This window comes from Vipera berus (assembly GCF_964194415.1).
Source record: "Vipera berus genome assembly, chromosome: 3".
In the NCBI taxonomy this organism is placed as follows: Eukaryota; Metazoa; Chordata; class Lepidosauria; order Squamata; family Viperidae; genus Vipera; species Vipera berus.
Genome location: NC_138204.1, coordinates 82,633,282 through 82,777,460, shown reverse-complemented (window position 1 = coordinate 82,777,460; position 144,179 = coordinate 82,633,282). Strand labels below are relative to the sequence as shown.

Genomic DNA, 144,179 nt, shown 5'->3' with positions numbered 1-144,179 from the left:
CCGGGATGCAGGTATTGGGCAGACGGCCACGTGGTGCCCTGGCTGATCGCACCTGAAGCAACGCAGAACGGACCGTGGGGGCTGGACGGTAGGACCCAGCGACGAAGACGACGGCTTCTGCACCTGGCCCTGCGCCCTTGGCGGGACCTGACGGGAGTCTCCTACGGCCCGCACACGGCGTTGACAACCCCGTAAGGCCACATCCAGTTCAACCGCGACCCGCAGCCAGTCTTGGAGCCTAGAAGGGATTCCCCGGACGATACAAGCCCGTAGGAGGTAATCATCCAGTCCGGCCCGGAATTGGTGAACCAGCATCCTCTCTGGCCAGGAACTGAGCCTGCCGGCCACTTCACGGAGGTCCTGCACATAGACTGTCGCTGGACGGCCGTTCTGCCGCAGGCCAACGATCTCAGCCTCCGCTCGATGCGTGCGCGTCACATCCTCGAAGCGTGTACGCAGAGCTTCGAGGAAAAGGCCGACGTCCCCCAATTCACGGGCACGGTCGCCGTAGAGGTTCGCCACCCAAGCCGCTGCCTCCCCTTGTAATGCCGTAGTGACAGCCATCACCATCCCCCACTGGGATGCATATAAAGGACCATACTGGTCCAAATGGTGGATGGCTTGTCCAAGGAACAGGGCCAAACGATCAGGGTTGCCATCAAAGGTTACGGGCAGCGGTGGTGGGCCCCAACCCGCAGGCCCTCCCCAAGGACCTGCCAGGCCTCCCAGTCTCTGTGCAACCCCTGGTTGTTGCCACCCCAGCACTCCTGCGGGTACAGCACCCCCTGGTCTTGTTCCACCAGGTCCTGGGGGCCCCAAGTCGGGAGCAGCCGCCGGTCCCGGCGGTGGAAGGCCTGGGACCTGCGGGGTACCAGGAGCCTGCGGGGCCCGGAAGCGGGGACTCGCCAAACGGAACCGGGTTTGACTTCTGCGCTCCGGGTCGGTCCTGGTTTGCGTCCATCTTCCGGTCTCCAGGTCGATGTCACTAGGGGTCCACGGCCGAGGTTCTCCAAAATGGTCCCTCAGGACGTCCATCGTGTAACTGCCAGGAGCCGTGGTGTAGCTCTACTCCTCTCCGCCTTCGTCGGTGGCACGACGCTCTCTCCACTCCCAGAGGGACCCCTTCCCTCTAGACGGTTGGTTTTGTCCAGCCACTGGCTGACTCAAAACAGGGCTGAGCCACCATTCCCCAGGCTTCTCCTGGACAGCTGGTTCTGAGGCCTCAGCTCCCTTTGGCGCTGGTCCAAGGTCCCGGACCTTAGGCCGAACCACGGGGCCTCTGCCAATTCCCCCACCTCAAGGGGCACAGCAACCCCAGCTGGCTCCTCCCCTCCTGCCACAGGCACCCCACCCTGGGTCCCCTCAGCCATGGAGGCAGGCAAAAATCAAAGCCTAAAAGAAGGAGTGCTGTGCTAATTGAACGCTGACTTACTGTCAAGCTCCTCGTCTTCGCCGGATCAACAAGCTCACAGGAAAAACCACGACGAAGTACGGATGACTGGAAAGAGTACCTTTAATAGCAGGATCTCTATACCTTAACAAAGTCAGCGTTGGGAACCACTCGTCCCAACGCTTCTTTTAAATGTAACTACTAATTGAGTACTAGCCCCACCCGTCAGCCCAGCCCGTCAGCCCCACCCTCCCCCACGCAGACCAGCATCCGCCTGAACCGCGTAAAACCCCACCCCTCTATCCTGCCGCCCCACGCCCCGCTTCCGCCTCCATATTGTCCATATTGCGCGCAGGAAGGCGTAAGTCCAACATCCCCCTCTCTCACCCCCGGGAATCTCTAACGTGCTCCCACCCCCTGGATTCTCTAACGTGCTCCCCTCCACCAAACTGGGGTTTCGGCTCACACCCGTTTCAAGCCGCCGCACAGCTGTCAAGGCTGGCGCGGCTTCCCCATGTGTGACGAGACCCGCTGTTAGCTGCTCAGCAACCGTTCGGGCAGGGGCAGGTCCTTGGCCCTGCGCTGCCGGCCGCCGATCAGCTGTGCGAGCAAGCGCGGCCTCGGTGTTGTCACCCGGGATCTTCGTCGGCCGCCGAGCAGCTGATTGAGACGTTGCGGCTCCAGCGTGGGCGCCCGGGGCTTCCTTCGGCCGCGAATCAGCTGTTGGGCGCGGCTGCCATACGGGTCTAGCGTGGGCGCCCGGGAATCTCATCGGCCGCCGAGCAGCTGTCGAGCGCGGCTGCGACTGTGGCTGCGGGCTGCGGGCGGCGTCCGGAACCCCCTCCCGGTAAGCATGTCGAGCCCGAGGGGCTCGACAAGAGCACCAAGCCACTCAGAATCACCCAAACTAAGAGAAACTGGTCTACCCAGCCCGGCGGGCAAGCTGGTAGGCCAGGACATGCCTGGATCCCCCAGGTGTTCCACAAGGCCACACAAACCTGCTTATCTGAAAGATTTTGTTCTGTAATAATAAAGCTGTAATGTTGTATGTACCTTGTATTTAATGCTGACCTACAAGATTGTAATGGACAATAGAGCTATAATGTTGTAAGTACTTTATTGTGCTGCTAAGTGGAACCTATTCACACCAGTGTTAAGTCTTTGTAAAGTGTATTGGTGTAATTACTATTGTTGCTATAGTGTTGTTAGTTCTAAGGGGGGAGGGATGTTATATATTGGGCTTGCTTGTTAACACCACGTGGTAACGGCTGGTAGGTTGCGAGAGCAGAGACCTAGCTAACGGCTCCGAGCATCTCAGACAACCCATCTCTAGTGCTGCTATTGGTTGCCCCTAGGCGGCAATAGGTTGCCTCAAACCTATTGGCCGCCGCCTAGGGGCCAAGGTATAAATTGCTGCAGCTGAAGCCCTGTTCTGTAGTTCAGATCCTGCAAGAAATAAACCATGCTCTTTGCTGAACTCATTCGCCTCGTCTTCATTCCTGTGCAACGAACCCAGTACACAACAAGTACGGTCATTCAATTTCTCATTTTGGCTTGAGCCTTGTAAGAAGTTGGCTGCTGTTAACTCTTGTGAACCTAGCAAGTAGCAAATGGCCAATTTGTTGGCCATTGATTAGTGATTATTGATGAACTGCAACTGTAGGAGAAACATTTCTACATTATGCACTGCAACTTACTTTTCTTTTAATTCACAAATTCCTGATGGTAGACTCCCATCTGCTCTTTCCTCAGTATTTATCCCCAAATGCTTGCGTGTCCTTTTTCTTGTAGTTATTCTTGCATTTCAAGTAATTTCCAAGAATTCTGGTCCATGTTTTTCTTATATACAGTTAACACAATTAACAAAAGGGTTTACAATTACAAAAGGGTTTAAAGAATAAAAGAATAAAAGATTTTATGGACGCTTACGAACAAAGTCAAGCATGAATCTGATTCAGCATCATAGATGAGTTCCTCTATGTGGGTCATGCCCCAATATATAATTTGTTTATGTACTGTTGCTCTCTGGTCCCATCTACTGGCCGGGGCCAAATACCTATCTGTATTGTTTGGAAGCTGACCTGGCCCTTTAAGAGTCATCCACCCATCAACCCTCACTCCAAAAACAAGTGCATCCTGGGAAGCCAGACTCCATTTCTTTTAGCATTTGGAGGAAACAGAAGCAGCAGGAAGAATCCAGCCTAATCCATGGCACACGTTAATCTGAGGACAAAAATTCATATTCCCATACACACAGCATCTAGTGAGATTTACATTTATCTATATTTGTTAATTGTTATGCTCACCAGCAAGTCAACACTGCTTATTTTGTATTTGGGTTCTTATTGTACTGTATGTATTTCTATTTTTCCCAGTTTCACCCATCCTGTTCCCTTCATAAAGCATCCTGATCTGCTTTATTGGAGAATAGGTGGGTTTAGCTCCATGTCAAGTTGCACAGAGTAATGTGTAGTGAGGATGAAACAACCCCAGATGTTTACTTGCAGATGTTCATCCACAGACCTGGGGCAATGCTGGAAGAATTTGCCCTGCTGAGTCATACCAATCCCAGGCTCCTGAGTAGCACAACATCGTTAAGAGACTGAAATAAATGTCAAAGATCAGAGTGATTAAAGGAAGTCTCAAAATAGCCAACTCTTCCTGTCAGGGTGTGTACCATTTCCTTAAAGAAGTTCATAAGGCAACCCTCTTTAGTCAGACATGTAAACAGTGAGTTTTATTTTTATTTTATTTTTTGCAGAAAATTAAACAGAGTTGCAGCCACGCTTTGGAGGGGACACTGACAAATGATTGCAAACAACCCCTCTTAATTTTATTTTTCAGGCCACGCTTCTGGTGATAACAAATCCTATTATGCGCTTGCTAAGACCAGCATTCTTAAAATGCAAAGGGATCAACCCCTCTCCCACTCTGCAATCCTGTTGACTTTTGCCTGTGTTTGCTGCTCTGAGATAGTGCTAGAATAGAGGGCCTTTTCATTGAGTTTTGGAACCAGGGTGTATGAGGGGGAATGAGTAGTGAGGTCTACTTTACTTTACAAATATTTAATATAATGTAGAAGAAAAAAGCAGGGAACAATCTACTATCGCGAGGATTAACAGAAAATAGAATGGGATCTACTATTACAAAAGGAAGGATTCCACTATTTCAGGAATTAGCAATTTGGTCCAGTACCTTTTTTAAAAAAATAAATAAATCAAGGTTGCAAACATGTCTAATACTACTACTACTACTAATAATAATAATAATAAAGTTGGAAGGGACCTTGGAGGTCATCTAGTCCAACCCCCTGCTCAGGCAGGAAACCTTATACCATTTCAGGCAAATGGCTGTCCAGTCTCTTCTTAAAAACCTCCAGTGTTGGAGCATTCACCACCTCTGGAGGCAGGTTGTTCCACTGGTTATTTGTTCTAATTGTCAGGAAGTTTCTCCTTAGTTCTAGGTTGCTTCTCTCCTTGACTAGTTTCCATCCGTTGCTTCTTGTCCTGCTTTCAGGTGCTTTGGGGAATAGCTTGACTCCCTCTTCTTTGTGGTAGCCCCTGAGATATTGGCACACTGCTATCATGTCACCCCTCACCCTTCTCTTCGTTAAACTACACATACCCAATTCCAGCAACCGTTCCCTATATGTTTTAGCCTCCAGCCCCCCAATCATCTTTGTTGCTCTTCTCTGTACCCTTTCTAGAGTCTCAACATCTTTTTTACATCGTGGTGACCAAAACTGGATGCAGTATTCCAGGTGTGGCCTTACCAAAGCATTGTAAAGTGGTATTAGTACTTCACTTGATCTTGATTCTATCCCTCTGTTAATGCAGCCTAGCACTGTGTTGGCTTTTTTTGGCAGCTGCAGCACACTGCTGGCTCATATTGAAGTGATTGTCTATTAAGACTCCGAGATCCCTCTCACAGTTACTACTATTGAGCAAGGTACCACCTATACTATACCGATGCATTTGATTTTTCCTGCCTAAATGTAGAACCTTACTTTTTTCACCATTGAATTTCATTTTGTTAGATAGTGCCCAGTGTTCGAGTCTGTCCAGATCCTTCTGTATCTTAAGCCTATCTTCTGGAGTATTGGCTATTCCTGCCAGCTTGGTGTCGTCTGCAAATTTGATGAGTTCCCCATCTATCCCCTCATCCAAATCATTAATGAAGATATTGAAGAGCACTGGGCCCAGAACAGAGCCCTGGGGCACCCCACTACACACTTCCTTCCATGTAGATGCGGTTCCATTGAGGACCACACGCTGAGTACGGCCTGTCAGCCAGCTACGAATCCATATGGCGGTAATGCTATCTAACCCACTGTTCCACTTCTTATTTTCCCCACAACAGCAACCCCAGGAAGTCAGCTAGCCTGAGATGAAATGACTTACCCAAAGTCACACAGCTGGCTTTCATGCCTAAAGCAGAAGTAGAACTCACAGTCTCCTGTTTTTTTAGCTAGATCAAATATCAAATTCTCCTTGAAAAATCTCTCCTCTCAAGGATATTCTTTTTTAAAAATACATTTTATTATTTTTTTTAACACAATCACCATTAATATTTGGTAAACAGTGTGTTGTCTGGGTTTATATTTACAAACAATAACAATTAGTATCTATAGTTCCACACTCCATGGAGTAGCTTTCCCTCTCAAGGATATTCTTGTCCATGTTTTTCTTATATACAATTAACAGAAGGGTTTAAAGTGGATAAAAGATTTATGGTTTTGAACAAAGTAGGACTGAATTTGAAAGAGATTATGTACTAATGATGAACAAGTTGTTACTAAAATGTATGCACTATTACTGAAATATGAGACAGAAGAACAACAAGTGAAAGAATTTATGATAAAATCAGCTAAAAATTTTAGCTAGGATATACAAATTGACTAATGGGATGGTTGTGTAGTTGAAAGGATTGAAATTTACATTATGTTTCAGCCATAAGGAGAATTTTTATAAAATGGGGTGTCATTGGAATTTGTCACAGAGAAACTATTTCAAATCTTTCTTGGAAATGCGAACAACCCGAAGTCACATTTTATCTTGTTCATTTGGTGAACATGTTTAAAAAAACCAAAACATTTTGGATACAAACACATGCATGATTAAGAAGATTTTAAAGGTTAAATTACAACTGAAAGTAGAGACTTTACTTTTGAGATTAATGGACGAGCAACTAGAAAAATGTCACAGAACGTTGTTTTCATATATGACAGCTGCAATGAAACTATTATATGTTCAAAAATAGAAAGAACACTACCTACAACAGGAGTGTCAAACTCAATTTCATTGAGGGCCGCATCAGCATTGCGGTTGCCCTCAGGGGGCCAGGTGGGTATGGCCAGGGTGGGCGTGGCCTACTGGGTGGGCGTGGCTAGAGTGTGTATGGCCTACTGGGTGGGCGTGGCCAGCTCTACATCGTTCGCATCAAGGGTGCCTATGGGGGCCTGGGCAGGAGTGGGACAGATCTGAGGGTCTCTGGCAGAAGGAGGGTCTCTGGGCCAGGGCCAAGGCAATGGGGGCCGTTCCCTCACTGTTTCCAGGATGGCTTCGCGGGCCACATGGAACCACTTCGCGGGCCGGATCCGGCCCCCGGGCCTTGTGTTTGACATGTCTGACCTACAACAAAGGAATGGTTGGTGAAGATGATGGAACTTGCAGAGATGGCTAAAATAACTGCTTTGATTAGAGGGAAAAAATAAGCAGATTTATGGTTGGCTGGAAATCCCTTGCAAACCTTTTTGCATGAAACAGAAAAATGCACATATGATTTGTGGTTTGATGTTTTTTTTTAAAAAAAAAGTAATAAAAAAAGAAGTTTTTGTCATCATAAAGTACAAGGTAATTTTGTAACTACTTATATATGCTACAAAGGAAATTTGAAACTTTTTCGGTTACAAGTTTGTTAATTTTTATGTTTTGTAAACTTTAATAAAAATTTATATAAAGAAAAAAAATCCTATTCTATTCTGTTCTGTTTTGTCCTGTTCTATTCGCCTTGTTTACTCCTTTAAATAGGAGACCCAAAGACCTATAGCTTCTACAACAGGAGTGTCAAACTGGGGGCCCGCAGGCTGGATGTGTGACATGCAGTTCATGTCCACCCCGGCTCCACAAAGGAAAAAAAATGTCACAATATGTCATGATACGTCATGTGACACAATCAAGTTTGACACTCATGTTCTACAGCAAACTGCAGCGACACCAACATGATGTCACATACACAGTAACATCAAGCAAACACCACAATTGTATACTTACATGGGAATGACTAATGCAATTATGTAAATCGTGGCACTGACATGCTTACATCACCATATGTATGACACTGTTGTTGCTCTTCCAAGCTCCTCGTGCAGATCTGCAGATCTCAAGATCTGTTGTATGCAAAGCATCAATCTTCCAATGAATTATTTCTCCGCAACAATCAAGGAAGTGTTCCAAGATATTCCAGCAACATCTAATGAACTTTCTGTTCATCTATATTCTAGTAAAACTCTTGTGTCTGTCTGATTGTTTGTAATCTTCAGTTGGGCAAAACAATGCATCGTAGGGCAATAATTTCTGAATCAAAAAACCTCAAAAGGGTTAACTTACAGAAAGTATTCAAAATTTGGGACCCATGACTCCCATGGGATTGAAATTTGGTAAAGTTATGACTGGTTCAGTGCTGCTGTGTTGCTGCACCACCATGCTGTCATGGTCAGCTTCTGTCATGTGATTGTCATTTTCAATGCTCCCTGCCAATTTCCTAGAAGAAACGTCAGTGAGGAAGTAGCAGGAAGTCGGAAGTTTTTATTTTTTTTAATTTTAATTCCATTTATATCCCGCCCTTCTCCGAAGACTCAGGGCGGCTTTACAAACTTAGCAGTAGCTCCTGTTCCCACTGCTTTTTTGCCCACCTATATAATAATAATAATAATAATAATAATAATAATAATAATAATAATAATAATAATAATAATAACAACAACAACAACAACAACAACAACAATAATAATAATAATAATTTTGAAGGGGCCTTGGAGGTCATCTAGTCCAACCCCCTGCTCAGGCAGGAAAAATGTTGATTCTGTTTCTCTCTCTAGGTAAGGAAGCATTTCTCTCAAACAATGACCAAATGGGTTATTGGCCATCTAGTCAAAGATAAAACTGAAATTGTATGAATACACCAAGTTGTTTGTAGGATTGTTGGTTCTCTTGTGTTGGTTCTGTTTGCAGACGTTTCCATTACTGAAGACTGAATGACTCCTTGCTGGCCTCTAAGATACTGTAAGTGAATTAAAAAATAAATCATTTTAAAATTAAGCTAGCTCTTTTTTGGAGTCCAGATCATTGAAGACAATATAACTTCCTCTCTAGCCTCAGGATAAACATGCTGTTTCTTTCCTTCCTCCTTTTTTTTCTTCTGCAATCCATTTCCATTACTGGCACAGTTTCATCTTTAGTCAGACGCCTAATTTGGTTGTTTATTTGAATCACATCCTGTTTCACTTCATCCCAAGGTTTTTGGGTTGGTTTTTTTAAAAAGATTTTTTTTTAATCTCCAGTGATCTCTGCGTGCATCAGCCTACCTTTTTTTCAAGTAAGAAAAATGATATAAACCAAACGATGGAAGAAATTATTTCAAGACTTGAAAGACACATCCGTTGGAGGAGGGAAATTAGGAGACAACTGAGGGAGGCTTATTCAAATGTTCACTAAATGTAGGAGCCAAGAATCTGCTAGAAGAATTCAGACCAAGCCTGGCTGTAAGAACAAATATTTAAACACAAGTACATAAAGTGGAATCTTCAAGTAAATATCTGGCCAGAGATATGCATCATGCTAACCCAAAATGTTGCTTGCTTGGTTTTGACATAGTTTGTTGGGTGAATTCTAGCTATTGTGATTTATAAAGCATGGATTATGGCAATATGTTGCTTTAAACTTGCCAGTTGTCATTTACTCATTAATTCATGGCTCAGCGTGACCTCAAAAACTACCCTATGTGTGCATTATCAAATGTTGTCCTAGGGATTTTATTTAATCTCCTCCCTGACTTCTGCCGTTGATGCCTGTTGGCGTTCAAATTTCATGAGCCAGTTCAGTGTAGTAGTTAAGGCACCACACTAGAAAGCAGGAGGCTGTGAGTTCAAGTTCCACCTTAGTTGGACCAGTCTTTCACTTGTTTTCAGCCTCCCTCACCTCACAAGGTTGTTATTGTGGGGAAAACAGGGGGAGAAAGGCGTGTGGGATATGTTCGCCACCTTGAGTTTTTTGTAAAAACAAATAAGGGTGGGAAATAAAATATAAAATAAATAAAAATAATAAAATAAAGCAAAATAAAATAAATATTAGTCAACTACTTGTGAGGCTTAAGTTCTCTCTAAATCTCCTGGAAGGCATACATTGTAGCAAACCAAGCACCATCAGATAATCCCAGCTATGCCCGTTTTCCTACAAAAAATAAAAGATGATCAAAAATAGATAGGAAGACCGTTCTACACCAGGAATGCAAATGGGTGGGGAGATGCTTGGCTGCATACAACTAATGAAGCTGCTATCTGCACAGTTCTAAAAAGTCCTGAAGTGGAAAGACTCCAAAGAACTGGAACATCAGCATGCTATTCAACCCTAATTATTAAGATATTTCTCCAATTTGGTCATTAAGATCGGTCCAGGAAGGGTATCTGGAAGGCAACCATTTTGGAGAGGGTTGCCTTTTATGGTTTTACTGTTGTTGTGCAGCTTTTATGTGTTTATTTTATTTAGGTTTATTTTAAACTAAAATATTAGTAGATTGGGGAGAGTACCTTGTTGATGATTGGAAGGGATGCATCTTACACAACCTGCATGAAGTCCATTTTATATAAAATAACAGACAAATAGCAGAAGCAGTAGTAATAGATTCTTTTTAAAGGAATGTTTGGCATTCTCTTTATTTTCCTTAATGACTAGTTTAAATTTTTTAAGAAATCAGTTTTATATTGTGCTGTTTTTTTTCTGTTTTGTTTTGATACATATTATTGTATATTCTGTTAATATTTAAAAGCAGTTTTCCAGGCTTTTTGGCTAAGAGTACATCAAAGACACTATCAGAAAATTAAAATGCCGCTGCCAAATACTGTAAAACAGGTTATACAAGGTTATAATCAAAATGTTATAATCAATATAGGGTTGCACTGTAAATTAAATTTCCCTGGAAAATGATGAAAGCTATATATCATTGTGGCAAAGAACAATTTTTAATGAAATGCAACGCTGGATTCCTAAAGCAGAATACAGATTATATGACACATAGTTCTCTGGAATTCTGACCTGCTAAAAAAAATAATAAAACTTACTCAACCCTCCACTACTCATTTGGCAATTATTAGGGCTTAATAACTAGGAATATTACATGAAGCATTATCTTAGTGTATCCTTTAGCAGTTAAAACAACATCCAATCAGTTGGACAAGTATTACGTGATGCCTAAATTATTCTGTAAGATGAAACTCAATATTTCAGCTTGTCAAAATTATATGTGGATGATAGATGTCAGATGAACTGCAGTAATCTAGATAAGAATTCAGCTGCAGACAATCCATGAGAATTATATGTGATCTTTGTAATGAAAAAAATAAAATACAGATATAATAATTTCAGTGTGACTTAGGGACTTATGTTTTGAAGGAGCCAATTGGTTTGGGACTCAGATTGTTAGTAAACTATTAAACAGTTTGCCAACTACACTATGTCACTGCCAAAACAAAGTGCATAGGTTGGGTGCATATTTCTTTTCAAGCCGTAATATAATTTGCTGTGTTTCAAGGTAAATGATAGCTTAAGACTTTATGTGCTATATGATTACAGCCTATTGTGGTCTATTCATCAAAACATGGTTTAGTGATATGTCAACTCAGTCAAGAGGATCTAATGTATCACCACAAAAAATACAGATATTTATTTTAGAGTATTCAAATAATTGATGCATTTAACTTAGTGATTTCAACTCTACAGCTTGGCTGCAAGATTACGGGAGATGAAGTCTACGGTATCTGGAAGAAAACAGGTTGAGAGAGCTTGACTCCCACAATCAGCATTGAGGCTGATGAATCTCACGCAGCAACACCCATCACTTAGCAATTCTGCACTAACCTCGGCCTCCCCTGGACAGCTGAGGCGTTTCACACCATCATTTTATTAAGATGAATGAAAAAGGGAGGAGTTTAAGTGGCATTCTGTTGATCATTGCCTGACATAGAATTTAGTTAATTCCAAGGAACAATATTACAGCCATAGCAATAGCACTTAGATTTATACACCACTTTATAGTGCTTTAAGTCCTCTCTAAACAGTTTACAGAATCGACATATTGCTCACAACAATTTGGGCCCTCATTTTATTGACCTCAGAAGGATGGAAGGAGGAGTCAACCTTGAGCCGGTGAGAATCAGACTGCTGGTAGTTGGTAAAATTAGCCTGCAATACTACATTCTAACCACTGTGCCACCACAGCTTTTATAACACTAGGGGGGAAAAAGCAGTTTTTTTTAACTATAGGAGCACATTAATATTTTAGATGCAACAGTAAAAACGGCCATTACCGGAGTCATCTGTGGGAATGAGGCAAAAAAGTGAAGATGACCATTATAGCCCTGAAACTAAAGCCCAACTGGGATGTGCATGCAAATAGTGAGGGACTTTGATTAGTCAGGTGTGATTGCCAGCTTTTATTTTTTTCTTTAATCCCTCCAATATCATTAATATGGTTGTGGAGGATGTGAATTTACAGAAAGGCAGTTTGGTGTAGTGGGGAAGGCACCAGGCTAGAAACCAGGAGACTGCAAATTCTCTTCCCATCTTACGCAAAAAGTTAGCTTGGTGATCTTGGGCCAGGCACTTTTTCTCAGCCCTAAGAAGGTGGCAATGGTAAATCACTTCCAAAAAACCTTGCCAAGAAAACTGCAGAGACTAGTCCAGGCAGTTGCCAGGAATCAAAAACTGACTTGAAGTCACAAAAGTAATGAATTAATACAGGGGTCCCCAACCCCCAGGAACCTGGCCACACAAACAAGCAAAGCCCCAAGTCCGTGGAAAAACCTCTCTCCACAGAACCAGTCTGTTGCCTAAAAGGTTGGAAACTCTGAATTAATATACTGTTTTTAGACACAAAGTTTTCCTAAGATTTTACTCTGCTTTACTAAGATTTGTCCTTGTGACTATGCATCCACCTCAGTGCAAAATGTTCTCTCGCCCCTTTGCTTTTGTCCACAAAAGAGGTTCTTGTTGCCGTTTTGTCCCTGTTCGGGGCAATGAAGCTTTTTGAGTTGCAAAAGTGGGGTCGCAATGTTCAATAGTTGGGTAGGTAGAGATCCTGGAAAAGCTTTGAAAATCTACTGCTCTCCCACATTCTGAGACTCTTAGGCCAGCAAGCCGGAAATGATGGGTGACCTGGACAAGTTCAAGAACAAACGGCCATTGTTTAACAAGCAGGGAGCATCTCAAGAAAAAAAAAGCATTAGCTGGATAGAGCCACGAAGTAAGCTGAAGAAGAAATGTTACAAAGAGGAACAATGAAAAGACTTACCTTGATGAAGAAGTAGCAGTATAGAAAATGTAATGATTCTTGGTTCATGAACTTTCCTTGCACTTGATCCCAATGACAATCACAGTAAAACTATTTCACAGAAAGTGGCCTCAAAGCTATTATTGTAATCTCTGGAACACTTTCAGATATTCTTGCATCTTCAAATAAGTACAACGTAATATAGGTTTTGGCTCAATTGCTCAATGAAATTACTCTTTTCTGTTAGATGGAAGAAATAATTTTTGCTCAGGTCAACTTTTCTAGCAAACAAAAGGTTAAGTGGGAACAACTGTTTTTTCTGGAAAACGTGAGCCTCTGGACACACCTGTGTGTAAAAATTTTGGACACCTGCAATCTCCTTACTCTATTTGCCTGAGAAGGAGGTAAAAATAAAGAATTGGAAGGGAGAAACTAGGCTCACTCTATTGCAGCATTAGGAAAAACAGCTACAGACGGATAAAAGGGTCCATAACTGTGAAAAGCATATAAGCTGAATAACAAGTAATGTCTCCAATACCCAAAAAACTATCCATGATAGGAATTTAATTATGTATGTATATATGTAGCCCACCCGTAAAGGATTTGAAGCGTGAACATATAAATTATCCATGAATTTGGGCTAACCTTTTGCTGTTATTAGCAACAAATTAGCACTTGACCTGGAATTAACACTGTAAGCTGTCGGTCAGTTGTTTTATTATAATACCCTGTGAATTGGATGTGTAAATTGGCCATTTAGCAGGTCAGGCAAATAAAACATAAATCTCTGTGTAAAATAGCATGAGCTTCAATTACTCCCTTTGATTTACTCCCTTCAGTTGAAATTAATTATACAAGTAGGATTTTTAAAACATTTGAGAAGCAGATAATTGAGCATCCCTTTAAGTCCGTAAGCAGCTTTTGCATGCCACACGGTTTCTTTTAATCACCTTAAACAGCATTTTATATTACTATAGGGCAGGTTCCATTATTTGAGCTTTATACCAGGTAGTAACAATGTGAAGGATATACTTCTGATAGTTCTATTAGCCAGCTGAACTCACAAATTAGGTTCTCTCCCAGATTGACAGCTATCTCTATCATTATTGCCAAATTGGTTAGGTGAAAAAATCTTTTACCTTTCTTTATCTAAATGACTAGTTTGCCATGTCTTTTTAAAAATTAAATATTGTCAGCCTCCAAAAACCAAGAAAGACATATTGTGATTCTTCCAAGCAGATTTCTTTACTATTTCTTACCTATAGACAGAATCTTGCCATACTAAAGCAAACTACCCTGCCCATAAGGAATAGTCCTTGACTTACAACAGTTCACTTAGTGACCATTTGAAGTTGTAATGGCACCGGGAAAAGTGAGTTATGACCATTTTCATTCTTATAACCACTGCATCCCCAGTCATGTTATTTACAGATGTCACATTTATGACAGTTGCAGTATCCCAGGGCCATGTGATCCCCTTTAGCGACCTTCTGACAAGCAAAGTCAATGGGGAAACCAGATTCACTTAACAACTGTGTTATTAATTTAACAACTGCAGTGATTCGCTTAACAGATGTGGGAAGAAAAGGCGGAAAATGGGGCAAAACTCACTTAACAACTTTCTCATTGAACAACATAAATTTTGGGCTCAGTTGTGGCCATAGGTTGAGGACTACCTGTACATTGGGAACTCTTAAAGAAGAGTCGTCTTCACCCTCTTTTCCTCACACAGTTTCTGAACTGAATTGTCTCGTTTCTGTGGAATGCACCCCCTTCCTCCTGGGAATCCGGATTAACATTCCGTCATACGGTAATTATGAAACTGAATTCAAGAAGACAAAGGAAACAAGAGTCTCACTCTTTTCACTGTAGGGACTACAGCTTCTCGTTGGCTATCTCCACAGCCAATTCCTGCATCAGTTCTCAGTCACTGCCAGGAGGGTGGTGGCCTGATTTGGGTGTGGGCCAGTCTTTTTATTTATTTATTTATTTATTAATGGGATTTATATCCCGCCCTATCTCCCGAAGGACTCAGGGCGGCTAACAACAATAACATATAATAAGTACAGAATTTAAGATAAAAATAAAATTAAAATCATCTGGTGCAATAAATTAAAATTAAAAATTAAAAATAAATTAAAAATTGTAAATATAATTAAAATGCCTGTCAGTCTAGGTCGGCCTGGTGGAACAGGAGTGTTTTGAGGCCGCGGCGAAAGGATTGGAGGTTTTGGGCCATCCGAAGCTCAGGGGGGAGCTGATTCCATAGGGCTGGCGCTCCCACAGAGAAGGCCCTCCCCCTGGGGGTCGCCAGCCGACATTATCTAGCCGACGGTACCCTGAGGAGGCCTTCTCTGTGTGAGCGTACTGGGCGATGGGAATTCGTTCCCGGCAGCAGATGGTCCTGCAAGTATCCCGGGCCTAAGCCATGTAGGGCTTTAAAGGTAAGTACCAGCACCTTAAATCTCACCCAGAGGGCAACCGGTAGCCAATGCAGCTCACGCAGGAGGGGTGTAATATGGGAGTATCAGGGTGCTCCCATCACTACCCGTGCAGCTGCACTCTGCACCAGCTGAAGCCTCTGGGTGGTCTTCAAGGGCAGCCCCATGTAGAGAGCATTACAGTAGTCTATACAGGAGGTAAGAGATTTAGGCAAGAGATTTCTCCTCTCCTTTTCACGATGTTGCTAGCCAGTTGAGGAAGACGTCCATCCATCGGGGTCCAGGACAATGTTTGGGCTCAGCCAATCTTCTTTAGGCTGGTTTGTCTATACTTCCTCCAACACTCCATTTGGGTCTCTTCCAAATTAAAATTGTGCTAAATAAACATATGGAAAGATTACAGAGCAGAAAGGCCCAGGGAGGAAAATGGCAGTCTCCACCTTGATTGCAAGGGGGTCCTGCAGAGCAGCAGAACTGAAGCTAACAAGATGCCGGCCAGCACTTTGACTTTAAGGGGAAGAAAATGAAAACTGACAAACAAGCAACAATGCCACTGACAAAGGCCACCAAATATTCCTCCAACCTGTATCTGATTAACCCACAACAAGCTAGCTGCTCTCAGCTACCAGATGGAAGATGCTGGAATAAAAGGGTAAAATGATACTGTTGTGTGTCTTTCTCTTGGGCTGGAGACGAGACAAAGGCTACCTAATGGAGAAAGCGAACATTATTCTCAGAGTATGATTGAGACACCATCAAGTGCAAATAGAGGGAAGGCTCTGCATCTACTTTGCTTCCTTGTCCCAATGTTAAGACACATTATTAAAATGTACTTTAGCTACTGACATGCCATCAGTCAAGGCTTTCAATAGAAAAAGTGACATCAGAGAAGAAATAACAGTGATAAATGCTCTAAAGCTTCACATTTAAGAGAACCAACTTTATTCAGTTTTCCCTCCCTACAGTTAATTCTCTTCTGTTCCAGATTGGCCTAGGTCAGGGGTAGGCAACTTCGGCTCTTTTATGACTCATGGGAGTTGAAGTCCATGAGTCATAAAAGAGCCGAGGTTGCCTACCCCTGGCCTAGGTCCATTAAAAGACAATTCTTTCACACTATCCAGTTATCAAATCAAATCTTTATAGCATGCATGGACCAGCATATTCGGTTGTCTGGTGGAATTACCATTCTATAACACTTTTGCTGCATTTGAAGTGAATTTAGCTCTGTATAAAAATGCAGAAAGGGAGGTTCAAAGGAAAATAATGGTTGCATTTGCTTAAGAATGATCCATACAATCCAGAATGACAATTTTCAAAACAGCAGCTATGTGATCACATATTAACTATATACAAATGCCATTCTTACATTTAGCTCTTCTTTTTTCCTAAAATCTCAATTACGGAAACTCTTTATATGGAGTCATTATTTCATGAAAATAACAAAGAACCTAACTGCATATATGACAAATTTTGACATCTCCAGTAAAGCAATATATTTGTGAAGCATTCAAGACTGCCCAACTTGCAATCTTAATCAAAAAGCAAGCGGACAAGTTTTGATATGACTCTGAAGTCAGGCATGCTAGTCTCCATGATAGAAATCATAAAATGGAGTGAAGATGACTACAGACACTCAACTTAGATTCCACCACAACATGGTGATGGTTTCAAATTGTCAAGACTGATGGGGATAAAGAAGCAAACAACAGTTCAGATTGACAGGAACTATAATAGGTTTGGAAGGTACCAAGTTAAGAAAGCTGTTCTCGACCTTTCAGAAGATAAGATACCAGTGGCATCAGGTTGCAACTTAATTACAACTTAAAAAATCTTTGCATTATCTTTCCATTCTATTTCAATCAGATCCCCTATTTACCTTCATAACACGGAACTCGTTATAAAATTGCAGTTATATTTGATGGAGGAAAAGGAAGAATCTGATGGGACTGACAAGACCCCGATCACCAGTAATGAATTCCAGATTGTTTCTATGCATTAAGATGTAGTAGAATTACCATCACGTTGAACCAATTCTAACACTGCTCAATAATATGAAGAAAAACCGATTCAGACTAAATGAATATAATTTTGCTGTCATATTTAAATAATTGATTATATGCAGATATATGTAATATGATGGTGACTTCTTTGATATCATTTCCCGATATAGGTAGCATTTGGAAAAGTCACCAGTTCAGAGCAAGTATATTTTTAAAGTATATTTAGATAATATGACTTTGCACAAAAATAGTTATAGAATGAAGTAAAATAGTCAATTTCCCTAAGCTTATTTCATGATTACACATCAGTTTAAAATTACATATTTAAAATGTTACAGATTTTTTAAAACTCTTAACTTAAAGGCACTTGCTATTTGAATAAAAAAGATGTTGCTTGCGATATGCAATACAGTATTTTGAATGACAAAAGCTTTGTATACAACTTTGTATACATTTTAAAACAAGCTTGAACTCCTTTGACCACTTGATTTGAAGAAACCCTAACGGAGATTGTGAGATTTCTCCAGAGAAAATGGCCAAGATCCTGCAGCCGTTTTGAACTATTTCTCTGATGAAAGTAGATCTTGTGGGCAATTCATGTAAGGTATACAGTATATATACTATATGCACAATGGATCATAGACCCAAGCCTCTTCTGGCCCTCACTCTGCAAATATAAAACACATATGATGATGATGATAACTTTATTGTCACTTTGAATGTACACCAATCGGCATACATCAAAATGAAATTTCGTTGCATACAGCTCTCAAAGGGTCACCACCTCCGATATATACTCCTTGTTCGGGGCCTGCTCAAATTTCACATTGTCCATTTTAGTCTCTAGGGAGTGAACGATGGCAAACAGGACAGATGGAAATGGGGCTCCATGTGGATTAGCCCTCAAGTTAGCTTGTATTCTGACAACCTCGCCTTCTTTCCTTTTTCTGATGCTGACTCTTCCACCCTTTCCTTAAAGAGGCCTTGCTTCTTTTCGCCCCTGGAGCACGCTGCTGCCGCCACCACCAACTCCTCCAAAAGCCTCTCTCTCTTCCTCTGGGCCTGCCGACAGCCTCATCCAGTTCCTTCGCTCCATAAGCTGCAGGTCCTCTCCTCCTCTGGAAACAGCCCTGATTTGCAGTAGAATCCATCACTAGGCCAGCAGTCAGATCTTGCTGCTGGTAGAACAAATTCAAACAGCGCCAACGACTTTTAACGGTCTCACCAACAGTTCCAAAACAACTAGAAACTCGCCATGCCAGCAAAGATTGTCGGTCGTATGTCATATGTTACCTTAGTTCCACCATGTTGCTCAAACACATTAAAATCTTCCTGATCATGTGGCCTATAGCCTTTACTATCCCTCCCAAAACTATTCACCTTCAAGAGCCAATGCAGCCGCAGCCATTCCAGGCGCCGCCATCTTAGAACTAACACATATCTCAGCATAAATGCCCAAATTTTACAATCTCTTCAGTAATATATAACATTGGAAGCATGAAAGAAATTGCAATTATGGATATCCACAGATGAGTGTGTATGTGTGTATCTATATATTTATATCTATTTATCTATATATATCCTTTCATCTTATTAGTCTGTATAGGAATAGTACATACAACTCTGACATCCTTTCAGCAGATGTTATATTTTGTGTAATTACAGAAATAGCACCCTCCAGATATAAGTGATAAACCATGCCCTTGCAGTAAAAGTAGACCTCCACCAGATTGTAAGGTTAGGCTGTATCGGTCTCCTCTTCAGTGTAAGACAAGCCTTCAATTCTACAATAGATCTTTACAGAAAGTCAGTCACTAGTTATACTGACAGCTTAAAATAGTTTGTTTATTAGCAACATCAGCACTTTGGTTTATAGAATAGATTTAAGACTCTGAAAAGAACATTTCTCCTCTTCATGTCCTGGAATATCTCAGCAATGTAGAGAATGGACTGCTTGTAAAACTCTTTTAGCTTGGGATTTTTACTTCAGCCCTTGACTTGTTTATACTTTTAAGCAAAGAATGAAGATGAGAAACAAATCAGAGCGTGAGATGCAGTTGGCAGGGTCTGAATTCCAGGCTGCATTTCCCATCTTAGCATAAGGATTTGCCTTAACATTAATGCTGTTTTCCTTTAAGTGGAGGTTTATCATTTAATAGCATCTAGGACTGGCATTCCCAGCTTCGTACAAAAACACTAGGAAATACTGCATAGCCTGTCCTATTAGTTGAAGTTCTAAGAGAACTGCATTTAAGAGTCTCTAGCAAGAATCTTCATTTTCACCCAACATCACTTTCAAGGTTCATGACAGTTAAGCCACTATAAAACTGAGAATTGCTTGTAATATAGACAGGTCCTCTGGAGGGAAAAAACTCCGCAAGACTGTTGCTGAAAGATTAAGAGACATTCTGTTGGCAGGGGTTGTTTCTGTTTTACAACGATGAGATCATGTCTGAACTGAGCAATGTAACCCTAAAGAGCCCCAAAGAAGGCTCGAATAATTCAGTGGTTCCGATTCCAACATAAATGTGTGCAGGATTGAGCTTTGCCACATGAACAAACATACATGACCAGCACATCTGGAAAGTATCAGCAGTGTGTGTGTGTGTGTGCACGCACACACACACACACACACACAATGGAAGAGGGCTTCAGTCCTCCGCCTCTGATGGCTATTATACTGAACACCACTCCAGGAAAAGAACATGGGCGTTGACAAGTCTGACTCACGAGGCTTCCTTCTTTTAAGAGAAAGACCACGTGGAATTGCAACTATTGGAAGCTATTTTAACTAAATAGCTAGTTTTATGAACATTTTATTTTTTGTTATAGACCAGGTGTTTAGTTTGGTTAATCTACCTGGGGAGACAAATGTCATCACATCTGCTAGCAGCTAGACACTCGGCAAACACTATTTGTAATATTTTCAAGTTGTGAAGGTGCTTGTTAAATAGTGGGAGCAGAAACCTTGTCGTGGACTCTGTGGGATGTGAGAAAGAGAGTAAAATCAAGTCCACTCCATACTTAGTTTAGATATGCAAGTGGTCCTCACTTAATGTCCATTTGTTCAGTAATCATTTGAAGTTACGACAGCTTTGAACAAAGAGATTGTTGACCGTCATACATGCTGCACCATGCCCCACTCCTGTATGGGCAGGGAGCTTCTTTTGTCCCAGTTCAGCTGGGGCTTTTTCACCTGCAGACTCCGTTCATGTCCTGCCCAGGGCCTCTACTTGCTTAACAGCCAGGGCCTAAATCTGTGCCCCAACTTGGGCCTCTATTCCTGCCCACCCAGAATCTCTTTCTGCCCTGCCCAGGGCCTCTAGCTGGGTTCTTGTTTCATGTTAGGCTTCTTTTACAAAACAACTTTTGGCCATGATGGAAAAGGAGAGAAGGGTGTGTAAATCTGAGCCTATTATTATTTTTTCCCATTACAATAAACTAAGACTTACTATGATGCTTGATTGCAATCACAAGCAATTAGTTGTGGACACCTTGTAGCCTCAAAGCATACCTCTAAAACTAATCCACCTAGCATTTTAATGATAGATGTTCAAGGGCAAGTTGCATCTGTAATGACTACGTTCAGGGAAGACTTCATATTCTCTACAATGCAGGGCTATGTTTAAGCAAGTATTCCATTTTCTTTGTAACATACTGGAAATAAATCCTTCTGAACTGAATTATTTCTTTCCAGCCAAGCATGAATAGTTTTGTAAGGCTAAAAATTCCTTATTTCGTGACTTGCATGACTTTGTTTACTACCGTAATAATTGATTTGCATGCTACATTTTCATGGAAAATCAAGTCCAAAACATTTCACAACCACACATTTGTCACTTCACGGGAATCTAGGATGTTGTACTTTCTTAAAAGTGAGGGAAGCAGAGGAAATAATTAATATGATTTTTAACACTCCCAAATTCCTATAAAAATCTTTGTGGGAAACCGTGACTGAGAAAAAAAACCCTTATTAAAATTTGATCTTTCCCTCCTCTGTAATTATAATTATGATGTAGATGCAACCTTAGATGATTATGAAGGTATTCATGATAGAAAGATTGGAAACTGCTTTGTGCAGTCATATCTGTTTTCAATCTACAAAGATTTACTAATGTAGATTTAGGAATCAGTTAACATATAAAAGGAGATATGAAAGAAAGATTTGTAGTGTCAGAACATAATCTCCAGACTCATGTTCTGATTATAACTAAGAATACTAAATATGGAGTCAAGAGACTCAAAAGAAATTTAAATAAAACTGTATTCTAGCTAAAGTGCGATTTTAATTCAATCTTCTAAAGCAGGGGTCTTCAAACTTGGCCCTTTTATGACTTGAGGACTTCAACTCCCAGAATTCCTCAACCAAGCACACTAGCTGAGGAATTCTGGGAGTTGAAGTCCACAAGTCATAAAACAGCCAAGTTTGAAGACCCCTGTTCTAAAGAATAAGTTCTATTGCCAGCAATAGCAGCATAGGTTTTAAGAGCACAGAATGGTCATCAGTGAAGAAGTATATTTTATCAATGATAGATTATTTTACTGTTTTGCTATAAAGAAGTCCCAAGGACAGGGCAATCTGACTTGCAGAAGCCACAATTACCTGCAACTAGGAAATAAACAAGATAAAGAACACTTTTGCAATCTTAAAGCATTTAGGTGATTTTTAAAAAGCAGAATAGAAAGAATCACAGTTGCTACAGCAACCATAAATTATTCTACTTAAATATGTTACCTAGATTATTTATTTTTAAAGATGATGATCTTCATATGACCTAGGGCAGGGGTGTCAAACTCAATTTCATTGAGGGCCACATCAGCATTGTGGTTGCCCTCAGGGGGCTAGGTGGGTATAGCCTGGGTGGGCGTGGCCTACTGGGTGGGCATGGCATAGGTGTGTATGGCCTAATGGGTGAGCATGGCCAACTCTACATTGTTCGCATCAAGGGTGCCTATGGGGGCCTGGGCAGGAGTGGGACAGATCTGAGGGTCTCTGGGCCAGGGCCAAGGCAGTGGGGGGCCGTTCCCTCACTGTTTCCAGGATGGCTTCGCGGGCCACATGAAACCACTTCGGGGGCTAGATCTGGCCCCCGGGCCTTGTGTTTGACATGTCTGACCTAGGGCATTTTTTAAGGCAGATGTCAGCAATTTGATCTCAACAAAGCAGAGTAAAAAGTAGGAACATACAAGGCTATAATTTAAAAAAAATGTAAACATGAAAATGGGAGGGGTAGAAAAAGAAAACTTACGGTATATAAATATAGTTTATACGTAATACATATATTCCAAAATGATCCATATATAAAATGTCAAAATACGTCAAAATACAAGACTTGAAGGCATATTATATACGAGGCATTTGGCAGAAAGTTTGTACTAAGTACTGAAAGTATTATTCAGCCTTCATCTGTTCTCTAACATCCAAAGGCAGAGTTTCAAATAAGGTATCTTCAACCACAAGTCCACTCTTTTTAAGAGCTCTGCAGTCACCAAGTTCATGGGGAAGAAACTCCAGGTGATTTCCTTTAATGTCCAAGTAGGATAGCAACACTAGATTTCCAATTTTAGGTGAAAGAATAGACAAGTTGTTTTTCCCAATCTTCAGCGTCTTGATTTTTTTGCAAAAGTATAACTCATCTGGCACACCCTCTACTTTGTTGCAAGAAATTGAAAAATACTGTAAACTTTGTAGAACCCCAATTTCAGGGGGGATGAATCGTATGTCATTGTTAGATAAGTCTAAATATCTAATTTTGTTCAATAGGAAAAGGTGGGATGGGAGAACCTCTATCTTGTTGTGACTAAAAGAAAGCCGTTCTAGGCTAGTGAGCTTCTTTATGTGCTCAGGGATATAGGTTATACTGTTGTGCCATAACTTTAAGATTGTAAGTTTTCTAAGGTGTTGAAAGCTAACAATTTCCTCTATAGATTTCAGATTGTTTTCCTTAAGATCTAGCTCCTGGAGAGTGTTAAGGCTGAAAACAGCATGAGGAATGCGCTCTAGATCACAGTGCACTAACTCTAATTCTGTCAAGTTGACCATTTTTTTCAGGTTGTTGAGCATTACTAGCTTAGTGCCATCATTATGAATGCACATCTTCTGAAGGTGACTTGAAACATCGACTACAGACTGTGGGATTTTGGACAGGTTGCTTTTAATGTGCAGAACTTTAAGGTTCTTAAGCTCTCGAAAAGACTCCAAAGTTATATTTTTGGAAATATCATGGCATAAGGAACCAATTAAGCTCAATTCTTCTAAATTTCTGAGCCCATACATCCAAGGTGGAAGTTCTCTGAAGTCATCAAACTTGACATTCAAGACTTTCAGGTTTTCTTTTAGAAATGCCAAGGCTGCACTGTGGATCTTTGCAGAACATTGGTATAGGGAGAGCTCTTGGAGATTGTCAAGTTGCACAATGGTAGCTGGTATCATGACATTATTAATAATTTCAAGTTTCAAGGACTGAAGCTCTGTAATTTCAAAGACTGTGTCAGGAAGTCCAGACAGCATAAACAGTTGCAGTTCCAAACAGTTACGGGCATTCATTTGCAATCTTTGCCTGAGTTTATCGGCAGTCCACTCATTGTTTAAATTCAGCTGCTTCAGTTTGTTTTCACTGACCTCTGAAAGAAACACAGCAAATCTTTTCGAATAAAGAGGATCATACTGGTCGATCATGTGGAGCATGAAAGCAAAGTCATTCCGGACATCTGGGATATCATCAATTCCAGTCTCTTGCCGGACATATTCAAAAGAATATTCTTTCAGAGAGCGGTAAAACAGCCAGTACAAAGTGTAAAGGCACGTCAGTCCATAAATACTCACAAAGCATAAGTAGCAGAATGAGAGTTTAGAAAAAAGATGTGCCATTGTGTGATTGCAAGAAAAGTGCTTATATCCTGTCATGTCTTGAATGTCAACATTGCAATCTACTGTAAACTGAACTTTTGAAACAAGTGCACTGTTATATGCAATAATAATAAGAAACTTGATCACTTTCAGCACCGTCTGGCGAACATACATAGCATGCAGTAGGTCACTTTCCTCAACATGGAGACGGAATTTCTTCACCTTCTCAAATAATGCTTTAGCTTGCTCTCCTTCTTTTTTATCCAAAGCCCCCGGAGTTCCTTTATCCACAATGAATTTTTCAGATACGGATTTTAAAGACTGTGTCCTGACCAAATTGCCTTCTGTGCTAGGCTGGACCATGTTTGACCTGCTGATGTTGTTCTTCCGGTTGTCCTTCTCCTCAGAGTCTTCTCCAGATACCTCTGACAAAGCCCTTGTGGTCCAAGGCGAGTCAAAGCATTTCCCCAGAATGGAAATGAAATGTTCAATTTTTGAGCTGGACCCTGGGAATTTGAACCAAAAGTTGCTACACAGCATGAAGATCAACGTGTGTATAAGGACAAGGTATGGAAAGTACTTTGCATACCAATGCAAGGCACGTTCGTAGCACATTTGATTTATAAAGCTGTACTGCTGGAGGTCTAAGTCAGTCTTTAGGCCCTTCATTTCAACAGTGGCAGGAGGTGTGGATGGCTTGGGTGGAAGGAACTGAGCTGCACTGGGGTCCATATCTGACATATTAAGAAGGCGAGATACATTCTGAGAAGGCTGGACTCTTTTGGGAAGGCATATGATCCTATCCTGCATCACCTGAAATGCACACAAACAAAAATTGTATTTTGAGAATACATTTTGAGGCAAGTTTCTCTTTTAGTGAAGGAAGAAAAGGTCAGACGCCTACAGATTTTGAAATCTACAAAATTTCTATATTGGAATCTGAATCTTTCCAGCTCCCTAATCACCAGAAGCTCTGCAGACCTCAGTTATGTGTAAAAATCATAACCACAGTGCTATTATAATCTTCTGGCCACCAACATTTCAACATGACCACCTGTTTCAAAGGCTATTTATCCTTTTCACTTGGTCCTGGAACTAAATAACAATATGAACAAAGAAAATTCCAGCATTATAGATTTTATTGCATGTATATATTTGTTAGCCTATTCCATTCAGGGCAAGTTATAAATGTTTCCCCTCTCTTGCAATTTATATTGCTATCTGAAGTCTGCAAGTCTCCATTTCACCACAGACTGTGGGAAAAGAGACACATAAATATGGTGGCTTAAATACTGAAAGATATAGAGATAGAGATGAATCTTTTAGTAGATTTAGCAGATAATCAGAGTCTGAGGTTTCAGACTGGAAGCATGGATGGTTTCAAAGGCATAAGTTTTCAAGCCACGAGCAGAGAATCAATAAAAAGGTAAAGGTTCCCCCGCACATGTGTGCTAGTCGTTTCCACCTCTAGGGGCTGGTGCTCATTTCTGTTTCAAAGCCGAAGAGACAGCGCTTGTCCGAAGACATCTCCGTGGTCATGTGGCCGGCATGACTAGACACCAAAGGTGCACGGAACACTGTTACCTTCCCACCATAGCGGTCCCTATTTTTCTACTTGCATTTTTACGTGCTTTTGAACTGCTAGGTTGGCAGAAGCTGAGACGAGTAACGGGTGCTCACTCTGTTATGCGGCACTCGGGATTCAACCCGCCAAACTGCCGACCTTCTGATCGACAAGGTCAGCATCTTAACCCACTGAGCCACCACGTCCTCTAAATCTGGTTTTTCTTCCATGAATAATGTTTTAACTGTATTTCCAAGTGTATTTCCTAAAGCTGGATTCAATTTGCGAGGGCTAACTATTAGCATAAACCAGGGCCTTTCAAATATTCCATATTCCACTATATTCATGCAGAATAAAAATTCCAAACCAAGAGCCTCTGTATTTGGGTGGCATGAGTCGCTCAAAGGGTCCCTTTATAAAATCTAGCATTTTGAAAGGCACTCATGTTTACTTCCAACAGAAAAATTGGACACAGATGATTAAATCTTTACAATGAACAGCATCTTTGCTCCTTTCTCTTCTGTAGCTGCATCACTTCCCATCTGGGCATTCTGGCAGCCTGGGAGAAAAACGGCATGCAAACTATGTCCTGTAGTTGCTTAGCAACAAGGAAGCAAGTCACAGGGCCTTCTCTTTGCCATCAAAATGGCCAGATGGGTGTTCCGGACTGTTGTTATAGGTATCTCTTCAATTGCCAACAGGGGCATGTATATTTATTAAACCCTGCATTTATTTGAAGGAGAGCATGAAGCTAACTAACCCTGGCAGCTTAAGGGCGAGACCTCCTTAACTTCAGCAACAGGAATGGACTGCCTTATTCCCTGCCTTATAACCTGGTAGCTACTAAGGGCAGCTGCAATTGCACTTTGCTCTATTGCTCTGTGCCCTTCCAAACTTCATATTAAATGGGACAAATGGGTAGTCTTGCAGTGGGAAAGGACAAGTAACTATTCTCCATCAACCTACAGGAAATGTACAAGTCAAAAAGTCCATGTTGTGGCTTAAACGGTAAAAGTTCCAGGCTGTTGTGATTCAGGGTCAGCCTGTGGGTTCGGCAGTTGGGTCGGACGACTCAGAGGAGGAGGGGGGTGTTGAAGATCTTGCTGAGGGGGTTGAAGAACTTGCTGATGATAGCCCTCAGCCAGGCCCCTCCCACTTGGTCACCACGGAGACCCAGCTGTGTGAGCCTGACAGTGTGGATGAAGATGACCCACAGCTGGCCCTGTTCAAGGACGCCCGATGCAGGAGGCAGTCAATTAGGAGTAAACAGAGGAAGGCAATGGGGCTTCTCGGAAGGAGGCAGAGAGAAGCCACGCCCTGAACTCTATATAAGGGGAATGTCTGGGAGGGCTGGTTTGTTGAAGGCAACCGCTCGGATGGTTCATGTTTCTTAAAGCTCCTGTTTCTTGGTTCGTGTCTTGTTTGTTTTTGTAGCTATAAATTTGGCAGGCGTAATTCCAGCCTCTTGCCGGTTGTAAAGGGGTTGTCCCTGCCTTTTCTGCAGGGCCGGTAGCAGGCTGGTACAGAACACAGGCTAACAAAAGTTTGGCTTTAGCCCAGTGCTACCTCTGCAATCCAAAACACTGCCATATTTATCAAAAGGATCATTGTGAATTTAAGTTGACTTCCCCACCTCAAAAAGAAAGATGAAAAATTCTTTTGCTTCCAATATAATATTCTCAATGTAAGATGGTCCTCATATTTTAAAGGGAAAATATTAGAGTGGGGCAAGTCCTAGTTTTCTTTTCAGGTTACACAGACAACTACAATGCCCAATTACAGAATGTTTCAATGCATACAAGTATTTTAAAATTCTTTGTTGTGGACCCTAATACTCTGCAGAAAATTATTCTTTGTATTAAACAATTAGTCTCATGATTAGTAATAAGGATACTGGAAATGACTTATTGGTCTGAATTTCTGATCTGAATAATCACAGATTTGTGTCAGCTGAAGCAGCTGTTTGCAGACGTGGCAATGAGCAGGAGTATAAATTCACACATTTGCGTTCTTACTTGCTATTTTCCTTTTACTCATTTGCACACTCTAGCCTATTTACCTCAAGAGATTTACAAACCATAATGGGTGGATTCATCCAATTACAGAATCAAAACGAAGCAAGCCACATTGTCTTGATGTGAAGTACCATCAAGTATCATATGACACTATATGTGCAATGCTGTTGATGATTATGTATTTCCCTTGATATCTGTTAAGATTGTATCTGTAATTTGTATCTTGCCATGGTAGCCATGCCGAAACACAACAGAAGGCAAACCAGTGCATCCTCAGGTAAAGGAGCATGGTAGAGTGCTGTCAGACACAAGCAATAGAACTACTCATGAACAGTCTCAAATAAAAACTCGGGAATGGTCAGATAAGGCTTCAGGGATTTTGTGCTGCTTTCTGCAGTACAAGGACTCTCCCCCACTCTTAGCACCTCTTTCCAGTCTAGCTGGAGATTCCACAAGATCAGAAGAAGACATCTGGATCTCTAATCTAGGTAAAGTTAATTGGCATTAGGATCTTGCATTCAGAGTTTTTATTTAATAGTATTTCTATCAAATTCCACCCCTACTCTCTATACAGAATGGGACAACTTGCCACAGCCAACTCACTGTGGCCAACTCACCGCGGCCAATTTGCTGCAGGACAACTCGCCACGGCCAACTTGCTGTGGGATAACTTGCTGTGGGACAATTTAACAATTCCATTTAATTATTTAAAATAAATAAAAAAATATTTTAATCTCTGCCATTCACATTTCATTCTGTCCCTCCTTTTGCATCCTTTATTTAATGATTCTGTTCCACCATTTCTTTTGATATTAGCGTAACTCTTATCCTGTGGTGAGTTGGCCAGTGAGTTGGCCGTGGCAAACTGTTACAGACCCCTCTCTATATGCTTGTGGTTTCCACTACCTCCCACTCCCACAAATAATTTTGTTCACATCTGGGAAACAATTTACAGTTTATTTACATAAACTGACTGGGAAAAGCAGAAGTAGGAAGATTAGTTAGCACTAGGCCTCTGGCCAAGAATACAGGCCTTTAGAGTCAAGTATTTTGGTCTTGCATATAACTACTACTGACTGCCAATTGAAGAAAGACAGAATGTAGTATGTGTGGAAGGAAAGAGAGAATAAGATTAATGCCATATATAGCATTTGAATGCTATTTGTATCACAGAAATTAAAAAATTGTTATGTTCCAGAATTTTCTACTTTGTTTTTAATCCAAGGAAATGAATTCCAGTAAGAGAGAAAGAGGAAACACTCTGAAATATACGGAGAACTATATTTCAATATAAGGCAAAATTCACAGTCAGTGCAAAAAAGGCAAATTTATTATCTAGATGACTTTGTCTTTGCAGAACTTTACCTTCAAAAGACTATATTCTTTGCCTCTCAGAAAAGTATTTTAAATCTGGAAGAATTCAAGGATATTTGGCAACAATGCACTCAGAACTTTTAAGATTGCTACTATAACAGGTTTAAAACAGGAGACAGAAGGGAAAACAACCAAAAATCAGGCCACTTTGGATATTGATTTAAAAATGACAGGCTACAAGAAAGATATTGGCAAAACCGTTAAACAGGACAAATGAAACTGGGTGATCTTTTAATAGTTAAAAAAGACTCACAAATAATAGATCAGAAGAGTTATTTGGATATGTGGATTTCAACTTAGAAAAATGACTTGGACAATTTTTTATTGTGGATCTACAAAAGATGTGTTATATTTATAAAGGAGTTTGTGAGAAAAGATAAAGAGAGAATGAAAAGAAACCAGCTACTTAAGAAGAATAAAGATCAAGACTTTTAAAAGCAAAAAGAAGGCTCATAAAGCTGATTTTTACAATCAAGGATTTATATGTATGTATGCAGATTTTTTGTTATTTTTTAGAGTGAATATTTTTTAGAAGCTTGTTAAAATTGAAGCAAAATGTTGAGCTTGTGAAGGAGTTTCTGAGAGAAAATAGAAAAAAAGATAAATTAATTTGTGGGACAATATTTAAAAGAATTAAAGATTAAGTTTTTCAATATGTTGTTTTAATGGAATTTTTCTTAGGTTTGAATGACAAAGCTTTAAGGATTTCTTTGTAGAAATGAGATATGATATGGGAAGGGACTTTTGAGGTATTTTTAGAGAAAATTATGAATTACTGGGTTAATTAAAGGAAGAACTCTTTTAGGAAAGGAAAGGAAAGCAATTGTTTTACTTGTGTGTGTGTATGTGTGTGTGTCTGTATTAGTAACTGAATGGATTCTTGCTGATTGAATAATGAGGCTATATTATTTTTAATAGATAACAAATGAAATATGGGGTGAAGAGATTTTTGGCTTATCTTCATATCTGTTCCAATCTAAAGTGACTTATAAGTGGAATGTGTTTTTTCTTCATAAACTCCTACGTAATTGTTTTGTAAATCTTTTAATACAATCTTTTTCCTTCCTTCAAATTATTTTTTTTCTAATTCTTTAAAAATAAATTTAAATCAAGAACTTATGACCCCTCCCCTTCTCAAATTAGCACATACCGTACTAAGAGCATGAATCTTATTAGTTTTGATCTAAAGATTTAAATCAAAAGGAAGCTATCAGGGCCAAATAAAACTGTATTTAATGAAATTAAATTAAAACAAAAGTAAATATTTATTTACTACCTATGTATTCATTAAGTAACTTTTTTGTCATGCTGGATTTAATCATGTAACAATTTTTAGAGTTGTTGGGGTTGCATACAAAACCTGGAGCTGCAAACAACTCTAGGACCTCAAGCCATATACTTGAGAATCTTTTCCAATGTACTACAAAGGTGCTGGTGCAGTCTATGAGAGCACTCCATTTGGACACACACGTAACTGTGCCAAAGATTTGTTATATATAGAAGAACAAGCAGAGCTGGGGGGCAGAGTTAAACATGTCATCAGTTTAGAGTCCTTGTGTTGCCACAAAAGATCCAAGTCTACCTTCCTATGAATTGCACTGGCCCTTATGTAGTGCCAATTAGTGCTGATTGTTAGTTCACTAGATTATTGTGTATAGGCTTCAATAAATTGTTTATGTTGCAATCTACACAATGGTCCTGGTTCTTTGTGCTTGACTTGGATAGTACCAAGTTTATAAAGATCTATAATAATTTAAAACAGATATTAATCTGGAACTATTAGCTGTCAAGTGTAGAGTAGAAAATCAGACCTTACATTAATATGATAATTAAATAAAAAGATATTTGTTAAAGCAAGGAATCAGGACTATTTGTAAAGTTTCAACATAGATTTATTCAAATCTATACACGAGAGTCTAGTCAACTAACGGTTAGCACTAAATTGGTGCTAGATAAGGATTGAAGATGCTAAACAACATCTATAACTCCACCCCCACCAGCTCTGCCTGCTCTTCTCCTACATCATATTACTTAAATGACCACATGTGATCCTGGAGCCCACTACTCCAAAAGTTGACTAATACTACTGCAAATTGGTCTGCTATGTTACTTGAACAGATGAACAAATAATTCTAGTATCCATGATTTTAAATGTTTTTTTAACTGGCATTCAGAATCTGAGACACATCACAGTCCTGTTTCTATGCTATCATTAATTTTTAACTTGGAGTCCTGTTTATTTACCTGTAATGTGCAACCAAACACACCAACCATCAACATGGCAACAGAAAGATAGTCTGTAAATACATCCCACCATGGCTTCAAAACACGGAAGGCTGGCTGCTGTTCAGAGAACTGGCGGAATTCAGTGACAGGAATCATTGTTCTGAAATAGAACAAAAGGGGAAATGTGTGAAATGGTTACTTTTTTAATATGAAAAATATGCATTACTGTTTTATTCAGTGCAATCTTAACATATATACATAGAGTCACTCAGTCTAGACAACATTTTCTAAAACTTGGCATCTTCAGATGTGTGGATTTCAATTCCCCAAATTCTTAGCAGTGGTGATATTGGGGGATTCTGTGCATTGAACACTATACATAAAGAGAGAAGCCAGGGTAGAAGAGGTGATGAACTATGACAGTATTAATATTTCCCATTAGGGAATGATTGATTGCTCAATGTCTCTTAAGGAAGGAATTCATAATCATAATAGTAAAGTTGGAAGGGACCTTGGAGGTCATCTAGTCCAACCCCCTGCTCAGGCAGGAAACCCTACACCATTTCAGACAAATGGCTGTCCAGTCCCTTCTTTAAAACTTCCAGTGTTGGAGCATTCACAGCTTCTGGAGGTAGGTTGTTCCACTGGTTAATTGTTCTAACTGTCAGGAAGTTTCTCCTTAGTTCTAGGTTGCTTCTCTCCTTGATTAGTTTCCATCCGTTGCTTCTTGTCCTGCCTTCGGGCGCTTTGGAGAATAGCTTGACTCCCTCTTCTTTGCGGCAGCCCCTGAGACATCAGACTCTGCTTCAAACCTGGATGTTGTTTCCATGACTAGCTAATCAAATCAGGAATCAGAACATCTATATTCCAATCTGTCTCACTAGGCTTCTACCATCAACCTCTTCTACCCCTTACTTAACTTACAAATTCAAAATTCTGTTTTCACTCCACTGACCTGCCTGAAGTACCTCACTTCAGAATCAACTGCCAGCCCAACAGGGAAGACTTTGGTTGCAAGCCAAAAGTAGAAGTAATAAATGCTAGATAAGGATCAACCGCAAATTTATAGGCTAGTTGTTTTCTGCCAATTCAAAAATGAGTGAATAGTAATTTAAATCAGCATCGGGGAAAGTCCCAGACTCTTCTTGCCCACTGACAACAGCTATACGGGAAGAAGACAGATCAGGAACATACAGGACAATCAAATAAGTTAGAAAGGATGGGAGATTCTTGGAAATACAACTGATGACTGAGCAGGAGCAAAGGGAAAGGAGCCAAGATAATAAAAGCTTGGGACCCACTCATTAAATCACAATTTGAATAAGTCATAGCTGTCTGTGATCAGACAGAGAACTAAGTCTTAAATTATGTTTTTCAAACTTCAAATTTGCATCCTGAGCTGTTATTTTAAAATCTATCAGATAAATAAAATTTTATCTATTTGGTATAGATAAAATCTGGTCAAGCATTCTGACAGAATTAGCTATATAGAAGAACAGCAGGATCCTTTTATACTTCAAATGTTATTTCTGTCCCAATTAACTTGAATCTTCATAATTTTTTTTTCAAGATTACATTACACTGAACTCTCCAACTGAGAGGGTTTGTTGTCCTATGTTGTGCCATGTGTTTATGAAGTAGTTGTTTTGTTTCCCCAATGTACAGATCTGCACATGTCTCATTGCATTGTACTGCATATACCATGTTGCTTAGGTGGACAAGCTTCTGCCTTACTGTATTCTTGGGTTTAAAATGTGCACATACGTTGTGTTGGTTGAAGGTCCTCCTGAGCTTTTCAGACCAATGGGTGAGAAATCTGTACCAAACAGAAAATAATGTTTTTTAGCCAAAGGACTGAATTTTGCAGTAACACCAGAACAGCTACCAATTGTTGTTCTCCTCACAGCCACAGAGTTCAGCCATCAGGAACAATAAACTGACAGAACCAGAGGCAGAACAATTAAGGATGAAGGTATCTGCAGCCCTCGCCAGTGCCAAAACACCCTCTTCCAACCTCACAATTCAAGAAAGGAGATCAGTGACATCCCTAGGAAGATACCCAAACATCACCATCCTGCCAGCTGATAAAGATGCACAGTCATCCTGAACACAGATGACTACAAGGCCAAAGTGAAGAGTCTTCTGAAGGACACTGCTAAAGAGAGCCCACCAGCAGTTACAAGAAAAAGATCACTGATTTCTTGCAAGACGTACTGAAGGACAACGCAATCTACAAGCCACAATATTACTGTCTTTACCTTGGGGAAGCTACCCCATGCATATACGGATTCCCCAAAATTCACAAAGAGGGAGCTCCACTCAGACCAATCGTCAGCAGCATCAACTCTGTCACCAACAACACTGCAAAACATCTAAACACCTTATTAGCTCCTCTAGTTGGCAACACCACAAATTATATCAATAATTCACAGCACTTTGCCAGCAAGGTTTGGAAACTAAAACCGGACCGGGTTGAGACCATGGTTTCCTATGATGTGATTTCCCTCTTCACCTGCATTCCAGCAACTGAAACTGTCACGGTAGTGAAGAAACGACTGCTGCAAGATAGCACCTTTGGTGAACAGAACCAACCTCAACCCAGACCAAATATGTGCCATGCTGGACCCTCTGCCTGATCACTACCTATTTTAAATACAATGAAGGTTTCTACAGAGAAAAACACGACTGCATCATGGGTTCGTCTGTGTCCCCCATTGTGGCCAATCTCTACATGGAAGAGGTAGAAACCAAAGCCTTAAACTCTTTCACAGGAATTCCACCCACTCACTGGTATAGGTACATGGATGATATTTGGGTCAAGATCAAAACACAGGAATTGGAAGTGTTCAGCAAACATATCAGCTCTGTGGCCAGATACATCAAATTCACGTGGGGAAATGTTAAGGAAAAGTCTAGCCTTCCTAGACTGTGCAATACACATTAAGGAGAACAGAAGCCTTAACACTGAAGTGTAGAGAAAACCCATCCACACAAATCAATATTTACATTTTGATTCTCACCACCCACCGGAGCACAAAATGGGAATTATTAGAACCCTACACCATCGAGCTGAAGGCCTCCTACCAGCAAAGATGGGAAAGAAAAAGAACTAAAACGTATCAGGGAAGCCCTCAGAAAATGTGGCTATCCCAACTGGGCCTTCATCAAATCCCAAAAAAGCAGGAGCTCCTCCTTAACAGAAGAGAACAACAAACGAAATAATGTTGTCATTTCATACATTGCAGGACTACCTGAAAAGCTCAGGAGGATCTTCAGCCAACACAATATACGTGCGCACGTTAAACCCAAGATTACACTAAGGCAGAAGCTTGTCCACCCCAAGGATAAAACACCCAGAACATGGTATATGCAGTACAATGCAGTGAGACATGTGCAGATCTGTACATTTGGGAAACAAAACTACTTCATAAACGCATGGCACATCGTAGAAAAACAAACCCATCAGGACAAGATTCAGCAGTCCATCTGCATTTAAAAGACAAAAGCCACTGTTTTGAAGACAGCAAATTCCACATTTTGGACAGAGAGGACTGCTGGTTTGAAAGAGGGGTCAAGGAGGCCATTTAGGTCAAATTTGAACAACCGTATCTCCACTCTACAGCACAGCCATTTCAGCAGTTCCAAGAAGGCTTCACACCCATTTGCACCACTCAGGTTACCTTGACACAGATAAATTTCCAAGTGGCCTCGACCACTCTCTAAAAGAATGTAAATGACCAGCTGTCTGCAAAGGATATAAGTCCTTCCATTCCCCACCATCCAGTCAAGAGCTGAAGAAGCTTCTTTGATGAGAAGCGAAATGTCTTCAAAGAAAAACAAGAAAGTCCAGTTGCCTCTTGAAAAACCAGCTTTGAGACATTTATCTACTGCACACTGGCAATTCAGGAATTACTCCTGGATAAGGGTTTGAGGGAGGAAGTTGAGTTGCAGTTAAAAATTGATCAGGAAGAACATAGAATAAGAGACAGTGGTTGTATAAAAAAAATTCCAGCAATGGCACTAAATTCAAGTTAAACCCTATGCTTCCTCAGTTTGCTTCGAGCTAACTTGCATTATTAATAATTCCTATATATATGTTTTCTTGTTATGACCACAGTACAGCTACATAACTCATTCAGATGAGTCCAAGTTATCAGGCTCAGCAGTAACCTCAGGTCTCCAGACACTTAATCTTTAATTCGGCTTTCAGACACAACTTAGCTAGGCAAGTCTCTTTACTGCAGACAAGTACACAACCGCAATAGATGAATATATATATATATACTACAGTGCAAAGAAGTCAGAGGTCTATCTGTTCTCCAAATTTAAAATCTAGGATTACTTTTCAACCTTTCTGAAATGACAGGGTGCTTGATGGCTTTGAAAGATGGATGAGATATAAGAGCCAATTTGTCTAGCCCAGGGGTAGGCAACCTCGGCTCTTTTACGACTCATGGACTTCAACTCCCAGAATTCCCCAGTCAGCATAGCTGACTCAGGAGTTCTGGCAGTTGAAGTCCATGAGTCATAAAAGAGCCGAGGTTGCCTACCTCTGGTCTAGCCTATGAACTACTAGTTTCCATGTCTGCAGTCTCAGCTCTTGTACATAGTCATTATAGTATATTATACCATTTTGGCTAGTACTGGCCAAAAAATGGATTTAAATTTCTGTGAGGTTGCCCCTAGTACCCTTGCTATCCTTCTACATGCTGCTATATTCTCTATATTCTCTCCAACAAGTGAGATACACTAGGATCTTGGCTGGTCAAAAATGGACTAAACCATGGTTTGCCTTCAGTCTGAAGGGGTGTTGTCTTACCTGAACACCTTTTCTCAGCATGATGACGGAGAATTCACGAATGGGTTAACTCTGTCTTCCTGCCCAATTAGACTAAGTCAGTCAAACTTGCCACGCCTCTCCTGGGCCAGGACACCTCCCAGTCATGACGAAGGCGAAGCAAATGACGACAGTCTGACGTGTTGGCTCCCATACCCCTGACACAGGACCTGACAGACACTAAGGGGTGGGTGTGGATTCTCCATCATCATGCTGAGAAAAGGCATTCAGGTAAGACAACGCCCCTTCTCCAGCATGATAGATGGAGAATCCACGAATGGGACATACCAAAGCTGCTCTGTCCCTATGGGAGGGAATCAGTCTGGGCCTGTGTCCCACCCTGTGGCACTATCTATTGCAGCACTCTCCAGCCAAATGAGGCGTCTGCGGAGGCAAACCTATCCAGTTTAAAATACCTCACAAAAGGGGAAGGCGAGGACCATGTCGCTGCCCTACAAATGTCCTCAATGGACGCTTGTGTCTCCCAAGCCGCAGAAGTTGCAGCACTAAAAGTGGAGTGAGCAGTGATACACCTGGGAACTGACAGGGAATGCGATTGGCACGCCCCTGCAATACAAGCCCTGATCCACCTGCCTATAGTGGAGGCAGAAACCTTCTGCCCCATAGTAAAGGGTTGAAAGGAAACAAAGAGGGCTTCCGACTTGCAAAAAGACGCTGTCTGCTTAATATAGTGGCGCAAAGCCCTGCGGACATCCAGATTGTGTCATTGCCGTTCCAAGGCAAGAGATGGATGAGGACAAAAATCTGGCAAAATGACATCCGGCGCTGTATGAAACAAGGTATTGATCTTAGGAATAAAGGAGGGATCCAATCGAAGGACCACCCTGTCAGCATGAAAAACGCATAAGTCCTGTCTGACAGAGAGAGCTGCCAATTCAGAAATGCGTCTAGCCGACATGACAGCTATCAAGAAGGCCACCTTAATTGTCAAGAACCGCAGAGTACAGGTCCTGATGGGTTCAAATGGAGGAGAGGTAAGGGCCTGCAAGACCTGTGACAAATCCCAAGAGGGATACCAGTGAACCACTGGAGGTGTGGTGTTGGTTGCTCCTTTGAGAAATGAGCGTACCATAGGATGTTGAGCCAATGCCTCTGAACTGCCCCAAGTAAATACGGTGGAGACAGCTGCTACTTGTCAGCGGATGGTATTGAGCGCAAAGCCCTTGTTAAGCCCCTCGGGATAGTAATAGCCGAAAGATCTAACTGGTTCTTATCACACCAACTACAGAAACTCTTCCAAGTGGAGTCATAGATCCTGTTTGTTGTAGGCCATCCGGAGGTGTGAATCATTGTAATTACCTCCAATGAATAAGACTCATGTGTCAGGAGCAGCCGTTCAAGTTCCAGACAGTCAACTGGAGCCACTGGGGTTCTGGATGATGCAGAGCTCCCTGGCTGAGTGGAACACGATCTGAAGGAATCCTCCACTGGGGAGAGATCGACAGACTCACAAGGTCGGCAAACCATGGCCATCTTGGCCAGTGTGGTACAACAATTATCACCTCTGCCCGCTCTTGCAGTAACTTGCAGATGACTGCCAGGATCAGAGGGAGAGGCGGAAAGGCATACAGCAAGTCCCCGGGCCAAGGGCTGTGGAGGGCATCCGTCCTCACTGCCCCTGGAGAGGGGAACTGGGAGGAAAACATCGGGAGCTGGGAATTTGCGAGAGAAGCAAACAGATCCAGTACTGGCTGACCTAACCTCTCCGATATCTCCTCGAAGAGACTGGGATGCAGGCGCCATTCAGAGTGAGCCACTGTCGACCTGCTGAGAAAGTCCGCCTGCTGATTTGCCTCCCCCGAGATGTGCTCGGCCCTCAGTAATGAGAGGTTGGTCTCTGCCCAAGAGCCCAACAGTTGGGCCTCAGCCATAAGGGACCTGGAACGGGTACCCCCTTGCCGGTTCACATGGGCTTTTGCTGCTACGTTGTCTGTGAGGACTAGGACATGTTGTCTTGCCACCCTGTTGCGGAAGTGGCATAGGGCAGATGTATGGCTCTGAGCTCCAACCAATTTATGTTGTGCTTCAGGTCGGACTGGGACCACCAGCCCTGAGCCTACTGAGACCCTAGATGCACCCCCCCCAGCCAAACAGGCTAGCATCTGTAGTCAGGGTGATCCAAACGGGTTCCTGGAATAAAGAGCCCCTGGCTACCGCTGGCAAGGTCCACCACTGGAGGGAGTTTAGGGTCCAAGATGGAACCCTTACCCTTTGGTTGGAGGAGCTGGTGTCCAGTCTCTGAAATGGGAGCAAAAACCATTGCAGGTCCCTGGAATGTATTCTGGCCCATGGGACTATTCCCATGCAGGAAACCAACTTCCCTAACAGTTGGGAAATAACGGCCAGGGTGACTACACGCTCCCTCTGGACCTGAAGGACCCTGACGGTCCTGAGATAAACAGACCCTGCACAGTTCGGTGTCTATGACCGTGCCCAAATGAAGAAGGCAGGTTGTGGGAACTGTCTGGCTCTTTTGAAAGTTCACCGAGAACTCATGGTCCTGGAGAGTCTTGATATACAAAGCCAGGTCCGATTGAGCAGCCTGGAGCGATAGGGACTGGATGAGAATGTCATCCAGATAGCACTGGATGCATACGGGGACGGACCTCAAATGCGTGGTCAGTGCCACCAAGATCTTGGTAAACACTCTTGGGGCCTACTAAAGGCCGAACGGTAAGGCTCTGTACTGGTAATGGTGAGTCTTGTAGCAAAACCTGAGGAACCTCCAGTGGGCAGGAAGGAAGGAAATGTGAAGGTATGCTTCCGTGAGGTCGATAGACGTCAGGAAATCTCCCGTCCTGATGCTGGCCAAGATGGACTGCAGTGTTTGCATCTTGAACTTCTTGTATGCGAGGTGAGTATTCAGCCCCTTTAGATTGAGTATTGCCCTCCATCCTCCAGACGTCTTCGGAATGAAGAAGAGGATGGCATAGAACCATCTTCCTAGCTGCCCATCTGGGACTGGTTCTATGACCCTTATTTCTAAGAGGTGCTGAATAGCCTCTGACATGAGAGCCTTCCTGACCGCATTTTTTGATAGCGGACAAGGAATGAAGTGCTCTGGGGGGACGGACATGAATTCTAGGGACAGACCGCTCCTGATAGTGTTGAGGACCCAAGCATCTGTGATGGTGGTCTCTCATTTTTGAACAAACAACATCAGTCTGCCACCAATTGGGGAGACAACCCTGAAGTCATTTAGACTTTCTGAAGGGACGGCCCCCCGTGCCTCGAAAGGGCCGCTTTGCTTGGAATTGCGACCTGGGTCTGTCTCTGGTTCCCGGTCGGTCGAACTGATGGTCAGACCTGGGAGGAAAGAAACGGGGGGGGGGGGGCTGAGCAAACTCCAATCCTGACCCTGACCAGAAAAATTGTCTGCGGACATATGGGGTAGGCCGTCTATCTGCCCGTCTAAGAAGACGAGACATCACCTTACGCTTGTCCTTGTTTTCCACCAAATAAGGTGTCAAGGCCTCCCCAAAAAGCTGACCACCACGGTAAGGGGCAGCTGCCAAGTGCCACTTGGATTCAACATCCGCTCGCCAGTGTTTGAGCCACAGGAGTCTGTGAGTGGTAACATTGGAGGCTATGGCCCTAGAAAAGAACCTGGCGGCATGTAGAGATGCGTCCTCCATGTACTCCAAAGCAGCCACTAACTTCGCTAAGTCCTGGTGCATTCAGACTTCCTATGGGGGTACTCTGGCCTGAAGTTGGCAGAGCCAGAGAAGGGAGGTTCTGGCAAAGAAAGAGGTGGATGTGGCTGCCCTCACCACCCATGCTGAGGCCTGGTGGGTCCTGCGGAAGGAAAGTTCAGATTTCCTGTCCTCCGCCTTCAAGATCTCAGCCATATCACCGGACACCGTGGAGGAGAAGAGTGAAGTCAGAGGTTCATCCACAGAAGGAACCTCTAGCACTTCCGACAAGGCCAGGTTAAGATTAAAGAGCTTCTTGTCCGTCCCCGCTGGAGAGGGAAAAGTGCCAGGTGTTCCCCATTGCTTCTGTACTGTGTTGAGGAAGAGAGAGGGACAGGGCATGTGACTCTCAGTGACCACATGCTCTGAAAATACCGGCCTTGCGTCTTGGCTGGTGGATGGACCAGGATGGAGAACCTGGTCAGGACCAATCTTAGCAGTAGCACCTGCCTTATGAAGCAGAGATTTAAAGAGCGCCAGATTGAATAGACCAACAAAGGGAGGAGAGTCCAGAGTAAGATCCTCATCCTCCAAAAGCGGCATTTCCATCGGGTCGTACTCCTTAGAAAAAGATACTCTGCTGTGAGACTGGGCGGGAGAAATAGGGTCAGAATATTCTGGTGCTCCCAACTGGGGGAGATAAGGCGGTGTCAGTGAGGCCACTGATTTGGGTGCATACCTTTGTTGACGTTGTAAGGCCAATCCCTGGGCGACCGCCTGGGAGGTCAGAGCCTGAAACTGCTCCGGTGACCACACTCCCTGCACCTCTGAGGGCCGAAGCCCAGCTGTTGTGGGCGTAAAGGTGGCCTTGGGCCTGGACTGCGTTGCTCTTGGGACTGGAGGCATTGGGGAAAAAATATATACGACCTGCTTAATTACTCAGAAGAGATGACTCAGCAAGATTTTGGGAGCCAAAATTACGTCTATTCTGGGCACAGACTAAGTCATGATTGGGAGGTGTCTTGGCCCAGGAGAGGCGTGGCAAGTTTGACTGACTTAGTCTAATTGGGCAGGAAGACAGAGTTAACCCATTTGTGGATTCTCCATCTATCATGCTGGAGAAACTCCCATTCTCATTACATCTGATCTTGTGTAAGTGTTGAAATTGGCACAATCTCCCTTTTCTCCTTCCCCCGAGATAATTGATTTTTCTGAAATATTACGTAAAGATTTGGAAAGAACTTAGAAGTGGGTTACTTTGCAATCATGCCCAATAATCCATGTAGCTATTGTATAGGTATAGTCTGAAAAGGGTCTTCTGCTTATTAGATATTTGAAAATATGATGAGCAAAAATATACGAACACGGTGCCCGTGAACAAGGTACAGGCATGGAACACTGAAGTTTGGGGAATGGGGAAAACTCTCACACACCCTAGTTTGTTATATAAAAATGGTACTGAAGACTTGGGAAGTACAGTGGAAATTTTGTGTGTAGGATCCCATGATGGCATTTTTTCAGGAAAATGTAAATTTTGCACAACATAAAAAATCATAGCATGGGGACATAATACAAACTGTTTGTCACATCATGAGGTCTCTGTCAAATTTGTGTACCCAGAGCATAGTACATCATTTGTACATAAAGATTTATAAATGCATGCTTCCCTAAAGGATATGGAAAGCCATTACTTCTGGCTTAATGCCTGAACTGATTTCAGAAAACCATATGGGAATAGTTGCTAATTCTATGGAAGTGGAAAGTTTTGAATCAACACCAAAGTTATGATTCCACAGTATCAGGGGGCATAATTAAACCCATAAATGGAGTCAAAATGGGATTTTGACTCTAGGCAGCGGGTGAGGAGATTACATGACAAAATGTTCTTTCTTAACAGAGAAACAGAATGTGAAGGAAAAGTTGAGAGATTTTTATTATCTACTTTTTCTGTCTACTGTGTGTGAATCATAATAGGTCTACATAGAAGCAATCTGAAATAGAAACACCATATTATTCATTGTTTCGAAGGATTGGTTGGTTATTCTGTGCATTTAAAAGCTAAATGGAAGTCAAAAACCTTAAAGAGAAATATAACAATATTGATAAAACATTTATTCTTTTTGATTTACACTTACATATAGGACGTACTCCAGCAAGTATAAAATGCAGATGGAATTTCTGGTCTTTGTGGCAGTTTGCTGCCCAAACATACTTTTTATTGCCTATCCCAATTCTCAGATCTTCCATTCCTAACCAAATAATCTCTAACCATTTTAGTATTACAATTAGTCTTAGTTTTGAACAGATACATTAATAATCACATTGTTGGCTAACACAAAGGTTATTTCCACTCTTGGGATTTAGAGCATCTCCTACAATTGTTCAACTATTGTGCCAAAATAACAACAGTGAAGCCAAGCTTTATATCACTTCAGTAATCTTTGGGTGGTGCTGTAAAGACACATAAATCACTAAGAAATGAGCTACATTTCTTAGAAACGTATAGAATCAGTTACTAAAAGGCAAATAGCCAGATTACAGCTTGAACTAATGTCAATGTTGCTTCCTGTGATGTAGTTTTATTTTCCACTCAGATCACCTTTATTCTTCTCTAGGTTTATTTCTAAGACAAGGAAGAACCATTTACTGTAATAAGCAAGGTAACTGATGTCATGTAGAAACATGTTCATTAAATGCAAATGCAAATCTTTGTCTCAGCATCTGGTTTATTTTTCAGAAGTTGCATGTGAAATCAAATGCTTCCATTTTTTTTCAGGATGCCCTACCAAATAATAAATGCTACACCATGCTAAGGCATCAGGTATAGTGCCAATTATAAGTGCAATAATGAACCAGCCAACACAATATTGCTACATCACAGTATTCCCTTATTTTATTAATACAAGACAAGCTCACTTTACAGTAATGTGCATATTGACTTATAATTCACAATGTCATCTAGAAAAGTCACTAGGAACAGCACTCCGAATGGCTTCCTGTATTAGTCTTAGAAATCATTCATCTTAATTATGGAGTCTTGTTTTAAAATTTATGGATGTGATTTACTAACTATACAGTAAAACATGTGTGACAGCCAAGGATTGCAATGTTTGAAGTGAATTTAAAGTGATAGTACCAATACCTAATGAAATGACATACAAATCAGAGATAAGCATTGTAACGTGTAGATTTTGTAGATTTTATTATTTACTAACTACAAATAACTACTAGTTATTTAACTATTAACTATTTTAGCTGGAAAAAGTAAAACCATTATTTCTTATTTGCAATTACTGTTTACTTCCTGTCTGCAATTGCAATTTCCTCTTGTTATTACCATTAATCTAACAATTTAGCAATTTAACTTCTACATCTGCTTTATTTAGCAAAATGGTCATTTTTTTTTCACTCTTTAGAAATTTTGGCTCTACAGTAGAGCCAAATAATATTATCTACTATTATGACTGAAGGAGCTCTGTGGGATGATGAATATAAGAAACATTGCTAGGTTTTGCAAGTACTTTCTGTTCAAAGCAGGATGATAAACGCTGGCAAGGCCATCTTGCTTTACAGACTTGTATGTTTTTTGCCAGCTTGTCATATATTTGATGAGCAACCCATTTTTGTTGATCATAACTAGGACATTCCCCAGTTTAAAAACATCAACATTAAATGACATAGGAATGTAAATGCTCAAAATACAAAAATGTATTGAGGGAAACTGGAAAGCTTTAAAAATGTGTCGAGGTATTATGATCAGCTTATTACTTCAAATTATCTATTTTTAAGCCAACAGGCTAATTTTTTCCCCTGAGAACATCAAAAAGAAACATCTTTAATCTCAGTAGCATCTGAATACTGCAAAGACTCATAGCATATATCTCATTTGGCCAGCAGAGCAAAGCATTCCCCAAAGATTCAAGAATATTCCACTGACATAACATGTTATTTTCATATCAACCATTTGATTTTTTCAGCCAGACCATACCATCAGGACAATTTGCTAATTTGGATGTTTCCTTCTAAACATAAGTACCGTATATACTTGAGTATAAGCCGAATTTTTCAGCCCACTTTTTGGGCTGAAAAATTCCACTTCGGCTTATACTCCAGTCAACAAAAAAACTTACCGAGGACTTGTGCGCGGCCGAGGCTTTGGTGCTTCCGGGATCGCGCGCACCTCTCCCAAGCCACCGCCGTCCGGAGACCTGCCGAAGTTTGGGGAGGTGCGCGCGCACCTCCCCAAACCTCCCCAAACTTCGGCAGGTCTCCGGACCTCCGCGCCCTGCCTGCCTGCTTCTTTCCGCTGCGGAAAGAAGCAGGCAGGCAGGGCGCGGCGGTCCGGAGACCTGCCGACGTTTGGGGAGGTTTGGGCACCTCCCCAAACGTCGGCAGGTCTCCGGACCGCCGCGCCCTGCCTGCCTGCTTCTTTCCGCAGCGGAAAGAAGCAGGCAGGCAGGGCGCGGAGGTCTGCTTCTTTCCGCTGCGGAAAGAAGCAGGCAGGCAGGGCGCGGAGGTCTGCTTCTTTCCGCTGCGGAAAGAAGCAGGCAGGCAGGGCGCGGAGGTCTGCTTCTTTCCGCTGCGGAAAGAAGCAGGCAGGCAGGGCGCGGAGGTCTGCTTCTTTCCGCTGCGGAAAGAAGCAGGCAGGCAGGGCGCGGAGGTCTGCTTCTTTCCGCTGCGGAAAGAAGCAGGCAGGCAGGGCGCGGAGGTCTGCTTCTTTCCGCAGCGGAAAGAAGCAGGCAGGCAGGGCGCGGAGGTCTGCTTCTTTCCGCTGCGGAAAGAAGCAGGCAGGCAGGGCGCGGAGGTCTGCTTCTTTCCGCTGCGGAAAGAAGCAGGCAGGCAGGGCGCGGAGGTCTGCTTCTTTCCGCTGCGGAAAGAAGCAGGCAGGCAGGGCGCGGAGTTCCGGAGACCTGCCGACGTTTGGGGAGGTTTGGGGAGGTGCGCGCGCACCTCCCCAAACCTCCCCAAACTTCGGCAGGTCTCCGGACGGCGGCGGCTTGGGAGAGGTGCGCGCGATCCTGGAAGCACCGAAGCCTTGGCCGCGTGCAAGTCCTCGGTAAGCTCCGGGCGGTCACTTGCTTCGCGTCTCCTGAGGGAAGGGGGGGCGACTGGAGCGGGCGTGTTTCCTCGCCTGCTGGGCGCCGCGATTTGCCCGGGGAACGCGCGGGCCCCGAATGGCAGCGTGGAGCGAGGAAGCAGACAGCCAGGGCTTCCCCGAGAGCCGCGGCCACACAGGGTATTCCTGTGTATTCAGGCTTGCAAAATGGCGGATCGAGCCTCTGCTGGCGGCAGAGGCTTGCAGAGCACGGATCCAGCCTCCGCCGGCGGCGGAGGCTTGCAGAGTGCGGATCCAGCCTCCGCTTGCAGAACGGCGGATCGGCTTATACTCGAGTCAACAACTTTTTCCAGTTTTTGGGGGTGAAATTGGGGGTCTCGGCTTATACTCGAGTCGGCTTATACTCAAGTATATACGGTACTACCTTATACAATACAAACATCAGAGAAACCTTGCACACACAAAAATTAGTATGAAAGCCAGAACATTTAGTACTTGACAATATTCGTTTCATGCTCTGCATTAGCCAATGGCATATTCAGGATACCAGAAGTTACAAAGAATTATTTTAGATAATCAATACCCATGGAGAAACTTATTAAAAAGAAAACAGAACTAGACCTAAATTAAGGAATCCCAAACTCAATTCGCATTTAAAATCACACAGGGCATCATCACTTTTCAAAATAATCTACCTCTCAAGCTATTATGAAGATTACTAGGAGGCAAGGAATGGGATGTAACATATTATGTATATATTTATTGCCCCTCTGCAATTTCATATATGTAATAGGTGGCCTAGAGAGATTTTTTAAAAAATATTTTAATTAATATATATATATATATATATATATAACATATTAATATATATAAAATGTCACTGCCCCAAGCGATATTTTATTTATTTATTTATTATTTAAATTTATATACCGTCCTATTCCCGTAGGACTCAGGGCGGTTTACAGGGAAAATTAAAATACATAGTATACAAAATTAAAATCAATTAAAACTATTAATTAAATTACAGTCCCTGAAGTTAAATTAAAACCCAATTAAATTAAATTAAATTAAAACCCCTCAGTCTGGGCCAAACAGCTCTAAGAAGGTCCAAAGTGTGACATTTCTCGCAGGTCATTGGTTAGAACAGAGGTAACTCTGGATCAATTGGATGCTAGCCATGAACTCCTCAGTGGAGGAAACACTATTATTTTATTTATTTAATAATATTTCTATACCGCCCTTCTCCCGCAGGACTCAGGGCGGTGAACAGGGCAAGAATAAAAATACAAATTACAAAAGTTAAAACTAAATTAAATAAATGCCCACATACTAAAATAGATATTTAAAACCTAATAAATAGCCCCCGATCCCCCCATCAGGCCAGGCCAGCTTGTTCAAAAAAGTATGTTTTTAGCTCGCGGCGAAAGGAGCGAAGGTCGGGCGCCGTCCGGAGCTCAACCGGGAGCTGATTCCATAGCTCCGGGGCGCCCACAGAGAAGGATCTCCCCCTGGGGGCCACCAGTCGACATTCTCTGACCGGTGGCACCCTGAGGAGACCCTCTCTGTGGGAACGCACAGGGCGGAGGGAAGTCGATGCCGGCAGCAGGTGTTCCCTCAGGTACTCCGGCCCCCTGCCATGGAGGGCTTTGAATACCATTACTAATACCTTGAATCTCACCCGGAAGGCAACCGGCAACCAATGCAGCTCACGGAGCAGAGATGTAACGTGGGAGTATCGGGAGACTCCCAACACAACTCTCGTGGCTGCATTCTGTACCAGTTGGAGCTTCCGGGTGGTCCTCAAGGGCAGCCCCATGTAGAGAGCGTTGCAGTAGTCAAGTCGAGAGGTCACGAGCGCATGAGTGACCGTGCATAAATCATCCCGGCTTAGATAGGGCCGCAACTGGCGCACCAGGCGAACCTGGGCGAAAGCCCCCCTAGTCACAGCTCCTATATGGTCTTCCAGGGTGAGCCGTGAATCTAGGAGGACTCCCAAGTTGCGAGCCCTATCTACGGGGGGTAATAATTCACCCCCCATAGTAAGAGGTGGAATGTCCGAATAAACCCGGGATGAAGGTATGCAAAGCCACTCAGTCTTGTCGGGGTTGAGTTGAAGTCTGTTCCTCCCCATCCAGACCCGAACCGCCTCCAGGCAACGGGACATCACGTTGAGGGCATCACTGGGGTGGTTTGGGGTCGAAAGGAAAAGCTGGGTATCATCAGCATACTGATGATACCCAACTCCAAAACCACGAATGATCTCACCCAGCGGTTTCATATAGATGTTGAACAGGAGAGGCGAGAGGACCGACCCCTGAGGAACTCCACAAATGAGAGACCTCGCGGTCGACCTCTGCCCTCCTGCCAACACCGACTGCGAACGTCCCTGGAGATAGGAGGAGAACCACTGTAAAACCGTGCCTCCCACTCCCAATCCCCTGAGACGCCGCAGCAAGATACCATGGTCGATGGTATCGAAAGCCGCTGAGAGGTCTAACAGGACCAGAACAGAGGAATGCCCCCTGTCCCGAGCCCTCCAGAGATCATTCACCAGCGCGACCAATGCCGTCTCCGTGCTGTACCCGGGCCTGAAACCCGATTGGTACGGGTCTAGATAATCCGCTTCATCCAGGACCAGAGGGAGCTGATGTGCCACCACACTCTCAACAACCTTCGCAAGAAATCGAAGGTTGGAGACAGGACGAAAGTTGTTCAATACAGCTGGGTCCAAGGCAGGCTTCTTGAGGAGAGGCCTCACCACCGCCTCTTTCAAGACGGCGGGGAAGCTACCCTCACTCAGAGAAGCCGATATAACTGCCTGGAACCAGCTGCGTGTCCTCTCCCGGGCTGCATAGACCAGCCAGGAAGGGCACGGGTCCAATAAACATGTGGTGGTGCTCAGTCTCCCCATGATCCTGTCCACTTCCTCCGGAGTCACAGAATCAAACTCCTCCCAGGTGATATCGACAAGACCGCCCGCGTCCTGCTCGACAGACTCTGCCCAGTCAGAGTCCAAACCGGTCCGAATCCGAGCAATTTTGTCCGACAGATGCTGGTTAAACTCCTCGGCACGACCCTGCAAGGGATCCTCCCTCACCTCCTGATTCAGGAGGGAGCGAGTCACCCTAAACAGGGCGGCCGGGCGATTATCTGCGGACGCGATAAGGGTGGCGAAGTGGTTAGACCTTGCCTCCCTTATCGCAGCGAGATAAGACCTAGTGTAGGTTCTTAGTCGCAATCGGTCGGGTTCGGATCGGCTGGATCTCCAACCGCTCTCTAGGCCCCGTCTCCGACGCTTCATCTCCCGGAGCTCCGCGGAAAACCATGGAGCTCGACGGGATCTGCACCGGGTCAGGGGCCGCAGGGGTACAACTCGGTCAAGGGCCTCAGTGGCTGCCCTTTCCCAGGCTTCCACTAAGGCATCTGCCGAGCTGTGAGCAAGGGAGGCAGGTGGGGACCCCAGCGCCGCCTGGAACCTCTGGGGATCCATTAAGCGTCTGGGGCGGTACCATTTAATTGGTTCCACACTCCCACGGCGGGGGGTGGCAAAATGGAAGACCAGCTGCAGGAGATGATGATCGGTCCATGACAGGGGCATAACAATTGGGGAGCCCCCACCAAGATCATCTAACCACCGTCCAGATAAGAAAACTAAGTCAAGAGTGTGGCCTCCCTCATGAGTCGGTCCCGAAATTACTTGCGTCAGGTCCATGGCCGTCATGGAAGCCATGAACTCCCGAGCCAACTCAGATGATCCTCCCAGCGATGGTAGATTGAAGTCCCCCAAAACTATAAGTTTTGGGAACTCAATCACCTACTCGGTGTCTGCATCCAGGGTCACTAAATAAAATTTCTATTGATCAATAGTAATATACAGATTTCTCCAACTGAAGTCCTTAAAATTATATCATAATGCCTGCTCATGATAACAAATACCCGAGTTAGTTGCAAGCAAAGAACTAAAATGGAAATTAAACAGACTATGCATCTAGCTGATTTCTCCAGGCGCTATCCTCTGCAGATGCACATTAATCAGAATATTTCAAAATGAAAAGGTCTTTTTATCAAGACCTTACCTTGTAAGAAATGTTAGTTTAAGATCACAGAGAGCTAAGAAAGGGCATGGTTGATTTCCTGAAATGTGGTTTTTTATATAAAGGATATGTGTGGGTGTGCGCGCACGCACACACACACACACACACACACACCCCTGTCCTCTTACAACTTGCCTACAGCATTTTTCAGCACACAGCAGCCTTTACACACACAGACTCATGAAATAATACTTCGGACACCCAGTGCATTTTAAACATCTATTTTTTTAAAAAAAAGAAATCTGGACTCCAGAGATCAGAAGAACAGTGTATTCCTCCTATTTGTGCTCCAAAGCAAGTCCAGCTGAGTTAGAATGAACTCATGCATAGAAAATGCATAAAGTTGTAGCACGAGTCGGCATCATGTTTGTTATTATTTCAGTTTTACAATAACAAATCTAGGAAGTAGACTGACCTGAGAGATGGTAATAGGCTCAAAGTTGTCTGGTGAATTCCACGGTTAAGTAGGAATTGAACCTTGGTCTCCTCTTCTAATATCTTAACTTCTACACCCAATTTCCTGTTCTCCAAATAAGTTTAAACTACGGTGTCTGCAATTATTTACAAGCTCTGAAAATTCTAGGACTGCAGATTCAACAAAACTGCAGACACCAGGTTGGGGGACACTTCTAAATAGAAAAACTAAATCGTGGGGCTTCTAATTTAGCATTTCTACAAATTTATTAGAATAATTTTCCCACTGAGCATGACATATTTTGGGGTAGGATGCCCAAAAAAGTCATCCAATATATAGCAACTGTGCATAGAACTGTTATTTTTTCACAAATACACCATACTTTAATAAAATCAATTCCTTCAATTTTCTCATTCATCTCCTCCCTCCAATTGACATGCGTGTTTGTTCTGTTTCATCTGTGGATCTGCACTGGAAATCACTTCTGATTCCTCACCTTTTAATTCTGCAGTAATCCACCTTCTTAGTTAAGATAGGGAAATGAAAAGGGAGATCAAACGTACATTGCTCATCTGTTGGTTGAATTTTGGCATATTTTGTTCTTAAAAATCTGTTATTGTGGTCCGGATTACCTACGGGAGCACCTACTGCCGGCGTCAACTTCCCTCCGTCCTGTACGTTCCCACAGAGAGGGCCTCCTCAGGGTACCACCGGTCAGAGAATGTCGGCTGGTGACCCCCAGGGGGAGAGCATTCTCGGTGGGTGCACCAATCCTTTGGAACCGCTTACCGGCTGAACTCCGGATGGCTCCCGACCTTCGCTCCTTCCGGCGTGATCTAAAAACTTATCTATTCGAACAAGCCGGCCTGGCCTGATGGATTTGGGTTTTAATATTATTTTAACTAATGTATTCTTATTTTTATTGCCCTGTACACCGCCCTGAGTCCTTCAGGAGAAGGGCGGTATATAAATCAAATAAATAAATAAATAAATAAATAAATAAGTTTCCATGTTATTTGAATCAAAAAACAACTGTATTACTCAAATCATGGAAAATATACTGCTCAAAAAAATAAAGGGAACACAAAATAAAGACATCCTACTATTAAATATAGTACATTGTGTTAAAAGTGTTCCCTTTACTTTTTTGAGCAGTATATAAGCCATAATCTAGTGGAGGGGTAGGCAACCTTGACTCTTTTATGACTCGTGGACTTCAATTCCCAGAATTCCTGAGCCAGCACAGCTGGCTAGAACGACGCTATTGATCTATTCCAGGGGTCTTCAAACTTGGCCCTTTTATGACTTGTAGACTTCAACTCTCAGAATTTCTCAGCCAACATGCCTGGGCTCAGGAATTCTGGGAGTTGACATCCACAAGTCATAAAAGAGCCAAGGTTGCCTACCCCTGGTCTAGTGTGAGGTATGAAGCACATGGAATACACTATTTGAGACCCAAAGCTCTAAAATATTATTGAAACCAACATTATTGTTACAAATTTAGTGCTAAATACCTTCAACCTACTACTTCTCTACAATTCAGTATCTGACATCTCATGAAGTTGTAGATAATTAAAACACACACTAGGAATGTTTCAAGTTATGAGCCAGCTGCTATATGTCTGCATTTTGATCACATGACCATGAGGATTCTGCCAGTCGTGTGAAAAACGGTCCTAAATCACTTTCAGTGCTGTTGTAACTTCAAATGGTCACTAAATGAACTGTTATAAGTCAAGGACTATCTGTACACAGAATTATACTTCTACCTCTCTGGCTTTTTTGTGGAAAGTATTCTAAGTAAAATGTTTTTGATTAAGAATCAGAAGCCAGACAAAATGTAAGACTTAAACCTCCCACCCCACAACACACAGAGATCATCGTCCCCGCATTCTAATATTGGAACAGAACTACTTCCCGTAACAATTTATTTTTAGCATTTACTATTTTGTCTAAAATTAATTCTTGACTTTTAAGATTCACTTTTTTCATTATATGCAGAATTGCCACACTAACAAACTCACAGAAGTAGTGTCCTTCCAGAATATTGTATTACCAGAAGTCATAACCAAAAGCTAAAGCTGCAGAAAGGAGCCTTTTGATGTATCATCCTGCACACTTCCAGTGAGAACAAATTTGATTCCCTGTCTGTTCAGCAAAAGCCCAGAATAGTTATGCATACTTGTGATTCAAGTAGAATATTTTGAACTACAGGTAGTCCTTGACTTACGCTGGTTGCTTAGGTCCAATGAACCTCCAAAAGGTACTTACAACATATAATTGAAGTTCTGATGGCCCTCCCCCCATGCAGTCACATGATCGCATTTTGGGTGCTCGGCCTGCATTTATAAACATTTGCAGCATTCCATGGTCACCTGACTACAATTCATGCCTTTTGTCCCATGGTCACCTGACTACAATTTATGATTATTATTTTTTTGCTAGTTTTACTTCTGGTTTCCAGCAAAAAAAAATGCATTGCAGACAATGGGTTTACTTGAGAACGATGGTGTTTGCTTTGCAACTACCACAAAAATGACATAAAACCAGGTCAGTCAAATGAGTGCCTTGACTTACGACTGTCGTGATATATAACAAAAATTCTCGGCTCCATTGCAGTTTTAAGTCGAGCACTATCTGTATTTAGTCTGATTCAAGTGGTCCATAGTATCTCCATGCAGTTCCAATTTAGTTAGCAAAATATACTTCTGTAATGAATGGCAGAGATTACATACACCTTTCTTATCTTCAACCACATAATGTGCATTCTGGGAGGTAAAAATGTGCCAGGACCTCACACATATCCTTTATACCTTCTCTTGCTTGAGCAGTTCAAGTTAGCTAAAACAATTATGGCTTGCTTCTAAACCAGAATTGGAAATGTTTTTTGAAGTGGATCTTAATTTCTGTCCTGAGCCAAACTACTGGATAGTTTCACATATACCACCAGCTTCTCAGTCTTTTAGAACAGGGGTCCCCAACCCTTAGGAACCGGTCCACAAAAGCAGTGACACTTCTCTGCACATGCGCAGGATCTAGGTTGTGTGTGGAATCATTTTCCTCCCCCGCCCCGCCTGCCCTGATCTGTGGAAGACATTTTTTCCCCAAAACTAATCCCTGGCGCCAGACAGGTGGGGGCCACTGTCTTAGAGAGCCTCAATGGGGAAAAATATACAAATTTGCCTCTACATATATGAGATGGGGATGAAACTAACATAATTCTCTTTATAGCCTTTCATACCGCTGTTGGTAAAACCTCATTCCCTTTCACAGGAATAAAGATATAGAAAGCCCACAATTACAGACTATAATTGGAACTGGTAACTCTGTTGTGTGGTTGTGAAAGAAAACTCTTGTGACTACACTCAACTACAATGTCAGTTCTGGTCTGGTTATTAACCAAATCACCCATGGACATTAAGTGCAATGTCATGTGACTGCGACCTTTGACTTCTTGCTTGCTTTCTTCTACTTTTTGCCTTTTGGAAGCCAGTTGTGAAGGCCACAAATGACGATCGCCTGAGTATGGGATGCTGTGACTGATGTAAAATGGGTCTTTTTTACAAACTCCTCTTGTAGGGTGTAAGGGTTATGCAAAATTCAGCTAATGAGACATTCCCTCCAAATTTGGAGCTCACTACATTCAACAACTACTTATTCATGGAGCTATCAGTAAAAGCTACACTGGAATCACTCTCATATCAGTTTTCCCCTAACCCAAGCTTAAATAGGAATAACCTGCAGAAATTTATAGATGTCAGGCTTTTCTCCAAACCATGGTAATACATTTTTTCCCCCAAGAATTCAAAATGCCACCTTAAAATTTTTACAGAAAGGCAAATTATGAAACAATGGAAAGAATAAGGACTACAAAGTTTAAGAATCTACTTCTTTTTATAAGTGTCTTTAAACCCCTGAATTTCTTTCTTACAACTTTGTTGGAAGGATACATAGCTATTCTTGGGAATGGGTGGGGGGCTTTTCTGTTTTGACCCTCTACAAAGTATTTGTAAAACAGACATCTCTGTTCCAAGACATGCTACTTCCTGCTTTGCCAGCTTCCTCCTCAACAATAAGATATTCTTTTTGTGTTTCTGTGAAGGAAGATCAAAAGGGGGTAACAATGAAAACATTATGTTGTAAAACAGACACAAAATAGAACCTTGCCAAACCCCACAGAGGTAGGCAAGACTAAGAATTCAAGAAACGCACAGAATTTTGCACAGCTAGTCCTCAATTTACAACCAGTCGCTTAGTGATCATATGAAGTCACTAAGCAACTGGTTGTAAATTGAGGACTAACTGTACAAAAGGTACTTACAACTCAATTCCAAAGTTCCAACAGAACACATGGCCACAATTTGGGTGCTTGGCAAACAGCCCGCATTTACAGCCATTTGCAGCATCCCACGTTCACTTAATGACCACTGGAAATAAAAAAAAAAGTTGTAGAATTAGGTCGGTTATATAATGACCTACTTTACAACCAACATAACCTCTGACCATAATTGACAGGCTCCGTTATGGTCATAAGTCAAGATACTACCTGCAAAATATCTTGGGGCAAGTACAGAAACTTTAAATCTGTTAGTAACAATTTCTCAGCCTCGTGTATAGTGAATTAACTGCAGTGAAGACTTTTTGAATATTTTCAGCAAACCTCTTCTGAGATTTCTCTTCAGCTGGGCTGAGTTGCAGTTTATGAAAAGCTGTCAGCTGAAAGCTGGGCCTTTCCTTTCCTTTCTCAGCTTCCCCACAATCCCTCCCACACCCGTAAGAAAGAACCCCATTTCAGAACGTATACTGCGCGACTGCTGGCATTTCTGCCTGCAGTTGGAAAAGATCTATCTGAAACCAAGGACTTCAAGGGCAATTAACACTAAGTGAAATGTGAGCCAATTTGGTCTAGTGCAGGGGGAGGCAACCTTGGCTCTTTTATGACTCATGGACTTCAACTCCCATAATTCCTGAGCCAGCATGGCTGGCTCAGGAATTCTGGGAGTTGAAGTCCACAAGCCATAAAAGAGCCAAGGTTGCCTACCCCTGGTCTAGTGGTTAAGGCATCAGGCTGGAAACGAAGAGACTGTGAATTCTCATCCTGCCTTAGGTGTGAAAGCTGGCTGGGTGATTTTGGGCCAATCACTCTCAGCCAAACCCACCTCACCTGATAGTTGTGGGGAAAACAGGAGGAGGAAAGAGTGTTCACCGCCTGGAGTTATTTATTTAAAAAAAATTAGAGGCAGGATAAAAATAAATAAAAACTCAGTCTTCGTATAGGACAATTTCTTTGCTCCACCTTGAGTAGAAAAATAATTGTACGCGAGTTACAATAATCTGAGCGGAAAAGCAGGAAGAAACATCAGTGTGTTCCAACTGATTTAAAACGAGCAGGAAAAAAAAGGAAATGATTCACAAACCACAGGTGCTGAAAAGAACTACGTTTCCAATCCTATATAGGCCCACAAACTAGTTTTTAAAGCCAAATATAGCTTCATCTTCCAGCTCTGGATGTGTCAATTCAAATGAATGTGTCACTTTTGTTTATTGTTAAAAGATTGGCAGTAAATAAGATGGAATGACCAATGCTAGTCTACAAAGAGAATACTGCAAGTCTCCCAGCAGCTGAAGTTTGGGCAGTCTAGTCAATATCACAGAACGTCAGCTTCTTTCCATAAGCTTCCTTACATTGCATGAGATACTCTGGTGCATGTGTTATTATAAGGGAAGGAACTGCAGAGCCTGGAGGCAGAGTGAAAAGAGTAATCAGCCTAGAATCCCTACGTAGCCAGAAGTGAACTAAGTCCAACCCCCTTGAGTGCCCATGACTCTTATCTAACTCTATCCAGGGGCCAAGTGTTAGCTGAGATTTCTGTCCATAGGCTTTTAGCAATAAATCAGCTTTATTGGATGTCTATGAAACTCATCCAGGTCACGGTTGTCCCAAATGTGTTTTTTCAAAAGGCAACTGGACTTTTTTTTCCTTGAAGATGTTTTTGCTTCTTATCCAAGCATCTTTTTCAGTTCAGGTAAAACAAAGTCCAGTTGCATTTTCAAAAAGCACTTTTGGGATAGCTTTAGTGGACCTTCACCTGTGAACCTGGTCTTTTGCACCTAACACTTACTTAGCTGTAAACTGATGCTGCCACCAAGGAAGCATGCAATCAGACCAAACCGTTTATAGACAATGAAATAGCAATAAGCAGATTAAATGCAATCCTATGATTTACACGGCCATGAGACTGAACATCTCCCTTGGTGCCTACTAAGCCTCTGCTCTTCCCAAGCTGAGAAAAAAGAGAGAGGTTTTTTAAAAAACCAGAATACTTTCTCTAAACCTACATCTTTACTTCCAGGTCACTAGATACCACACAGGGCTCATAAGCAAGCTAGGAAATCACTGTGATAGGTAGATACGCTGGCCCAGCTGAGGAAAGGAAAGGAAAGGAAAGGAAAGGAAAGGAAAGGAAAGGAAAGGAAAAAAGATTTAAAGGGACCTGGTAGTTTGCTGTTAAGTCAGAGAGGATGGTGAGAGGGTGTCCTGTGCTAGCAAATACAAAATGTTTTTATGGTGGCTATAAATCTCTTCACAGCAGAGGAAGATGAGTTGAAAAGCCACCCAACATACTTCATAAGCCAGAGTTCCCACGCAGGCAAATCTAACACCAAAGCATCAGACCCGAGTGGAGTTTTGTACTAGTTTACAAAACAGTTACAACAGAGGTCCCCAACCTTTTGGGCACCAGGGACCAGTTCCGTGGAGAGAGATTTTTCTGTGGACCAGAGGGGGCGTGGTTTTGTGTGCTGCCTGGATCTCACGGATGAGGCTTTGCTTATTTGTGCGGCCCAGTTGCTGCATGCCGCGGCCCAGTCCTGGTTCACAGACCAAGAGTTGGGGACTCCTGAGTTACAGAATCGGAAGCAGCAGACAATCAGGAAGCCAAGTCCAAAGCTGGAAAATTATTTACCCAGAGAAATCTGACTCTCAAAGCCCTCTTTTATAGCATGTGTCCATTTGCCTGTGTCATAGCTCTTTCTTCATTAAGCCAATGAGATGTCTTGCTCACTGAACAATTGTACCCTCTCCCCATTTAGTGTCCACAATCTGTTCCAACCATTTGGTCATTAAGCAAAATGGTCACAATGGAACACGTGCCTGACATGTCTGAGAGATATGCTGCAAAGATCACTAATTGCTGCCATCTCTTTCATACAAAGTTATCTTATACAGTGTCTTGTGCCTGACCCTGTTTTTGTCCCCTCACAGGGCAGAGACACTGCTTAGCCTTAGACAAACTCTCTTCCGGAGCTGTTTTTCTCCCACAGCTTCCCTAAAATGTGTTAATTGCAAGCTAACAAACTCAGGTCCCTGACCTCAATTAGTTGAGTACAACAACCCTCTGCTGGCTGGTGCCGTGGCTGAATCAGTTTTATACTGAAGGCTTTTGTTGTCAGGCTCACAAAATTTGGCCATAAATGAATGAATTGGTTGGAATGATTTTTTTAAATTACCATCATATTTGCAAATAGTTGCTGCTAAATGAGGAGTGGCTGCACTCACCCAATCTTTCTAGGTGTTGTGAGGATCTACACGTATTCAAGGTCTACTTCAGGTGACTTGGTTGACTGTTGTGCTTCTGCTTAATTGACTGTTTGGGAATTGCAGGCTCATTCTTCAAAAAGCTCTTCCTGAACCTCATCTGAGAGCTTATTGGCTCCTGAGCTGCAAGGTGAAATTCAGAAGTCCCTGCTCCTCCAATTCTGAGTCTTATGATCAGACAAGCCCATACAGAAAAAGGGAAAAAGCTGATAATTGTGATGGGCTGTGTTCATCCAGGCAGCCACTTTGTGGTCATATCATCTCCCTGGATGAACATCACAACTATCGTTTTTTTCTCTGCAACAGTTTGAAAAAAAAATCCAAATTTTCTCACTATCACCCCAAAATTGATAAAGCCCTCAAACGACGCTGCCCTACCAGCCTTATCTATTGTGTTCTGGCGAGTTAAGTCCCCATTATAAAAAGTGCAACCCACCAATAAGCCTATCAAAAACATGTAGGCAGTCCTAAATTGAAAAATCAAAATCTTCTGTGTTTTACATGAAATAAGCTTGCTTTCCCAAAAGGAATAAAACATTAATGTGTATATGGGAGCTTTTACAATACACTCACAGTTTCTTTAATGGAATTACAAACGATAATGGCAGCCAACACCCATCTCATATCAACAAGAATAAAAACAAAACTCTATAACATAGCTCAAGAAACTATTTTTAAGTGAAAGGAAAACAATCAGACTTAGTTACCTCAAGGCTTTTCATTCTCTGAGTCATCTCCATCTATTCATTAGGGTTGAATTTCTCACAAATTAGGAAACCACATAAATAAAGTGATGACTTATCTCTTACGGTAGATAGAGTATCTTAGTCTGTAAACAACAGTTAAAAGACTGCAAATGAAATCTGTTCCAAAAGCACAATCTTTTGTATGCACAGCCAAAATAGCTAATTAATGAGTCTTATTACCAGATAACCGTAAGACTATAATTTTAAATGAAGAAGGCAGGACAGTTGCTCAGTAAATTTTCCACCACTTCTGAAGTCCTGCTTTATCATAATTTCCACCAGATCCTTTGGAGAAGCGAGAAGCTTTTGAGATGTTACTAGACTTCAGTTCCCATAATCTCAAAACAATGACCACATTAGTTGAGGATGAGGAAAAAGAGAATCCAAAGGTTTTCCATCGGCAAGTAAATATTTCCCTATGTGTCTCACTACAGTCCCTGGAAATGTGAGAGCTATTTAACATTGCCCTAATAATTCCATTTTCCCCCTTTGTAGTATAGCAGCAGGAATGACAATAACTATTCAATATGAGTTGGCAGCATGACTTTTTTTTTTGTGTGTGTGTGTGTGTATGTATGTGTGTGTGTATGTATATATATATATATACACACACACACATACACACTGCTCAAAAAAATAAAGGGAACACTTAAACAATACAATGTACTGTATTTAATAGTAGGATGTCTTATTTTCTGTTGCCTTTATTTTTTTGAGGTGTGTGTGTGTGTGTGTGTGTGTGTGTGTGTATGTTAAATGCTTGTTAACTATTTAGATTACCTTGCTAGGCCCCAAACATGGGACAAATCTTTATTTCCTGTTTCGGCCTAACCCAGGGGTCAGCAACTTGAAACAGTGAAAGAGCCACTCGGAACCGGTTCCCTCACAAAAGGAAAAACTGGGAGCCGCAAAAAATGTGTGCACATGCGCATACATGAGTGCATGCGCAGAACAGGGTTTGACTGAAGAGTGGAGCCAAGGCGAGATATGCACCTACCCTGCATATTTGAATTAATTGGTTGAAATTTTTTAGTCCCACTTTTTTTTGGGGGGGGGGGACTGCACATGGCAGAGGACTGGGAGCCGCAGGAGATGGCTGAAAGAGCCGCATGCGGCTCCGGAGCCGCGGGTTGCAGACCTGTGGCCTAACCGAAGGCCATCCACAGGCAGTAGTATATATGTAGGTCTTGGCGTATTCGGGTCTTTTCCCATGTAAGATTGATAGTGTCTTGACGACGTTTCGACGAGGTCCCACTCATCATCTTCAGGCTGGTGTCTTCGGCTTCTTTAGAAAAGAAAAAAAACCTTCCTCCCTTTTCCAGCACCAACTGCGGTGATTCACTTAGCGACCATGGCAGGAAAAGTTGTAAAATGGGCGTGATCCATTTTACGACTTTTCCTGCCACGGTCGCTAAGTGAATCACCACAGCTGGTGCTGGAAAAGGGAGGAAGTTTTTTCTTGTTTTCTGAAGAAGCCACAGACACACACATACATATATAGTTCCTCTTTACACAGAAAGAGAGGTGGGTGGAATACCTCAAGGGGAAAACCTTCTTACAGTGCAACTCATCGTTCCCCTAAGATACTGTAACCCATCTAACATTCTCAGACGTTGGGAATACCTCTCCCATCATCCCCAGCCGTCACGGCCACCCAGAGTAAGGAAGCCACGTTAGGAGGGCGTCATATTGAGTCGAGTATAAATCAGCCCTCCCGAAACTGAAGCTACTAAGCGTTGCCACTTTTCCACCCCTTCCTATCCTCTTCTAGTTTCTGAGGTAGCCGGCCCTGAAACGCCACTTTCGGCTTCCATCGCTTCTGCCTGCCAAGACGCGTCGGCAGCGGCGGGAAACGTCCCGCGCCTCCCCGCGTGCCCCGGCCTCAGCCAAGAGGTGGCCGCCACCCTCGCCCTCCCCCGCCGTTTCCTTCCCTCGCCGAAAGCAGAGTCTAGAAAAAGTTAACTTAGGGGGACGGGTTGTTGTTGAAACTTTTCCTCAAGGGAGCCACGGCCGGGGCTCCGTGGGAAGTCTGCCCAAACCCAAAGGCAACAACAACAACCCGCAGCGGGGAGGTGGTTAGTTTTCTTCTGGAAAACTTAACGGGCCGCCTCATTGTGGCACGTCGGGAGGAGACAAGAGGCACCGCCGGCTCAAGGCGATGAAGGAAAAGGCTTCCTGAGTCGACTCCCAAGAACAGCCAGGCGGAGGGGAAAGAGATTTGGCAAAGGCTCCCTGAGGAGCGCGCTTTCCTCCGGCCGGCCGGCCGCCCTCCCCGCCAAAAAACGCAGCAACCCAAAAGCCGAATTTGGGGGGGGGGAAAGTCCCTTACTCGATGAAAAAAGAGGAAAAAAAACCCCAGGATGGCATGGATAAAAGACCCCCAGCCCCCCCCCCCGGCGTTGAGATGTTTTTCCAGAGCGACACTGGTTAATAACTCCCCCCCCCATTTATTTTCTAGGAGACCCTCCCCCTCCCTCCCAAGTTCTCGCCAGCCGGAGTTGCCGCGTTCCGGCGCCCGGGCGACCAAAGGGGCGCCAAGTGGCTGCAGACAAGAGGCGCTCCATCTCTCTTTCCCCCCTCCCTCCCGCCGCCCATAACCCGAAGATTGATTGGCAGACTCACCACGCTGAAAAGAGCGCCGCGCGCGCTGGAGACAATTCACGGGCAGCAGCAGTGCGCGAAGCCGAGGTGGGCTCCGGCGCCCTCCATAGCAGCTTAGTGCGGCGTCCGGCTGATGCTCCGCGCCGAGCTCTGTGCGGAGAGCGGCGACTCGAGGCCGCGGTCCCCGGTCCCGCCTCTCTCTCTCTCTCTCTCTCTCTCTCCTCCTCCTGCCTCGGCTGCCGGCCGCCACCTCGGAGCCACTCCCTGCTTCGACGCTGACGCGCACGTGGCTTCTGGAGGCTGCTACTGCGCAAGGGAGGCGGCGGGAGGTTTCCGCTGGGGATGCCTTTTGCCCTGGCCCCGACGTGGACCGGTGGAGGAGAGATGCGGCGCCCCGCTTTCGTTGCAACAACAGCGGCTGTAGTTTTGAGAATGCCTGCTCACCGGGCAACTCTGCTCGCGCTTATCTCCGCTAGGAAGAACTCATTCGTGCCCGATATGCAAGGTTGCAACCTATTGGGGGGGGGAGGTCTGTTCAGAAAGGAACCTCACCCACCTCATTGATGCTTCATCACCACTGTTGTGTAGTGAGTTCTTTGGAGGGGGGGTAAGCAAGACGAGAGGTTGCAAACAGGAACATTGCTTTATCGAAGTAAAACGGGAACAGAGCTGAAACAGAAGCTTCTGCACAGCTACTTATATGGTTGGCCACTAGGCGGCGGCCAATAGGTTTAAAGGAACCCTTTCCCGCCCCAAATCATCCAATGATCTACTTGGAGACAGAGAATCTGGGTAGCTAGTCAGCGACACGTCTGTCTGTCTGTCTGTCTGTCTGTCTGTCTCTCTCTCTCTCTCTCTCTCTCTCTCTCTGTGTGTGTGTGTGTGTGTGTGTGTGTGTGTGTATACACAAACACACCCACACCCATATATAGATGTTGCTGAACTATAACCGTATCTTCCCTCATTGATCATTCTGGTTGAATCTACTCTGAATTTTAGCAACTTCCAGAAGGACACAGGTTCTCCAGTCCTTACTTGAAGCTCATTTTAGCCCTTGCCAATAAGGAATGGAAAGCTGTTATTATTTCTGGTGGGCTACAGTAGTAATGGGGACCCGGTGGCTCAGTGGGTTAAGACACTGAGCTTGTCGATCAGAAGGTCGGCAGTTTGGCGGGTCAAATCCTGAGTGCCGCATAGCAGAGTGAGCACCTGTTACTCGTCCCAGCTTCTGCCAACCTAACAGTTCGAAAGCACATAAAAATGCAAGTAGAAAAATATGCAAGTAGAAAAATAGGGACCACTACGGTGGGAAGGGAACAGTGTTCTGTGCACCTTTGGCATCTAGTCATGCTGGCCACATGACCATGGAGATGTCCTCGGACAAGCACTGGCTGTTCGGCTTTGAAACAGAGATGAGCACCGGCCCCTAGAGTTGGAAATGACTAGCACGCATGTGTGGGGGAACCTTTAGCTTTTTTACAGTAGTAGTAAGATAACTAACTGAACATCATGCAACATCTAGGAAAGGACCTGCTATGGGGAATATGTTTCCCCTTCCTCCTGCTGTCTCTGGAGGAAGTGGGGGGTAATTGAGATCCAGTTGCTATAGGTCTGCAAGAATGATGGGAAACACTCTGTTGTCAGCCTTGGAGGCTGAAATCATTCCATGAATTAAGCCCAAACTGAACAAACCCCAGACACTGGAAAGCATTCTCTGTATTTAGATGAATGTGAATGAAAAATGACTGATGTTATGAATTGTGCTAATATGGCTTGGTCTAGTTTAGTGTATTGCATATGCCCAACTGCTGTGATTTATAAATAATGGTATAGCATTTATAAACTTGACCATTGTTTAAACCTAGAAAGCATGGTTAAAATAAATCATGCTTTAATACATATAGCATTAACTTTGTGTTTACTTACTCTGGTGATTTTTTTTTCCTTTACAGAAATAAGTATGCTTACTCTGACAATCTTATTCTGGGGTCCCAATTTAAAACTTGCTCTTAATTTGGGATGGGAGGGCATCATTTTTAATTTTAGGAAAAATACTTCCCCAGTATTTTCTTGAAGCTACAGTTTATGGTGATGGAGAGGGAAGCATAGAATCTACTTACATATTTTAAATTAGGAATCTGCCTTTTCATTTAAACATGTTTAAATGTGCTATGAGTAAGATTGCATGTAGCTTGCTTCTGACATCTGTAGTGTAAGAGAAAATGACTTTATGCCATAAATGATGGACTTGATCACTTCCATTTGAGTAATTTTATCCTGGGATTTCTAAAGGAAAATCCCTCTGTAAAAATAGCAGCTTTTATATTGTTGTTGTTGTTATTTGTAGTTGTTAGCTGCGAAGTCATGTCTGACCCATCGCGACCCCATGGACAATGTTCCTCCAGGCCTTCCTGTCCTCTACCATCTTCTGGAGTCCATTCAGTGACTCCATCCAGCCACCTCATTCTCTGTCGTCCCCTTCTTCTCTTGCCCTCAATCTTTCCCAGCATTAGGCTCTTTTCCAGTGAGTCCTTCCTTCTCATTAGGTGGCCTTGGAGATCATCTAGTCCAACCTCCTGCTCAGGCAGGAAACCCTATATCAATTCAGACAAATGGCTGTCAAGTCTCTTCTTAAAAACTTCCAGTGTTGGAGTATTCTCAGCTTCTGGAGGCCAGTTGTTCCACTGATTAATTGTTCTCGCTGTTAGGAAATTTCTCCTTAGTTCTAGGTTGCTTCTCTCTTAGTTGTAGTATATTTCACTAGTAAACATGTCTTGGTAACAGCTTCTTTGTTGTTGTACTCCCTTAATGTTGTCTTTGTCTTAACTCCAGCCCATGACTAAGACAAGCTTAAGCCATTATTTACTGTGTGTCCTTATGACAGCACCATCCAAGGGCAGGCTGAAAGTGTATACATCTGTTAAGCTTGTTACTTATTATCTTTTGGGGAAATCAGATAACTGCAGTGACTTCAAACAGAGGTGGGAGAGGCAAGATAGTGATTTACTATGGGATAGGGTTACCAGGTATCTGAATAGGCAACTGAGGACATTGATAACTAGAAGAACAAATGATGGGGAACACAAGGACACACTATCTGTTTACCTTTCCTGGCATCTGCAACAAAAATTATAATGAAAAACTGCAAAAAAAATCTACTTAGGCCTACATGTATATGAAAATTAGTTTTTTCAGCATCATTTTTTTTCCACAAGATGGTGGCGCATTCACACGCAGCGGCTCTGAGCTCCCGGTACTGGTGTGTGGTGATTGGATTAATATGCGTATGGATGAATGTGCACAGTGTAGTGCAAGGGGCTAAAATAGCCTACTCACGTATAGAGCTGTTAAACATCGGGCTTGCAAGGCAATCTGAAATTACTAGTCATTTTCAGCAGTCACAAAACATACCGAACTGCATAGCGAGGCCTCCAGGATCTCCATGGATTGTCTTCGGGCTGGGGAGGAGACGACGTAAGCGAAAGAGAAAGGAGCGAAAGCAAAAACGTGGCTGCAGGGCTGGGATTCTGACTCGACTTCGAAGGCAGCCTTTTAGACCAACATTGCCGAGCCTTTTTCTGAGCAATGCCAGATCCCTCGTCCATAAAATTGACGAATTACAGCTGCAGTTAGCAGAAAGCAGGCCTCTCCAGGAATGCTGTGTGATCGTTGTCACGGAGACCTGGCTACATTCAGAGATACCGAATGAAGCTGTGGAGTTGATAAGCCGAGTTTTTCACCGCTCTGACAGAGATAAACGCTCCGGGAAGGGTAAAGGAGGAGGACTGTGTGTGTACATACACTGTGAATGGTGTGTTAACAGCAGATTGGTATACACGTATTGCTCCCCAGATGTGGAACTGATGACTGTTATATGTAGGCCTTTCTATCTGCCTAGAGAAATTACTGTGGTAATTATTATAGCTGTTTATGTTCCACCTGATGCCAATGTCAACATGGCACTTTCTAAGCTGTATGACGTCATCACCAGGCAGCAGCAAACTCACCCAGAGGGCGCTCTTGTCGTGGCTGGGGACTTCAATCAAGCTTGTCTGAAGACAGTTCTCCCTATGTTTGTACAGTATGTGCAAGTTTCCACCAGAGGGAAGAACACTTTGGACCATGTGTATTTCAATCTGAAACAGGCATACAGAGCTTTCCCTCTTCCCCACCTGGGTACATCTGACCATATTTCACTCCTGTTGTGCCCAAAGTATGTTCCTCTCAGGAAAAGGACTCAGGCAGTCACAAAAAGGGTCAGAACCTGGCCAGTGGGTGCTCTCAGTCAGTTGCAGGACTGCTTTGAAACCACTGACGAGTATATTTGAAGAACAAGATCTAAATTCATATACAGATGCCGTACTCTCTTATATTAGAACATGCACTGATAGTGTAACAACGGATAAGTACATTAGAGTTTACGGGAACTGTAAACCCTGGATGACTGCAGAGATACGAACACTCCTGAGAGCCCGGGATTCTGCCTTTAAGGCGGGGGACAGGGACAGATACAGAGAGGCCAGGGCAAATCTCAAGAGGCATTAGGATGGCAAAACAACAATACAAACAAAAGGTGGAGAACCATTTAGCGAACAACGATCCGAGGCAAGTATGGCAGGGACTGCAGCACTTAACCAACTATAAGGGCAGCACGAGGAGCATGGCAAACACCAATGCCTCGTTGGCTGAGGAGCTGAATATCTTCTTCGCCCGCTATGAGGTTAAAAGACCAGACCCCGTAGCCTTTGCTGGCCGGCCTTCTAACTCTCAGCCACTCACCCTGTGTGAACACCAAGTTAGAGCTGTATTGAAGCCTGTGAATCCCAGCAAAGCTGCAGGCCCAGATGGGGTGGTGGGGATAGTGGTCAGGAATTGTGCCGATCAATTAGCAGGGGTCCTGACAAGGATTTTTAACATCTCCTTGCAAACGGCATGTGTACCATCGTGCTTGAAAGCAGCTACCATTGTCCCAGTCCCCAAGAAAACTGCAGTTGAGTGCCTGAATGACTACAGACCTATTGCATTAACGTCTGTAGTCATGAAATGCTTCGAAAGATTGGTTCTCCAACATCTTAGGACATGCCTCCCACTGGACTTTGATAAACATCAATTTGCTTACAGGGGAAATAGGTCAACAGACGATGCCATAGCTACTGCTTTACACTCTGTAGCAAGTCATCTCGAGAAGCCTGGAAGTTACATCACAATGCTTTTTGTTGACTACAGCTCGGCTTTCAACACCATTTTGCCGAGCATTCTCATCGAGAAGCTGACTGACTTGAAATTCTCCCCCGCCATCTGCGATTGGATTCAAGACTTTCTTAGGGATCGGTTACAAACAGTGAGGGTCGGCTCTGCTTTGTCCACCCCCCTGAAGCTTTGCACCGGCACGCCACAGGGCTGTGTGCTTAGCCCCTACCTGTACTCTTTATACACTTACGATTGTGTATCATCTGACCCATCCACTGCGATAATCAAGTTCGCAGATGATACAACTGTGGTGGGTCTTATTACAGGTGGGGATGAGACAGCATATAGGGCGGAGGTACAAAAACTATCCATATGGTGTAGTAACAACAACTTGCACCTAAACATCAGCAAGACGAAAGAGATGGTGTTAGACTTCCGGAGAAAAAAGGAGGAACCTGCCCCACTTTACATCGGGGAGGACTGTGTAGAGAGAGTTTCCTCCTTTAAATTTCTGGGAGTCTACCTCTGTGAAGATCTGACCTGGAAAGTTAACACAACTCAGGTGGCTAGAAAGGCCCAACAGAGGCTTCACTTTCTTAGGGTCTTGCGGAAGAACAGGGTAGAACAACAGCTAATGACCCTCTTTTACCGGTCTACTATAGAGAGCCTCCTCTTGTATGGTATTGTGGTTTGGTATGCTGGTCTGACAGCCGCGGATAGGAAAGTATTACAGAGGGTAGTGAGCACAGCACAAGACATTGTGGGCTGTTCCGACACCACTGGATGACATCGCCAGGGCTCGTTGCCTTGGAAGAGTGAGGAAGATTCTCAGGGATGACTCACACCCTGGACGGTATCTCTTTACTCTCCTACCATCCGGTAGGAGATATAGGAATATAGCCAGCCGTACCAACAGGCTGAAAAATAGCTTTTATCCGTGGGCTGTTAGGCTTTTAAATGGGACATAATCTTATGCAGAATTGACTTGGGAGGCCGGTGTGTGGTGTAGTTGGTTCACATAGTGTGGTGGGATGGAGGGTTTGTTGTCACTGTGTGTTGGGGGGAGAGAGCATGGGGGGTGGCTCAGCTATTCTCAATGTACACATGTTGTACTTTGACAATAAAGGTTTATTATTATTATTATTATTAATTATTATTATTATTAATTATCAGAAAGACTGATTGTTCAATTACAATATTTTTCTAACAAACCTTTATTTTCAAGAACATATGCTGGTAACAGTGTAAACAACAATGCATTCTTCAAATTTTACCATAGAAACATTTTATCATGAATCATGTGAGCTACAGACTACAAAGATCTGAAGGGGTTGGAATGAAACTGACTGATGGAACCAGGAAATACATAGTGTAAATCTAGGCTGCTGAATCTGTCAACAGATAATGGAAAAAATGAGGCAGACAATTTACAAGCTTGAAAGTTTGAATAACTACTATTGTGAAAACAGTCCAACCCCCCCCCCCAACCCCAGCTGGTAAATATTTGATTTTATGACTGCTGAATGGAGGACATGAGGGCAAAAATGACAGCTAAGCCTACAGTGAGGATAACTTAAGTTTTATTGTGATATAATTTTCTGGCAAGCTGAGAATGAGGGAGAGGATTCTAATATTTTCACTTCAGTGTGGTTTTTTTGGGTGGGAAAGGATTCTGTACTCGTAGCCCTGTCATTTGTTTGTGTAATTAATCAAAATATTTTTTGTACTATGATAAATGGGGAGATTCCATGTTAAACAAGAGTACTAATGTAAATTCTCACAATCTTAAACAGAGGTTAGGCTTGAAAGTAATATGTTTAGAGAATAAAGGCCATATTTCAAAATCACATGTAAATATTGCTTTAGGAGCAAATCTTCCTTCAAAATTCCATATTTTTCATCATGTTCCAGTGATTTTTTTGTATGTTTGAACCAGGACTGCACAACTCCCATCAGCTCAAGGGTCACAACACTATTAAGTGTATTAAGAGCTCTAATCTCCAACTGGACCCATTTTGGAACTAATTTTGTCCCTTAAACTCCTTCAATGACAACAATCCCTACATCTCATCTGAAGGACTGGGGGTATTCAAAAGGGATGCTGGCATGACCCATATGGGCCATATTTTTGAAGCTGTGTTGTAAAAATATCTAATGATAATTACAGTTTTTGTGTTATATAGATCCATGGCTGACAGCATTATTTTGTTCTTTCATATTTTGTGTATGCTTGATATTAAAGACTAGTTAATACATTAAGTACCAAGGATCAAATCCTGATTAGGTTCACATACCATACTAAAGGCAGAAATAAACAAATTTATCCTATTGCTTAAATGTAGCTTTTGTGATTTGTAAACTATAATTCACAGCTTAGGGTATAATGTAAACCCAGCCAACTCAAGTTTATTCAACAAACTTACTAAAATAAAAACAATTTTGCACAACCTCTGGCCCAATTGTGAGTTCAGCACATCTTGCTAAATCATGTTTCAAGAGGGCATGGGAAACAGCAGTGTGTCTTGACTAAATTGCCAGATAGTGTTTAGTAGGGCATCAGCAGAGCTTTTTATCTGTATAAATAATAAAGGAGCAATTCTGGCAGATGTCAGTATATAAATGTGATAACTTTATATTAAGTTTGCAGTCATTGGGCCCTTGAGACTCTGAACTTGGAGAGAGTAGTTTGACATCAGTTTTCCTTCCTCAATCATTGCCAATTCCCTGATCAAAAATTCTGCCATTTAATGAAGGTTGAAGGGTGGTGGTGCTGATGTTTGGCCTCCTGAGGAGGGAGGCAGAATCTTGTAAAGATTGGAAGGGACTTTGGAGATCATCTATTCTACCTCCCTTAAAAACAATGTAGGAATCCGGTATCATAGCATGAGATGGTTATCCAACCTCTCTTTAAGTATCCTCAGGGAAGGAGAATCCATATGCCCACTATTTCAAACACCTGTTTTGTTGTTAGCTGCGAAGACATGTCCGACCCATTGCGACCCTATGGACAACGTTCCTCCAGGCCTTCCTGTCCTCTACCATCTTCTGGAGTCCATTTAAGCTCACACCTACTGCTTCTGTGACTCCATCCAGCCACCTCATTCTCTGTCGTCCCCTTCTTCTCCTGCCCTCAATCTTTCCCAGCATTGGGTAATCTTAATATTTTTCCTCATTTTATGAGTAATCTGTTCGCCTAGCCTTTTCCCCCCAAATATTCCAGTGCAGAATACTCTAATTTTATTCCATTTTTCAGTTAAAAACAACAGTGCAAGCACATAATTCTCTGAAGAACTTCAGTGCATTAGTACTGGTACATAAAAAGGAACATGAGAAAATAAGTTCAGCCAAAGGTCAGGGGACGTTTTGTTTTTTCTTGGTTAAAATTTCTATGCTGACTGCTCTTTGCTCTTGCACAGAATGTATTCAAAGCTACTTTTTGATGGCATTCTGCATGCAGACCACAGGTCAGATTCTTTATTAAAATTTATTCTATGAATCTGCTTTGCTTCACCAGAAGCTCAGGAACTGGCTTTAGCAGGTTGCTATAGAGGACAAGCGGAAGTTTAGTTTCTAACTCTTTCTCTCTTTGAGAGAAAAGTCACACGATGAAGGAGAAGGAGGAGAAACTAACTTTTTCCTCTTAGTAGCATGAACCACGCAGCAGAGGAATGACATATTAATGCTGAGGAGAAAAGCAGGAGGCACCAGTAATTTTAATTTAATTTAATTTTAAGGAATCCTTGACCAAGAATTCTAAAAAAATGGGGGTCCTTCCACTGCTCCTGGTCCTCAAATTGTTTCTGAGACTTCCTCTGTGTGTATATATGTGTGCATGGTACAAATACCTGGATTTTCAGATATTCCCCACTTAGAAATCTCAGCATCCCTCACCACTGCTCTTTTAGACTGCAGATGCTTAGAAAAAATATTATTTAGAAACTTAGGTAGTTCTCTAGGTTCCCTTTGCCCCTCCCCCCTCCAACATGCATAGAGGTGCCCTAAGATGTTCCAGAACAAATCTTGAAACTGCAAACATTAGTATGTGGGTTTGAATGTATGTTTCCTTAGCCCGTGATTATATTTCTGTTTTTAAAATCTCCAGTATGCTTGTTAATTGTGCAGAGCTATTTGATTAAAGACACCGTATACAATTGTAAAACAGTACTGTATATATACTGTATGGGAATATACATCTTCAACCAAAATAAATTTAATCTTAAATATTTGACACATTCTTTCTTGCTGCTCTGAGCATTTTTTTTTTAAAAAAGCTACTAACAAGAAACCTTGTCAAGTAATTCAGGAACTTTGATACCAGATACCAGATCATCTGGATTTTTGTATGTTGAACTACAATGCAAAAATCAATAGTTTCTTCATCCCTATCAACTGGTCATTTGAAACTTGATGGCTTTAATATTAAAAAAGCCAGAATATTTGTAAACCATGGGGAGGATTTTTTTTTAATTTGCTTAAATATACAGTATTTAACATTCTTAATTATTTTAAGCACCCTAATGCTATCCTGGCTTACAAAAATAATGCTTTAATTTTATATTCAGCTGATTTCAGATATGCTGAAAATTAGATGGCCCCAGGATGCTGCAACTATCATAAATACATGCTGATTGCCAAATGCCCAAATTTTGATCATGTGACTGGTGGGGGGGGGATGACTGTGAGAGGTCTGGTCATCACTTTGTTACGACTTTGGTCACTAAATGAATGGTTGTTAAGTCAAAGACTATATTTTGGCTGTGATAGGATTAGTTGGTGGTATGGGCATATGAGGACCCAGATTGTTGGGGGCAATAAGCTGACTTTGTAATAATGCTGCTTGGGGGGGGGGAGGAAAGCCCTAATAAGCAGGCATATGCATAGAATGAAGGCTATTGCTAAGCACATTGGTTTGTGCTTAAATTGTAAGCTGCCCTGAGTCTTCGGAGAAGGGCGGGATATAAATGGGATTAAAATAAATAAATAAAATAATTAAAATAAAATAAAATTAAAATAAATCTACTATATTGTCTCTTTCTTTCTGTTATTTTTAAACACCCATAACTTCCTAAGATAAGGTGTCTGGGCATACCATGTTGTCAAATTGTTAAATTTGCTTCTCTTCCCCCAAAGCTAATCAGACCAGGCATTTTTTTTAAAAGAATGCCCAATAAATTGAAATGATTTCAGCCCAGTGGAAAAATGGGGATTTTAAAAAACATTTCTTCACGTGTGTTAGACAAGTGAGACGCAATCACAAATCAGAAGAGCAATTGGTTGATTTCTTGTGAGTTTAAATATGGAGGGCTGTAGGAGGGTATAATAATGAACATGAACATCTGAATATATAATCCAGAGAGGTACCACTTGTCATCTTTCTAGTGGTAGTTTTCTATTCTGTTGCTATTTTTAAATGCCTATTTTACCTCGCAGGAAGTTTAACACATATTGGAAAACAAGTATATCAGGGAAAAATGATAGCAACATTCAGCCATCCTGTGGTAAGATGGGCGGCCAATAAATTTCTAAATGAAAAAATAAAAAGCATAATAAAGAGTATTTGATGAAGGGCATTCAATAGACACTTTTACGTGTGTTTTATGTATGTAAATTATGCAAAATTATGCAAATTGTGCAGATATCATTTGAAGTAGGATTCCATATGATGGCTGCACCAAATACATTTTTCTCTTGTCTGGGGGGTGGGGAAGGGAGAAATATGAGCTTGCATTATACTGCAGCAATTTTAGTAGAAATGAAAAATAAAAATTTATACAGAATTTCAACATTTCTGGTTGAACATAAACAACTTCTCTGATACCATACCTTGCTTCAGTGTTTGACCTAACCTGGTGCTTTAAAAATCTAAATCAAATCAAAACCACAAACATCTAAGCCAAAGTAGACTTGAGGCAACAAATAGGAATTATTAATGATTTAAGTTTAAAAGGCTTAACATGTTTTGAATTTACATGAAATGTGATGCATTTCCAGGAAAAGATGTTTTACAAAACAGATTATGTAGATATTGTTAATGAAGACTTTAAAATTATTGCATTAATGACCACATTGTTTCATTAATAGTTTCTTTAAAAAAATCAACATAAAGGAATGCATAGTAAATCCTGCCACATATTTTAGCAACAAACTGGTTTGTAACATCTTAAAACACTCATAATTCGTTTTTCATATCCGATTTTTGATAGGGGAAGAAATTGGAAACGGGAAAGAGAGAAACAATTAAGAATTACTTACACTGGCTTTTAACAAAATAATAGATGGGACATAGGCATTCTGCCTAGTGTCACTTATATCTGTTTAATCCATGCACTTTGTGTTAAATGATTTAAGCTCTATTTTCAGATGAAATATCTGTTTATAACCTGCAATTAGCGCAGGTTCGAGTCCCACCAGGCTCAAGGTTGACTCAGCCTTCCATCCTTCCGAGGTAGGTAAAATGAGGACCCAGATTGTTGGGGGCAATAAGCTGACTTTGTAATAATGCCGCTTGGGGGGGGCGAAAGCCCTAATAAGCAGGCATATACATAGAATGAAGGCTACTGCTAAGCTTGTAAGCCGCCCTGAGTCTTCGGAGAAGGGCGGGATATAAATGGAATTAAAATAAATAAAAATAAATAAATTTTCTAATAGAATGTATGATATTGTGTTAAGATTTTTGTATGTGGCAATCAAACAATCAAAGAGCTTCAGAGATCCAAGGCTTCAGAGTCAGAAGGAATTGCGGGGATGGTAATCTGAAGATTCTATGTACTTTCTGTCTCAATAGAAGCATTCATATTCTTTCCAGGACACATACATTCAGAGTTAATCATATTCAGACATGTTTGGGAAAAGTGATTCAAAATTAGCATTGTTCTCAGCATGAGTGTTCAACCTTTTGGCTTGCCTGGTCCACATTATGTGAAGAAAAATTGACTTGGGCTGCATATAAATGTATATAATATAGCTACTTTATATACAGAATGAATTTCATTTTTTTAAGAAAATGATCTTGTGGGGACACATTACTAGTTCTCCAGGACATCATGTGGCCCACAGACCGTTGATTGGACAAGCCTGATGGACAAAGTTTAGTAGAAGACTGTAGATTTAATCAACATTAATAATATCTGGTGAATTTAGCAGAATCAACAACTGCAAATCTCATGTGACAACCCATTATCATCCATTTATTGCTGCTTCGAAATATCATGAGATTGTCTTTTGTTAGGCTGATCATGCTAAGAGTTTAGGATAATCCAGGGGGGATAAACTGAAATTGGAGCACTGTAAAGAAGAGTTCCTCTCTTAAACCGAAACCTTTCACCTTTTGCAAATTACGGTATCTAAATTAAGGAGCAATTTTAAAAAATAATTACATGATGACAAGTGCAGTGGGTTGGAAAATGACACAGGATTTCACCACCCAACCCAAGGAGTACACAACATTTATCTATTTAAAAAAACAAATGAAATTTTATTAGTGATCTTGGAAGGATGGAAAAAGATGATCACAGATTGTCTGCACTTTTCCTTTATCAATCTTTCAATCAATGAAAAATTAATATCTGTTCCAATTAATAGATTATTAAGGGCAAAAATGGAAAAAAATAATAAAAAAATGTAACACAAATCACAAAAAAAAGAGAAACAATTAAGAATTCTCTGTCAATTGTCCGACTATTAAGTCTGAGGTAGAAGCCAAGATGCAACCAAAAACATTGAAAGGCACAAAACAACTCCATGTATGTTTTTCTACATGTATAAAAACCTGTATTTCTTTTTCCTGAGTGGGATTATTAAGACATAAACAGTGCAGCAATATTTAAGATGAACAAAAACAAAGGTTTACAAATTAAATTGCTACAAATACAGTATAATTTTAATAATATTGTTATACCAATATATATCAGTAGAAAGAAGCAGAGATGTACCCTGAAATCTTGAAATAAATAATTGGCTTATACAGTAAAATGAAGCACTAGTCTTAAGTAAGGATCTTTTCAGTTTTTGAATACTCCCTTTGTTTCAATTATCTACCGAACGTGTAGGTTTTGTCCCCCTTACCTAAAATAGGGATGTTCAATTTTGACATGGATGGCCTCTTTGACCCCTCTTTCAAATCAGCTGTCCTCTCTGTCCAAAATGTGGACTCAAAAGAATGGCCTTTGTCTTTTAAATGCAAATGGATTGCTGAATCTTGTCCTGATGGGTTTATTCTCCTATATTGTGCCATGCATTTATGAAGTGGTTGCTTTGTTTCCCCAATGCCCAATGTTTGAAAGATGGGTCAGAGACCATGTATGTCAAAACTGAACAGCCCTCTCTCAACAGAGGGGGAGCGATACTACACGATCTATCTTCAGTCTACAGCACAGTCATTTCAGTAGTTCCAAGAAGGCTCCACACCCATTTGCAGTACTTAAGACACCGATAAACTTTCAAGTGGCCTCCAGGACTCTCTAAAAGAATGCAAATGACCAGCTGTCTGCAAGGAATATAAATCCTTCCATTCCCAGCCATCCAGTCAGAGCTGAAGCAAAACCTCTTCAAAGAAAAACAAAGTCCAGGTGCCTCTTGAAAAAGCAGCTTTGGGACAACCAGGACCTGGATGACTGAGAATCTCCATAGACATAAGACTTTCTGATCCAGGAATGGGCATAATCAGTACAATCTGGTCTTTGATGAGGAACTGGTGAATCTAGAAGGATTCCTAGGTTGCCCTATGCAAGTGTTTGGGACAGTGCTATCCAACTAGAAGCGAAGATGAAAAATCTTTGGACCCAGTGGTTCCACATTGCAGCTATGAGTGGTTATAAGCTGGATAGTGCTTATAATTAACAAAAAATGTTCTGTATCTATAAATGTATACAACCCCTGCTCCTTTAACAATCTTTTTAAAAAAATAGAATTGAGAAATTAAAACATAGACAACTGCTGTTTATCCATTTTCCATTATTTATTCAAATCTTAATTCTCAACAAATTTGTCAATATATGCAAGATGATATTCAAAGCCTTCCCACAGCCCAGCAGCATTACAATTACTGAACCACCATGGTGTACAGTATAAAATAAGTGCTATCTACAAATATGGTTTAAGCTTATTTATCCTACAGTCATGACGGATAAACAAGTAGTTCATTTGCTTTCAGCAGAATTTCCTTCTAATACATAAAGAATATGATGATGGAATGCAACAGACTGGATATTAAAAATACTTATAGGTCACTTCTGCTTTTGGAGGAATGGGGCCAGACTGCACAAAAGAAATCCAGAAGGCACACTGTGGCATTCGTTAAGGCTAGAATTACCAGCCTTTCAATTCCTTGCCTTTTGTAAACCATATTTTGCAACAAATATTAAAATGCTAATTTGTTTGAAGTCTTATTACATACATTTATCCCTAATATCTTGCCTATAGCTTTTTAAAAAATGTTTCATTTTAGAAGTATTGTTAATTTCCATTTTGTTAAAATAATTTCTAAAGCTTGTAGTTTTGAACATGATCGATTACAACTCCCATCATTCAGCATGTACCAATTAAGCTAAGAGTGTTGGTGATTTGTAGTCAAATACATGATGTGAACACCAAGTCAGGAAATGCTATTTTCAAAAACTTTCTTGTCTACCACAATTTCTTTATGAATGCAAAAGGAACTCTTTTTATATTGGTTCCTGCTATTTATTTCAAAACATGATTTTGCTCTTCTCTAATTCACTGTTCTCCTAATGTGCTGGATCTCAGAGTTTTTATCTTGCCAACTCGTACAGCTAATAGTAGTTGGCAGGAGATGGAAATCCAGAACATTTAGAAGGCATCATGTTGGGGAAAGCTTCATTAGAAGATAAATATCTGGATGGAGAGAATGTTCAGAGTTATTTTTGGTGAAACACAATGCGAAAAGACAGCCTTATTTCAAATGGGAACATCAGATCCATGATAACCATAGAAAATGTTCTCAAGATACAATTCATCATCTTCCAGTATTAAGATCACTTTTCTTAAAACAAAAGCTTTTTTTAATGGTACATGGAATTATCATGTTGGTCCTTTTTCTACGAGATAGGGTGGGTTAAAGCGAGTATAGTATTTCCCCTCACACTTATACTAGTGGTAGGGTTCAAAAGCTATCTAAAATTGCTTCTTATAGAAGGAGACAGTTCCTTTCTCCAATTCTGGACTGACAAGCCAGACAAAAAAGGGCTCAGTGTAACAAAGTTTTAAATATCAGGAATACAGGAGAGGCATTAAAATGCCTTTCAATTTACAGATTTTGTCAGTGCCTGAGTATGCTCAATCTACACAGTAAAAGAGGGACCTTCATGAAAAGTCCAATGTATATTCCTATACTAGACAAAGGGTAATGTTAAGTGGTATATACCTAAGTTATAGGATCTGAGTATCTGGAGGGGGCCCTAGCTCTTGCTGGGTATTATTTTTTTGGTACTTTCCTGCTGAAAGATGCTTTGACCAAGGCACAAGCATTGAAGTGCTCCGTAAGGATTACTTCCTATCCCTATGTGCTAGGGAGTCACTAGTATCAAGGGCGGCTGAGTTAGCTGTGCTTATTGGAGTGTGCCACCCCCATGAAGCAGACTTTTATCTTTAATCTCACAGACTAGTTTGATGTATGCCTCGATTTACTTGGAAATCATATTAGGAAGGCTTTGCAGCTGAAATATAAATGCTGAAAGTCAACCAGGATGTTGTCTACGGTTGTAAAGTCCTGTTTTATTTAGGTAGATTTTGATGGTACATATAGCACTTCTATTTTAGAATTCCGCCTGGCTGTACTATTATGACTATTTCCAATTTCATCCCTTTCCAAATTTGGTGTTCTGAGGACAACCCATGGAAGGGTTTGAACAGGGAATGACTGAGGGCTTCTAAGTATTAGTTCTAGTAGAAGTCTCATGAAAGATACCTATAGATAACTGATGGTCTTAATAACAGCCCACCTCAAGAATTTCTTGATAACTTTGGATAGTTTTGTTATTTTATCAGTCAGGAAGATAGTTTTACTCAATGTGTCAGCCTTCCCAGGTATATCAATGAGAAACAGACCAGATGAGCTACTTCAATTTTATTGTAAGGCTATTTTAACAAAATCTTGCAAGCCTGAAAGTACAAATCTCCTACAGTTTTCTTTAGAGCCTGAAAACTGGGAAGGTTCCATTCTGAACCTCTTTCTCTGCCTGTTATATAGCTGTGGGCTGTACCCTCTCTTTCTGATCATTCCCTTTGCTCTGTTTCTCAAGGTGTTTCTCCTATATTACTACAACCTACTACTACTACAATGAAGATGACTGAATCCTCCTTGGCTTAGCCACTCTGATGATGCCAGGCACCTTGTTTGTTCGTTGTTCATTCATTCATTCAATTTCTACAGCTGTCCATCTCAACAAACAGCTTAATGGATGGCAAGTTGACAAGATGACTAGAACTGATGGCCAGGATCTGTTAGCCCAAATGAGAGCTACCAGCCTAAGTTCTACTTTCTGGCTTCAAATAGTCTCAGGAAGAGATGAATGGAGGGAAAGGTGTGTAGTAGGTCTTTGGGCCAGGTGGCATTGAAAGTGTTTGTTGCCTATGCTCCCTGGAACAAGAAATCTTACTCTTAGGACTGGTGGAGGTGAAGGTCTATTGCTACCTTCCAAAAGATTGATATGATTTGTTCCAAAGTGGTCCAGGATATTGCACAAGTACAGTTAGCATCTATACATGCATATAATAATGTTGCTATCTGGGGTAGTTTTCTCTGGAACTGCTGGCATTTTGAATGGGAGAAATATATACTGTGTTGGAATTTGACCTTTTTATGCTTTTACGTAGGGTTTCGCTTACAACTAATGGCTGAGATGTGAAAAGTTGAACTTTATATAAGTTAATTAATGTTAATAGTTTATAGCTCTTTTTTAAGTTTTTGCTGATACGTTGGTTAAAAAGATGTTATTTATTTGATTTGCCTATTAAGTTGGGCTATAGGATGAAGAGTTTTATATTTGTTAATTAAGAGGAGAGGGTTTATGAAACTGTTTATATACTTGTGATGAGGGTGGAAAGTTGGCTTTGTTAAAAGGGGGATGCTTCTTGCTTTTTCATTTTCTTGTACTTTTTTCTTTCTTTGCTTTTTTAACTTTGTATCATCTTTTACTGTCCTTAGCAAAAATCACTGGGAGAAAAAAAAACTACATGTATAATAAATTGTACCTTTAACTAAAAAAAGCTGGGGAGATGTGAGTTGCATCAAACCCATGAAATGACAACAGATGTGTGTGTTCCCTGAGTGTTCCTCTGAAAGTTCTTTGGAATGTAATTCTTCAGATGGACATAACATGAACATTGAGAAATTTTCACTTCATAAACAACTCAAATTTATGGCATCATTAGGACAAGTGTGCTGCATTTAAAGAAGCAATCAAAAATTCATACCCCCCCCCCATACCTTTCCAGTATCTCATTCAACTCAACCACAAAACTGGGCACAGGATGAAGATAGTGGATTATTAAACTATATCATACATAAGTAGAAGATTCATTTTCTCTGAAAGCATGCGATCAAGTTACTGTATTTTTTTTTTACAACGGAAGCCAAAATTTCCCCCTCCCCCAAGTCCCCACACATAAGAGCACCACAGCCAGAACAAAGATGATGTGCCCAAACAAGACTGAAATGCATTCAAAATAACCACAGACTGAATCCCGGTTTTCTTCTGTAGACAGGAATTGCTCTTCCGTTCTCAGAAGAAACTTCAATCTAATAGAGGTTTCTGTTAAAGCAGACTTCCCCAACCTTTGCAATTCCCTGGTATACGGACTTCAACTCTCAGAACTGCAAAACCAGCATAGCCATTGCTGAGAATTCTGGGAGTTGAAGTCCATTCCCTTTAAATTTGCCAAGGAGGGAAACGCTGTGTTAAAGGGGTCAGTTTTCATCAATTTTTCCTCCTGTTTTCCTTTCCTACTCAATATGATATCACAGAATTTCTCCTAGTTCTTTAAAGTAGAACTCTGTTGGAAAATATTAGTTAGGACTCGGCTTTACAGGTGTAAATAATCTTCCTACGGTTTTAATGAAAATAAAGAATGAGGTTATAGGAAAGTTCCTCGTATTAGTTTTTCAGAGGACAGTTGTGAACAAGAGAGAAATACGTAAGCTTTGTGGATTCATGTGCTTTTCATTAAATATTTTACTTTTCATACACTCTATATTCTTAAGTGCTTAAGATTACCATTACTTATAACTTGAGGGACATCTTTAAAATCCTTAGTGTGGCGGGCCAGAAAATGGGGGAGGAAAAAAAAATAGCCAGGTTTTTTAAAAGAAAGAAGGCCCTCTATATTGCAAATTACATATCTACTGTTGCTCAAAATTAAAGCGCTAACCTTTTTTCTTTTAATGGAAGCAGGCAATGGATTAATATAGTAAAAAAAAAGTGACATGTTGACATTTTACCACTTGCATAGTTCTCCAAGATTTGATTTTACCTTTGTATCAGGTCCAGTTGTATTCCTTTAAGTATACATAATTAACCCCAATGTTAAAGCAGCAAAAATTATTGGGAGTCTGGATCGCATGAGCTTTGATACAATAATCTGGATATAGTTCGTAGCATCCCAATGAAATTTCATTATGCCTATGTGGGGAAAGGCTCCTATGTTTCACAAACAGAAGTGAACATTTAGTTCTGAAACAGATTTTATACTCTACAGGGGAGCTTTGACAAATAGCCTCTCCTTCCCTCTATATATACCAACAGATAGGGAAAAAAATGTATTAGCTGGTCCTTACAACAAACTATTTAAGAACTTCCATTTAAGGAAAAGAAAAAAAAAACTTTTCTAGACCTGAATAACGTTATTCAATCTCGGTGACTTAAGTTGCTGATTACACTAACCACTTAATTTTCTGCACATTAATTTTAGGTTTGGATGAAATGCATGCAGATACTTGCCAGGTCTGTATTTCTGCTTAGGATTTTAATGTTGATTTATTACTAGGAAACTGAAGTCAATGGGCAGACCTGTATTTCTCTTCTTTCATGTATATTCTTCTTTGAACCATGATTTTGTCCACATGCACGTGTTTCTCAAACTCAAACTTTGTCCAAGCATATCTGTATATGCTCTGATACTCGAAGGGGAAGTGTTTTTAACAAGCATTCTTCTACAATTAGACAACTCCGTTTCAGAGAATTACATTCCTCTAGCTCAGCAGGAAGTAACTCCAGATAGTTTCCTTTGAGCTCCAGGTGAACAAGGTTGGAAAGCTCACCAACTCGAGAGGACAAATGCATTAGGCTGTTATGTCCCAGAAGAAGGTACTGTAGTTTTTTGCACTGGAATAATTCGTCAGGAAGTTCTTCAATCTAAAAGGAACAAGTAATAAAAAGATGTTTTCAATTTGTTAACCAGTCCTTAAAATACACCATGCAAACATAGTATAAGGAATGCCCTCAAACTATAACAGTATTCACACTTTCCTTCCTCTTTCAAAGGTATATTTAAGTTATATTAATCAAATATATATTTTTAAAGAAATTCCACAATAGTAAACATTACATGTAATTGTTAATTCACTAGCATCCCAGGATAATGTTTCAAGATCCAACATATTGGATCCTGTTAATTCACTCTTTAAAGCCTATTGCCAAACAAAGACTTGCAATGAACAACTCAGTAGTCACAACTCTAAAATATGAGCAAGTATCACTACTCATATGGCCTTCCCCAGGGAATACTAACTGAAGGCAGGAGGAGGTAATTTGATTTTACAAAATGGCTTCTGCAAGGGCAGGAGGAGGAAAAAAAGAAAAAGAAAATGCATAGATACTGGCTACTAAGATTTGAGATTGAATTGGAACACTTCCTTAAAAAAAAGCTCTTCATGAAAGAGAATTTCTTGTAAGTACCAGAGAGCTGAGATTTCATTCCTAACTCACTAAAAATAGATAAAAAGTTACTTCCCAATCTAATTAGTGGAAATGAGTTTCCCTTACTAAAACAAGACAGAGCAGCACCACGTTTTTTAAAAAAACGTTTTTTTTCCCTTTCTGCACCTGTACGTCATCTCTTCCAATGAATACCAGTAAGATTTAGAAATGCTGTCCTTTATATTTTCAAAACAAGCACAGAATTTTGTATGACTTGAGATGCACCATCACTAACACGGTTTGTCTATGATTGTAGGCTTTGGATCAGTAGTTCAGACCATGGAACCTTCACGTGATATGAAGACACAGCATTCTACAACAGAATCCTTTGATAAAACACAGAGAACACCATTAGTTCTTCAACTACCAGTCCTACTTCTGGTAGATAGTTTGTTTGCTGCCTTCAAGTCAATCTTGACTCCTGGGAACTGCCTAGACAAGTCCCTACACTTTTCTTGTAGTGGACTGGCCATTGCCTTCTTTTTAATAGGGCTGAGAGAGGGACTGGCCAAGGTCAACAAGCTGGCTTCACGCCCAAGGTGAGACTAGACCTCATGGTCTCCCAGTATTTAGGCTGGGGGCTTAACTGCTACATCAAACTGGTCACTAGGCAGACCAAACAATGAACTCCACACAAAGACTAGAGCTAGACTTTACTGAACTATGCTACAATAAGATAATGTTGCAAAGCAGATTGTGCTGTCCTTCCTTCTTATATTTCAATGAATCAGAGGAATGTTTGCCTGAGCCATTTCCAAATAGTATTGTGTTTCCCATGACCTAAAGAATGTTTTAGCCATCTTTACCTAAGTAACAATTCTTGCATATGTCTGTCAAGGTCATTTCTCTTTCTCTACATCCATAAGCACACTTTTAAATCAGAAATCTCACCAACTATGAAGGATGGGACCATGTGACATTTCTTCATACAATCCTATTTACATCAAGGCAAGCTGATGTAAGGTCCTCCATATATTGCTGAATCTCAGCTATCGGCAGTTCTAGCCAACATGGCCCAACTATGAAGGAGGCTAGAAATGATCTTTTAGCAATGTTTGAATCGCCACACCACTTCTTGTTTACAGGGATCTTATTGTGTGTTCTATGCTCCTTAAGTAAACATATAAATAAAAGAATGTCAATAAAACTGAATGGAGATATCAGCTGCATTTTGCTTGCCATTAACATAGATCAGAGTTCAGTCAAAGATGGATACAGTATAAATGAGAAGAAACAATGAGGAGGATCTGGAAAAATACTTGCCACATTCACTTAAAGAAAATATTAGCTTCTACTTACATGATTCTTTGTCACATCAAAGTACTGCAAATTTGTTAAATATTGGATTTCATCAGGAATGGAGGTTAGCTTATTGTAACTCAGATCCAGATGATGTAGCTTTTTGCAAAGAAACAGTTGCGGTGGGATTTTTTTAATGTTATTGTGATTTAAATAGAGTTGTTCCAAGTTTGCTAAGGTACCAATCTGCACAGGGATGTAAGATATTTTGTTGTACCACAACTTCAGGCAAGAAAGATTTTCCAGGTGCTGAAAGCTAATAATTTCTTCTACTGTTCGGAGATTGTTTTCTTTCAAATCTATTTCACGCAAATAGTTTAGGCTGAAAATAGAATGAGGAATGCGCTCCAAATCACAGCTGATCAGTTCTAAGATTCTCAGGTTTAAGAGTTTCTTCAAGTTGGTCAACACTAACAGTTTTCTCCCCTCATTGTCAATAGATAATTTCTGCAGTGAAGGCAATTGGTCTGTAACCACCTGAGGAATGCGGGAAAGGCTGTTCTTTAAATGAATTGCTTTCAGATTTACAAGGTCTTGAAAACCCTCATTAGAGAAGCCATTCTGGGGTTCTGGCACATAACATCCAGTCAAATACAGTTCCTGTAAATTTTTAAGATAGAATACCCAGCGTGGAATCTTTCCCGTATCAACAGATTTTAGACGCAGAATCTTTAGATTATCTTCGAGGAAGTGCAGTGCTGGATATTCTACCGTTAATGATGAATGATAAATGTTTAGTTCTTTAAGATTGGATAACTGGTTTAGAGACGGTGGAAGTTTAACCTCAGGAATAAGCTCTAGAGTTAGAACTTCTATCTCGGTGAGTTCAAAGACATCATCTGGAAGACCACTGAGCATAAAAAGATGAAGTTCCATTTTGTCTTGAGGATTTCGTACCAGCTTGCTCTTCAGTCTCTCTAAAGACCATTCATTATTGAGACTAATTTGCTTCAGCTTATTTTCACTCACCTCAGAGAGAAATATTGAGAACCGCTTTGAATAGAGAGGATCGTACTGGTCTGCTAGGTGAAGAATAAAGGCAAAGTCATTTTTTACATCAGGGATATCACTGTAATTACTCTGCTCCCTCAGCTCCTCAAAAGAATATTGTTTAAGTGAACTTCTCAGCATCCATAACAAACTGTAAGTGCATGTCAGGCCATATAAAATCACCAAGACAACATAAAATGAAGCAAGCACTTTAAAAATTTCAGCCAGGGAATAAACACATTGGTATCGCTTGTAGCCAGTGAAGGTTTGAATATCAACTGTACAATCAATTTCTAGGTTAATAAAGGTTAAATAATATGGAACATAAATCATTATTAAAATGAACACAGCGACCTTGATCACAATCTGTTTTAGATACACTCTATAGATGACATCTTTCTGCTCAACATGTACCCTGAATCGTTTCACTTTCTCAAATATTGATTTTGCTTGTTCCCCTTCTCTTCGGTCGAGAACATTTGAAGTGCTCTCTCTTCCAGCAGTTTCTAGTCCGGTCTGTGAGTAGGACATTGATTGCCTCTTGCTCTCCAGCTCTGCCATGTTGCTTGGGGAGGGAAGAAATGTTTTAGATTTGGAGCATGGCAGAGTCCTCACAGATTGTTCAGCAACTGTTTCTGATAGGGCACGTGTGGTCCAAGGGGAATCGAAACATTTGTGAAGTATGGCTACAAAATGCTCTAGCCTTGAACTTGTGCTGGGATAGTAAAGCCAAAAATTACTGCAAGCGGCAAAAATGAAAGTGTGGAGAAGCACTAAGTATGGGAAAAATTTGGCAAACCAATGAAGTTCTCTCTCGTAACACACAGCATCAATGTAAGAATACTGCTGCCTATGAAGATAATTCTGGATTTGAAGAGGATGAACTTCTGGTGTTGCAGAGGTGAAGGATTCATTGACGTTGCTTTTAATCAAATGCCAAGGCACTGCACAATGATTGTCAAATTCAAGCTTGCAAGGAAGACAACATAACAATCTAGTCTGAGTGAGTTGAAGAGCTCCAGCAAGGACAGAAACAAGCAGCATTATCATGGTAAGATAGTAGCAGAAAACATCCCACCATGGTTTCAAGATGTGAAATGATGCCTGGACATCTGCTAAGCATCTGAGTTCAGTTAATGTAATCATGATTTGCTTATGACACAGTAGCAACTGGAAAAGAAAAAATAAAGGAAAATGCTTAGCTAAATTAACTGGATAGAAAGTAAAATTCTATTACGCTAAACAAAATAGTAGCATCAACATTTTAAACATATTACAAGTCTTTAAATATTATTTCATAATCTACATGGAGAAATGCAATTTATATTTAATTGCAATTTTGTCATAAATGAAACATTTCTATGAATTTGTCAATTTTTTTGTCCGAAAAGATAAATCCTACCTGCTACTGCAAGCATTACGGTAATTCAATTGTGGTACAACTTAGTATTCTACATTTCCCCCCACCACCCTTTGATTCAATTATGTCTGATTCTTGGAGACTGTCTGGACAAAACTGCATTTTCTTGGAAAAAAAATTTTTAGAAGTGGTTTGCCCTTGCCTCATTGCTAAACTGAAAGAGAGTATCTCAGTTACCCAGCTGGTTTTATGCCGAAGGAAGGACTAGAATTCAGTCTCCAGGTTTCTAACATGATGCTTTAACCACTACATTAAATTGGCTCTTTTTCTGAGATATTAATATTCTTTCAACTACACTCATTTTGCACGAAGAAAGAAAGTGGGCTTTTGCTGTCCTATTTACAATTAAGTTACTTATTCTTCAGCAATGGAAGGATAAACCTATGCCTCAGTTACTTGGTGGTCTACAGAGCCAACATTAGTAGCAACATACGAACAAGATACATGTATTTCTTTTTGGTTTTTAGCTTTTTAATGTAATTATGTACTTTTATTTTTTTTCTCAATTAAACTAATAAAATCAATTTATTGTGCAGTACTGTAAAAATAAATTTACAATTTAATCTATTTAATCAAATTTTCTTGGGGTTTTGTTTGTTTGACATACATATTCCCAGGAATTTCTCCTTTTTAATTTCAGGGTTTTTTTTAATGGTGCATAATATTTCTATGGTTAATTGCCAAATCAGATTATACAAAGTATAATTTGTTTATACTATTTACATTACTTTAATCAAGGAGCAAGCAAAATAACACTGTGTTCACAGTGCATTATTCCTGCATTGAATTATTTGCTTTAAATTACACATTAAATGAAATGATAGGTCTCTTACTTTGAGCAGCCCTTCCTGCTCTGTTTAAAGGGAACATCTCTTAAATAACTTGAAGTTGCTAAGATACAAATCTGCATACCGGCACAGAAGCAGTTTCTTGAGACTGTTGTCCATTTCCTTGAGAACATTTCACTGCTAAGCGTGAGGATTTTCACTGAATTTGTTATTCATGCATGGCACAAAAACTATCTTGTTGGTATAGATATCTGTGATTATAATGACTTCTGAACCTGCTAGATAATAACAAATAAAGACTCCTGATATAAATGTGCAATGTGTATGTTAGAAATATTAATTTGTACTTACTTTCCTGATTGAATGGGATAAAACATAGAAGTACCATTTTCAATCAGGCGGTCTGCATCTTTTAAAACTCCTTAGGCACGCCATCTTCACAACTGTCTTCATCCTGAATATCAACAGACAACAGACAAGGATTTAAAACTGACATTGCCTATATTGCAAAACATATAACCACATTCAGTGTTGTATCAGAATTTTGGTAATACCGTGTTGCAAAGAGAATCTTTGTTTCTAGGATTATATTAATAATTAGCTACATAATATATGGATTTATTATTGAACAAAACTATCCGTTTCAAAATTTAAAAATAATTTTTATAAGTTTGCTCAATCAATTCATAAAATGCAGACAAGGGATAAAACTACAAACAGAAAATACATGTAGTATAAAAAAGTCCAGTTAAATCAAATTTAGAAAATCAGAAAGATTTTCATCCAAAATTCATGAAATGTCAAACCTCTACTTAACATCTCATCCTGGTTAGCATGCCATTATGGTAATAACACTTACATCAAATTATATTCAGATGTAAGCATTAGGAGAGTGTTAGTGTGCAAGTTACTTATCACATGAAGAAATAACAAGCAAATGTCATATGGCATAATTAACTACTTACTTTTGGTATGATTGTTATACTACTCAGTCAGAAACACTATTCCTGACGTAAGTTGCAAGTAAAGAATTAGCAACATGTTCCATAAAGCTGGTATAAAGCTAGGTAAATAGCCCTCCATTTTCAGAAGGGTTTCACCCTTCATAGATATTTCTAAAGGTCCCTTAAATCATTTTGAAGTTCTATGCTGACTAGTGCAGTAGTTTCAAGTTAACTTGGCATCTCATAATCTTAGCCCTCCATCCAGATAGAGCCAGAAATTTTGTTTGATAGAGATCCCTCCATTGTTTAAAAGATAGGTCTCTCATTGTGATTTATGAGGAAAGAATACTGCTAACATTCCAAAGGAAGCATTTCTTAGACAATTAGATCCATATCAGCTCTACTCTGGTCAGTGTGATAAGCTGGCCTGTTGCTAAAAGTACATTTTAAATTAGTCTGCAACATTAGAGAATGCATGGTAAAATATAAGTACATTATATATAATTGGAAGGTAAAATGAGTGATTCAGCTCTCTGTCTGTCTGTCTATCTATCTTAAAACTTATGGTTGAAAGAAGCCATGGAGAGTTATAGGTACCACAAAAATATATTATATTTGATTTTCTAGTAGGCTCTCTGAAGGCTAGCAAAGGAAAAGTCCTAGTCAGCAGAGAGATGCTCTTTGAAGAGTATGGATATACAGAAAGAGGTGCTTTCCCCCCTATAGGTAAAGGTAAAGGTTCCCCCCACACATGCATGCTAGTCGTTTCCGGCTCTAGGGGCCAGTGCTCATCTCTGTTTCAAAGCAGAAGAGCCAGCTCTTGTCCGAGGACGTCTCTGTGGTCATGTGGCCGGCATGAGTAGACGCCAAAGGCACACGGAACGCTGTTACCTTCCCACCGTAGTGGTCCCTATTTTTCTACTTGCATTTTTACCTGCTTTCGAACTGCTAGGTTGGCAGAAGCTGGGACGAGTAACAGGCGCTCACTCGGGATTCAATCCACCAAACTGCCGACCTTCTGATCGACAAGCTCAGTGTCCTAACCCACCTATAGTGCCATGCAATTTCTAACTAGGTTATTTTTTACATTCTACATTAGGATTTAAGGATACACTATGATAAAGGGGTATGGCTATAGAAGGCTTATTGTCTATAGTTCCCCCCTGATTTCATATTCCATGATTGAACTGTCAGGCTCTGTGAAAGGAAGTTAGGTGAATAGCATCTTTTGAAATGCTGCATCTAAACTGAAAAAAAAATCCTGAGAGAATGTAATTATTAATCTCTTGCTTATCAGAAACACACAGAGGAAAACTCTACATGCCGGTGTCACAAATTTATGTCGACAAAAATGCTATTCTTCATTTTTTCTTACTATGTGGTTGTAGAATATAGCTCTTCCCAGAAAATAATTTTCCTTTCTCCCTAAACACATTCAATTACTTTCATAACAGCACAAAGGCTATAAACTAAAGGTTAAAATCCTTTTGGTAGGTACACTTATTAGTTTTGAGTAAAAGGAGTTCAATATGCGTTAAATGGGGAGAGGCAAGCACAATTCGCTTGTGATTTTAATTCCTGGGTTTAGAACACCAAAACTGCTTTGGTATGTCAAACCCTGTCAAGCTGCAATGAAAAAAGTGACTTGCCTGGATATTCCAGTGAAGGTAATGAGTCTGAACTTCAAAATGAATTTAGATTGGACTGTCCACATGTGACCGTGATCCCAATGAAATCCAAATATTAAAAAATGATTTCACTTGACAAGGAACGTGTCCTTAGAAGGGAAACTACTGAAAAAAGGATTGAAAGTATAGCTGAAACAAGCTAGACTAGATTACATTACAGTAAATGGCTTGTTTGGGAAGACAAATGAAGTGAAGAGTACATTACAGATAGTCCTCAACTTACAACCGTACATTTACTGACCATTCAAAGTTATAAAGGCACTGGAAAAAGTAACCTACACAGCCAGTCCTCACACTTACAACCGTTGCAACGTCTACAGGGGAAGCCAGGCTTGTTTAAGGACTGAGCGATTTGCTTAACAAACATGGGAAAAGAATGGTGGTAAAAATCAAGTGTGAGTCACTCAACAACTGCCTTGCTTAACAATGAAAATTCTGGTCACAACTGTAAGTCAAAGAAGCCATTTGTCTTCTTTGAACAGTCTCTCTTTTATGGCAGACACAAGTTCAGAAAGTTCAGAACAGAAATTGGACGAAAAAGTATCTAAAGCCTCATTTGCCACAAACAAGGGACACAGTCCAATTGACCGAGTCCAGATATTGCTTCAATATTGGCCTTAAAAGAAACAAAATGAAATTATAACGAAAGAAAAGATGTTCCTGAACACTTTGGTTGAAGAAATGCTAACCCATCAATTTTGTTTAGTTCTAAAGGTTATAAAAAAGAATAGACATGTTTCATTCAATTTAATATGTAATACAATTAATAGATCAGAACTCTTCCAAACAGCTTTTTAGCTTATAAAAGCATAAAAGCACTTCAAAGTTCTCTAATTCAATTGTGATTATGTTCTAAAATTGGACCATGGAACATCTAAAAATAATTTCAATAATTATCTCCTCATTTTGTTGATCTTTAGGTTGTAATTTTATTTGCATTTATGTAAGTCTCAGTTAATTCAAGCTAAAAGTATATAAAAAGTTACATTAATATCAAGTCTCCCTTTGGTATCAGGGTCAACATGTTTCGGGATTAATCCACAAAAACTGCAACCACACAGTTGCTATTATAGAATGCAGGCCAGCTTTTTAAACAATATCTTAAAAATATATTATTCACTTAGGTGTTTTAATACTGCCATATTTAGGAAAAATAATTTCAATATATGCTGTAGAACAATAATTGTAAACGATATAAATTCAATTTTTATCCAAATTACCTTCACTAAAATAATGTATTTTCTTTAGTATAAAAATTAGGCAATGTTCAGTTATTTCCTACTTCTCATGTACTATCTGCATAATGTATAGTTCTATAAATTGTATGAATAAATAAAGATATAAGAAATAGACTGCCCAAGGCTCTGAAAACTCTTCTAGAAATCCCTATCTAGCCCCTTCATGGATGAGTTTCCCCAATTAGAAAGAAGCTGTTGATCTATTCCAGGTGTCTTCAAACTTGGCCCTTTTATGACTTGTGGACTTCAACTCTCAGAATTTCTCAGCCAACGTGCCTGGCTGAGGAATTCTGGGAGTTGAAGTCCACAAGTCATAAAAGGGCCAAGTTTGAAGACCCTGGGATCTATTCTATTCTGTTTTGTCCTGTCTTATTATTGAAGAAATGGTAGACTAGAATCATTAAAGAAAGGATGCAAAAGGAGGGACAAAATGAAATGTGAATGACAAAAATTAAAATATTTTTAAAATTATTTTAAATACTTAAAATTGAATTGTTGAATTATCCCGCAGCAAGTTGGCCACGGTGAGTTGGACGCACCAAGTTGTCCTATTACACTTTGAGGAGGGAAGTCCAGACTTTTGGGTCACCATCATAGCCAGGAGAGATGGAATTCTAACATGTTTGCTTCTTTCTCACAGGGCTGTTTAGCTAGAATGCCATTTCTCCTATGTTGCAGAATACCAACCTGACTGACTCTATATGATTCCATTACTAAGTTTGTTTTTCAGTTGGTCTTTTATTATGTATTGTTTTATATTTGATTTAAATTATTATTAGTTTTATTTTTTTATGTTCGGAAGACACTCTGAATACTAAATGTGGAAAGACACGACACCGTGGTTAAGAAATAGCATGTATTTCAAAGATACAAATGAAAAATTAGTTAAGCCTTTATGCTGCCACTTTGAGTAGTACCCATATGGTTAAATAAAACAGAAACATTAATTTCTGATACCCCTTCCTGTGTCTGTAAAAACAAAGCATAGAAATATGTGCATTTCAGGACCTGAAAAGTTATCATCAGGCTGCTATTTCATAATGTAGTAAGGAGCTAAGACACAAGAGAAACAACTGACTATATAATCAGCGAGCAAGATAAATCAGAAATACAGCCAACAAGATTAGATTTGTTCTTTGTTTACACAGTAATGGAAGTCTTAAATTTCCAGAACAATGCCAAGACAATTTAATAGAAAGCAGGCCTTCATGTGCACTGAAAATCCTCTTTTATGTCATTTTCCATTCCCAAAGATTTACCTTTAGTAATATTCACACTAATTTCGCTAATAGGTACCAGTTACTGGAGCCAATAGGCTACTATTTACAAACTGCGGTATATAAAGGGCAAAAAATATCTCTACATCTATTTTTATATGACTATACCTATTTATCTACACAGTCGCATACATATGAATTCCAAATTGCTTCATAATTGTATTTATATAACAGGACACTGTGAGCCTATGATAACAAGTTTTAAATAAAAACTGGGACAGCCTATCACAGTAACAAATAATTTTTCTGTTTTGTCTATGGTAGATAATGAGAGAACAACAGATTCTGACACAACCTTGCCTAAGATTCACAAATTTGAAAAAACAGAATATAGGTTAGGCAGCAAAAAGGTGGTGAACATGATCACTTGTCAGTCACCGAAAACAGATTTTGTAAGATGGCTATCCTAACAATTCAAGAGGAAGCCTTGCATAAAGTGCATTTGTAATCTTAACTTTCGGAAAACAAAGTACACTAATAGAGATGACATTTAAGTTCTTCAAGAACTGTTCACTGCATACAAGATTAGAAGAGTATGTGATGACAAGCCTCTGAATGCAATTGCAGAATGTGTCAACTGCTGAGTTTTACCGTTTGAAGATGAACAAAATGTGGTGTCAAAACCTGGTAACTTTTATAGATCAAAATATGTAAATGCAAACAGTACATATTTTTAGTCTAATATTTGGCTTGCCAGTTTTTACGAAATTTGCTGTAAACAAGTTAAAAAGAAATGAATGTAAAGCTTGTTACAATTTATTTAATATTTTATATGCCTTTTAGTGGGGAATTCAATAGGATAAGGACTAATCAATAAGCCTATACTGAGCCATGGCAGCGCAGTGGTCGGAATGCAGTACTGCAGGCTAATTCTGCTGATAGCCGGCTGCCAGCAGTTCAAGTCTCACCGGCTCAAAGTTGATTCAGCCTTCCATCCTTCCAAAGTTGGTAAAATGAGGACCCAGGTGGTTGAGGGCAATGTGCTGACTCTGTAAACTGCTTAGACAGGGCTGTAAAGCACCATGAAGTGGTATATAAGTCTAAGTGCTAGTGCTATTGCTAAATACTTTTTAACACTTGTCCATCAACACATTTTTAGTAATAAAAACCATAATGTTTGGCTGAAATTCTTACATTATGTACTGAAAAACTTGAAATACTAATTATTTGCATAGAAATGTATTGATGAATTAATGAATGCTATACAGTATTGCAAAATTTTATTAAATCAAGGAAACATATTCATATAAGAACCACAGCCTAGACCAGTTGTGTTCAACCTGCAGCCAGTGGATAGCTAGCAATGCAGCCCTTCAAGGTTATGGTAAAAATATTTAAAAAATAAAGGAAGTTTATTTTGTGTGTGTGTGTGTGTGTGTGTGCACACACACACAAACACACGTGGCCCAACACAATTTCACTCTTCATTTAATGCAGGTTGGACACCCATGGTCTAGACCAGGGGTAGGCAACCTTGGCTCTTTTATGACTTATGGACTTCAATACCCAGAATTCCTGAACCAGCCATGCTGACTCAGGAATTCTGGGAGTTGAAGTCCACAAGTCATAAAAGAGCCAAGGTTCCCCACCCCTGGTCTAGACAATGACCTAACAAATGAAACCTGAATCCAAAGGAGGAATGGGAATGGAGAAAGGATCTCGGAAGGCACTTTCCCTAGTTCTCTTGCAAGATTCTGTTACTGTAATCTTACAATAAAGGAAGTATTAATACTCCTGATTTTAGTTGCCTGTTTCGGCTACCTTGAAGGGCTGACATATTCCTTTTAACTCCCTATGCTCTTTCAAGAATTTTTTTATAGTGCTGTTTTGTAGAGGTTGCAGCATTTTCCTCATTACTTTATTTGAGTTAATACATTAAAGGTAAAGGTAAAGGTTCCCCCGCACATGCGTGCTAGTCGTTTCCGACTCTAGGGGCCGGTGCTCATCTCCGTTTCAAAGCCGAAGAGCCAGCGCTTGTCCGAGGACGTCTCCGTGGTCATGTGGCCGGCATGACTAGACGCCAAGGGCGCACGGAACGCTGTTACCTTCCCACCGGAGTGGTCCCTATTTTTCTACTTGCATTTTTACGTGCTTTCGAACTGCTAGGTTGGCAGAAGCTGGGACGAGTAACAGGCGCTCACTCTGTTACGTGGCACTCAGGATTCGACCCGCCAAACTGCCGACCTTCCGATCGACAAGCTCAGCATCCTAACCCACTGAGCCATTTCCCCTCAAATTCCATTTTTGCTTGATTAGCCAGAGTATTTCCTCCTTCCCTTGTTTTTATTAAATTTTGCTTTCCACGTTAAAAAAAAAATCCGTCTCACAATTCTTTTTGACACTGATTTAACCACCATGCTGGTGTTGTCTTATACATATTCATTCCACATTCTTTCTATGATAAATAGATGCACTGTTTTATAAAATTATTCTTTCATAACTGTTTAAAGGACTTCCAATGTTTTCCTGATGAGGATTTTGATCTTAGCTATCTCCTTAGGTGAAACTCTTATATTTCATTTTGAACGTTAATACAAATGCTTGAAAACAGTTATTATTACAGTCTGTATTCCTAAAACTCCCTCTCAAGTATTCATCAAGGCAAAGGATTTGTTCCTGGAAGGGATGAGCAAAGAATGGCAGGAACAGCAGGCTAACCAATTAAGAAGCCAATTACCTGTCTAAAACAGGCAGGCACCCTTGTTGGGCAGCAGTATTACAGGAAGACGTTGCAGGAAGATGATCACTTTGGTGACAACAGCAAAAGCGTCATCTGAACTTCGGCGGGAGAAGGCAATTATAACCACCTCCTATATTCTACCATGAAAACCAGACAATGTAAAGTGATTTATGGTATGATACTGGATGATGGACCCTTTGGGTTGGATGGCACTTAACATTCTGAGGAGGAAGAGGTATGGATACTTGAAGCACTAATAGTATTTATGACGTGACTAAATTAAAACCTTTGGGATGTCTAATCGTTGATATTGTCACGTGGTGTGCTATCCCACTCACCCATACAAACACGTAACTTTGGTTTGGTGGGTTTACTAATATTCTACACAACTCCCTTCACCAAAAACCCAGAACTGTCCCAATTAAGTCCAGCCACAAGCAGACCAGTGCTAGTCCACAGAGCAATGGACAATGAGCCCACAAGGCACTTGAAAGTTTCCCAACCAAAATAAACCTGCCAGGCAAAATTAAACCCACAATACAAGAGGGTTCACGAGGCAAGAAAAGTCCAGAGTTCACAAGGCACGATCCCAAGTCAAGGAACTGTTGTAAGTTAAGGACTACCTGTATATGGTCTAGGAAGCAGAAATGAAGCAGGATGATTTTATCAGTTTCTGTCTGTTCAATGAGTTTTTCTTGAGGACCACTCGGAGGCTTCAGCTGGTGCAGAATGCGGCCGCGTGAGTTGTGATGGGGGTCTCCCGATACTCTCATGTGACACCTCTTCTCCGCGAGCTGCATTGGCTCCCAGTTGCCCTCTGGGTGAGATTCAAGGTGCTGGTGATGACCTATAAAGCCCTAAATGGCATGGGTCCGGATTATTTAAGGGAACACCTGCTGCCGGCGTCAACTTCCCTTCGTCCTGTGCGCTCCCACAGAGAGGGCCTCCTCAGGGTGCCGTTGGTCAGGGAGTGCCGGCTGGCGGCCCCCAGGGGGAAAGCATTCAGGCCTGCCCTTTGGAATCAGCTGCCTGTAGAGCTCCGGATGGCTCCCGACCTTCGCTCTTTTCGCCGTGACCTGATAACCTGGCTATTTGAACAGGCCGGCCTGGACTAAGGGTTTGGGGTTTACTTTTAACTTAATTTATTGGTTAGGGCTAATTAATTTAATTTATTTTTAACTTTTGTATTTTATATTTTAATTGCCCTGTACACCATCCTGAGTCCTTTGGGAGAAGGGCGGTATATAAATCTAATAATAAATAAATAAATAAATAAATAAATAAATAAATAAATAAATAAATTACCACAGGTAATCCTCGACTTACAACCGTACATTTAGTGACCGTTCAAAGTTACAACGGCACTGCAAAATGTGACCTGTGACCGTTTTTTACACTTACGACCATTGCAGCATGCCCACAGTTACGTGATCAAAACTCAAATGCTTGTCAACTGGTTCCTATTTATGACGGTTGTGGTGTCCGGGGGGGGTGTTACATAATCCCCTTTTGCGACCCTCTGACAAGCGAAGTCAATGGGGAAGCCAGCTTCACTTAACAACTGGGTTACTAACTTCACAAATGCAATGATTCACTTAACAACCGAAAAGTCATAAAATGAGGCAAAACTCACTTTAATTTGAGGACTGCCTGTACTAAGTCTTCAAACATAACGAACACCTATATACATTGACATAACCAGATGGAGTGCAGAATCAAATACACTATTTCTAGGAGGAGATGGAAAACCTCAGTAATAATGGCAAAGGTATGCCCAGCAGCTGGCTTTGCCACAGTTTCTACATATGATCTTGAGCGCATGTCTACCATTTTCAAGGAGAACCTCAGAAACGAGTCTGAAGTCCTGAGCCCATTGATCAGGAACCAGATGAACTAGGGAAATGAAATCAAAGGGGTTGTCCAGGATGAATGTGAAAAAAGACTGCTAACAACCAAGAAAGGGAAGAAAGCAAATTGGATTACAGAACAGATGGCGGAAATTGCAAAGAGAGTCCAAAGCCAAGGGAAAAAAAGTTGTCAGGAAGAAACTTAACAAAATACAGAATGTTAGAAGAGATAAAAAGCAGTATTACAATAACATCTATAAAGGCATTGAAGATGGAAATAGAGATAGAGAAGCAAGGAAGTCTTGCAAAAGATCTCTGAAGGATGCCTCAATCTGAAACAGTAGACTAAAAGACAAGTAGTAATCAATTCCCAAAAAAATCAAACAAAAATGGAATACTGAAATTCTGTACAATAAGAGCTATCCTGTACAATAAGAGCTATCCGTATTGAAGAGAAGATATCCCCTATTTACAATATTTCTACAACGAGAAACTGAAATTAGATCAACAATCTGCTAATTACACAAATGAACTGAATAAATTCAAAAATATGGTAAACAAGACAAAAATAAACAAAATTCTAATCAAACTATGCCAGAAAATCTTGGGAATGACATAGTGGCCAACAGATTGGAAGAGGTCAACCTACATACCAATAACAAAGAAAGGAAACTTAAAACAGAATGTGCAATCTAACATACCGTATTCTCAATTTCACATGCTGGCAAAATAGTGATCAAGATCATCCAATGCATTTTAGAGTCCTACAGAGAAATGGAGATGCAGATGTTCAAGCTGGCTTGAGAGAAGGCCAAAGAACATGAAGTATTATGGCTGATGCGTGCTTTATATTTGAGGAAGCAAGTGAATGTTTTTAAAAATTCCGCATGTATTTCACTGATTATAGAAAAGACTTCAATTGTGTCAAGCTGTGAATGTCCTTAGGAGAAGTGGAACCCCAGAACATCTCATTGTCCTCATGTAGAATTTACAGACATGATAGGAAGCTGCAGTTCAGATGATACATTGTAAAACAGACTGGTTCCAGAGGAGCAAAGGAGTGAGATAAGGCTATGCAGTCTCCCCTTATCTATTCTGAATATATGTTAAGGGAAGTTGGATTGGAAGAAGATGAGTTTGGTTTAAAATTTCAAGAATATACCTCAAGAATCCGTACTATGCTGATATTACTCTGCTAGTTGAAAATACGAATGATCCAGAAGTTCTGCTAAGAAAGGTGCTTCATTTACTAGAACAGTGAAAAAAATGGAGTTAAGATTAAACATAAAGAATACCAAAGTAGTAATAACCACAAACAAAATTGATAGTGAAATATTAAAGTGGTGGATAGCTTCCACCTGTTTAAGATGAACTATCAACAGTGGGGGAAAAAATCAGAAGTCAAGAAACATGCCACAGGGTAGCATTTGGCTGAGTAACAATGAGGGTCTTAGAAAACATTAAGATGCTGTGATATGTCTGAACTACAAAGAATTATGCAGGCGAAGGTTTTCTTTGTGACAATCTATGAAAGCGAAAATTATTACACTCTGAAGAAATAGAGGACAGAAGGAGTATTGACGCTTGAAATTTGGTTTTGAGAAACTCTCCTCAAAATACCATTAAGGGAACAAACAAGTGGATCAAAGAACATATCAAATCAGAATTCTCACTTAAGTCCAAGTGACTAGGCTGAAATGATCATAATTTGGATACGTTATGTGAAGACTTAACACTCTCGAAAAGTCTATGATGTGGCCAAAGATGAAGAAAAGAGGGTAACAAAACAACAAGCGGGAAAGTGGATGGACTCAATTACAGTGACAATTGGTGTCCCAGTAGAAGACCTGAGGGACAGGATGGGAACATAATATCCTAGAGAAAGTCTATGTGATCACTAAGAGTTTGACACCAATATGATGGCACAGACAGTCAATAATCAAGTCCTAAAGCTGTGCCATAAACATATCTAATAAGAATCAGAGCATTGTTATTAAATCAACATATGATTTCTATCCTGTCAGCTCCAGAAATTTCTAAGGCGTGACAATTTAAATCTGGAAATACCATCAGTATCAGAGTAGATGACATAACCTTCAATTTTTAACTTTGGACTCTGTTTATATCTAAGCATATATTAATTTAAATTTATATTAATTTAAACATGTTTAAATAGCTAATTAGCATGTTCTTACCTGCCAATTGCCAGTCAGATATAATTCCTGCTGGAGCTTGACACTGCCTGCAGAGACATTGTTGAAAGAGTTACTGCATACTTACAATATAAAATTATAGAACAAGAAAAGCTTATAAGAGCCATGTAGTCTGAACTTTTTAATTATGGTTAATAAGATTTAAATACCAATCCCAGCATGTCTGAAAAATATTTAATCCAAGGCACCATCTAGTGGCATATTTTAATCACGGCACTTGTTCCTGCTAAATCCCCAAATTCTGTTTCAATTCTTTAAAACTTTTAATTAAATATACTGTAGGTTAAGTATCAGTACCTTTTTATCACACATACAGCCCACAAAATACGGTCAGCTATAACCATTTGCCTATAGGGGGAACAGGTCGACAGACGATGCCATAGCTACTGCTTTACACTCTGTAGCAAGTCATCTTGAGAAACACCTGGAAGTTATGTCAGGATGCTTTTTGTTGATTACAGCTCGGCTTTCAACACCATTTTGCCGAGCATTCTCATCAAGAAGCTGACTGACTTGAAATTCTCCCCCGCCATCTGCGATTGGATTCAAGACTTTCTTAGGGACCGGTTACAAACAGTGAGGGTCGGGTCTATTTTGTCCACCCCCCTGAAGCTTTGCACCGGCTCGCCACAGGGCTGCATGCTTAGCCCCTACCTGTACTCTTTGTACACATATGACTGTGTATCATCTGACCCATCCACTGCGATAATTAAGTTCGCAGATGATACGACCGTGGTAGGTCTTATTACAGGTGGGGATGAGATAGCATACAGGGCAGAGGTACAAAAACTATCCATATGGTGTTGTAACAACAACTTGCACCTGAACATCAGCAAGACGAAAGAGATGGTGCTAGACTTCCGGAGGAAAGGAGGAAAAAGGAGGAACCTGCCCCACTTTACATCGGGGAGGTCTGTGTGGAGAGAGTTTCCTCCTTTAAATTTCTGGGAGTCTACCTCTGTGAAGATCTGACCTGGAAAGTTAATACAACCCAGGTGGCCAGAAAGGCCCAACAGAGACTTCACTTTCTTAGGGTCTTGCAGAAGAACAGGGTAGAACAATGGCTTATGACCCTCTTTTACTGGTCTACTATAGAGAGCGTCCTCTCGTATGGTATTGTGGTTTGGTATGCTGGTCTGACAGCCGCAGATAGGAAAGTATTACAGAGGGTGGTGAGCACAGCACAAGACATTGTGGGCTGTCCCCTGACACCACTGAATGACATCGCCAGGGCTCGCTGCCTTGGAAGAGTGAGGAAAATTCTCAGGAATGACTCACACCCTGGACGGTACCTCTTTACTCTCCTACCATCGGGTATTTATTTATTTATTTATTTATTTAATTAGATTTGTATACTGCCCTTTCCCGAAGGACTCAGGGCGGTTTACAGGGTAATTAAAACAAGAAATACGAAAGTTAAAAACAATTTAAAAAATTACAACAGTCCCTGAAAAAGTAAAAGCTCCCAATTAAAATTAAAATTCTCAGCCTGGGTCAGAGAGCTCGAAGAGCCAGGTCTTCAGGTCCCGGCGGAATGAACGGAGGTCGGGGGCAGGAGATATAGGAGTATAGCCGCACCAACAGGCTGAAAAACAGCTTTTATCCATGGGCTGTTAGGCTTTTGAACGGAAAATAATTTTTATAAATTTTATGCATAATTGACTTGCGAGGCCGGTGTGTTGTGCAATTAGTTCACATGGTGTAATAAGATGGAGGGTTTGCGTCATTGTAAGTTGGGGGGTGGGGGCACGAAGGGAGGCTCAGCCAATCTCAAATGTATACATGGTTGTACTTTGACAATAAAGGTTCATTCACCAAGTTATAGGCAAATGGAAACACTTTACCAGTGATCTGTCAAGCACATCTTGAAAATTTGAAGACCAGAATTAAATAGATATATGAAGCTATTTGTTCAAACTGTCCCTCTTATTAACTAGCTCTTATTGACACTGGTTGAGCCATTTCTTGAATAGTACTCTGTTACTGAGTAGAATTGTAAACTTGTTAGCAGTTCTATTGAAACTCTTTTAGAGAATTTACTTTACATGGAGTCAATATTTATTTCTGAATGTTTATTGTACAATAAATTTCATCTTGGATTCATTGTTGTTTTGCTAAGTTGGTAAAGCATCTAAAACTGGTTTTTCTAATTGCCAAAAATATAATTTAAAATGAAAAATATTTCTAAGCTATGCCCACACTTTTGTATGAATCTTTAGTGAAGTGGGTTGTATAATCCGAAACAAAAATTCAATTCCTTAAAATTACCACAGTATTCTTAGTTGTTTCTGAATTTTAAAAAGTTTATACTGTAACATAACAGAGCTTAGCTCTTATTCATTCAAAAGATTAAAAGATTGCTCTTTTAGTAAACACATTATTTATAAATATTATTATTATTGTAGCAGCCCAATATTTTTACAAGATACATAGTGTAGACTTGCATAACATTTGGTGTCAGAATGAGCCTAGGAGGTCTGGCTGTGCTGAAAGAGAAGTCAAACTTCCCTAATCTAATGAAAGCTGATAAGAGGTGGATTCAGTTAGGGTACAAGCACAGACTCTCAGACAAAACTGAAAAAAATGTAATATTTCCTGTTTCTTTCATATATTGCAATCCTTCCTTTATATATTTTGTAATTTTTAAGTCTATGAACTGGGAAAACCTCTGTGCAGAATTGTTGAAAATATCAGATCATTACATTCCCATATGCAGAGGACAATCTGTACAGCAAAATTGTAAAATATAAGAACAAGTATAATTAGTTTCAAGTACAGCATTTTAGAATACATGAATATGAATACATCTTATTGGTACACCTTCAAATATTTACGAAATGTTAGCTGCTTGGCTAAAAGTCCATCTGTTTGCCAGCATAACTCCTGGGTGTCCCGGCAAAGCTCAAGATTTTAGTCTTTTTGATAAATTTTAATTTTGCCCTGCGCTCAAAGTTGTGTAAAAGGTCTTCACAACTCTTCTGAGACCAACAGGAATCAAAGATAATATAGTTGTTCCAGCTACATAAAGTGAAAACAAGTTTCTCTCTCAGCTTAGGATGGTGAAAGTCCACATTTGTTAGGTAACTTAACAAGTCAAACACAGAAAAGTTAAATAATAATGGGGCTAAGTTTCAACCAAGCTTAACTCCATTTTTAGTTGATGCAGATGTAAAATGACCCTGGGGAGTTGCCTCTGACTTTAAGCATCATGAAGAATGCAAACTATGAATAGCCTTTTGACAACTGAAGAAGCTTTCAGCTTCTCCCAGAGCTTACTGATTAACCCAACCAAATACTACTATACTGAAGGGGACCGTGGACGAGGAAAGGTATTTTCCTATTAAATACAGGTAGTCCACAATTTACGACTACCATAATTTCTATCTGCTCCCTAACCTTCTAATAAATATTTTGCAGTAAATAGGGTGCACTGGTTGTATAAACTGATTAGCCAGTAATTTGAAAGGGGACATCTCTCCCCTTTCAAATTGAGACTATACATGCAAACCTCAAATCCACAAGTTCCAATCATACTTTCAACTAAAATAGTAACAATGAAGCCTTGATAGCTGCCCATTAGTCTGAATTATTAATTCAGAAGGAATCAAGTCTCTGTCTGCACTCTTTCCTTAATTGGACAATTAGGTCATTAACCTCTGTATTCCTTAGTGGAGGCTTGTAGAGAGTAAGAAAAATAAAGTTGATGGAAAAATGCAAGAATTGTTGCCAAGGTGGCACGAGGTGAAATGACATATTTTAAGTCCACAACAGAAAGATGATATCTGGAAGCAGTTCAACAGATACCTCCCTAATTCACTGATCTGTAAGTATGAGGTGGAGATAGAACATAATTAGACTTGCAAAGCTTTATTATTATAGCCAATCTCAAGAAAAGTTGTTTTAGCTTTTTTGTGGAATTGATTTCTTTGTCTAGGCACGCTGGCTGAGGAATTCTGGGAATTGAAGTCCACAAGTCATAAAAGGGCCAAGTTTGAAGACCCCTGGTCTAGTGGGGCTGACAAGACCAAACCCATAAGTCTTTATGCAGTACTTACATTTTCTGATTCATTATATCATCATTATATAATTCCCTCAGATGAAATGCAGTGATTAACAGGAAAAGGGGCATTTGGTGAGAGCTTTGCTGCAATGTGCCCAAAGAGAAATGAGTTCTTATATAAGATATGAGCCAAGTATTCTTAATGGAGGTACTTAATGTAATATTTATCTTTTTATTAAAGTGATCAACTATTTTTGAATATGGGTAGGTTTTCTCAAGAGGTGAAATAACTTTTATCTGGACAAATATTGAATTATATGGAACGAGAAAACATTTAAATCTTTAGTTCCAAATTGTAGTAAGGAATGAAGAATCAGAAGTGAATGAAACATAATGGTGCTTATTGAACAAAATAAACCATAAATGCTGTATAGCTGTTATTGCATTTAATCACATGCAGGTTTCACCCAGAGCACTGCGACAAATCATCAAAAGTAATAAAGCACTAGTGTAATAAAAGAACACAGAAGTTTCTCCACATATATGTTGCCAGCATACCAGTTTATTTGTGGGAATAAAGAAACAATAAAGAATATGAGATAAACACTCTAGAAATGCAGTAAAAATTTACAGTATATACAATAAGTTTGCATATCTAAAGCTGGGATGTACAAAATATTTTGAACAGAACTGCTCTGAATACAAAACAGCCATTCTGAATGAAAAGTAGTTGTTCTGAGCATTTTGGAAGTATTTCAACCTCAAAAAGAGCATATTCTGTACTGAGCATAAAATAGCAAAGTCCTCTAAAAAGAATATTTCCAACACATACATATACCCACAGAGAGACAAGCTTTCCTGAAGACATTACCTCTAGATATGACTAAGAGAAAGTTCCATTTCTTATTGGTCAAGAGCTAGTTATCCACTGTAGACCAGAAGATGTCCTATCCAGGACTATATTAATAATATGAGAAATAATTTTGTCCATCTGCAGCCAGACTGTCGACACCGAAAGTTTCTTATCTAGTAGTCTGGGGACTTTAAAAATATACGAATTAACCAGTGCAAAAGGCATTTGGGCAATCTCAATCAAGGAAGGATGTACTAAACATAGGAAATGTACCAGCTTCATAGGCAGTGGGCACACAGCTCTAGGAATAGCTCATCTGGTCATCAGTAAGCCAATTCTTGCAAACACTTATATTACAATTCTGGAAAATAATCTAACTGTATTAAACTGGAGTGCAAATTTATAAAAGTTAAGAACATGGAATAAATTTGCTTCTACTATTTCAGACAAGGCAAAATACATTTACAAGCAAATAGATATTTCTGTTATTACTATACTCTGCATATAGGTTGTCCTCGAGTTATGACCACAATTATTATATATTTATATATTTATTAAACTTATATACCACCCTTCTCCCGTAGGACCCAGGGCGGTTCACAAGGCAATTAAAACAACATTACAATACAAAAATTAATAGCAATTAAAATAGATTAAATTTTCCTTAATTAAAATCTAAAACCCCTATAAGTCTGATTAAAAACCCAATTACAATAAGTTAAAAAATTAAAAAATCCTCAGTCCTGGCCGGAAAGCTCAAAGAGCCAGGTCTTCAGGTCCCGGCGGAACGAACGAAAATCAGGGGCAGTCCTAAGCTCTACGGGTAACTGGTTCCAGAGGGCAGGCGCGCCCACAGAGAAGGCCCTCCCCCTGGGTGTTGCCCGCCGGCAATCCTTTGCCGCCGGCACCCTGAGAAGGCCCTCCCTGTGGGAGCGCACAGGACAAAGGGAACTTGATGCCGGCAGGTGTTCCCTCAGATATCCCAGACCCAAGCCATTTAGGGCTTTATAGGTCATCACCAGCACCTTGAATCTCACCCGGAGGGCAACCGGAAGCCAATGCAGCTTGCGGAGCAGAGGTGTTATATGGGAGTATTGGGAAGCCCCCATCACAACTCGCGCGGCTGCATTCTGCACCAGTTGAAGCCTCCGAGTGGTCCTCAAGGGCAGCCCCATGTAGAGAGCATTTCAGTAGTCTAACCGGGAGGTCACGAGCGCATGAATGACTGTGTGCAAGGCATCTCGGTCCAGATAGGGCCGCAACTGGCGCACCAGGCGAACCTGGGCAAAAGACCCCCTGGTCACACCCAAGTTGCGAGCCCTATCGACGGGTAACACCTCACCCCCCATCATTAAAGATGGAATAGAATGGTTCACTCGAGATGCCTGTACGCACAGCCACTCAGTCTTGGCAGGATTGAGTCTGAGCCTGTTGACCCCAAAAGTTTTGTTGCTAAGCGAGACATTTGTTAAGTGAATTTTGCTCCATTTTATGACCTTTCTTGCCACACTTGTTAAGTGAATCACTGCAGTTGTTAAGTTAGTAACATGATTGTTAAGTGAATCTGGCTTCCTCATTGACTTTGCTTGTCACAGATTCACAAAAGCTGATCACAGGACCCCAGGAGACACTGTAGCCGTCATAAATATGAGTCAGTTGCCAAGCATCTGAATTTTGATCATGTGACCATGGAGATGCTGCAATGATTGTGTCAATGTCACTTTTTTCAGTGCCTCTGTACCTTTGAATGGTCACTAAATGAACTGTTGTAAATTGAGGACTACCTGTATTTTTATAGTAGTACCAGATAATGCTGTTTACTAGGCAAAGTTAGGGATTACAAATATCCCTTGCTTAGAAATCACAATTGGGACTGGCAATTCTGTCACTAAATGCTGTGATCACTAAGTGGAAAATCTTATCACCACAATGGGCTTATGGTGTCACTTCCCATTTGGTCAGTAAGCAAATCATCGCAGTAGTTAAGTGAGACAGGATGTGACCACAATTTGAAATTTTACTTACACATTCTTTATTAACGCTGTTTGTTAGAAGCTGGTTGGGAAAGACACAAAGGGCAATTATGTGACACGATGCCATGAATGTCATAAATGCAAGGATAAATTGCAAAGTTTTAGACTGTTGTAACTTCAAATGGTCATTAAATGAAGCAGTCTGTAAGCGAACACTACCTGTAGTTGTATTAGATTATGGTCTTTATTGGCCAAAATTACAGATTGGTTTCTTTAATCATTAGACTTAGAAGGTGTTATAGATGGGGAAATATTAAGGTCCATCTACAATCAGAATCCAGGTAAATTAGTACCAGATTGGATTTAAACTGATGCTTTAACAACATGGCACTGGTTGAAATATTGCTGTAGTTTAATACTGTAAATAGAAGTGAAGTAGCACAGTGTCTGGATAAACTATGTTTCTGAATTTAGCTATAACATTAAAATTCAGCAAGGAAATCGTAAGTATTGCTAGGAATAAACAAAAAATAGTTAGCGCTTCCAACCTTCTATATTTTAACTGCATTTCTTTTCTTACTTAGCTTGACTTCAGAGATTTGTGCAGTCTCTTATAGATTGACAATCTGTATGGAATTAAGCACATGTTAAGTAAGATTTCAGCCATGTATTTTTCCCCCCTTAAAGTTTATCTTATAAAAAGACAACAACACATATTTGCTTTAATTCAATATTTCCTATTCTTCAAACATATTAGGCAAATACTGGCATGATCACTCTTTGCCCTGCTATGATATGTAGTTTTGATGCCAGACCGTTAAGCAAAACGACAAAATGAATGTTGATAAGAATGAAAATATATGGTTATGCCATTATTAGCAGGGGCAAATGCTATGCTGTCCGTAAGATTCCCCCATATTAATCTTTCCCCCACTTCCTATTCAGTTGGATAATATGTTCTTGATTATGTTGATAATGTGCCATCAAGTCAGTGTTGACTCTTTGGGACCACACAGATATTTTTCCCATGATGACTTATCCCTAACCTTTAGGTTTACCAATGGTGTACCCCATCATTCCTGTAACCAAGTCCATCCACCTTGCTGCTGATCTTCCTTTTCTCTCCCCTTCCTTCTTTCCCAGCATCGCCAGCCTTCTCCAGAGAGCTAGGTTCTTGCGTAATGTATCTGAAGTATGATCGTTTGACTCTGATCATTTGTGCCTAAGTGAGAACTCTGGCTTCATTTGCGCAATTTACCCGTTTGATTCCTTGGCTCTCCATTGATTCTTGGGAGTCTTTTCCAACACCCAAATTCAAAAGTAGCAATACTCTCTTCTATCTGGCTTCTTCAAACTTGTAATTTCATTTCCACTAAGTATCAAATGGAATGCGATTGCCTACGCCAGGGGTAGGCAACCTTGGCTCTTTTATGACTCGTGGACTTCAACTCCCAGAATTCCTGAGACAGCTGTGCTAGCTCAGGAATTCTGGGAGTTGAAGTCCACGAGTCATAAAAGAGCCAAGGTTGCCTACCCCTGGCCTACGCTATTCTGATATTTGTAGGTATAGATTACATCAAGCCATCTCTTTCCCAAGGGCAAGGCCCTCATGATTACAAAATCAAGCGCTAATTTGTGGCATGTTTCTTAACTGCTTGTTGAGGGTTGATCTTTTAAGAAACTATTTGCCACTTCAGTATCTTTCAGTTCTCAGTCTGGTTTGACCTGCTGTCATTAGTTTTGTCTTCTTTATATTTAATCTTAATCCTATTTTCCCTTATATTCAACTTTTGTTACTACAGCTTGTAGATCTTGTGTGTGTTCAGTTATTGGAGTAGTGTCATTAGCACAGAACAGGTTTTTGATGTTCCTTCCTCTAATTTTAAAACTACACTTAAAAGTTCTTTCAGTCAAATTTAGCCCAATTTATTTTCTGCCTATAAGTTGAATAAATAAGCGGAGTAAGACAGACTTGTTTCATTACTCTGTTTATCTGTTTCACCATGTTGTACTGTAGCTTCTTGATCAGTATATAGCTTTGTTTAAAGACAATGAGATGTTCTGGGAATTCCCATTTTTTAAGCACTTACCAAAGCTTGACGTGAACAACACAGCTAAAGGCCCTTTTATAATCAATGAAGCACATAGTAACTTGGTTTTGGTTCCTGGGATTTTCTCAATTATGCAGCATGTTTCTGGGCCTTTTTAAAAGCCGGTTTGAAGATCTGGCCTCTCCCTTTGATGATCATGAATATTATTTTGTTAGTATGTGCAATTAATATTGTACAACAGCACATTCTAGTAAGTTTGCTTCTTATTGGTATTGCAACGTAGAATGATCACTGTGTCATTCTTCTGATTTGCTGGCATATCTCAGTTAGAACTTTAGTGCTATGTGTAGAATTACGCTTAGTGCTATGTATGAAATTTATTTTCTCTGTCTTGACAACTGGAGATTGTAAAAAAAACAAAAAACCTTTGGCTCTCAACTTAATTTACCAACTTTTATTGTGTTACTAGACAAGGCAATCTTTAACCTGTTGGGTCATGCCTTCAGAGATATTTCCTTACGTTCAAAAATTAGAAAACCTCTAATCTATTTCTTCACTAGAACAATTGAGATACATTCGGAGATACATCTGCCTTGAAACAGCCCACGATGTACTGTGTAGCATAAACATCGGCTTGGGAAATGTTTTATGATATTTTGCATTCTGTCATAAATTGTTTTATGATAATTTAATGTCATAAAATGTTTTTTAAAATATAAAAATTTCAATTTCACACTCAGGGGTCTCAGGTTTTGGACACCTTCTGTAAGTTAGCCCATTTGTGGTACCGTGGTTCAAAAACTGATGGGAGTAGCAGAGATGGCTAAACTGACTGTACATGATTAAATAAAAAAAAACACGAATACTTTTATTGCCACGTGGAAACCGCTTCTAGATTTTGTGCTTGCGGTGAAAAAAAAAAGAAATTTTGATTGTGGGCTTTACCAATGAGATAGATTTGATGTTATTGAAATGTCTAGTGTATATTATTTGGTAAAAGTAAAAAGTTGAGGCTTGAAGCTGATACTCTATTGCACCAAAGGAAGTCGGACATCAATGCCTTCCCCACTTTTCCCCCTTACCTCACTTCTCTACTCCCTTTTCCCTTCCTCCTCTTTTCCGCTATTTACTTTGTATTTTGATTGTATCATATATTATAAACTAATAAAACTTGTGACTTATAAAAATTGTTGTCCTAAGATGCACTGTTTCACCCAGGTAAGGGTTACAGGAGCAAGAGTTTTTAGAAGTATATAGATTTTTAACTTTGACTTTCCACCCAGTAATTAAGGTAAAGGTAAAGGTTCCCCCGCACACGCGTGCTAGTCTTTTCCAACTCTAGGGGCCGGTGCTCATCTCCGTTTCAAAGCCGAAGAGCAGCGCTTGTCCGAGGACGTCTCCGTGGTCATATGGCTGGCATGACTAGACGCCCAAGGCGCACGGAACGCTGTTACCTTCCTGCCGTAGTGGTCCCTGTTTTTCTACTTGCATTTTTAAGTGCTTTCAAACTGCTAGGTTGGCAGAAGCTGGGACGAGTAACAGACGCTCACTCTGCTACACAGCACTTGGGATTCGACCCACTAACCAGTAATTATATATTGCTTATTATTACTAAATTACTAAGACCCATCCTTAGTTTCTACTCACTGCCTATGTATAGAGAATAGGAATTGAGGATGGCTCTTTATTCCTAACATGCATATTATTATTTCAGAATAATAGTCTGCATGTTAGGGATTTATTTGGTAATCTTATAAACTGACACTGCTATACTAACACAGTTCTCATTTGGACATCTTGTTAAGAATCCCTTTGATTAAATGTTGAATATTAGGGAGTACTACACTAAATATTTCATAAAATAACTTACAGAAAACCTTAACCAAAAGACTGACCACGATTAAAAGAAGTTGTTGCTCATGAGAAAAAGAGGCACAAAGCCATACACAGCAACTCTATGCTGTTAATTTTGCTTTGTTACACAGGCACTATAACAGTTTTATGTTAACATTTACTCCAGAGAAAATTTCACTTTTTAATGATTACGTTAGCCAGTTTAAATATTCCAGGATGAGAATATTTTCAAGCATATTCTTAACTTTCCTGATGCTTATGAAGGCAAAAAGGCAGAATATACAATATGTTCAATACACTTACAAATATCTATTTCTCAATATGTTCAATACACTTACAAATATCTATTTCTTTCTTCTACTTGATTCATGGTCTTTCTATCAGTCCAGGCACTAGTTAAAAGGTTCCCAAATCTGTCCATTTAACGTAGATTTTATTCAGCTTCCTCTAGTCATTTTCAGCCTGACCATTCATTACAAATTCCCTTTTTTGTGTGTGTATACAAGACACTCTAGGATCTACATGGTAACAATATTAGTGTTTAGAATTACATGCAACAAGAACTGGGCTAATATGTTACAAAAGCATAACAGACCACAGAAATAGAATTGATCTGGCAGAAGAAAGGCCATCGACATATATGCCACTTGCATTACTACAAATAATAAAATAGGAAGAATTCAAGTAGAGTTAATCTGCTGATTTCTTACCCTAAGATTGATTATCAAAATAGGGTCAAACACTATTGCCAACAGCAAAAGACAGCAGTGAAATAAAGACGAGCTTCCAACTCTTTGCTGTCATAGCACATAATTCCATTAAGCACAAGAAACAGGACCTATTCTGGGGTCATAGCAAAATACCAAAATGTTATCTCAATGTTACATCTATAATTTTTTAATATGCAGCAACATTCAGATTTGTCTTTAAAGTTTTTAGCCCAGATTTTTTTAAAATTGTTTTCTGATCGTTATGTGTTATCATAATTATACTGCAAATAACTTTTGGTATCCTGAGTAGAATCATATGGAAATATACATACACATTTATCCATCAAATATATATAACAATGTGTTTGCTGTCAACAAAGAAAAAACAAGGATCTATAAATGTAGAAGTTTCAGGTAGAAAGAGTCATGTTCCCATACTCAACAATTAGCCCGTTAATTATATGTGGATGTTATGATTGTAATAATCATGTTCCAGTGCTTTTACTTAAATACAAAATGATCAGGTCAGTCTTATTCCCCTTAATTATCTTCCTCGGATATATCTGAAGAGGCACTTCAGAAGATATAGCTAGATTAAGCATATTGATTGAGTTCAACTAAATAAAAGCATGTCAAGCATAATAAAATACTTATTGGGTGGAAAATAGATGTCTTTGCAATTGTCACCTAGGACAGACATTTTGCTCAAATGGCACTATGGCTTTTAGTGTCCATAAATTTCACTCTAATCACCAGTTAGCTTTCTTCTGGGAACACATCTTTCCAAATAAGCAGTAAATGCCACATTATCCCAACATAATAGGCTAACTTTTTCTTAACAATGTCCTTTCTGACCCAGCAACTGACTTGTGAATTTTTCATATCAAATATGCCTAATTTAGAAATTTTGAACCATTACATACACAAAGTATGTAAAAGTGTTTTGTGTTATAATTGAATTTTTAAAATCAGGGCTGACTATTATTATTTAGCATATGAGAACATGACAGAAGAGAAGTAAATGTATATACACAGTTCATGTAATTATAAGCAAAACTTCTATGAAGGTATAGCAGTGGCTTATAACTGGATGTTCACTTCAGTTATCCAAGTGATCACTTCTGGTGTTGTTTCATGCAGATCTTCTAGGGAATCAGAGAATGCATGTTGTGAGCAATCTTGCAAAATATGTTTAATAGGGGAGCAGTAGTCACCCGCATGTCAGAGCATGCACAGTCTTATTGAGCTGAGATAATCCAGGAGTAAATACAATAAACAGTACTCTACATTAAATGGTGATTTATCATACACTATCTACAATATCATACACCAAGAACAAGATACGTACAAATGGCAATACAGCAAACTCCAATACACAGCAGTTACAGCAGGAAATGGATGAGACACTCCAGCAAAAGCCTTCCCTTTTATACTCAGGCTCTTAAAGGGATACAGACCCTGCTGAGTCATTCCTATCATTGCATCATCCACCTTATGTTACATTACTTCATTACATAAGCTGTTTAGTTATTAAATCAGTACCTTGACACCACATCTGCAACATTCCTTAAGTTACACATGCTCCCTGGGCAGTGCTAAATGGTGACAACAACCAGATGCACTTGTACTGCCCTTTTGGGCCTCATGGTCATGACAAGCAAAAGTGCATAAAATCAAACAGGTCTGACAATAAAGAGCATAAACATTTTTTTTATTCTAAAGCTTATTAGAATAAAAAAAATATGGATACTGGAGTCTAATGAAGATAATAGAGGAGGAAAACATTACTGGAAAATTAATCCCTGCTCCTATGCAGGATATCAATTACAGAAAAATGGAGTAGTCACATTTATTATTTCCCTCAATTACATACACTTTAGGATGGAATAGTTTTTGATTCTACTGTTAGTGAATCAAAAACACTTTGGGATGCTGCTTAATTCTCCAGAGAGTAAAATAATTTTCTAAGCATTTTTGAAAATTTCGATAAAACTGTTGTCTTATACTGAAAGAATTGATTGGCTTTAGATAGTTCAGTTGTAAATTACCTTGAATAGATGTTAGGTGGAATAATCTTTACTGCAATGAAGTCTAAATTGTTCACTTTGTATCAGTTCTCTAATTACAAAGAAGCATTTAAGAATTAGATAAGAGTGTCAATACTTTCTGAATATCAGGTTCACCTAATTAAGATTAGACTAAGATTTATCTTATTTGGAAGATCTTTAGCAATTTAGACATATCTTGGATTTATTAGAGAAGTCAAAAAAATTACCAATGCTTCTAGTTTAAAGTATGGACACAAACATAATGCAAAATCAATTTTATTAGATTACTCAAATTAAATTATATTTGGGTTGCCTAAAACCAAACAGGCACTTCTACAGTATTACACTTCCTTCCTATATACATAGAATCTAGCTTATTACCATTTGCTTACAAGGAAAAAATTGTCTGGTCACCATTTTTTTTTGTCCCTTCAACAGACAAATATTAACATGAGTGGCTTTGTTCCTTGAAACCATTAAAGACATAATTTTTACAATAGGATTCATGCTGTAAATGACTCTTGATAGCTTATTTCTTTAAAAGAGATAATCAATCTGTTAACAAAACCTTAATTATAGATTACTGTGTGGCTTTTGGGCAATCACACTCTCTCCCAGCCCACTTATTTCACAGGGTTGTTGGATACATACGAATCTCATGTATGTCACCTTGAGCTTACGAATAATAGGATATAAATCTAGTATTAAAATCTAACAAATAAATATTGCAGTTGTCTTCATACAAAAATTTTATTACTGTATGTCACCCAGAGTCACTGTTAGGCAGCCATTCAAAATTAATATTCTGTTTATAATTTTTAAGTCAATTATGACTCAGAAAGCATAAAATAACCACATCTGCTGTAATAAACTGTGAGACAAACTAAATTAGCTTAACAAGTCGTGGGAACCCAGTTAAGAGAATATCTCCAGCTCATATGGGAATTTTGATCATAGTACAACAGGAGAGAAAGTACAATGAATTAACTCCTGTTTCATTCAAAGTAAATTAATCCAGACAATTAAAAAATAAGATTTAGCTTCGCATCAGTCAAAAACCAGGAGTCTACTGGCACCTCTCCCAACTAACAAATCTGAACAGTTCGCAAAAGCTTGCCCTTTTTTAATGTATATATATTTTTAGTCTGAAAAAGGTGCTAGCGGGCTCCTCTTGATTTTTAGTCGCTATAAACAGGGCTCTTCTACAGTGACTGTGATCAGTAAGGATTTTGTCTAAAAAAACAAAAACACACCAAAATATGACCGAAGCATATTTATACTGTATTTGGTACATTTTAAAACAAATGTTCTTAGGCAAAGAAACCTGCTTCTCCTACTGTAAGAAATAACTTTCTTCACAGCATGGCCATATGCTTCTCTCAGGAATAAATACTCTCTGAGAAGCGCTTCCCTGTGATCTCTGTTAGCGGTAACTGGTGTCAGCCGCTTCAGAACCAGAAAAGCAGAACCATCTTTGTAGCAGCAAAGGTGCGTTTCTCATGAAGCCTAACCCCTTAAAAAAAAAGCAACCCTCTTTTCAACCTACACTCCCCATTTATCAGAGCCGAAGCAGACTATGCCAGGACTCTAATACTATATTTATACCCCACCTTTATCATTCTGAAAATAATTCAAGACAGCGAATATAGCTAATATTCCTTCCTCCTCCTCCTCCTCTTTTCCCCACAAAAACAAACTCTGAGGAGGTGAGTTGGGCTGAAAGTGACTGGCTCAGTCACCCAGCCGGGCTTTCACGCCTAACAGGGGGACTATAGAACACATGGACTCCAGTTTTCTATATCGGGGGTCCCCAACCTTGGCAACTTTTAAGTCTTGTGGACTTCAACTCCCAGAATTCCCCAGCCAGGCTGGTTGGGGAATTCTGGGAGTTGAAGTCCACAAGTCTTAAAGTTGCCAAGGTTGGGGACCCCTGTTCTATATAATTTTTAATTTTTATTTAACTTCTGTATTTATTGTACGTTATTGTTGTTAGCCGCCCTGAGTCCTTCGGGAGATAGGGTGGCATATAAGTCCCAATAATTTATATATATATACATATACATATACATATATATATATATATATATATATATATATATATATATAGAGAGAGAGAGAGAGAGAGAGAGAGAGAGAGAGAGAGAGAGATGATAGATAGATAGATAGATAGATAGATAGATAGATAGATAGATAGATAGATAGATAGATAGATAGATAGATAGATAGATAGATAGATAGATAGACAGACAGACAGACAGACAGATAGCCTGGTGCCTTCACCACTAAGACCATACTGAACTACCCTTGAACATTTCCCTAGAAGTTGCTACTAAAGGCAAGGCATTAAGAAAAACAAGTCTCCATTCGCTAGAAAGGGAAAGTCACTTAACACATGGCCAGATATCTAAGTTTTAGATGCCGGTAAGGAGCAGGTTTGACAGTTTAATTAAGCGCGGGGGGTGGGGTGGGAGACACTCGTTAGGGTTTGAGGAAGACTTGCAAGGAGAGGTAGCCTTCTCCCTCTTTCCACCACCTTTCCACCAGGTTAAAAGACACCTGCAGAACCAATGTCAGGAACTTGCGCCAAGCTCCCACCTAAGAGAAAAGGGCGGAAACTCCAACCCTTCCTCGTCACGCCGCAAACGTCAGGTAAAACCTTCTCGGGTCCGGCGCCTTTGCCCGCCTCTTCTCTTTCCCTTCCCGACTTCCAGTCCAGCTTACCGGATTCAACCGCCGCCTTGCGACCCGGACAGCCTGCCTCCGGGCGCGCACGCTGGGGCCGCCCGGCTCCTCCTCGGCGCTCTTCCCCAGCCGCGGAAGGGCGAGAGGAAAGCGAGCCGCCGAAGAGGGAAAATAAATAAAAAAAAGGGGGGGCGGGCCTAGGAGCCGGCTTCAACCAGAGGCTCAAGACTCCGCCCGATTCCTTTGTCGCGTCAACCGGTGGCCGTCCGCCAATCGGATTCTAGCTGGCGGAACCGCTGACTGGGCGCGAAGGGAAGCGCAAGGCGGAACGAACGGCGGGAGGGGGGGGGAAAGAGAGAGAGTGGAGTGGAGCGAATAATAAAAGGGGCGGGACAGAAGGGAGAAAACAAAAGGGAGCGTTCGCTTTTTTTCTTCGCCTTAGAACGGAGGCGGCGGATGCCAGTCCCGTTTCGATTTCGAAAAGAAGGCGGAGGTCGAATGCACTTAAAATGGCCTGAGATGACCTTATCAGTTCCTTCCCCCCACACACACACACTTTGGAGAGATGGAATAAGCTTCATTGACATACTGTCCTGTCTTTAGTGTGCTGTCCTTCCTTTGATGTCGCTCCGCTAAATTTTAAGTTCCCTTAAAATTAGATTTGCTTTCCCCTCTTGAATGTTTGCAAGAGGCCTACCTACTCCGAAGTGTTTACGATAGTGTGGCTTCAAAGCGTAGGCCAATTAAGAAGAATTAAGCTGCTTCAGTGGGATGGCAAAGCTTTTTGTTATTGCTGCTTACTATTAAAATCTTATGGGGTCCTTATGAATAAAAGAGCTGGGAGTAAATAATGATGTCTAGGAGACAGAGCTTGGTAATACAGGTAGTCTATTAGTGACTCCCTTGGACTGTAGTAACTGCAACCAATCATATTTACAACGTTTGCTGGTCTGTAATGGAAAGCTGGAGTAAGATCCTAAGCACAGTTATGATTTTACTTAGTGATTGTTTTGCTTAGTGACAAATGTGCTGGTCCCAGTTGTCACTGAATGAGGACTACCTATGTAACAATGATGCTCCATTCGTTGCATTAAATTACAAATAGGTTTCCAAGACCAAGATACAATCTTAACCCTTACAAACTCTCCACCATATGTAATCTGCCCTGAGTTGCAAGGGATTAAAGGCAATGCTTTTCTGTGATGGTCTCCATACCTTGGCTCAAGGATTCTTCTTGTATTAGTTTTTGACAAAGCAGTGAAGATGGCTTGTTTTATTTATCAGAAGTATACCCTACTTCTGTTTTATACAACTCAAGCTGGGGGTGTCCTTAAAGACCCCATTTTTATCTTGAGATTTTTATGATGACTTGGTTGCAATTTTTATTGGATTTGGTTTTATGTTGCATTTATTTGATATGTGTTTTTAATCTTAGTTGTGTTAACTGCCCAGCCTTTGGAGGTGGGATATATGTAATAAATTTAATTAGTAAATGAATATCTCAAAGTAGAATTTATTTTATTGAATGTATTTGCTGCCTATGTTGCTGGGGCTACACTAGGCAGCTTACAATAATAAAAGAAAAATGAAAAGGCACGTAAACAGAAGTAAAATAATAAAAAAAAATAATGTGAACAATGACAAAGGAACACAGTGAGAATAAATACATTAATCTAACCAAAAAGATGGAAGGTTGGAGAGCAGGAAAAAAAGGGGGGAGGGGGAGTCTGCCATCAATCTAGCAGAATTTAGGCTGTTGGCTGTGTCCTAAAATTGAATAAAGTTACACAGCTCTATAGAACTTATTTCTGAATAAATATGCATAAGTTCAGCTTCTGTAAAAAAAACACAGCATTTTTTTACTCTCCCTTTTCTTAGAAGCAGTACAACAACAGAGAGGGGGTGACTAAACCGCTATCCTATTGGTAACCTAGTGGGATGCCATCTTTTTCTTCCTGTTACTGTTTCTCTTATCACAAAAGAAAGTAGATGGTGAGGGGGCTACTGCTGTTTCTTTTTCAGGCATTCTAAAGGTTGACATTCAACTTACATTCACACTTTCTCTAGGATGAACTACTTGTACCTCAATAGGAATATTTCCCAGACTCTGTGCTGTAAAAGATGCGGGTATACTTAATTTACTCTTGCCTACTAATTACAGATGAATGGGCTAATCAGTTATAGCATGCAAGTTTACAATCTAAAAATAGTTTTCTTTCTCTCCTAAAATCTTACTAATTTATAAAGAAGTTTCTTAACTTACATAGTCTCCTTAAAAAAAAATGAAACTAACAGATGATGTAACACAATCAATTAAAGGCTCTCTTTGTACGATGCAATTAGTTATGGTTAACTTCACCATTGTTTATTCAATTGACCCATCTTTCGGGGCTTACATAAAACGCTGAACCATAAACAATACCCACACAGTCCGCTTTTCTCAATTACTAGGTTCAAATGTATTTGGCTGCTTTCAATATATCGCACAAACACAATGAAATAATTAGTTGCATTGTGAATTGTGTTCTGTGAAATCTCCACAATAATATCGCCCAGAGTTGGACTTGATTGACCGGATCACATTATCATCATCAAGGTATTGCAAGATTCTTTGTTGTTTTATCTTATTTAAATAAAACAATTTGATGCCTCCCTAAAAGAATGCTTGGATGATATGTATCTATTTGGTGCATATATAGTACATACAACCTAAAACAACCTTACATTTATTTATACATACAGCCTGTAATGATTCAGATAATAATTGCCACTGTCTTATGGTAGCCTGCATGCCAGCTCTGCTCCTTTATCTATTATAGACCTAACATCAATGCAATACAGGAAAAAAATCTATTTTTGGTGACATAATTAGCATTTTGAACATCTCTATAGAATGGAACAAGCTAGGCACAGAATACAAATCATATATCAACAATGGCAGTATCCAAGAAACAGGAGATACTTCAATATTCCATTCATTCTGATTGCATAATTCATGTTAAATTAACAATTTAATCCAATTTTCTGAGTTTGCATCAAGGGATGGAGGCTTTCCAGATGAGATCACTAGGGTGATAAATCCTATAAAGATCAGGGACTTTTTTATTATGAGTGGGTGAAATTTTTTGAATACGAATAATTTTAGCTTTAAGTTACTGATGAATTCCCAGTGTTGGAGTGTGGCATGTAGTGATTTTTATTAAGAATGGAATGAAAAAAAAGCTCAACACTGAAATATGCAGTGAATCAACTACATATTGATATCTTAGTTATCAGTGAATTGAGATGGGCTGGAATTGAACATATTCAGTCAGGTGATTATACTGTTTGCTGCTTTGTATACAGTACATGAAAGGACGCGGTGGCTCAGTGGGTTAGGACGCTGAGCCTGTCGATCAAAAGGTCGGCAGTTTGGCAGGTCGAATCCCGAGTGCCGCGTAATAGAGTGAGCGCCTGTTACTCGTCCCAGCTTCTGCCAACCTAGTAGTTCGAAAGCACGTAAAAATGTAAGTAGAAAAATAGGGACCACTACGGTGGGAAGGTAACAGCCTTCCATGCGCCTTTGGCATCTAGTCATGCTGGCCACATGACCACGGAGTCGTCCTCGGACAAGCGCTGGCTCTTCAGCTTTGAAACGACTAGCACACATGTGCGGGGGAACCTTTACCTTTACCTTATACAGTACATGGCTACAATACAATAATGTCAATTGTGCTTTATGGACAATTCTTTAATATAACAATTATCCAAGTTTATGCTGCAACTACTGATGCAGAATAAAAGAGGGTCGGTGACTTTGATATCCAGTTCAATTTCAAACTGAACATGCAAAAGATGTGCTATTTATAGCTGGAACCTGGAATGCTACAGAATTGAAATAATAAGCTGGAAATGTACTTGAACTGTATAACCTAGGATAGGCTGAGGAATTCTGGGAGTTGAAGTCCACAAGTTTTAAAAGTTGCCAAGTTTGGAAACTCATAGCCTAGGAAACTGAAATGCAGCAGAGAACAACAGAGAATCAGCAGATGATTCATGGCACATAAAGAGACTAGACTACCATGAATTTATAATTTCTAGATTCCTATATTGTCTAGCTTTCATTGGGGCTTCAACAGTTAGTGTACAATCAAATCTGAGCAATTCTGATGTAATTCATGTTGACTTGATTCATTTGTTTTGAGAAAGTGGCATTACTAGTTATACTAAAAGTTCAGACACTGACTTCAAACCTTGGCATGTCTTTGGTTCTGATTATCTTAGTAAACATTATTAAGAAGACGTTTCATGGCCTTAGACTAATGTTTGAAATATCCTTATATAAAATAAGCTCCACTATAAGACTTGCATCTGAGCAAATATATACAAAGTTTGCTCTTTAGATATTGTTTGATGGGAAAAGGTCAAGTAAACATTTCTGGAACAAAGAAGTAATGACTGTTCTTTAACAAATACAGTAAAAACTAATAGTCTTTATTGAGTAAGTCACATTAACTGTAAGTTAAATTAACCAAATAAAACAAATACAAGAGCGGGGCACCAAAATGTATCTGTTGCTAGCTTTAAAACTACTTCAGTCTTCATTTCCTTATTGCATCATCAGTCTTGCTTAAGTGTAGTGCCAGAATAAAAAGAAAAACAATTACTTGCAGAAATAATATGTTAATAAAAATCTCCCATCAATGTAGGAAATATAGATTACTGAACTAATTGATAAAGTGTTGATGTAAAATGTATATTAATGTATCACATATTCTTTCTTACTTACAAAGTAGAGTGTGTTTGTTTTACAAGCCATTATAGTATGGTATTGCCTGGGTAGTGAAAAATTCCAGAAGAAATATATTTTCACCAAAAGAACAACACAAAGTTTTAGTATCATGAATGTACACGTAAAGAAGACACCTGTTAAAATTGTTTTTCCCCATCTAAGGTCTCAAGCTTTAAAGAAAATAGTTAATAGAATATTGCCCTCTATTGACCAATGTGAAGATTGAAATAACAACAGTGGTTCCGAAGGATCAGCATTCTGAGGCTTAACTCAAATAATCAATCTAATTGAGAATATTCTCTCCCCAGATTTTCTGATAGAAAGGTTTTCTTCTCCTCTATCCAAAATTCTTCTTTAGAGATGCCATAAATTAAAGCTGAATGCAAAATGTTCTGTTTTTTTCCCTACATTACCATTTTCCACATTATTGTACAGATTGCTCTTCCACATTACCCTGCATTTTGCATGAAGCTGCAATTTTCACTATTGAAACTAAAACATATATTCATCCTTTAGGCAAGGCTTGTTCATTTTAATCTAAAACAATCTTATTTCCATCTCACAGAAATTCCAGTGTATAAATACAGTACTACCTGTCTTTGCCAATATATCCTGTATATATAAGTAGAATATGGGCAAATGTATGTTGGCTTGCATGACAGTCTTTAGACTGGAGGTCCTACTTCGCAAAAAAATAAAAATCCTTTGAAGTTCTATGTTTACCACAGTTCCACATGGAGGAATAAAACACCTGTGGCACCAAAATTCCTCAGCATCACCCAAATTATCATCCAAAGTATTGATGATTGTTTGGGCTGTCATAGCAATGGTAAGATGAAGATATAAATTACATCATGAATCGGGATACACTGTTACAGTTGCTAGATCAGTGGACAGCATTGGGAAACGAGCAATTGGTATTAATGAAATAAGGAAGAGATGGCTTATTTGAACATTGCGGATTGCTATGGGGCAACTGACCTGAAGATTTTAAAAAGAGATGGGGAAAAAAAATTGGAAAGTGATTTCTTAGACCAGGGGTGTCAAACTCGCAACGTCATGTGACATGTCACGATGTATTGTGACATTTTCCACATTGCCGGCAATGGGGTGGGCGCCGTTTCAGTGTGATGCATCTGGCCCATGGGTCGGCAGTTTAACACCCCTGTCTTAGACTGATCCTCACATAGGCAAATGCTGAAGGAGCATGTGGTCATGGATGGTGGAAGAGAGCCAACCCAAAGCACAGGCACAAATGAAGATCCTAGCTAACTGCTACACAGGTTGCATCATATCCAGCAACTGGTCCAACATACTGCATGGTGATCTTATTTATTTATTAGCATTTTTAAAATTCCACCTATATTAGTTTATAAGTAAGCCACAACTTGCTTCAGCAGAAGATGTTGTAAGTAGAAGAGAAAATGCTGGCAGAGGAACAAATCTGATGATGTTACCTAGTTTGGTAATGGAATGTTTTGCAGGAAAACAACCAACCTCAGAGAGCACTAAGGACCCCTTATTTCAACCCTCAGCTACAAATTCAGGTTCCTCAATTACAGGCTGACCTCAGGGTGTGGGGTGGATGGGGACCTGCATCCATATTGTATGGAAGCAGATACTAGGGATGGCTGGGAGAATGTGCTCATACCGAGCATCTTTTACAAATAGCAATGATGCCATCCTCTTTCAGACTGTTTACTGAAGAACACTGGAATAATTTGTATGGGGTCTAACACAGATTTAATTTTCCAGGACAATCTGTAAGTTTGAAACAGACAGGAGAAGACATCACTTTCTATGTGTGTGTGTGTGTGTGTGTGTCTGTGTCTGTGTATACACAAAATCAGATTTCAGCTTTAATTAAACTATTTACAAACTTAGTTCTCCTCTGCTAAAAATAGGTATCATTATTTGAAGAAAATTGCAACAGACTGTATTATTCGCTGCTTAATCTACACTGTATATTTGATAGTTTTGCTGCCTACAGGTGCGATAGTATACGTCTGATTTCTATTTGCAAAAGAAAAAAAAGGGGGGGGAGCCTGTTCGGTCCTTAGTTTTAAAATGGTCTGGTCTGTGAAAATAGATCCAGAACTATGGTCTGCGATCGGGGTCTTGGGTTCCGGTCAGTCTCGCGTCATGTTGGGCAACTGTGATAAAGGACTCCAAGCAAGCCGAGCCTCCCCGGCAATTCGCCAATTTGTTTCCAACGCCTCTTCGGGAAGGAACACGCCATATCCGGGGAAAGAGGGGAAACAAGTGTGAGGTAAGGACGCAGCATGGTTGATTTGGACGCAGAAAGGGGCAAAACATTTAGAGGTCGCTGCTTCAGCGTCGAGGGGAGGTGAAGCGCGTCCCCGGGGTTTTTTTTTGTTCCTTACTTTCTGTGGTTATAAAAGCCTCCTTAGTCTCTTGCCGAGCGAAGAGGCAAGAATTAACGAAAGGAAAGATGGCCTCTTCGGGAAATGGATTTTTTTTAAAAAAGAAAACCAGCCTTTATATATTCATAAACCTGTCGTTCTGACAGATGAGTATTTTCTTATAGGTAGGGTTATGAGTTTTATGAGATCTACCCATCCTCCCAAAATCCTCACTCCTGATTCCTTCCCACAAAATAATAACTGGGAGGATATGCTTTGGCTGACAGTTCTAGTACCCAATCCACAGAGAGATCCAGCTTTATATTTGATTTCCTTTTTGTTATAAATTTAGTTACTTACTGAGCTCAGCATAGTTCTACGTCTTGTCACAATAGCAAAGCATTTTTCTAAGTTTATTCTTATACAATCCCTACCAACTTAGATTTGCAAGAAAAATAAGCATTTCAGGATATAAGGGTCAGTAGAGTTCCTTTTATATAAAAAAGGAGGCTGTCTTCTATATTTAGCATAAAAATAACTCCAGGAAGCTGCTTGTAAATGTGCCCAAACTGTCCCTACTATTAACAGGGCATGATATATTTAGAAGGGGGGAGACTAAGGCTGAATAGGTAGTCAGGAGAATCATAAAAATAAATTGAATGTGGTGGAAATGAGTTACTTAAGAAATACATGTGATAAAGCAAGAAAATATAAGGTGATAAAAGAATGAGTGATGAAGGAAGGAAGGAAGACTGAATAGTGGGTTTACCAACATTAAACATGCTAAGATTTGGCAAAAAAATAATAATACATGAACTAAATTGATTGAGAGAAAGTGGAAAACTGAGAAAGTCATAGTAGGAGACAGTAGAGAAATCCTGAAAGAGAGAGAGTTGGGACATTTAAAGAGCAAAAGGGTTTATTAGGGTTGATTTAAGGATTTGCAAACAGTGTGAACAATTGAAACGTATAATGAATGAAGATGTAAACTAAATTTATATATTGTTTCCTTATGACTTGCTTGACATAATATTTATTGCTTTTTGTATTTTGCGTAAAGTTACTTAGCTTGAAAGAGAATAACATTAGTATACTATTATTTTAATATAAACATCAGGACTCCCTTTTTAGCTTTTAGGAAAACCCATATTCTCAATACTTAGAGTCACTCCAATACTTTCTTGGAACTCTTTTTCTATAGATCTTCTGAGGAAATTAAGCTAAGTTATTTCAGACTTTTGATTTGCTGCTTTTTCCCCTCTATCTTAAGTCAGTCCTGAATTGCAGATATTTGTTTGGATAGAAGTGACATAATTTTGATAAGTTTTTTTCTTTAAATGCTGCCTTGTTCTTCCCTGATTTGCACCCAAAATAATCTGAAAACCTCACTTGGTAAGACTAACCTTTATTTCATTCTTGTGCTTTGGGCGAAATGTAAAATGAGAAAGGGCAATCAATACAAAGAGAGTGCATCTTGCTTTCCCATGGAAAACATTTTTTCCCCTTGAAATTCCATATCGGATTTCCACTTTTTTATGAGTGACCACTTAATTAATCTCTACTATTTGTTGTATAGCTATATATCTATTGAAACAAACAGTAATATTTTGCTCTCATCCGTGGCTCTTTAGTATTCTGTCATATAAAGGTAAAGGTAAAGGTTCCCCCGCACATGCGTGCTAGTTGTTTCCGACTCTAGGGGCCGGTGCTCATCTCCGTTTCAAAGCCGAAGAGCCAGCGCTTGTCCGAGGACGTCTCCGTGGTCATGTGGCCGGCATGACTAGACGCCAAAGGCGCACAGAACGCTGTTATCTTCCCACCGTAGTGGTCCCTATTTTTCTACTTGCATTTTTACGTGCTTTCGAACTGCTAGGTGGGCAGAAGCTGGGACGAGTAACAGGCGCTCACTCTGCTACGCGGCACTCGGGATTCGACCCGCCAAACTGCCGACCTTCCGATCGACAAGCTCAGTGTCCTAACCCACTGAGCCACCGCGTCCCTTAATATGTCATATAGCCATCCATAAATCCAAAAAGGCACTGTATTTTGGTTAGCTGAAAATAAGAGATAGCTTACCCATAGAAATTTTTTTTCTCCTTGAAGATCGGAGGGGTAGTTGCTGACTTAGCAGAGTTAGAGTCCTTAAAAAGGGAAGAAGGGATTTTTTTGGGGAAAGATGAAGAGATATGTATCATCTCACAAAGGATGTGTAGATGATACTGCGTATGGATTTTTCCCCCCACTGGTTGCTGTAAAGATAGCTAGTAACCCCGAGATAGGTTGGGAATGTTACACTTCTGAACTGTTAGTTCAAGGAGAATGTGAAATTTCCTAAAGTGAAGCTTGGACAATTTGGAGAAAAGATCTACCAGCTAGAGCAGGGGTGTCAAACTCGCCACGTCACGTGACATGTCGCGATGTATCACGACTTTTTTTCCATTGCCGGCAATGGGGTCGGCGCGGTGTCGCTAGGATGCATCCGGCCCTTGGGCCAGCAGTTTGACACCCCTGATTGTTGGCCTGATAGAGAATGCTGGTTAATATAATTAATTCATGTGTTTTCCTCTGCATTTATAACGGAGGCAATAGAAGATTTTGGGCTTATCTGGTTGCATAGAGCTCTTGCTCAAATAGAAAATACAAAACTCTTTTTTTATTATTGTATTAACAAAATAGAAAAAAAACCCAAATTGTGCCAGGTATGTTATGTCCAGTATCAGCCTCTGTGAACTCATCAGAGGTATTGGGATATGGGTTAAAAAAGTCAAAGAGACAGCTCTAATTGAGCAACTTTTGTATATGTATTTTTATATGTATACCTCTTTTGTATATGTATTTTGTTATCACTTGCATATCCAATGGGGCAGGTTTGACTGTATGGTTGTGGGTGCCTTGATGATTTTTTTTAACTCCTTGGTTACTGCTGCAACCCACAAACACCTGTGGCTCAGTGGACAAGAGGTTTGCATCTGCAGAATTGTCTATCATGAGCCTAAAATACACTCAACTCCTTGATTGTTATAATTGCCCTTTTCTACGCCTTCCTCAGTTCAGCTCTCTTCTCTCTTTTTTTGGAGAGCAAAGATGGATTTGGATCCATTATCAGAGCTCAACAATTCAGATCTTATCAAGCTTATACCGGGACCAGAAAATTTAATGCAATGTGCTCTATTCCCTTTTAAGAAATTATGACTATCAATGGATGAAGCCTGTCTATAAATTGTGATAAACTTTCCAGTAGAGTTAATTCTGATCCTATTGCTTTTTTTCTAAATATATTTACTATATTTTGCACTTGCATTCTGATCCAACAAGTGCAGCAAGTGGGTTTATCCCTCCCTAATTTCCTCATGTTTCTTGATTTCTTATTTCCCATTTCTTATTTGTTGGTTGATTGCCAAAATGTATTATATAAATTTATCTGTGTGTGTTCATTTTAAAATATTTTAAAATATAATACAATTTTTGCCTCTTTGACTCTGTTGTATCTCTGTGTTATTTTACATTCTTAAAACTTATTGTTACACAGGAATGTTCTTAGCTCATCAGTACTTCAAGTGTCTTGGCGTTAGAACAAATCTACTGAAGATTAATTACTCTTTGAGACGCTTCGGGTTTTCAGCTTGCTCAGTATGTATTCCGTCTCTTCATAGATTTCATAATCACACATACATTTGTTTTACTATTGAATCACTAATGGCAGTTATCTTACACAGCATAAATTGAATTTCTGGAAAAAAAACCATCCTTACTTACAAATACTGCCAATATAAGAAACATAATAACTTCAGTTTCTCATCTCATTTGTAGAAGGTGCAAAGAGATGGAGGCTGTACTGTAGTATCTTTAAAAAAACATGGGAAAACTGAACTAAAATGAAAAAAATACCTTAAATTTGGCCTTTCTGATCTTTTAAACAGGAGCAGAAGGCAGGTTCTTTTAGAATCAACAACCGAAAAAGGAGAAAAAAGTAGGGGAGGACAAAGCATTTGATTGAGAAGAAACTTTTTCTACATTTTTCTTTTAACTTCTCTGAGGCTCTGTTTAGATGTGCAGTTAAGGTTCCCACAGGTCTCTGTTTAAATGCAAAACAGTATTTATTAGACTAGTGATTGACACTGCTGGCTCTTCATGCAAGGATCTTCTCAACCAGTCTATGAGCAGTCAAAGAAGGTACAGCTGACATAGAAGTTCTGTGTGGATATTTCTTGATGCAATTACTGTACTTTATTTATTTATTTATTTTTATTACATTTATATCCCGCCCTTCTCTGAAGACTCAGGGCGGCTTACAAGCTTAGCAGTAGCCTTCATTCTATGTATATGCCTGCTTGTTAGGGCTTTCTCACACACTTTGAAACCTTTAAAACAATTGACCTCAGTGTGTATGTTTGTCTTGTCACTTTTATATTGGAATGTTAAGATTTTAGCGCTGCTCTGTCAAGTAAACTCCATGCAATTCTCTTGCGATATCATTCTCTACATTTGGCATTCTGGTTACATAGTTTGTTTTGATATTTTTTTGTTGAGGAACTGTTAAAATGATTAGCATCAATATCTTGGTATTATAATAAAAGGTTTTGATGTTTTTGCTTGATTTATAATTTTTTATAACGATGCAAAAATTCTTAATATTTAAACGATTAAGAAAGAAAGAGCTAGAATAACAAATATTTTTTTCATATATTATCTCAATTATTCAGGATTTGAGTCTTCGGAGAAGGGCGGGATATAAATGGAATTAAAATAAAATAAAAATAAATAAATAAAATAAATGTATGACCAATGGAGTTCTATACTTAGATTAGACTTAATAAAAGAGAAAAGTGAGAAATTTAAAGAATAAAGGCAATATATTAATTGGTGTATCAATCTGCTGGAAGCAAGGATAGTTTATAAGTAGTCCTCATTTAGTGACTGCCTTGTTTGATGACTGCTGGCAGTTATGATGGAAGCTATTGGGATGGAAAAGTAACTTTATGATCAATCCTCTCATTTATGACCATTGCAGTCTGTAAAGCAAAGGAAAGCTGAAAAAAGATCATAAGCACAATTATGGTTCACTTAGTGACTGCTTTGCTTAATGATTGAGTTTTGAGTTGCTGGTTCCAGTTGTGGTTGCTACATGAGGACTACCTGTATATCATTTTCATTTCCTAATAAATCTCAAAATAACAGCATTTTGGCACTTCTTCATTTTTATCCCAAAATATTTTATGATTTGTATGTTAAATTTTGTTCCACTCTGCTGGAACCTCTTTGTTTAGTCATTCACCCTTTCTCAAAATGATTTTTAAAATTTTCCTTCAGAGTCACTTATGTGTCTGTTCTTTCTCTTTTAAACCTGTCTGTCCCTTGTTTTCTTTGACTACTTTCTCTGTAATTTTTTGTCCGGAGATATATTTACAATACTGTATTTTTTCATCCTTTTTTTTTGTAGCAATCTGTACATGCATTTATTCTTATCCGCAACTTCTTTCTCTTCAGCATCCAGTGAACATCGTTCTCATACTAAGAGCCTTGGTGGCGCAGTGGGCTAATGCCTCCTTAAGTAACACCAGCTGCCTGCAATCAGTGCAGGTTCGCATCCCACCAGGCTCAAGGTTGACTCAGCCTTCCATCCTTCCGAGGTAGGTAAAATGAGGACCCAGATTGTTGGGGGCAATTAAGCTGACTTTGTAATAATGCCGCTTGGGGTGTGTGTGAAAGCCCTAATAAGCAGGCATATACATAGAATGAAGGCTACTGCTAAGCTTGTAAGCCGCCCTGAGTCTTCGGAGAAGGGTGGGATATAAATGGATTTTTTTTAAAAAAAAACTTCTTCCAAGTATCTCTACACTGTTCAAAGCAGCCTCCACATTCTTTTTCCTTACATCCAGTTTCAATTCATTTGGTTCTAGTACTTTTTCATACAGGATGTGCCTACTTTCATTCTTGTTTGCTTCTTCTGTGTTAAATGAAATTAGTTGTAGTTTATGCTGTTTCATAGGTGGAGATCAGAATTAGAGGGAAATACAAAAGGAGAAGTAGCACACATTAACATGCCATCTAATAATATGCTATTTTTGGCTCTAACAAAAGTCCTTTTGTCCCTTTGATTTTTTTTTTTTGCTGCTAGGCCATGAACTTCAAGCACAAAAATGCTAAACGAATTGAAGGGCTTGATAACAATATGTGGTAAGTAATAATGGATGAAAGCATTAATTTAATCTATAAACAAACCACAGAGCATTACAGCTTCTAAAGAGAATGCCTGTAGGGTAATTAGTTTTTCATCTGCATTTGTGCCTTCCATATCACTTTGATTGCAGAAATCAGTATACTGAGGGGTTTTAATTTTTAATTAATGGGGTTTTAGTTAAGTTCAGGGATTAATTTAATCTTAGTTTTAATTGTTTTTAATTGTATATGATGTATTTTAACTTTTGATTTTCCCTGTAAACTGCCCTGAGTCCTACGGGAATAGGGCGGTATATAAATTTAAATATAAATAAATAAATAAATAAATAAATACTATGGTTTATCTCATAAGGAGATAAATTTCTAAATAATAATTGAACAGCATGCTGCTGTTAAGGGTGCAGCTACAGAAGTCAACTGAAAGTTGGCAGTTTTCATCTCACAACTTTTTTTTTTCATCCTTTACATCAGGCATGTCAAAGTACCTGCCTGTGGGCCAGATGCGTCACGCTGAAACTACGCCCACCCCATTGCTGGCAATGGGAAAAAAGTCCCAATACATTGCGTGATGTCACGGGACGTTGCAGGTTTGACATGCCTGCTTTACATTCCCAGGAGTTGGCATGTTTCCTGATTTTATCTTTATTGAATTCTATTCATATACTTGCATTAAATAATACCAGAAATTAAACAAAAAAAATTACTAGAGATGCGTAAAGATTAATTTAGTGTACAATTAGTAGTAAGAATAAATGCGTAGCCAAGATATTGAATAAGAATTCTATCCGTTCGCCACATGTTTAATTATTCAATTGAAGAAGGATGTTAGGAATAAATATATGGGTAAGGGATTGAATATGGGACGCGGTGGCTCAGTGGGTTAGGACGCTGAGCTTGTCGATCAGAAGGTCGGCAGTTTGGCGGGTCGAATCCTGAGTGCCGTGTAACAGAGTGAGCGCCTGTTACTCGTCCCAGCTTCTGCCAACTTAGCAGTTCGAAAGCAGGTAAAAATGCAAATAGAAAAATAGGGACCACTACGGTGGGAAGGTAACAGCGTTCCGTGCACCTTTGGCGTCTAGTCATGCCGGCCACATGACCACGGAGATGTCCTCGGACAAGCGCTGGCTCTTCGGCTGTGAAACGGAGATGAGCACTGGCCCCTAGAGTCAGAAACGACTAGCACGCATGTGCGGGGGAACCTTTACCTTTTTAAGGCATTGAATAAGCCATTTTTTTTCAGCTACAGAACCTGTTAATGAAACAAAAAACAAACAAATAAATACCCTTTGTTTCAACTTTACTGCTTAAAAACTACCCAAAACAAGATTATTCCAATAGGTATTTGGAAATATGTTTTAATACATGTTTTCAGCTTTGAATTCAGTATTCCAAGATGTGCTTGCTACCAGCTTGCCTGATTTCAAAAAAAGATTGGACCAATTCATGGTTGTCATGTGGATCAATGGCTGTTAGTCTTGACGGCAGTGGGGAATACCTCTGAAGTAATCTGAGGGGAGAATAGTGGCCTTTCTGATGCAGTTGGTTGGCCGCTATGAAGCTTAATTTGCTGTAGTCTAGTTTAAAAGGATGCTGTGAATTCGAAACAGATCCTTAAACCTTATGGGAGGTATTCTGGTTCTTTTCTGGTCATTTCAGAAATGTCCACAGTTCGAAATTGATTTTTTGATGGAAGAAAGCAGTTTTGAGCACAAAATATTTCCAGAATCGTTAGAACAGCATTGGATTCACTTCCAGTAAGGTTAGAACAGTTGTTTTAGACTGTTTCTGACTATCGACACAAAATATTTGAATTTGGGGGAAAAATGTACATTGTTGCTATTTTTGTGTTATGCTTTCCACAGAAGTGGAGCTAGTCTTTTGGGGGATTTAATAGGATTGCAATAATTTCTATGTTCCGTAGGGTGGAATTTACAAAACTTGCTGCAGATCCCACTATTGTTAATCTTGGACAAGGATTTCCAGATATATCTCCTCCTAACTATGTAAAAGAAGAATTAGCAAAAGCATCATCGGTGGATATGCTGAACCAGTATACCCGGGGTTTTGTGAGTACATTACATGCCAGACTTTCTCTAAAGACAGTACTTTAGATGAATTACATAACCTGAATGTTTCTCAGCTGGTTTCTTTCTCCTTCCCAGTTTGGGATTCTTATTTTGAATAGAAACACAAGGTTCCGTTCTGTGGTTGGTCTTCATCATCTAAATGAGAGTTATGTGCAACTGCAGTTAATTCCCATTTCATCCATCCACACAACATATTTAATACATTAAACTAAATTAGTGTGGATTTCCCAGAATTTCTCAGACCACACTGAAATACTTGAAATATGAATTTCTGTTCAAACCTTAGTCTGTTCATTTCCCTGTTTGATGATGATAATAAAGCAACATGCTTTGCAGGACTCAGTATATGTATGTAATTAATAAGAGTGTTTATATGAGTAAATAGTTTTGGTGGATTTGATCTTGGTATGTTTTCTTAGGTTATTTCATCTAATTTAACATTTTCCCATCTTTTACAAAAATATATTCTGATATTTAGAGCTATCAAGGCCTAAAATACAATTATTAAGTCACAATATTCTAAGGCAAAGATTGAGAGCAGTGTGGTGACCTAGTGGTGAAGATGTTTGCCTCCCATTCCATTTGGAAGGTTAAGAGTTCAATCCCAGGTAGCGGCAGATATTTCTCTCCTAGGATGAAAAGATTTTTTTTTTGCTGTGAACTCCACATAGGCATCAGGAAGGGTACCTGGCCAATAAACACTAAGCTCCATCCATTCACCCCAACTCTACCCCGAATAGGGACTACAGGGTTGTAAAAAGGAAGTTATTTTAAGGCAGAGGTTTTCAATTTTTTTTTATTCACAGCACCCTGAGTGTTTCAGTAATTTCTTTGTGGTATTCCTCAGCCAAAATACTGCTAAAACTCCAGTTTTGCAAATGGACATAGCAAAATATTTAAATATCCCATGACACACCTGTTGGTTTGTTGTGTCCTGGGGCGGTACACAGTTTGGAAACTTGGGCTGTAAGGATTTATGATCTATCTTCTTTGTGTTTTGAACTAATGCATGCATTACTCATACATAGCTGGTATTTTTCTGGGTTCTTATTAACTATTTTCCTCTCTTTAAAAAAAATGTACTCAGGGTCATCCACCATTGGTGAAAGTCCTGTCTCAAGTGTATGAAAAAGTTTGTGGGGAAAAAATTGATCCATACACTGACATTCTGGTGACAGTAGGGGCATATGGATCCCTGTTTAGTGCAATGCAGGCACTTATCGAAGCAAAAGATGAAGTAAGTCTTTGTAATAATTCCTGTTATAAAATAACTGGTTTATATTTTTTTTATTAAAAACCAGTGTTGAAATTAAATGCAGTTTCTCAAATCATTCCTTATTTTTTTAAAAGTAAATATTTTTTTATCCTGCTTTTGTTATTTTATAAGTAACTCAGGGCAATAAGCCCACATAATACCTCTTCCTCCTCCTATTTTCCCCAAAATGACAACCCTATGAGATGGGTTGGGTTGAGAGAGAGTGACTGCTCCAAAATTACCCAGCTAGCTATCATGCCTAAGGCGGGATTAGAATTCAGAGTCTCCTGGTTTTTAGGCCAGTACCTTAACCACTACTTCAAACTGGCTCTTTTGATGCATAGAAAGCTGTTTTGGGTTAAAGAGGATTTCCCTTTCTCTCATTCCCCCACCTATTTTTAAAAAAATGGTCCTGTACCTGTAGCTTTATCTGCAGGCTAACATACAGGTAGCCATTTCACAACTAGCTAATATCTTGGCCTTGGGTAATGCTTTTTGCTTCGAAAATATAACATTAAAGACAGTTAAAAGCAGATTCTAATAAGGCAACATTCTGTCATGAATTTTCTAGCAATCTACAGTAGTTTTAAACCCCTGGTAAATTTTATTTCACAATGTTTAAAAACTGGATGCTGATTTCTCTAAATTTGAGATGATTTCAGCTTTTTATTGTCTTTTGCTTGTGATGATATGAGACCATCAGAAATGGCAATTTCTTTCAGTTCTTGTAAAATTAGGATAGATTCAAAATTAGCATATATACCAGTAAGTAATTTCATTCATTCATTCATTCAGGGGAAATCTGACAGTGAAATCATGGCTTTTTATACACATGCCATATTCTCTCATATACATAGTCTCTCTTCACTATTCAGTCCTGTTCTCTCTATTGTATACACGTAGTCCTTGACTTGCAACTATTCATTTAACAACTATTCACAGTTACAGTGGCACTAAAAAAAAGTCACCTACCACTATTCCATGCCCATAATGACCACTGCGGTGTCCCCGTAGTCATAGATCAAAATTTAGACCCTTAACAACCAGCATGTATTTACATTGCTTGCTGCATTCCTAGGTCATGTGATCACCATTTGTGGCCTTCCCAGTTGGCTTCCGACAACCAAAGTCAGTGGGGAAGCCAGATTCCCTTAATGACCTCATCATTCACTTAAGAACTGCAGTGATTCTCTTAACAGTGGTGGCAAAAAGGTAGTAAAATCAGGTATGACTCACTTAGTAACTGCCCTGCATATCAGTGGAAATTCTGGTCCCAGTTGTGATTATAAGCCGTGGACTACCTGTGTCTCCAATTCCTTCATGTTGTCTCCAGCACACGCAATGCAGACATCACCTCTTAATCTGTTATTTTCTATTTCCTTCCATACTTCTCATTCTGTAAGAGAAGGAATGGCAGAACTTAGGGGCAGAGTGAAAAGAGGAATCAGCCTGGAATCCCTACATAGCCACAAGCTAAGTCCAAACCCCCTTGAGTGCTGTTGACCCTGATCTAACTAGATGCTAGCGGTTGGTTAAGAAGATTCCTTTTGCATAAGGTTTTAGGATTAAATCAGGTTAATTGAATCTTCACGTGGTAGATCTGGTCTTTCACGCCTAGCACATTGATTCTAAATTTGCAATAGCTATAATATTTTACAAAAAGAGACTGAGAAAAATCTGTTATCTGAGATAGCATCCCTCTTTGCTGCTCCCAAAAGACTTTGCTTTAATACAGGAAATGTTTACAAATGTGTAAAATTATCATTTATGTCAGACTAAATTCTGCTCCTGACATTAGAAAAAAGGTAGCTCACTTTTTAAATTTCTGATTCATGTAGCTTACCTTTGTTTTAGGTAATAATAATTGAACCCTTTTATGACTGCTATGAGCCCATGGTGAGGATGGCAGGAGCCACACCTGTTTTTATATCTTTGAGAAATGTGAGTACTGTGGTTTGGGTGACAAGAAAAGAAAAGTTGGAAGAAAGCTTCTGAATTGTTCTTTAAAGCTTTGTGGGAAGAAAAAAGAAAGGGAAGGGTGAATATCCAAAGCTTTTCTAATTCTTTCCTACATTTTGAATATCTGGTCTGATAGCGATTACCCTTCATATTTCTTTACCTAAAACATAAGAAATTAAGAAAACATTTGCTTCAGAATTAATTAAAAATAAATAGTGGTATTGTGATATCCTTTTCTTAATTCTGTACCCCATCTCATTTTAATATTGCTGGTGTCTCTCATCCATCTGTCCATATAGGGATATCTATACTGGAATGTAAGAATGTACAGCTTTCTGTAATAGTAGTAAATCTTCTTATCACTGTGAAAGTTTTGCATGCCGATTCCTATACGTGTGCAGTCGACCATATATCCTTTATTATAAAAGACAGCCCTTTATTTCAGAAAGCTGATCTTTAGATTTATTTATTTATTTTCTTGGTTTTGCTCTTGAGTTTTCCTTAGTAAAGTAAAGTAAAGGTACAGTAGAGTAGACTACAGTTTATTAATTGAATCTTATGACCATATCAGATAAAACAAAAATAAGATATATGATCTGGTTCTGAGATAAAATAGATAAAGGAAAACACAGAGATAAAATACATGTGTGGTAATACAAGGGGTCAGCAATCAGATAAATGCATTATCAGTTTCTTCAGTGTATTGGGATCTTGGCTCAGCTGCTTTGATTATAAACTGCTTACAATATGTACATTTGAGTGTGAGGGAAAAATAAGGCAATCTGTGGTTCAATTCCAAGCGAGCTGTTCTTTTGAATAGCGATGATATGTATCTGAACCTGAGGGGGGGGGCAAATAATTGGCAGTTGAACAAAACATGAGAAATATTTTCAATGGCTGGAGCCACATGTGCACATCTGTCTTCTCATGATATGGCAAGTAGTGGAAGGGCCCATTTTTGCCATGGAATCCATCAACTCAAATCTTGCTCTAGAATAGGCCATTCTTTAAAAAATGTGTCAAATCATTGACAGGCATTTTTCAGTAAAGTTAAAAAGTTAACAGTTTTTTATCCTTATGAACCTCTTTCATATTTGCCCCCTTTTCTACTTCGTTTTTTTTAAAGAAAATATGGTCACTGTGAGGGAGAGAGACAGAGAGAGGTCTAATTATTTATGATTCATTTGATTTTGTTTGTTGGGTCTGGATAACAATGAAATCTATCAGCTTAGGAGATTTGGCACTGGGCAGTCCTAGCAGTTAATAAACTATGTTCTATTTTATTCCAGAAATCTGTGAATGGAGAAGTTACTTCTAGTGCTGATTGGAACTTGGATCCTACTGAGCTTGCAAATAAATTTAATTCCAAAACTAAAGCTATTATACTGAATACCCCTCACAATCCCACAGGAAAGGTGAGCTTCCTGTTTTGAAGTTTGCTTTGTACATACATACATACATACATACATACATACATACATACATACATACTTTATATATACTGAATATACTGACCAGCATGTTTCTCCCTTTTCATTTTAGGTCTACACAAAAGAAGAGCTCCAGATAATTGCTGATCTCTGCATTAAATATGATACACTGTGCATCAGTGATGAGGTGTATGAATGGCTAGTTTATACTGGAAATAAACATATTAAAATAGGTACTAAAATTAAAATGGTATACATAGTACATGATGAGAAATCTAAATACACATTTTAGTTACTGTTTATAAGAAATAGATTTTACATAAAGAATGTTGCATCGTAATTTCCGAAAAACTGTCAGTAAAAATATATTTTTAAAAAATATAAAACATTTTGAATTTAGCTGTTGGAACAACTAAACTCCTTATATTTTGCTCTTCAGAGTGAGATGGGCAGCATATAAATTTAATGAATGAATGAATGAATAAAGGAATGAATGATTAAATAATTAAATATTTGAGAACAGGTCTGTACTCATAGGTAATGCTAAGCCTGTGTACTTTAACCAGGATGTGTTGAACAAGGTATAATGGTCTGATTTACATTAAATAAATCATATTAGGTGGATTTGCATATAATTCTAAATCAAAAACTGTTTATAGCTTAGGGCTATGGATAGGATCTAGGACAGGGGTTCCCAACCCCCAGTCTGTGGACCAGTACCGAGCCGGGGCATGTCAGCAACCAGTCCACACAAACAAGCAAAGCCCCATCCACGGGATGCAGGCAACACACAAAACCACGCATCCTCCAGTCCGCGGAAAAACCTCTCTCCACGGAACCTGTCCCTGGTGCCCAAAATATTGGGGACCTCTGGTCTAGGACAATTTGCCGTGGTCGACTCGCCATGACCCACTTGCTGTGGGACAACTCACTGCAGGACAATTCAACACAGGATAACTCAAGAGAGGGACAAGTGAATTGCAGCGGGCCTTGTCTTGCTTTCGGCTTGAACCTTCTTAAGTTAGAAGTCCTGGAGACCGGGGTGAGCTGCAATTCTGCTTGTCCCTTTCTTGAATTATTCTGCGTTGAATTGTCCTAGGGCGAGTTGTCCCGGGTTGAGTTGGCCAGGTGAGTCGGCTGGGGTGAGTTAGCTGCGGCAAGACTGTTGGGGAAAATCATCTGGGGCGAGTTGTCCTATTTGCCCCCTCTCCACGTATTTAATGAAATATTAAATAACAAATTTTATAACAAATTTTTAAAAAATGCCAAAAGGCAAAAAGGAACACACATTCGGCTTCAGAAAATGATGTTGAAGTTGAAGGATATTAAGTATTTGACTTAACGTACAAGTCCTATAATTCAACAAAATGTTATCATTATACAGTATATGTAAATGTTACATCATTCAATGAAAGAAGTTCTCAAGCTGAGTTGAACTCATGGGGATAATTGCATGCATACATTAATGTCATTTGCAGATATGCAGAAGGGTCTTTTGTCAAATTGCCTTCTTCAAGGGTTTCCCAGTCTAGCTTACAGCTCTTTGGTGATCTCTTTTGCAGGTAGTAATCAGATCTGACCCTATGTAGCTTCCAAGCCAAAACTCATCCAAACATTATTTGATATATTCAAATTGTGCTGATGAATTGCTGTTTGGTTATCCAAAGGTAACTGAATATTTTAACTCCTAATTTTCTTCCTGCTGGCAGAGCCCCAAAGCATATAGTTGCAAAATGATTACTGTATGACGTTCTGCTCTGTATAGTGATTTATTCTTAGTACTTTAAACTCCATCAGTTCTAATTAGATATGCATTCACCCAGTAGGTGGGATGAAGTGATTTGCAAGGTTTGATTCATTTGATATTAGAAAAGGAGGTGTCTGAAATCCATCTGGTTATTTTTTTACAGCATATATTTCAGAGCCTACAGTTTTTGGAGGCTTTTTTTCATTCTACTTTGGATGAAATTCTTTTTCTTTCCATCTTTTTCCCAGGCAGTGGAGGTGTAGGTAGACCTTGGATGCACTTATCTTTTTTTGTGTCTGAGCCACTCAAGCTTCATTATTTTCATCCACTTTGGATGTTCCCACACAAAGGATTCTTTGTCCCACCAGTCAAAAGGTTTTGTGCAGCTACTCCATCTTTTCTCCTTAGCTGCTTTTAAATGAAAAAAAACAACAACAACAAAGAGAAGAAACAGTGGCAGGGAAACATGAGAGTTACAAAAAGAAAATCAGACTGACTGTATTGCAGCAAAATGAAACCATACATTCACTGAAATGTCTATGAAAGCATTCACACCGTAAAGGCCGAATCTCTGTATGCTAAATTATTTTCATAAAATAATAAAAGAGTTGGAAGGAGAAGTTTGAAGCTTAACCCTTTGTTCAGCGCCGGAATATTTCTGGAAGATAGCTATTGTATATGCCTCAATTTAAATGCATCCAGCAATGGGGGAGCTTGTCACGTCCTTCCCTAATTGGTTCTTTGTGTTTTCTATAATCCGTAATAATTTGGCATTTATTATGTGCTGTAAATCATTAATGAAATTTTATATTTAAATGGGAAATAAAAACTGCTTCTTGACAAAAGTAATTGAATATTTTCATTGGTATTACTGCCATTAATTATTCAATTAAATTCATATGCTGCCAGTGACTTTGGGAGGTTTACAAATAGTTAAAAACATAAAAACAAGAAAAAACATTGCAGAACAAAGATGGCTGAGATAGCAAATCCAGATGGGAAGAAATGAAAGGACAACAAGGGAACTTCAATCATATTTGCCAAAGGCCTAAGCAAAGAGGTCAAATCGGCAAATACTGTTTGATTAAATTATTTTATAAGATATTATGTAAAGAACGTCATATTCTTTATGTAAATTTATTTTTCTATGGTTGTGTGTGTGTGTGTGTGTGTGTGTGTGGTACAGTATAATCTCATAAGGCATTTTTATTGCACCACATAGAATGTGTAGAAAACGCAGTATAAAATATTTGAGGTGAAGTTGTTGTTAACGTACACTTCTTTCTTCTTGGTTACTTTTAAGCATATCCCATGGAACAGTTTCAGATCATAAAACCTAGGTATAAAAGATAGCTATGTTTATAAACTGAGCAAACTAATCCTCCCTTTTTTTTCTAGAAAGCTATCTTTCTTTAGCTTATTTATTTTGGTAGGTGAAGTTTATACAAGGAAGAGAACATAAATCCTCTCCCTAGAGACAGAGTTGTTATATTAAGTTTCATATGTTCCATCAGTTGAAGTGACACATATATCATGAAAATACAAAATGAGTATTGCATCAATTTACAGCACCAGGTTGTGTTTCTCCAATACCTCCTTAATAGAGGCTGTGAGTGATAGTTCATGGAATCAGTATACTCTTTGTGTTGTCATCAAGATAGTTTCCTCTAGGGCAGAATACTAAATCATTTTTCTTATCTGCCTTCCGCAAAATGGAAGTTGTGCTGACAAACTTAATGCATATTGTAAACGAGGATTCTCCTGACAGTGCCATAGGGATAGTGCTGATCTGAATCTGTATGTTGTCTTACTGATATTAGTTTTGAATCTGATTGGATATGAAAATGCATTCAGTCTGTTGCTTCATATAACAAATGTGCTGTGATAACCTTCATATTTAAATCTACTGCTAAAATAGAATAGCCAGCTTTGGGGCCAACTTCCCTAACACGTGGCAAGCTATTTGTGGGCGTCCCAATACATTCCAATATGCCCCAAATAGCTAGCCAACTCATATTTGGAGAATGGCAGTTTAAGACTGATTTAATTCAGTGCTAATTTGTATTATGGAAAGGTTTTATTATGCATATCCTTGTGAACTTTGGAAAAATCATTTTACCTTGTCGGATACTTTCTTCCAGTTCATTAATTACAGCTCTGAATTTATTTTATTGATCCATAAATAAAAGTATTTCTACCCCTCTTTGTGCTGTCATTTTAATGGATATCTGTTTGTAAAGTGAAATTTGGTATTTCTGCAGAATGTAATTGCTAACACTGCCCTAAATGGTGACCGTGCACCAGAAGGGCAAAATATAAATTTTAATAAATAAAATATCAAACTTGTTTTAATATGAACAGCTACTTTGCCTGGAATGTGGGAGAGAACAATAACAATAGGAAGTGCTGGGAAAACATACAGCGTAACTGGCTGGAAGGTAATGGATTTAGTTAGAAATTGCTTCCATGAAAAGTCATATATTGAGATAGTGTTGAATTAGAATATTGACATTAGTGAACGTAGACCAATATTTGCAAATTATATAAACCCAAAGACATTTTAAAACATTAAAGGCTGGGATGAACTGAAGTTAAGAAATTTTTAGTATCAACCTTAAATAGTAATATATGCCCAGCTGTATATTTCATATGACAGTTCTAGTTTGAATTTAAAGATGGGTATTACTGAATGAAGAACTAAATCTAATTCCAGACCATGCTCCTGCATGGCATTTTGATCTTTTCTTCTTCACAGCCATGTTGAAAATATACTGATGACATTTGGGACATTACCACAACAGTGAAATACATCATGAAAGGTTCCATTCAGAAATGAAAATTGAGGAAATCCCATATATAAGTCCCATATGTATACAAATATTTTAAGATCTCTATTATGTCTCAAATGGGCATGACCATAGGGGAATTTTAATATAATTTGTGGAAATTCTAGAGAGATAAATGCTGTATGTAAATGTATTTTTTGAGATCATTATATATCTCGCTTCTTTATAAAATAGATGTTTAATTCTAGATAGTGTAGTTTTCCTTTTTTCTTGGTTTTGTTTTAAAAAGTATCTTTTTAAATAAAGGGTTAACTGCAGAATATCTGATTCTATTGTCTTCCGCTATGCAATAATAACTTCCTAAAAGATTTAGGCAGAAAATTTTTCATCAGCTGGAAAGAAAATTCTTCTCTTAAGTGTATCAGTTGCCTATCAATGACTGATGGGGTTTGTGTGGGAAAATACATGTTTTTTTGTATATTATAATTTATGCGAATTTATCTGCAAAACAGGTACAGTGTATATATCATGACGTAGATGAAAGGAGCAAACACCTAGCATTTGTTGTTTTTTTAAAAGTAAATAAACAGTCAACAAGTAATTCACATTTTATCTTTTATTTCAGCTCGGTTGGTCTATCGGTCCCTCACATCTGATAAAGCACTTGCAGGTGGTTCAACAAAACACCATTTATACATGCCCAACCCCATTACAAGTAAGTACAAAAGCATACAAAGGAAATGTTTTTATAAAACATCTTGTACCATTTGGGAAGTCAGAAGTGTGGAAAGGATTTAAAATTGATTAGAAAGAAATGTATGGATGCAAATTGAAACTGGATTATCTGATTTTTTTTCCTCCATATAAACGATGCTGTGCTTCAGTGGTTAGATGGCCTAGAGATATTGGTATTTGAATATAGATCTTTTTAACATTTATTAATCTAGGTGAAATATTAATGCATATTCCAAATCCATATAAGATACCCTATACGCTAAATCATAATAGTAGGTGGGTTCTTTAATGAATAGGCCCAATATGAATCAGCACTGGAATAAATAACCATTTCTCTGTTATCTCAGAAAATGAAAATCTACTCCATTTCAGTTTTCATTTGTTGAGAAATGAAGACTGGAATGGAACAGAGTATCATTTTACAAGAGTTTGCTAACGTGAAATTTATCCAGTAGTTTTATAGACAATTATATCCAGTAGTCTTATAGACAATTTTAAACTTATCCAGTAGTTTTATAGACAATTTTAACTTGCCAAAGCGTCACCTATATACAGTACAACCTTTAAGAGTGTAGTGTTCTGTATAGTTGCGGTTAGATTTAAGATTTATAAATATTTGGGACACTTCTTCTTTTTTGCAAGGAAGAAGAGAGGAATGTGAATAGATACCTAGATTTTATTCATAATTAAAAATTATGAAAGTTTTTTAGATCCCTTCATAATTTTATATTATCCTAGAACCGGTATATAAATGTAATAAAATGAATAAAATAAATAAAAATAAATAAACCTGGTTAAACAAGTTGGAATAATATTGACAAAAGTTGAAAACAGATACAAATTGAATTAATTAAAATAATGAGGCTGAAGATTGAAAGAAAACAAGTGTACAAACAAATGTAGCGTAATGTTAGAAGAATGTCCATTGGGTTTCTTGTTAATGGAATATGTATGTTCTTGGGCACTCTTTAGTGAAAAACAATTACAATTTTGAGCTTTAAAGATAACATTTTAAATATTAAACCTATTATCTCATAGCCATCTTCTGTTTATGTTGATTATTTCAACTTTTTCTTAACGGGTTTGGCTTTTCAGGAGGCTGTAGCCCAAAGCTTTTTGCTAGATTACAAACGCATGGATGATCCGGAATGCTATTTCTACTCCTTGCCTAGAGAGCTGGAAAGTAAACGGGACCGAATGGCTCAGATGTTTCTGGAAGTTGGATTAAACCCTGTTATTCCAGAGGGAGGATATTTTATGATTGTTGATGTGTCCAAGCTAGGTTAGTGACATTCTTAATTTATGGCACAGGGAGGAGATTATTTTCAACAGAACTGAAGCTGCATTAGAAAGGTAACAGGAGAAAGGAATCTATGTCGGTAGTCCTCAACATATGACCACAACTGAGCCCCAAATTTCTGTTGTTAAGCAAGGCAGTTAACTTGAGTTTTGTCCCATTTATCACAGCTGTTAAGTGAATCACGTGGTCATTAAGTGAATCTGGGTTTCCCCCATTGACTTTGCTTGTCAGAAGCCAGCTGGGAAGGTTGCAAATGGTGATCACGGGACAATGCAACTGTCATAAATACATGCCAGTTGCCAAGTGATGACATGACCATTGGAAAGCTGAAGCAGTCATTAAGTCTGAAAAATGGTTATAAGTCACTTTTTTCAGTGTTGTTCTAACTTTGAACGGTCACTAAAGGAATGGTTGTAAGTTGAGGATTACCTATAATGAAGGTACCTGAGTTCTGCAGTCAGAAGTTTGGAACAGTAAGTGAGAAAATATTCAGCTTGATAGCTTCGTGGTTTAAGAACATTTAAGTGTTCTGCAGATGTTTGCTTAATGTTTATTCATCAAACAAAAAATTACAAATTTGAACAAGCAAAATGAAAATTTAAAATGTGACAGGTGCAGAGGTCCCCAACCTTTTGGGCACCAGGGACTGGTTCCGTGGAGAGAGGTTTTCCCATGGACGAGAGGGGGCGTGGTTTTGTGTGCTGCCTGCATCCCTCAGATGGGGCTTTACTTGTTTGTGTGGACCGGTTGCTGGCATGCCGCAGCCCGGTACCGGTCCATGGACCAGAGGTTGGGGACCCCTGCACTAGTGCATTTACGCATGCCCCCTTAAGGCCCTCTTATGGTGTGAGGCCCACAGAAGTTAAATTGGAGATAAAACTATGAACGTTAGTAACTGTGATAAATGAAACAGGTAAAATATTCCAAACTTTGACAACTCTTATTACAAAAAGTGCACCATGATGTTCATGAGTGTCAGGCCACTAATTTCTGATTTGTATGGCGGTCCTCAAAATATTTCAGTGACTATGTACTAGTCTACATAAAAGGAAAATTTGGGAATCTGCTAAGTTATTTTATTTTATTTTATTTAGGTATAGATCTATCTGACATGGAAAAAGGGAAACCTTATGATTATAAATTTGTGAAATGGATGATGAAATCTAAGGTAGGCTCCGATTTCTTTTTCCTTCCTATTTCAATTATTCAACTACAATATTTTAAATAAAATTGAAATGGGTTATCCTGATATAGAGGTGCAGTGGAAAGTTATATGTCCATACATTTGAAGAACTTTTTATCTCCAATTGTGGACTTTGTGGACTTTCCTTTAACATAGGAAAGCTCTTCCTTACCAGAAGCAAAAATGGAAACAAAACATCCAAAAAAATTAAACAGTTTCCATATATTAAATCCTTTTTAATGTACTGTAAGCTTGTAATTCTGTTTTGTTTTTTCAGAAAATGTCAGCTATTCCTCTGAGTTCGTTTTGTAGCCCAGAAACCAAAGCTCAGTTTGAAAAATATGTACGCTTTTGCTTCATCAAAGTAAGTTCTACAGTCTATTGATCTTACAGAATTTCCTTTCTTTTCTAATTTAACCGTGTAAAGGTTTTTAAATACTGCTATTCATTTCCAAATCATATTTATGACTTTAACATTGTGTTTTTTTCTAAGCCCAAAAATGCTGCTTAGAAACAAAATGCTGTTTTGATTCTAAAGTATTCATTTGAGTATGGAAGACTTTTCAGGAGTAGGGTATTGAATACGGTCATTTTCTTTCTGGTAAATTTCTATTTTTCATGATTCCATTTGAAAATGTGCGTATTGCTGCTGACTCCTAGGCTAGCAGCTAGATCATTGACAACCATTTAAGAGTAAACTGAATTCCTGGTTTGTTATAAAGGTGACATTCACTTTACTGCAGACATGTCAAACACAAGGGCCATATGTCAGACTTGCTGGCTGGCCACCTTACCCATCCCAGCTGTGGCAGCCGTGGGCAAGCAAAGACAGACGGTGGGGCTGTGGTGAGGGAGCCCAGCCGGTCGCTGTCATTGCCATGCCGCAGCCCCTGCGTACTTGGTCCCCACCGTCCAACCTTGTCTTCCAGTGAGTGCTCCAGGAGCTCAAGGGCGGGGTACCCCCTCGCCCAGGGCTCCGGGCAGCCTGCGCAGACATCCAGGGCCCCCCCGTGCAGCTCAAAAGGGTTGGCAAGGCTCCTCTGGTAGATCAGTCCCTGGTGCCTGTTCTGGTCCCAGCCCTCTCTGCCAGAGACCCCTGGATCCCCCCAGCCTCGCCCACACCTTCATAGGTGGTCCCCCGACGTGAATGACATCGAGCTGGCCATGCTCACCCCGGCCATACCTACCCTGGCCACGACCACTCACCTGGCCACACCCACCCAGGCCACGCTTTCTCAGCCTCCCGAGGGCAACGATAACGCTGATGCGGCCCTCAATGAAATCGAGTTTGACACCCCTGCTGTACTGTAACCAAATCACTTTTTTCTCTCTCTGTGCTCTTTAATATCACATACTGTGACTGAACCTTGATTTTAACCTTCATGGCATTTCTTGGCAGAAAGACAGCACACTAGATGCGGCAGAAATGATTCTGAAGAATTGGAAGAAACAATGACCTAGAAATAAACAGCTTCCATCATCCAAAAGAAGAAAAAACCCCAACTTTTTTTAAAGATTACAATATACTGCCATCTGCTGGATATTTAGCATTAATAATTAAAAGTTGTTGATACTGGCATCTTCCATACTTCCGTAATAGCAGTAGATTTCTAGTGCGAGTGAGGGGGGGGATGTGTGCCCATACGTGTGTGCCAATACGTGCGTGCCCTGGCCAGCCATTTCTGCAGCCCGCTGGTCAAAAGCCCACAGCCCGGTACTGGGCCATGGCCCATAGGTTGGGGACCCCTACTTTTTCATATGAAATTCGAATAAATTAGGTTGGCACTAGCATTTGTAAAATAAAATTCTTTCTCTAAAGAACCAAAACTACACCTATACGATTTAATAGTAAATTGCCAATCTTTTATTTTTAGCTTCTTGCCTATTACTATGGCATAATTCTTCAAGTTCAACCTTCAAAATATTAGGAAATATTAATTTCTCCAGATTGTAAAAGCCAGAAGTACTGGAGCTTCTGCATTTTTAATGGAAGAATTCTGGATGTCATCAGGATAGAAATCAAAGTACAAAGTACAAAGTAACAATACATAAATGTACATAATTATTACATAAACAAATACACATATGAAATATGTGTACAGATATAATTTTAATACATAGAGCTAATAATGTAATATAAAGAATGTAAAAGAAACATGATGAATTATTATAGAAAAGAGAAGCCAGATTACTTTACTACCTGGCTTTTTCATCTCCCTGTGTCCTTTTATCTATTTTTTAGTTCACAAAATGAGATGTGTCATATGTCTTAACTGGCTGTTTCCAATGATTACCATTTTATGTTAAAATATTAAGAATCATCAACTAATTTTATGGCATAAAATGATTTATTTAACAAATAAAAGTGTATAGTCATAAATCTTAACCTGATTGTTTTCATTGATTTTATATATGTTCAAAAACATAATAAATCTATTATAGAAATAGAGTGGCTTTCTTCATTTTCTTGTTTAATTAAAGAAGAAAAATAATATGGGTAAGGGAAAAAATGTGAACGTATGTTACAATAGGTTTGTAGTGTTGTTACTGTTCTTATATTTTTATCCTGCTTTTTAATATATAAACAAACCTACCTACCAGTAGTACTTCTGCCTCCTATTTTGTCCTCAACAACAATCCAGTGTGGTGGATTGGGTTGAGAGAGGATGACTGGCTCAAAATCATCCAGCTGGCTTTCATGCCTAAGGCAGGACTAGATCTGACAGTCTCCTGACTTGTAGGTCAGCATCTTCACCATCACACCAAACTGGCTGTATATGAAAGACAGCATTATTATCTAGCTGGGTCAGTTTGGTTCCTAATGCTTAGCTTTTTTCCCATGACCAAAGTGACTTCCCAGTTAGCTTTCAAGAGAATATGGAGGAGCAGATTGCTGAGCAGTCCCATCAAAAGCATTTACCAATGCCAGCACAGAATCACATAGACTAGGTACAATGTGGGGAACCTATGCCAGCTCCCAGACCATTATAGAAAGTCACCTCTCAGTGTATAGGTTTCCCCCTCCTTCTGCTTGATTGTCCCATCCTTTATCTGCTAAGCAACTAGTTGCCTCATTTAGATAGCACATCTGTTCTTTCTTATGTATTTGTACTTGGAAGTTATTTCCCATGTGCTCTTCTTATAAAATGCATGGGACTGCAGATCTTCCAGAACAAGCATATGCATATTTACACAGAAGTTAACTGAATGTAGCTTACTTTCAGATGCATTAACCTGCACCATCATGCAACCGTATGCATTTCTTCTGCCTTGCGTCTCGCTAAGATCAGTTGTACATGCTC

General features: G+C 39.8%; 3 protein-coding genes and 1 long non-coding RNA gene across 6 annotated transcripts; 1 reads left to right on the top strand and 3 right to left on the bottom strand.

Moving 5' to 3' along the window:
- Positions 1-22,632: 22,632 nt before the first annotated feature.
- LRRC8C (leucine rich repeat containing 8 VRAC subunit C) lies at positions 22,633-60,598 on the bottom strand. 2 transcript variants are annotated; one of them, XM_081326081.1, is made up of 4 exons: positions 60,425-60,598; positions 33,169-33,220; positions 31,423-31,564; positions 22,633-25,038 (listed from the first exon to the last, which is right to left on the bottom strand). In XM_081326081.1, exons 3-4 carry the CDS (start codon positions 31,558-31,560, stop codon positions 22,768-22,770), a joined length of 2,409 nt encoding a protein of 802 aa, XP_081182207.1. In that variant the 5' UTR covers positions 31,561-31,564; positions 33,169-33,220; positions 60,425-60,598; the 3' UTR covers positions 22,633-22,767. The 2 variants fall into 2 exon arrangements, with proteins under 2 accessions (XP_081182207.1, XP_081182208.1); XM_081326082.1 differs by lacking the exon at positions 33,169-33,220.
- A 13,914-nt stretch (positions 60,599-74,512) lies between these two features.
- LRRC8B (leucine rich repeat containing 8 VRAC subunit B) lies at positions 74,513-113,219 on the bottom strand. 2 transcript variants are annotated; one of them, XM_081325232.1, is made up of 6 exons: positions 113,121-113,211; positions 96,893-96,939; positions 93,474-93,707; positions 85,375-85,477; positions 81,826-83,985; positions 74,513-79,962 (listed from the first exon to the last, which is right to left on the bottom strand). In XM_081325232.1, exons 5-6 carry the CDS (start codon positions 83,959-83,961, stop codon positions 79,690-79,692), a joined length of 2,409 nt encoding a protein of 802 aa, XP_081181358.1. In that variant the 5' UTR covers positions 83,962-83,985; positions 85,375-85,477; positions 93,474-93,707; positions 96,893-96,939; positions 113,121-113,211; the 3' UTR covers positions 74,513-79,689. The 2 variants fall into 2 exon arrangements, with proteins under 2 accessions (XP_081181358.1, XP_081181357.1); XM_081325231.1 differs by lacking the exon at positions 93,474-93,707 and having other exon boundaries at positions 113,121-113,219.
- A 6,854-nt stretch (positions 113,220-120,073) lies between these two features.
- KYAT3 (kynurenine aminotransferase 3) lies at positions 120,074-143,318 on the top strand. The gene is made up of 14 exons (XM_081326112.1): positions 120,074-120,121; positions 123,745-123,845; positions 126,334-126,392; positions 128,317-128,461; positions 129,570-129,719; positions 131,592-131,678; positions 132,986-133,111; positions 133,239-133,359; positions 137,235-137,311; positions 138,285-138,374; positions 139,490-139,676; positions 140,789-140,862; positions 141,155-141,241; positions 142,277-143,318. Exons 2-14 carry the CDS (start codon positions 123,747-123,749, stop codon positions 142,331-142,333), a joined length of 1,359 nt encoding a protein of 452 aa, XP_081182238.1. The 5' UTR covers positions 120,074-120,121; positions 123,745-123,746; the 3' UTR covers positions 142,334-143,318.
- LOC308667053 lies at positions 127,187-131,128 on the bottom strand. The gene is made up of 3 exons (XR_014026221.1): positions 130,974-131,128; positions 128,521-128,617; positions 127,187-127,644 (listed from the first exon to the last, which is right to left on the bottom strand). It is a non-coding gene; the product is annotated as an uncharacterized lncRNA (long non-coding RNA).
- Positions 143,319-144,179: the final 861 nt, after the last annotated feature.

What these genes read in the sequence shown, in the direction of transcription:
- LRRC8B (XM_081325231.1), bottom strand. Translation starts at nt 83,961, where the DNA reads ATGATTACATTAACTGAACTCAGATGCTTAGCAGATGTCCAGGCATCA. An exon ending in TTGATGTGACAAAGAATCAT is followed by an intron (nt 79,963 to 81,825) that starts GTAAGTAGAAGC and finishes TGTTCCTTTTAG; the next exon opens with ATTGAAGAACTTCCTGACGA.
- LRRC8C (XM_081326081.1), bottom strand. Translation starts at nt 31,560, where the DNA reads ATGATTCCTGTCACTGAATTCCGCCAGTTCTCTGAACAGCAGCCAGCC. An exon ending in TGTTTGGTTGCACATTACAG is followed by an intron (nt 25,039 to 31,422) that starts GTAAATAAACAG and finishes TGTGCATTTCAG; the next exon opens with GTGATGCAGGATAGGATCAT.
- KYAT3 (XM_081326112.1), top strand. Translation starts at nt 123,747, where the DNA reads ATGTTCTTAGCTCATCAGTACTTCAAGTGTCTTGGCGTTAGAACAAAT. An exon ending in GGGCTTGATAACAATATGTG is followed by an intron (nt 126,393 to 128,316) that starts GTAAGTAATAAT and finishes TATGTTCCGTAG; the next exon opens with GGTGGAATTTACAAAACTTG. An exon ending in AAATAAACATATTAAAATAG is followed by an intron (nt 133,360 to 137,234) that starts GTACTAAAATTA and finishes TAATATGAACAG; the next exon opens with CTACTTTGCCTGGAATGTGG.